Source organism: Lygodium microphyllum, chromosome 19 (genome assembly GCF_053477565.2).
Source record: "Lygodium microphyllum isolate KBCC chromosome 19, Lygodium_microphyllum_v1.1.10, whole genome shotgun sequence".
In the NCBI taxonomy this organism is placed as follows: domain Eukaryota; kingdom Viridiplantae; phylum Streptophyta; class Polypodiopsida; order Schizaeales; family Lygodiaceae; genus Lygodium; species Lygodium microphyllum.
In genome coordinates, this window is record NC_141153.1 from 21,387,471 (window position 1) to 21,531,649 (window position 144,179).

Here is a 144,179-nt window from a genome sequence, read left to right on the forward strand (position 1 = left end):
GTTTGAAAGTAAAAATCTTCATCAATGAAGTGCTCCCATGGGGAACTAGGCATGGCTTTTAGCCATTATAACACATTCCTCCATCATAAACCAAGCCATTGCCCTCTTGAGAGTAAATATGGCCACTCCCATTAAGTGAGTGCAAATGCACCCTCAAGTGGGAGTTTCAAACATGTCATAGCATGAATGCGAATGTCCTGTCCATTTGGCTATTGAAGCACCCAAACTACATGCACCTCCATGAGTGCCTGGATCCATTAACCTCTCTCGATCGCACCCTACACTCCCACCAGAGCTTATAATGTTGGCCCATCACTATCTTTTCATCTTAAACTCTACTTGGTAGTGAGGAATCCAACTGTTGAGTCCCCACTTGTAAGAACCCATAGTTTTGCAAAATCATCAAGATGTTCTTGAGGTGGATACACTAAAACAATGTTTTTACAAGGTGCAAGACTATTCTGGATAGCAATAAAAGAATATTCCTAGAATATTTTGTTTTGATTTTTAATTTAAGTGCTATAGCTCATCTTGAAGAGCAATCTGTGGGCTTCTATTTCTATCAAAAAATTATTGATTCTAATATCAGGGGTTATAGCCATTTTTGTAACTAGAGGTCTATTAGGACTGCACTGTACTAGTGGGCAAAAATGTCTAGAAACAAGGGAAAGAACAAGCCTAATGATGATGTTCATCAAAAAATTAGAGAAGCACATGAGGCAATACTTGAGGTATGTCAAGATGAGGAAGATTCACATGAATATGGTGCTTATAGTACTCTTAATGCCATTCTTTGTAACCATGGGACTAGGCATTCCATCAAACACATGGAATTGGTTTCTAAGTTGGATCAAGTGGTTGAACAATTGGTTCAATCAAACATGCAAACCAAGGAAGTCATGGAGCATATGACTCTATCTACCAAGGATTCTTTGGAGAAGTTTGCCTCTTTTGCTAAAGATCCATTGGACAAATTGCTTAGCTCTTAGATTTCTATGCTTGTGGTAACATAAATGGCAGACAAAGAGAGTAGAGATAAGCAGTCCTTTCAACCATCAAACAATAATCCTCGGTCAAGTATTATTAGAAAGAAAGGGATAACACATAGTACTTATGAGATTGGGGAGACTCCTTTTAGAGCTAATGAGTCTATTTTGAGCATTCATGGGTCAATTCCTCCTCAAGCCATTAGAAACCAACCAACTATTCCTCCAAGTAGCTGGCTTCAAAATAACTATCATAAGAGTGTCTCTAATCTTTCAAACCCCAATGGTAGTTACATGGACATGCAGCCCGAAGTAACTAATGGACAACAAGGCTTTGTTGAGAGGAACTTCATGATAAGTTTGTGTTAACCAAATATAGTGGTCATTCATCATCACCGGCCAATTTGGAGGAGTGGACTTCCAAGTTGGAGTTCTACTTTGATATTTTCCATAGGTCAGATATAAAGAGATAAAACTAGTAAGTTGATAGTTGGGAGGAATTCAAAGTGAAGATGGCTATGGTGTTTGTATCTCCCATTGAGAAAGAGAAGTTGGTAAGAATATGGTATCAAATGGACCAAAGAAGCCTATCAATAAGAGAGTATACAAATCAAATTTTGAATCTTACCATGTATGTAGAGAGTGTGAGTGATGATGCAAAGTTGCCTAAGTACATCTATGGTCTGAAGCCTAATTTGTCAACTAATGTTATGGCCCCAAAAATTCCATGCTATTGAGCTAGTTGAGAGGTATGCTCGTAAGTATAGGAGGGTCATTTCTATGCATGCTTCTTTTGGATAGCAAAGGGCTATCACAGGGGCAACTTTAGTGGCAAGTATGGACATACCAATACTTCATTTAGCAGTCCCAAAGTCCCTACATACCCCACTTTCATAGCCTCAAGATAGCAAATGCTTCAAAGCCAACAATCAGCCATAAAGTGGAGCCAAGGCAAGGTGACATTAGACCTTGAAGTAATTCAGTAAACAATGTTAAGTTTATACCTATGGATCTTTTCAAGGAAAGAAGGGAAAAGGGTCTATACTTCAAATATGGTGAAAAGTATAAGATTGATCATGCATCAAAGTGTACTTTCAAGAATGCCAAGGCCAAGAATTATAGCATGATAGTACTTGAGGATAGGGATGATGAGGTTGTTGATGAATCAACAGACATTGCGGCACAAGTTGAATTTGAAGAGCTAGATGAGGATCCTGATCCCGATTAGTCTTATGAGGTTGTGGGTGGATTTCCATCTAGCCCAGGTAGGCATATTCTTTTTGACCCCGATGGGACAAATTTACCTCTTGCTACCAAAACCCTTTGTTTGATTTCCATGGATGCTTGGACAGGTTCACATTGCCCTAATACACAGTATAAAGGGTACTATTCATGGAAAGGATGTGTTTATCTTGATATACACTGGTAGTACACATAGTTTTGTAAATAAGTCAATTGTGGATAGGTTGCACTGCTTTCCCACTGATTTACAACAACTCATAATAGTTCAAGTAGCTAATGGAGAAGAGGAAATTAGCACTCAAATGTGCCCACAAGTTTCCATATAATTACCTAAAAATTATGAAGTACATGTGAACTTAGCATTCAAATGTGCCCACAAGTTTCCATATAATTACCTAAAAATTGCTTTAGAAATGGGACCCAATGATATTATACTTGGTTGTGATTGACTGATGAATTTAGGGAAGATTACTATGGATTTCTTGTAATTGTACATGGAGTTTACCATTGATGGGCAGCCTATCCATCTATAGGGAATCCCAAATAAATTCGATTTTCAGCTTATCAACATTAAACAACTTGAGAAGGAGTACAAGAAGCGCTCACAAATTTTTGTATTGCACTTGAATAAAGAGGTAGAAGATCAGTCCAAGAATTCAATAGAGCATCGGACTTTGAAAGCTCCACTTGACGAGTATAAGGACTTATTTGAAGTACCTACTTATTTACCTTCTAAGAGAGCAGTGGATTACCCTATTGATTTAGAGCCTCATTCAAAGCTAATCAATAAGCCACCCTACAAGTTGCCAAAATGCGAGTGTGAGAAAGTAGCCAAGCAATCAAAGAGCTTTTACAGATGGGATTTATTGAGTCTAGTTCTTCACCTTGTGTATCACCGGTCTTGTTAGTAAAGAAGAAAGATGGATCTTATAGGATGTATATTGACTACATGGATCTAAACAAGATCACAACGAAGAACAAGTATGCAATACCTAGAGTTGATGATTTGGTTAATGAGCTCAAGGGGACTAGATTCTATACCAAATTTGATTTGAGGTCTGGATATCATCAGATTCGTATGCAAGAGGGTGATGAAATGAAGATTGCCTTTAAGACTCATCATGGGCTATACCATTTCCTAGTGTTACCATTTGGGTTTACTAATGCTCTGGCTACCTTCTAGAGTTTGATAAATAAGATTTTGTAGCCTTTTCTCTTTCGATTTGTCCTAATCTTCTTTGATGACATTTTGACTTTCAGTAAAACTCTACACGACCAAATTTCCCATGTAAGGAAGGTTTTTGATATGTTGAGACATCACTGACTCTTTGCTAAGGATAAAAAATGCTCTTTCATGTAGACTGAAGTGGAGTACTTGGGTCATATTGTTAGTGAACCAAGGATACAAGTTGTTCATAAGAAGGTGTAGTGTGTTAGAGATTGGCTAACACCTACCATTGCTACCTCTCTTCGAGGATTTCTTGGTCTATCATCATTTTACTATAGATTCACTAAGCATTGTGCGGCTGTAGTAGCTCCTTTGACTGACAAGTTAAAGAAGGAAGCTTTCTTTTGGGATGCACTTGCATATAGTAGCTTCAACCAGTTAAAGGAATTACTTACTTCTACTCCTATTCTATTATGCTCAAATTTCTCTAAAGAGTTTACCATACAATGTGATGCCAATAGTGGCCGTGGCATAGGGGTTGTTTTGCTATAGGAGCATGGAGTTACTGCCTTTGAAAGTCGTAAGCTTACAGATAAAGAGATGGCTGTAAATGCCTATGACTAAGAGATGTTGACTATTCTATATGCAATTAAAAAATGACACCATTATTTATACGGCAACTAGTTTAGAGTTCAAAGTGATCACAGGGTCCTAAAGCACTTCTCTACTCAGTCAAAGCTTTTCCCTAAGCAGTGCAGGTGGGTAACTACCTTGCAAATTTATGATTTTGACATCACTTATACAAGGAACAAAGACAATGTGTTGGTTGATTCTCTCTCTAGAATGTGGGCATGTCAAGTTTCAGCTATGATTGAGTTACATGGTGATTGGATTGATGAATTACAAGAAGCCTATCTATGGCTACAAGGTACCCTTACCTAGAGTTTTTTTTAGTGAGAAGATTAACCCTCATGAAAAGGAGGAATTACAAAGAATGCATTCCCTTCTTCAACAATGTAAGATGAATCTTAGAAAAGCTCAATATTAGATAAAGGTTTATTCTAATGAGAAGAGGCAACCTTTGGAGTTCCAAGAGGGAGAGTTAGTTCTCTTGAAAGTACCCAAGTCTCAATATTATAATCTAAGGGATGGCTCTAACAACAAACTTGCTCATAGGTTTTATGGGCACCACAAGATCTTGAAGCATATTGGAGACTTGGCATATTGATTGGAACTTCCCTCTTCCACTAAGATTCATAACATCTTCCATGTTAGTCAACTCAAACCCTTTTATGGTACTCAGGTGGAAATAGTTGATGAGTTGCCTCCTATGGATGAAGAAGGACTTATTTAGTATATTCTTGAGGAGGTTATAGGTCAACATGAAAAGAAGCTTTGTTCTCGCTCTATCATTGAGTATTTGATTAAGTGGAAGGGTTTATCAATTGAGGAAGCTCCTTGGAGGGCAAATTCTATCTTGGACGAGTTTCCCTACCTACATGATACATTAATGGTGGTGGCTAAGAATAGTCATATGGGATCCAGTTGTACTTTAAACAAGGTCTGGACAACAGTCTATTTTAGAATAGCTTTTGTTCTACCTAATTTTCAGAATTCAACCACCTACATAGGGTCAAAATACTCTTTAGTAGCTACATTTTGATATCTGGCATGCTCTATTTGGGTACTTCTATCAAAAGTTATGGTAATTTTCATCAGCATGACTTGTTTTTTACAACAATCTATCTACTCTTTACAGTGGTTATTTTTTGAAGATTTGAAGGCTCCAATTCTTCTTGAAGACATCCAGATTATGTATATGGTAGAGGCTTCCCTTAATGTCTTGCTTTCAGTAAACTAACTCTTTACTATTTGATTCCCATCATATCTTTTGTATAGATGAAATTAGAGTAGTACTCTATTTCATTTGTCTTTGGCCACTCTACCTTTGTTTTTATGGGCAAAAACCTTTGGGCAAGAATGAATTGTAAGAAGCTAGGAATACGTGTGTAAGTGAGAGAGAGTTATTAATAATACCTTGTCACACTGACATAGGTATACAAGGTGTAACATAATTTTAGCCATATTTGATCATAATACAATTACTATCTCTCACCTCACTTCCTTGTTCAGAGCTTTCATGGCTTCTCTCTCTTATTTTCTATCTTTCTAGTATTTCTCTCTTCTCGTCACTCTTCGCTCTCTTCTACTCTTCTTTCTCTCACCTCTCAGCCCTCTCCTTGACAACTATAATTTTGAACTAACTTATTAATTAATTAGTAACTAATAAATGTACATCCAACATCACAATTTACTCTAACATCTAACATCGCAACATCACAATTTAATAGCTTACACTGCATTGATCATCACATTAAGTAACTAAATTTACTAACTTCACTTCAAATTGCAATTTAATAACTTTAATTGGTACTACTAACATTGCATTACTTAATTAATTACTTATACTTTTGCAATCTACTAATATGGCTACTACTAACATCACTAGCTTCACTTCACTTCACTTCACATCACATCACAAACTAACTTTGCCAACTCCACTTTGCATTGTATTGCAATTTAATAGCTTCAATTAGTACTACTAACATTGCACTAATTAATTACCAATACTTTTGCAATATACTAATATTACTACTAACGTTGCAATCGTGATCTACTAACAATATTAACATCACAATCGCAATCTACTAACATTGCAATTAATTAGTACGCACTTGGCATGCTCTTGTGCTATCATGCTTTGTCCGCTTTTATTTAGTGTTTGTATGATCCACTTTTGAAGGTGTTTGCTTTTCATATTTTTTTCTTTTCACAGCATATGAATCTTTTAAGGGAGTAAGGGGAAAAAATATTTAAAAAAATCCCATCACCATGTACTAAAGCGAAGCCATTGGGTGAGGAATTAAGGAGTTATTGAGTAAGCTATGACAATATTATCGATTGGTGTTAATGATAAAACGTTTGTTAAGACCTTAATATTAATGTCCTTTTTTTCTTTTTCTTTCTCAAATCGCAACTCTCGCTCTCTCTCACAGACCAAAATATACCACGTACAAGTCATACTTCTTCTCCTCTCTCTCTCTCTCTCTCTCGTACGGGCGACCCACACACCTGCAAGACGAGACAAGCACCATGTAGAATCTAGTAAGCGTCAAATCTACAGCTTCCGCAAGCTCCTTATCACTCGTGGACAGCGAAGGGTCACGCATTCAGGCCTGAGTCACGACCACCGCTCTTCAAAAGGTTGAGCGAACGCAACTCTCATTGACACGCGTAGCCAGCTTCCCAGAAGGATAAACTGGCAAGCTTCTCACTATCATGTCGAGGTAAGGCGACGACTATTACCGTATCTATTAAAGATGCACATAGAGATGCGCGAGAGAGAGAGAGAGAGAGAGAGAGAGAGAGGGTGTGGGTGTGCGCGCGCGCGCGTGCATGTGTACACCTTCCTGAAACTCTTTTTCTCTATTGAATGGCAGATTGAACACATATTACCGGACATAATATTGATGTTGGGCTAACCAAGTGACCCTCCCGGGAGAAAAGCTAAAACGATCAAGCATACCAGTAACAATGTTCTCCTCCTTGGAGATATTGGATACGCAAACAGAAGAAGAAGCAGTGTCAGGTGAGAAGAAAACAGAGGACATAGTTCTCTCCCCACATTCTCAGTTGTGTTCCTATTGCTCAAAAAAGTGGCTTGCCTCTAGAAATTTGTGAATTTTTTTTTTCTTCTTTTTGTGGCCGGTGGGGGGGGGGGGGACATGGACAGTGGTAAGGCAAGGGGCATTCCAACCCAAGGCAAGGCCTCGAGTTAGAAAAGGAGCAGGGGCACATCCACCTACTCCTGCAAACACTGTGCATTCAGCACCACGAGTGGATGCTGCAGAGCGCATCCAAGGTCAAGTGCCTGATGCAGGGGTAAAGGTAAGGATGCTTATGTTTTATATCCAACAAAGTAAGCTGTGGTCCTTTTGATATTGTTGACAATGTAATTTGATAATAGTTGGATTGTGCCAAGGCTGGATGTGAATCAATAGCTCATGACCAGGTTTTCTCTCTCTTTCTTCTTCAGTAAATCCTAATTCTACGATTAGACCAGCAAGCACTTCAGCCAGTCTATCATGAACTGATAGAAAAACATGTACCCACAATGTGATCTCCGGGTATCCGGTTGCCAGCTCAATTAGAATTGGTGAATCTTGCAATTTTAGTCCCCGACCGAAATGCAATCCAAACTTGTAAGTGCCAAAATGATACTACTCCAATAGATGCTGTAGGTGCATTAAATTATTGTGCAAGAATAGCTGTAGGGTAGGAAAGGTCAGGTCTAAATTGGTGAGTCAAATCAAATTTCCAACCTCTGTGCTTCCCCTTTTGTTGGGAAGGCTATCCTATCAACTCCTCCAACTTGGAAGCGTTCTCTAACTTTTGAGTTGTTCCTCCTAGTCCATGACCATTGGAACCAACTTCTCGCACTTAAGGGTATTTCTCTGCCTTGAAGCAATCAAGGTGAAATAGAAAGCACTAGATTGGGGTGGTAATTGCAAAAGATTATTGCCATGCCCTTCGAGGTAATCACCTTCTTTGTGTTTTCGATCTACATTTGCAATTGCCAAAGCTCATTGACATACATGGAAGCGGATTTGGACAGGTTTAACATCCACAATTTTGCCTTTAGAGACATTTGTTGCGTAATGGTCATTCCATTGTACAACTAGTCTAATTCTAGCCATATCTCTCTAGCAATTGTCAAATGCTCAATGTGAGCTACAACGGCTGGAGTGTAAGAGAGAAAGAGGAAGGAGTGGATGTGGGAATTTAGTCTATCCAAAACATTATCCACACAATCTCCAACAATATTTGAATTATAAAGAAAGAACAACAATCATTAGACAATGTACTAAATTCTACTAGATTTTTTTCATATGCGATACATTCTTGGAGCTTCCAAAAGGTAGGAGTGTGGAATGTTATTCCTAATGCCAGAAGGTATGACTTTTGCTAAATAAACTAATGCTAACTTCTATGCGCTTACTTTAACCATGCTAGTGGACAAAGGTGTAGCAGTCCCGTGCCTAACTATGGATTTGTTAAATATAATCGTCCCGTGTCTAACTATAGATTTGCTAAATATAATCGTCCCATTATCCACAAATCAATGTACTACTTGCCTTTATAGTAGAACACAGTCCTTTGATGCTCTTGGAGTCAAGGAAGAAGATCATGAGCAATGAGGATCAACAGGATGTGTGCTAGACGAGGAAATCCAATCCTTAGTGGTGTAAGAAATGTAAAAATGCAGGTATTTGAGGTAGCAGGTGATTGTTGAAGCCGTCTCTAATGCTAGGGAGGTGTTAGATTGTGAAACACAGCTTAAGAGCTGATGCGAGGTGGAGAGCATTGTCATTAGGTAGAGAGAGGTGATTTGGAAGCAAAAACGTGGGTGCTTGGTGAGGCCAAACGGAGATGATGGTCACCAGGTGGAGAATGAGAATTTGTAGCAAAAAATGCATGTATAATTTGATGCCAGATAGTGGAGATGGTCGCCAGGTGGAGGAAGAGAATCAGTAGCCAAAAACACAGCTTGGAAGGTGTGGAAGATGGGGAGCTTGGTGTAGGGAGAGATGAAGAAAGTGGAAGCTGACCACAAACGGCAATGTCCTCTAGAGGGGTGTGAGTAGTATTGGAGAGAGAATGTCGGAAGGAAAGAGCGTGGGGGGTGAAATTGGTTGAGTCAGTGTCATATATATGGGCATAGACTGTCTAGAGTGTTGCCCATTGAAGTCTCTCATGTGGTACCTTGACTCTGTCAAAAGGCACCTAGAAAGCCTTTTTGGGGTTGTGAATGGAAACAAAACATAGAAATGGAGGGAATTGATACCAAATGATATGGTTTCTCAACACCACCTCTTAGGCCCAAAAAGGAGCACAAAAAAGGGGAGAGAGAGAAGAAGAGCAACTTGGAAATCCTCATATTCCATGGAAACAAAATATAGAAATGGAGGGAAATAGTTCCAAATGATATGGTTTCTCAACACTACCTCTTAGGCCCAAAAATAGAGGGAAATAGTACCAAATGATATGGTTTCTCAACACCACCTCTTAGGCCCAAAAAGGAGCACAAAAAAGGGGAGAGAGAGAAGAAGAGCAACTCGGAAATCCTCGTATTCCATGGAAACAAAACATAGAAATGGAGGGAAATAGTACCAAATGATATGGTTTCTTAACACCACCTCTTAGGCTCCAAAAAGGAGCACAAAAAAGGGGAGAGAGAGAAGAAGAGCAACTCGGAAATCCTCGTATTCCACCTGTTAGGTAACCTTTAGTGAAGAGTAATAGACATGATGAGCTGATAGAACTTGAAACTCAACCTCAAGAGAGAAGCCACAAGCTTTGTTACTCCATGCCGGAAGGTATTTGTAGGCCTTATGAGCATATGCAACGGAAAGAGGAAAGTAAGCATGGAGATGAGACAAAGAGAACGCAAGAAAGAGATGGAACAATGTGACTGCAATGGCTGAAGGTACAAGGTTGCAATAGTCAGCCCCAACACACAGCTCTATGCGTTAGTGTTGTCTCCAGATGGTAGTAGGGGGATGAGAGAACGAGGGTTGATTGATCACAAAGAATCAATGATGGATAATGAACATGGGAGGATAGGTTGCCTATATATAGGCGAAAAAGAGGGAACCCTAAATTTGGTCAAACCACTAAAATAATGGTCAAAAGTGCACAAAAAGAAATTCACTAATGTGCCCTCCGTAAAGCATCTAAAAGCACATAAACCGATAGACAAAGACAATGCCAAAGCTCCTAATATCCTCGTTTGACTCGGACAAAGGCTCATAGGCGGGAGATGACCACACAAGACACACATGATTGCTAATACCTCCTTTCAGATCTTGGATGTGGTGGAAGGCCAAAGGAGATGCGGAGTTGAGGGTCGCAGGAAGAGTGCCAATACTGATGAAGTTTGTCAAGGAAGAAAGCGAGCCAAGGAGCACGGCCCCTCTCCATATAAAAATCCAATCAAACGGAAGGCCACTAAACGGCAACGGAAACGGAGGGGCCTTGAACAGATCTCTTAAAAAACCTTAAGTCGAGAATGGGTGAGCCAAGGCTCCAACCCAACTAGGAGGCGATAGCTAGGAACTATCGAAGGTGATGTAAGCTGCATAGAAACAATAGGGACCAAGGACCAAGTAGCAAGGGATGGGGCTTGATGACGAAGAAAAGGGATGGATACATAAAAGAAAGGCTCAAAGGAGACGGAAAATCGTGAAGAAACTCCTCACAATCTTGGGAAGCCCTCTCTGAAACATGAAGGGCCAAGAAAGCCATAGCCACATCACCAATATCCTCCCCTATTGAAAGGGATGGAAATCACCAGAGGAGATGGTGGGGGATGGGATGAAACTTGTGGAATAGATGATGCATAATTAGGAACAGGTGTAGCTATAGAAAGCTGCCTCGGAGGGCCATGCACAATGGAAGGGGAATGGGGCATAGAGAGCCCATGCTCTGGCGAACCTGTCACAAAGGTGGCTCTTGTAGAAGAATCCCCAACAAAAATGGCGTTGGTGAAGACAATGCAAGTCTCAAGTCTAGGAAGGCTAGAAACTAAGAGGAGAGGAAAGCCCAAGTCAAGAACATGTAGGGCATAAAAAATGGAGCTCGATGGATTGTTGGACAATAGAGGCAAGGTGCCAACACCATCGACAGGCACCAAAGAAATGTCACCAGAAGTGACGAACAGAGAGCCTGTAACAAATCATCGTGAAGAGTGATATGACTCAAGGCACCACCGTCAATGAGCCAAGGCTGCTTAGAATCATCCCAAATCTCCTCCATCTTGTTGATGTGATCCCTCATTGTAGGGGAATTTGCGATAGAGAGCTGTTGTAGCTTCAACTCAAGAGATAACTGATGCCCAAATGTCTAGATTCGGAAGAGGGATGCCAATCTCCTCCAAATCTCTGTAGCAGTGCGGATATGTCTCATATGCACAAGTGCAGAGTTTTTACACCTCAGAAAGAGAAAAGAGCGGGCTTTGGCTTTCAAGAGATCCCATAAAGCTGTTGAATTCTTGGTCACACCGTCATGAGGATCCATGATAGGACGAGGAATAAGGACAGAAACAAAATCCCAAAGGTCATTGTTGTTGAGGAGACACTCCACGTGGCATGACCATAGAGGGTAGTTTGTCCCATCCAACTTGTCGCATGCGGAGAGAGAGGGTAGGGCTGCCATTTGTTCAGGAGATGCTATCAATGCCAAGTGGGGATTAGAAGCCTCGGAAGAATATAATGGGAAAGAGTAATAAGATGGTGGTTGGTTTGAATGATCGTGAACCACACGATCCCCCATAGCATACATGTCAGCCATATCTGTCCTTCAAGAAATACCCACAAGAAAACAAAGAAGGTGCTGCAACTAGAAAGGCCCTCCACCTGTACGGGGTATGTCAACTGATAAATCAGAAAAGATTGATGGAGACGGGGAGTATCTGAGGTAGGAGGGACGACTCAATGCTGAGCTGAAGGGGCAGATCTACAAAATGCAGAGATGGCTGCAGTAAATGCAGTCAAAGCAGGTCAAAAACCTGTCGCCCACACATGAAAGAGGCCACCTAGCAAAGAGAGTGCCCAATAAGAATCACAGTAGAAAAATTGAGCCTGTCTGACTGTCCAGCGTGCGGAGGTGCCGGCAGGTGGGAGAAGACAACCCTATGATGGAAAATGCAGACTATGATTGCCAATAAATAGGTTACGCCCAGCTGAGAAAGGGACTGACTGCCTGGAAAAGCCTGCCTGAGTGTTGCTGATAAGGCCCGCTCAGACCTGTGATACAGCCCTGCCTAGTAAGCCAGAAACGCAAAGCTGAGGCTGGTAACCTGCTACAAATGCAGGTTAGAACCTGCAGACAGAGCCACCCAGCAGTAATAAACTACCTCGAACAGAGTGCTCCTCTTCAAGATCTGCTGCTCCCATGCATAGCTCTGATACTAAGTGAGAGTGTGCAATGGAAAAAGGAAAGTGAATGTGGAGAGGAGACAAAGAGAATGCCAGAGAGAGAAGGAACAATGTGATTGCAATGGTTGAAGGTACAAGGCTGCAACAGTCAGCCCCAACACGCAGCTCTACGTATTAGTGTGGGTGCTAGACTGTAGTAGGGGGATGAGAGAATCAGGAGGGCTACCTAATCACGAAGGATCAATGATGGATAATGAAAGTGGGAGGGCGGGCTGCCTATATATAGGCAAAAAAGAGGGAAAACCCTAAATGTGGTTAAATATCATGAGGACATGTATTTTTGAAACCTCACTTAACATGTGGATTAATTTTTAATCACATGGTTAAGTGAATGTTGCACATGTAAGGTGTAATTGGGGTTAGAGTAAATTTTCGAGCCCGAGACTCGAGGAAATCACGGCATGCCAAAGGCAAAAGTTGCTATAAGTTATGTTGCATAGATACTTGGTGGTATTTGGTGCCAATTGTTGGCCTAGGTCATTTATTTGGCTATAAGTCTTAGTTGGTGACACTAGAGAAGTGGCGTTTAATGGTACCTAATACCAATTTGATGGTCAAAGATGGCGCAGGCACTCGAGAATGGAAGTTGCCTAGCCAATTTAATTATTGGCCAGTTAGATTATTTTTCAGGGCACCGAAATAATATTAGATTAATTTTTAGTATTTAAAGACTGAAAATTAATATTTAATTATGGATAATGTTGGAAAAACCATTTGGTAAGGTTACCACTTGTAAAAAATGCCCAAGCAAGACTGAAAAATGTCTTTAGAGGCTGGAGAGAGGTATTTTTAGTGTATTTCGCCTGCAAGAGAGAGGGAGGAGATGCTACTGGTCTGATTTACAGACATTGGAGGACCTTTTTGGTAGCCAGGGGTAGGAGAATACCAATCAACAGCAGGTGACAGCATCTATAGGCTGTTGAGACAAGAAAACAGTAGTAAATGACCGATTTTCTTCAATTCTTAGCATGTACAAGCTATTGAGACAAGACAATAGTAGTAAATGACAAATTTTCTTCAGTTCTTCGTGAAGAAAGTCTGAATTTCTCTCTCCTTAGCATTCTCTCTCATCTCCCAACCTTTCTACAGCCTTGCTCCAAAGATTACAGTATTGAGATTACTAGAGGTTGAGAAATTTCAGATTTCTCTGCTGTAAACCCTAATTTGTAAAGCAGAAATTAGGGTTTAGCAGCAGCCTTGCGAAGCATGCCAAAAATTGGAAGCTCCAAGACTTGAGTTCAACAGGGTTGAAGTTGTTTTTAGCCTATTCAAGTGGAGGGACCAACAAATAATTGAATTTGGGGCATTTTCCATCTCCATCAAAGCGGGTGAAGACCAATTGATTGCTTGAATCAAGGGGCAAATCAAATTAAAGACTTGCTGGTCGTTTTGAACAGCAAGGGGAGTTGAAATAGCGAAAGGGATTGGGAGAATCCCATTGTACATCAACTTCTTCTTTAATTAAGTTAAATAAATAACGAAAGGGCGTCACTTTCGGGGCCAATAGGGTGTCCAATGTCCAAGATTATATGGTAAAGTGTACTTTTCAGTTTTGTGAATTTGTTAATTACTGTAAATAGTGCTTAATCAGGTTATTTACCACACTATTCGAGGAGGAAGATTGGTTACATCAAACCACTAAAATAATGGCCAAAAGTGCACAAAAAGAAATGCACTAATGTGCGCTTCATCTAAAGTGTCTAAAATACATAAACCGACAAACAAAGACAATGTCAAAGCTCCTAATGTTCTCATCTAACTTAGACTGAGGCTCACAGGTACGAGATGACCACAGAAGACACATGATTGCTAACAGGCCTAGCTATCAATCCATGACTGAAACATCCAAAGCCCTAAACTAGGAAGAACCTGTAGATCCTAGGTATCATTGGGAAGTAAGAGGAAAAGGAATCAATGGGTGAAATGGCATGGAGATGTCAACTGTCCCAAGAAGGTAAAGGGCTTTTGACAATGGGTGTGAAAAACCGCAGGATCAGTAGGGACCCCCTCTAAAGTTGAAGGAATGGGATTCCCTTTGGAAGAAATACAAGCCCCCTCTGAATCCCCCATGGAATCCCCCGTGGAGAGAGAGGGAATAAAAAAACTCATGGATCCAGTCTGTGAAACATCGAAAGACGAAGGAAATGCTGTCGGTGGTGTTGAAGAAGGTATTTGGGGCTCCGTTGGAATAGAAGCTAGGTAGCTCCTAGAGATAGCCTCTTGAATGTGAGTAGAGCAGGGAGTGAAGGGAGGGGTATCATAGAGAATCTTCTCGATGCCCACATTGGAGTTGGTGTTCGTGGAGCAATACATGGGAGGTGAGGAAATAGGAAGCTCTTGAGGAGCTAAGGGTGGACAATAGTCACTATCTCTTAGTGGAGCAGACTGTGGAGCCGAAGGAGAGGAAGAAGTTGAATAGTCTCTGTCTCTCAAAGGAGCGGATTGACGAGAAGATTGTATCCAATGATGATTGTCTCTTGGTGAAGCGAATTGCAAAATCATAGGCTGTGGCTGTGGAAGCCATTGGACTTGAAAGCAGGTGGGGGAAACCTCTATAGCACATTGCAGTGGTCTCTAGGAGGTCGTGGTGCTTGATCATCCTCTATTTGCTCGTAAGGACTTAGTACCCATCGGATGTGTCTTATTGCCTTGAGTATGATAGCCAATACAAAACAATCTCTGTGGCCCAAAAGGGGGATGTGGCACTAGGAGTGCTTGGTGGTAGATACGTGTGCTTCAGTAGTGTGGGGAGCAAAGGTGAAAGTCGACAATCTTTGGTGATATGACCATTTTTGTCTAGAAGCACCCAGTAGACTTTCCATTTGATGGGGGAGAAGCCATGGTACTGGTGTGCCAACTTGGAAATGGGAGGGTGGGACGGAGAAGAAGAGAATGATATATGCTGATGATGTAGTGGAAATAAGTAGGGAATTAGAAGATGATGCTGAACTGCAACTTGTCTTTGCCTTTTGCAACATGCAGAGGATCTTCATGGCTCTCTAAGCGCCTCTGGCTTCCATACCATGCCAAGATTACGTTGCTGAGTTTACACACTTCATTTAGGGTTTTGCATCGACAACTCCAAAAAGGGATGGTGTCCACATTTTGGTCACTTTATCAGGCTACTTTTTTAGTGGGTGCCCACACAATAGTGCGTCACCCTAGATAGCTTATGCCTATAAATAGATAGTCACATCATTCATTCTTCATCACCTCATCACTCGAGTCATTCTTCACGCCTCTTCCTTTGTCATCAGACACCCTTGACTTCTCTCACCAGCCCCTTCCATTGCCCTCATATTCCTTCAACCTTTAGGACAACATTGCGGTTCGTGGCTCATGGCTGCCTTTACCCTTTCTCTTTTGCTTCATGCGGCCTATTTCAGCATCAGGCCTTGCGTTTGGAGCATCTTTCACTTGGCGTCAGCACCCTTTTCCATTAGGCTCCACCTTCACCTGCGCTTCCAATGTGGAGATCTTCTCCTTGCTTGGCGTTGTCATCTCCACCTTAGCGTCAGCATCCTAGCCTTTGGTGACGGTCTCCATTATTGAGCATCAGTGATTTTATCACTTGTCCATCATAGGTGCTGTTGGGACTAACGTTTTTGTAGCCTAGCTTCTTCTCCATCACTTGGCATCACTCGTTTATCACAGGGGCTATTGGGACCTACGTTTTTGCAGCCTGGCTCCTCCTCCATCGCCTGGCTTCACTCGTTTATTATAGGGGCTGTTGGGACGTGTGTTTTTGCAACCTGACTTCTCCTCCATCAGCTAGAATCACTCATCTATTAGAGAGGTCGCTGGGACTTGCGTTTTTGCAGCCCGGTTTATCCTCCATCAGCTGGCGTTATCAATATCCACCTGGCGTCAACATCTGGGCTGCTCTCCTTGTGTTTGACAGCTTTGACACTCTGGGATTTGCATTTTGATGCCTAGGTCACTCCTTGGCATCAAAGGACTGCGGCTTGCTCCCTTGACAGTTGATGATCATCTTCCACATCTTTGATGGCATCGGAGGACTGCAGTTTGCTTCCTCGATAGCTGTCTTTCACCTTATAGTGATTACTTCGATAGCCCACTGTCCGGAGAACTGCATTTTGCTCCCTTCACTTCCTACAAGTGTTGTTACCTAATTCAGATAGGATAGTGCAGTTATCTTTTGAGCTTCCGCTCCGTTGTATCACCTTTTATTCTCATAGCATGATTCAGTGCATCATCACCGTGTTCTTGTGTTTTTGAGTTCCTATTCTCTCTCATTTTTTGCCGTACACACTGTGTTACTCCCGCAAACCCTAGTGTCTCTTTGTACTGTCGCTTATTTTGACATGATATCAGAGCATATCTATTATTTTTGACATGGTATCATAGCGTAGGAGCTCAAAGAGCCAAAGTTTTATTCATCAAAGAAGGCAAAGACAGGTTGTGGGTTTAGCATCATCTATTGATTCCCCCTTCATTTCTGCTACATCCCCAAGAGACAGAGATACCCCCCTCTTCCTCTCCCACCCACCCACACTTTTACAGGTTGACACTCTGATGCTATGACTTCTCCCTAGGCAGATGGATAGACCATTGGGTGCTCCTCTTCCGGTATCACCCGCACCCCCATTGATGCTTGCCGCCATGGACCTTTGCTCCCTACCTTGTTGGAGTATATGTGTCTATCCCCAGGCACTCGTTGTGCCACCTCTCCCTTTTGGGCTACATAGTTTATGATGCACCGACTTTCAAATTTTTATGCTCAAGACAATAAGATATATTTGATGCGTACTATACCCTTTCGAGCCACAGGAGGATTGACTGGTACTACGGCCTCCTTGCGACTGCCAAGATATGCTACGGAGGTTGCTTCTATCTCTTCTAGGGTTTTAGGAATGCCACCTTGACAACCTGCAGTTTTGTAATCCGCTTTCTTAAGAGACAGTGATTGTCGGATATTGTCCCCTCGACAGTCTGCTCCCTCAGGAGACAATGATCCGTTCTATTACTTTGGCTCCACAATACGCTCTATTGAGAGATTGTGACTATTACGCCTCACCTTTTCCCACCCTCAACTACTCAGGTTTGAGAGGCTATCTTTGGGAGTTTGATACCCCAAATACCTTCTTCGGCGCGACTAGTGGCACTTTCTTCATCATCAGATGATTTGGAGTTCATGATCCATGAGTTTTTAGATTCCTTGTCTTTTGCAGAGGGAGATATACTCTTTCTGCCCTCCGAGGAGGCTCCTACTTCTTCTGTGGCTTTAGAGGGGGCCCTTGTACCTCCACCCTCAGGCTTGGCACCTACTCATCATGAAGTTCGTCACCCTCCATTCTCTTTTAGGATGGTTGTATTTAAGTAGTCATTTCTCCTACTGATACCTAGGATCTTTAGAGATTGCCTAGATTGGGGCCTTGGAGGTTCAGTCGTGACTTGGTGACGAGACCTTCGAATTCCTTCTAGCATGGAGTTATAGAGTTAGTGGCTTCTCTCGCGAGGTGGATTCAGGTTCTATAGTTCATCCTATCTACTGTTCCTTACCATAGGTTACCATTCAAGTGGAAACCTTGGATCTTCGGGATCCTCTACCTCTTCATTGTATCTCTCTTTGCTTCCCTTTCTTCATCCCTTCTTGGGCCTAAGAGGAAGTGTTTAGAAACCACTTCTTCAGTTTACACACTTAATTTAGGGTTTCGTATTGACAGCCCCAAAAAGGGTTGGTGTGCACATTTTTGCCACTTTTTCAGTGGGCGACTACACAATGGTGTGCCACCCTAGACAAATTGTGCCTATAAATAGGTAGTCACTTCATTCATTCTTCACCACCTCACCACTCTTGAGTCATTCTTCACCCGTCTTCCTCCGTCATAAGACACCCTTCACTTCTCTCACCATCCCCTTTCACCGCCCTCATACCCCTTCCGGGCAACATTGTAGTTCGTTGCTTGTCGTGATTGCCTTCACCCTTCCTCTTTTGCCTTAAGCGCCCTATTTCAGCATTAAGCCTTGCGTTTGGAGCATCTTCCACTCGGTGTCACCATCATCTGCTTGGTGTCAGCACCCTTTTTCATCAGGCTTCACCTTCACCTGCATTTTTTAGTGTGGAGATCTTCTCCTTTCTTGGCGTCATCATCTTTAGCTTGGAGTTAGCATCCTAGTCTTTGGCGACGATTCCATCATCGAGCGCTAGTGATTTTATCACTCGTCCATCAAAGGGGCTGCTGGGACCTGCGTTTTTGTAGCGTGGCTCCTCTTCCATCACCTGGCGCCACTTGTCTATCACAAGGGTTGCTGGTACTTGCGTTTTTGCACCCTGGATCCTCCTCCATCACTTGGCGTTACTCCTTTATGATAGGGGCATTTGGGACGTGCGTTTTTGTAACCTGGCTTCTCCTCCATCACCTAGTGTTGCTCTTTATCATAGAGGCTACTGAGACTTGCGTTTTTGCAGCCCGGCTCACCTCCATCATCTGGCGTCATCAATATCCACCTGGCATCAACATCCGGGTTGCTCTTCCTACATTTGATAGCTCTGACAATGTGGGATTTGCGTTTTTGTTGCCCAGGTCACTCCTCAATATTAGAGGACCAGGGTTCACTCCCTCGACAATTGGTGATCATCTTCCACATCTTCGACAGCATTAGAGGATTTCGGTCCGCTCCCTTGCGAGGTGATTACTTCGATAGCTCGTTGTTAGGACGATTGCATTTCACTCCCTTCACTGTGCAAATTTCCCATAGGTGTTGTTATGTGATTGAGACAAGACAATGCAGTTATCTTCTGAGCTTTGGCTTTGCTGTATCAACTTTTCTTCTTATAACATGATTCAATGCATCATCAACTTGTTCCTCTTGTGTTTTTGAGTTCCTACTCTCTCTTAGTGTTTGCCATACGCACTTTGTGGGAGACTCCCTGCAAACCCTACCGTCTTTGTACTATCGTTTATTTTGACATGGTATCAGAGCATACATGTTATTTTTGACATAGGTATGCTGTGATACCATGTCAAGAAATGACTATTGTGAAAGCAAACCAGAGAGAGAGTAGGCTTTTGTGGAGAGAAATTGTGTGCACGGCAAACATTGAGAGAGAAGAGAAGCTTAAAAAACATAGAAGATCATGAAGCATTGAATCATGCTAAGTGAATAAGTTGATATATAGAGCTGACAAAGTTGAAGTTTTGAAGATAGCTGCACTATTGTGTCTGATTAGGTAGCAATACTTGGTAGGGAATTTGCAAAGTGAAAGGGGGTGAAACACAGTCCTTTGGCAGTAGGATATTGAAGATGTATGTTGAAGGTGTAGGATAGTTGTGGAGGGAGGGGAACCTTTGGTGCCGTCAGAGTCAAGGAAGATCACCAACTACGAACTCGTACTTTGGAAGATGAAGATCAACAGGAAGGCATGCCAAATAAGAAAGTCCAACCGTTGATGGAAAAGGAACAACAAAATCACATGTATTTGAGGTAGTAGGTGCTTGATGGAGCCATCGCCGATGCCAAGGAGGTGTCAAATTGTGAAACACAGCCTGAGAGGCTGAAACAGAAGAACATTGCAAAAGAAAGAACTCATAGATGTGCTTGGGGAATGGAATCCATAAACCAAACACGAGACAATTGTGTACAATAGTGAGTCACTGGTTGCGTGTGCACTGGCACCGGCTCCTTTGTTCAACAGGAAGTCCACTCGGTGAATGATGACATATATGAGGAGGAGGAGGAGCCCCACTATAAATAGACATAAAATAGGCCATAAGTAAATGCGGGTCTCGGCGGACCAGCATTAATGCTGGCCGAGTGGCACTACCAATCTGGCATAATATACACAAATAAAATCCTTAAAATAGATACAAATGTGCCCAGCCCTAATAGGCGTGCACAAACTCACACATGAGATGACAATCGTGCTGACAGTTGTCTAGGGCACGCTTTGAGGACAAAGATGGGATGATGGATGATGAAGAAGAAGATGAATTTACTGCTGAAAATAAATGTACAATTGTTGGGGCTTAATTGGCAATTGTTGTGAGGTACAACACTCATTAATGCAGGGACAACATTAAATACAGCAAGTATAACAGATGAACTGATAGGGATAGCTGCTGTAACAGTGAATATAGGAGTAAATAAAGTGTGTGTAGTGATGGAGGAAGCTTGGACAGCCAAGAAAAAGAACTTTAGATATGTTTTAACTTTAGAAGTGTTCGTGGAATACTATCCAAGAAAAATGAATGGTCTGAAGAGGAATACAATGTTTTTTTTGAAAGGTTGGAAATCTTTGGAAACATGCAAAGAAAAAGATACGGGCTCCATTGTGAGTCATTAATTTAGTGATAGGGCTATGCAATTACAAGTAATGAGGGAGTTTCATGAGAGTCTGTGGGCTGGCTATAGAGGTGTTTGGGGCACATTTGAGAAGATTAAGGAAAGGTATTGGCGCAAGGAATGTATAAGGATGTCTTACACTTTGTGGAATCATGCAGTACGTGGCAAATGTCTTTAGTAGTCAAACATAGAGACCGGTTGCAGCCAACCTATCCTTTGTCTGTTCATTATAATTGGGTGGTAGATTTGAGCACCATGCCTACAAGACTTTGATAGATAAGATACCTCATGCTTGTGTGTGAGGATTTGACTAATCAAGTGGAAGGGAGAGTTGTATGCATTAAGGCAATGTAGCTTGTATGCAAATTTCTCTTGGAAGAGGTCTTTTGCCGCTATGGTTGTGTAGGCAAGTTTACAAGTGACAGAGGGGAACTAGATGCAGATGAGGCTTGTGGTTGTTTTTCTCTCGGTTGGGAATTAAGCTTGCATACTTTAGCATATAATCTAGAGGGTAATGGGAAGAGTGAGAGGCCATCTACCTATCATCAAGGCTTTGGCAAAGTCATGTAGAGGCAGAGTAAAGGAGTGGCCACGGCTATTACCATATGCATTATGGGCTAATTGGATGACGGCATTGGCAAATTCATATAGATGCAGAGTAAAGGACTGGCCACGGTTATTACCACATGTATTATGGGCTGATTGGATGACACATAATGCAATGACTAGATATATGCCTCCTGAATTGATGTATGGATAAGAGCCTACTATACCTATTGAAGAGGTGGTTGCCATATGGAGTGTGTTACCTCGGGAGGAAGGGTTGAGTAGAGGTCACATTTGCAACAATCTGTGATTTGTTCTCAGATCATCAAATGATCAATTTATAATCAATTTATGCTCAATTTTCAATGGTTTGTATCCCATGGGTGAAGTGTACATGCATATATGCTGGAATCACAATGAATCCCTTTGCTGACACATGAAGAAATGGCATCGATATTATTCTATCTTTATGCTAGGTGGCTTTGGGGGGACTATACTCATTTACATGACTCTTGACAATATCTAACTCGATAACTCTTTTCCACTTTATATGATCTAGGTATGGGCCATGCCATCTTTTTTTATGACCTATATCAATCTTGACAATATTTGACCTGATAACTTAGTTCCACTTTGTATGAGTGAGATATAAGTATGGGAAATCCAAAATTTACTATAGCACTAGAAGTGCGTCCATATGTAATCCATGTGTCCTCATCCATGATTACATCTTTGCATACCAACAACATATCTCTCCATACTTTACTAATTGTCTAGAGGAAGTCAATGCCAATTGTGGATATCTATACCTTCGGAGCTCCCATATCCTCTTTAAGCAAGTCACCAAGTAAAATACGACCTCCATAACACATGTGCTCCTACTATCTCAGCTCTAATAATCTCATGGGGCCTCTCAGTACCCTTCCATGCCTTCTTGGAGAAATTACATAGTGCATTGAACACAATCTAAGCAAGGATTAGAGAATACATAAAAAATATGAGGAGAATAGAAACCTCTTTAATTTCAAATGAATTGATACAAAATGGCTATATCCACTCGTGCTGGAATGTAGCCATCATCACTCATTGGAAGGTAGCAAGCGTGTTACGGAGCGGGTTTGCAAAGAAACTTGAAATTTCTCAGCCTTTGGTGATCTCAATGCTGTAATCTTTGGAGCAAGGCTGGGAGATGAGAGAGAATGCTGAGGAGAGAGAAAGTTCAGACTTTCTTGGCGAATAACTAAAGAAAATCTGTCATTTACTATTGCTGCCCTGTCTCAACAGCTTGTAGATGCAAAGAACTGAATAAAATAAGTTACTTACTGCAATTGCTTTGTCTCAATAGCATGTAGATGCTGTCATCTATCGTTGATTGGTCTTCTTCTGCCCGTGGTTGCCTCAAAAGGTCCTCCAATGGCTGCAAATCAGACCAGCAGCATCTCCTCCCTCTCTCTTGCAAGCTAAATACACTAAAATGCCTCTCTTTAGCCTCTAAATACATTTTTAGTCTTGCATGGGCATTTTTGACAAGTGGCAGCCTTTCCAAATGGTTTTTTCAGCATTATTCATAATTAAATATTAATTTTCAGTCTTTAAATACTGAAAATTAATCTAATAATTATTTGGGTGCCTTGAAAAATAATTTGATTGGCCAATAATTAAATTGGCTAGGAAACTTCCATTCTAGAGTGTCCCTACGTCATCTTTGACCATTAGATTTGTGTTAGGTACCATTAAACGCGACTTCTCTAGTATCACCAATTGACACTTATGGCCAAATGAATGATCTAGGCCAACAATTGGCACCAGATACCACCAAGTATTTATGTGGCATAACTTATATCAACTTTTATCTTTTACATCCCGTGATTTTCTCGGGTCTTGAGCTCGTAAATTTGCTTTAATCCTAGTTGCACCTCACATGTGCAACATTTACTTAACCATGTGATTTAAAATTAATCCACATGTTAAGTGAGGTTTCAAAAATACATGTCCTCATGACATCGAGGGCTATAGAGGAAGGAGATTGGATGTTGGTTTATGACAACAATTTAGATAATTAGTATAGCACTATTCGGAAGGTCACAAAATGGTGGTTTAGCATGTATGTGGTGAGACATGTGCATGATAATGCTACCTATTCTCTCATGAGTTGATGGGACAGCATTCAAGATTCCAATTGTAGGGAAGTAGATCAAAGTCTTCAAAAGACGCGAGTTTGATGCATATGAGGTAGAGGGGCTGGATATAGGTACTTCCCAAGACACAATTGAGGAGGATGACGAGGATAACATTGAGGTGGGTGAAGGAGGCTTGGAACATGCTGAAGAATGATATTTTATGGCACATGTTAGAGGATGTGCGGGTTTGGAGGGGGTGGACGTGATACGATTTGATGTCTATACTATGAAGGCAAATGATAATTTGTAGATCCATGCATTCAGGGGTTTGTAAACATGACATAGCAAGAAAGGTTGTGGGAGATCTTGAGTCACTACAAAGTCTTGATTTAGTGGTTTAGTCACAAGTGTTGAGGTTGGACTCAAGGGGAGAAGGGAAAGTCAAGTAGGTCCATGATTAAGAGTAAGAAGGCATGTGACCCATGTAGGGGGTAAGTGGGAGACTTCAGAGACTATTGTGGAGTAAGGAAAGTAGGGAAATAACGTGAGGAGGAGGGCAGCAATTCAATATGGATTTTTAGGCGCAAACAATCTTGGAGAGGGTAGCATCATTGGTGGTGAGGGAGGAGATAAAAACTCATGCAAAGAGGAAGCTTTGGCAAGAGAGAAGAGGGCTGAAGACTCTTGGATACTTAAGAGTATTGTTTTGGGCAACAAAGAAGTGGTTCTTGTGGCTCACTTGAGTTGTGTGAAGCAGGGTAAAATAGGTACTCAGGCTGAATACTGCTGTCTTAAGTTTTCATCTTGAATCTTTGGTTACAAGGATCAACACTTGAAGCATTTGCTTATCTACAATTGGTAGATGTTTGAAGTATATGAAGAGCACACTCTACGGTGATTTTGGGGCAGCATATAGGTGGTTTTTGTTGCTGTAAATAACGGTAAAATGGGCATTAGGGCCCATACATGGATTTCATTGGTTTTTTTACTTGCTATTACTTGGTTTCATAACTAGTTGATGGTAGCTACTATATGCTACAAATTTTCTTGGATTGGGTACGAGTTTTGAAGCTTTTATGATTGCATAAAGTCTATGTACATCAGAGAGTTGTCCTATAGTAGGCTTATCTTTGAGTTCTTATCTCACAGTTGTTTGTTAAGGCCTTTGACTTAACACCCCCCAACAATGTCCCATCCCAAAGCAACTAGGGCATCGGATAGAGGGTGCATGTTCGCTACCGAGTGTGTCCAACAGCTAGTTGCTCTCATGGGAGTGGGTTGAGGGAGGTATTGGTGTGTATCATCCTAGAGACGCATTGGTAGTGCAACAACCACTAAGGTGCCTTTTTCTTCTTTTTGTCCTGCACCTTTTGTTATTTCCTTTTTTCCATTTCCCGCTCCTCTGTGCCGCGGTAAACACTTACTATTGTAGCATTATCACATAACATCATACTTGCCTCTATTTGGCTGTCTAGTGAATACTCTTGCTTACTATTGCAAGATTATCACACAATATTATCTAAGAGAGAAATGGAGTGTCATGGAAGCTTCTCTTTGTGTGTCTATTGCATGCTTGATTGTTGGAACCATAGAGGCCTTCATGAACATGCATGTGGTGAGGAGAGCTGCTAAAGTTGTATTTATGGTGTGAGAGGTCATCTTCTATAATCTAGTTTTGATCGTCGTCAAAAGCTTATGAAAATTAGTCACATAATAGTCAAAGATTAGAGACTAGCTATGTAGAGGTTGATGAAGAGAAGTGTTGAAAACACAAAACAACCTATTGAAGATGATGACAGTTGATCACTGACAACAGTGAGAGGCTAGCCGACAACAATAGACCACGTAGCAGTAGTAGCATGGGTTTGGATAGCTAGTGGAAGAGGGCCGATGGTTGAAACCTACAAGATGAGGATGGGGCTGAATGATGGGCAGCTTGTCTACTTATGGATGTGGAAGTATCCCCTTGAATTAGGATTTTGCATGTGAGACATATGCTCTTTGGAACCACTCCCCATTTAATTACAATTTTGGTAATTTATTGTTTTGGGGCTGTTTTAAAGAGCTAATTAGTGGGTAATGAATTTTTAGCTCAACATGGCGGATTAGATGTTGCTCTCTCTCTACTACCATCAACATCATCAGCTAGCCTGGTGGACTGCTATTGCCATGTTTTTGGAGTGTCACAACATACTTTGCCATCATTCTCAATGACCTCTACCACTTTGAGCCCCCAAATTATATCATTCATCTTCCCCTTCACTCATTCTCATTTAGTATTCTATAGATTGTATTCTATGTTTTGTTGTGTATTTTGTGTTCTTTGTGTTTCTTTACAAGGTTTCGCCCTAGAAACATGTAAGGGTTGAGGCCTATTATATCATATTGCAGCACTATAATGTGGGTGGAGACCTAGATTTTTTAGCACTCCCTTGGTGGCTCTGCGTTCTCTTATAGTTTAATCCCATTTTCTTCTAATCTAAGTATGGCGATTGTTATTGCTTCTTGTCCTATGGCCAAGTTTTGAGAAATCTATGATGCTACTACTAACTATAGAGGTTGTCCATCTTCACTAGTTTCAAGCAGAGATGCTCCTCCCATCCTTGCAAGTACACTCAGCACCCTTGTTAATAGAGCCAACATAGGGTAATGCGTGAGGAGCTCCATGAGAACATTGCTTTGCTCCTACTTTGGCATAATCTCGATGTTGAATGCTGTTTCTCCTTCGAGATTGATGTGATGGTGAGAGGGGGTTGCTTTATCCTCTTTCTACATATAGGTTTTGGTTTGTTGATGTCTTTGACATCGACACCTTTATGCTTGTACTTAGATTGCTACTCATGCACTTTGTAAAAGGGCACTTGAGTAAATGCAAACCCCTTCAGGGCGCTACTCTTGCAAACACCTGCTGTACAACATGCCTCAACTTGCACTTCCCTTGCATCATTTTGTTTTTTGTGATGTGGGTGCTTGGATAGAGGTGAACATTGTTGTTACTCAAGGTGTCTTAGTTGCTACCTGCCATGGTTGGAGGCTTTGCCACCAAACTGCTGTTATAATGCATAATGCAGCTGTCAGCTCCCCCAAATGAAGTTTTTTTGCTGCTTGGACTGTTGCCTACAGCCAAAATGCAGATTTTTTTATCATCCTTGGCTTCATTTTGTTGGTGTGTATGATTGTTGACATGTTGTACCTAGTTGTTTATGATCTGACTCTGCCTTTGGCACCACAATGCATACAACTTATACACAATGTTACATTCTTGGACATCTAGATGGCTGAAGTGACTCAGTGAGAATGGGCTAGGGGCACTTTAGGGTTAGGGCAGCCAAGTCCTATTTATAGGACTAAAAGCCCTATAGTGCACTTTTATTATGTGATCACCACTCTTGGACTCTTGGCTCGTTGGCTGACGCATCCGTACACTAGGATGGTGTGGGCTGCTAGTTATCAAGAAAAGTGACAGGACGGTATGCACTCATACCACATCAGAGAGATAGTAGGGTTTGCAAGAAAAGCAGAGTGCACAACAAACACTGAGAGACGAAACTTGAGAATAAGAGAGAAGAATTATGAACATTGAATCATGCTGAGAAAATCTTGTTGATTCAACGGAGCAAAGCTCAAAGATGATTGCATTGTCTTGGTTGATCAGGCGGCAGCGCCTGCAGGGAATTTGCAGAGTGAAGGGAGTGAAAACAGTCCTCCATGTAGTGGGGTATTGAAAGTAAAGGCTAAATGGTGAAGGACTGCTGTAGAGGGAGTGGAATGCTGAGAAAATCGTGTTGATACAATGGAGCAAAGCTCAAAGATGACTGCACTGTCTTGGTCGATCAGGCAGTAGCGCCTGCAAGGAATTTGCACAGTGAAGGGAGTGAAAACAGTCCTGTAGGTAGTGGGGTGTTGAAAGTAAAGGCTAAATGGTGAAGGACTGCTGTAGAGGGAGTGGAATGCAATTGTAGGATGCTGTTGGAGAGAACAAGATGATTATCAGTTACCACCGAGCTCTAGATTAGCAAGGCTGTTTGCCTTAGGGTAAAAAAGAGAAGTAGAAGGCCTCCCAACTGCAAAACACAGCATGGAGGGGCAGCATACTGCTTGTTGGAGCCAAGACAGATGTGAGAAAGGGGCTACACTACAAAACACAAATGCTGATGTGGAAAATGGCAGCTCTAGGAGGAGGGTGTCTTTGTCTAGATAGCAAATGCAAAAGTGGGCTGCAGCAGAAGATGAAAATGTAGATGTGGGTAATGTGGACAAAGGTGGGCAGCAGTCCTGGGCAATGTGGCAGGCTCGGCGATAGCCAGCTGATGGTGGTGACAGCTCTAGGTGCAGTGGGTAGCAGCTAGACAGCTCTAGATGGCAGTACTTGAACCACTCCCATGAGTAGCATCCACTAGGCGCAAGACAAAATGGAGAAGGAAGAGTTGATTTGATGGAGAGAAGATGACTGAATGTGTGGGAGAGAACGTAGATAACAAGGGGAGTTAGTGCCCTATTAATAGACATATGCAGTCTCAAGTGGTGCTCTAGAATGTGGGTGCCCAGCCCTTTTTTGTGCTGTAAATGTGGAATTGGAATGAATTAATGAAAGGAAATGCAATTAATGAATGGGTTTCTCAACACCGCCTTGCAGCCCCAAAAAGGAGCCATAAGAGGTGTTAGGGAGAGAGAAGAAGAGCCACCTTGTAATCCCTGTATTCCACTCGTAAAGTGGCTTGCAGTGAAGAACAATAGACATGATGAACTTAGAGAATCCGAAACACATGTGAGAGAAGCTGCAAGCTCCGTGACTCCATGCTGGAAGGAATATAAAGGCCCAACCACTAAGTCATGGCAGAAACATCCAAGGCCTTGATCTAGAAAAACGTGCAGATCTTGGGTATCAATGGGTGACATGGCATGGAGATGTCAACCACCCCAAGAAGGTAAGGGGTGTGTGAAGACCGTAGGACGAGGAGAGACCTCCTTTGAAGTTGAAGGAATGGGATCCCCCTCTAAAGGAGAAGAAAGATGAGCCCCCTTTAAATCCCTCTCGGTGAGAGGGGGAATCAAGAAACTCATGGATCACTGCCTTTGGAGTGTTTGATGGATCACCACCTTTGGAGTGTTTGATGATGAAGGAAATGCTGAAGAAGGTGTTTGTGGCTCCAATGGAACAAAAGCTAGGCAACTCCCGGAGGTGGCCTCTCCAACCTGAGTAGAGGAGGGAGTGAAGGGAGGGGTATCACATAGAAGCTCCTTGATGCTCGCATTAGAGTCGGTGTCCGTGGAGCCATACAAGGACGGTGAGGAAATAGGTAGCTCTTGTGGAGCCACAAGTGGCCAACAACCTCTGTCTCTTAGTGGAGTAGATTGTGGAGCCAAAGGAGTGGAAGGATTCAAATAGCCACCGTCTTTCGATGGAGCGGACTAATGAGGAGACAATACCCAACGGCCATTGTCTCTCGATGGAGCAGAGCGTAGAATTGTAGGCCATGAAAGCCATTGTACTCAAAAATGGGATGGGGAAACCTCTGTAGTGCAAGCTTGCAAGAGCTTAGGGTGCATTAGATGCATCTCATTGCCTTGAGTATAAAAATTTGATAATCAAGGGAGAATGATCTGTGTGGCCCAGAAGGGTGAGGTGTCATAAGGAGTGCCAAGGGAAAGATGCATATACTTTCGGGGGTAGGGACCAAATGTCAAGGTTGATAATCTTTGGTGGTATGATTGTTCTTGTTGCAGGTGGAGCATTTAGTGGTCTGTCCTTCTGTTTGTGGAGAAGCCATAGCACCCGTGTGACAAACCTGTTCAGGGAGGGTGGGAGGGAGAAGAAGATAAGGGTGTCTTTGGATGATGTAGGGGAAATAGGGGAAAAGAAGAGTGATGCTGAACCCACAGCCTTTGTTTGCCTTCTCCTCGATAAAGAGGATCTTTAGCTCTTTGAGCACTTTTGCTTTGAGACCATGTTAAGAAATGTGACGGGGCGTTATGCACTCATACCACATCAGAGAGATAGTAGGGTTTGTGGGGAAAACATAAAAGTGTATGGCAAACAATGAGAGAAGAAAACTCAAAAGAAGAGAGAAGAATAATGAGCATTGAATCGTGCCAAAAAAATCATGCTGATACAATGGGGCAAAAGCTCGAAGATGATTGCAGTGTCTTGGTTGATTAGGCGGTAGTACCTGTAGGGAATTTGCATAGTGAAGAAATGCAGTCCTCTAGGTAGTAGAGTATCGAAGGTAAATGCTCAATGGTGAAGGATAGCTGGAGAGGGAGTGGAACACAGCCCTTGGATGCTGTCGGATGGAGAGAGCATATGCCCTACTGGATTACAAGAACAAAATGAGGCATGGTATAGAATAAATTCGTACATGAGCCATTTTATCCAAGACATCCATGTACAACACACTTGTACGACTGAAAGAATGTTGACAATGGACATTGGAAACAACCAATCAATAAATGCGAATTGAAAAGTTGTTAAAATGTCATTGAACAACCATGTAAATGGTTCACTCATGGATTTGTACACATAGATAGGTTCACACAAATAGTTGATATGTATACATTGGCAATGACCTTCAATTTCCTAGAATCCTGTTGTTGGGAGCTTTGCTGAAATGCAGATATTTCAACTTTACTTTTCTTTTGAAAATGCATGCATCAATCTGCTTCATGCAAATCCTATTGCTCATAAAATGTGTTTACACGAAGCTAGGCTGTATTCCCATACACTGAATTTTGAGTTTCAAACCTGATCTATCACTTCATTTTCTTTTCAAAATGTGTGCATAAATCACTGTCTAGAGAAGTCATGTTTCTGTAATCTAACAAGCTTGCAGTTAATATCTTCAATTGCAGGAAAATGGTCAAGAACTGCCTGGAGATGCTGCAGTACCCTCTGGATCTACAAAAAAGGAAGATGAACATTTGCAGAAAAATGCTGCAAGTATTAAAGTATTCACAGAAAAGTCATCCAAGCACCCTTCTTCTCTTTATGGTGGTAATGGTGAAACTTGTAAAACAAGTAAAAGGGATTGCCAACAATCAGGTGTACAAGAAGAGGATGAGAATGATGATCAGTCATTTTTCCAGGATGCCACTGAAGGTTCCTGTTCAGAAGCCTTAATAAGCCATAACAAAGTATGTACAATCCTTTTGTGTCTATGTGTTTTCAAGTTTTAGTTAAGTAGCAATATTTGGTCTCATTATATTTATGACCGTGTATATAGCTCACAGATGCCTTAGAATCCTCAATATGGGAAAGTGAGAAAACAGATTTCTATTCTGAAACACAGCATGCAAATGATGGTACCCTGAAAACTTCAGCGGAAGGAGGTGTAGGCAGTTCATCCATTATTAAAGAGGTGCAGAATTCAGATGTATTAACAGTGGATGCAAACAATGTGGAAGAGTTACCAACTGAATCGATTCCACCTGATGATGATATGCAAGTCATGCATCAAGGCATGCCAAAAGATTTAGAAGATGTGAGTAACTTGAACTATTCAATTTTTGGATTTCCATGTACCTTCATAGCCTTTCTCCATTGCTTTTAAGGGAATATAAGGTGAGCTTTTTATGATGGTAAAAAACTGCTTCCGGTCGTTAGAGATTGCATATGCTGCCACTATTTGAAATCTGATGATTCAACCTTTTCTTTAAATTGAATCATATCTACACGTTTTTTACAGGCAACCACCTCTATTGAAGAGCCTAGAGATGGCTCAAGAAGAACGGGATATGCGGAAATGAAAAAACTAAGTATTCGAAGGTCAAAATCTCAACAACCTGATGCTAGTAATGTTTTGGTGGGATCAGATAATGGGGAATCAATGAAGCATCAGGGACAGCTGAAGAAGGGGAAAAAAGCAAAGCAGCAAGAAGATTACACCAGTTTGAAGGAAGTGTTGAATGATACATCTCCACTTCATGGCAACACTCAAGAACAGGATCCAGGTATCTCTGAATCTGTTGAACCTAAGAGAAGGACGGGAAGGCATTGTACACCTTCTGTTAGATTGGCAGAAATTACGCAGAACACAATTTCTAATGCTACCAATGAGACCTCTAAGCAAGCAGCAGAGCCTAGAAGAAGGAGGCTTGCCACATTTTCTGCAGCTACTTTGCCTGATTCAGAGCCAGTTATCACGGATGCCACTTTTGTACCAACTACCCAGGTGCAACCTGAAAGTACTGAAGGCCAACCTGCTGCCATCGACGGGGAAAACAAAAAAAAGAGGTTACGGAAAGTTATCACTGGCAAGCGGAAAGGTAACAGTTTTTAATGTTTCTGTACATTGTTGTCTCTGAAATTTGATGTGCAGAAACCAAACAGACGTATTTTCAAACGAAACAGCTAGAACATGGTCTCCTGTTTATCTAGACAATCAAACTCTAAGAGTAAAAGCATCATGAATCAAGAAGGTTGGCTCAGATTTTAACAAGAACTAGACACTGTAACACCACTGAATGCAAAGGCACAGTTGGATTCTATAATCTACTGCTAGATTGGGTTTACACAAGGGAAGTTATTTGCCTACTTAACCCAGCCCACAATCTATTTTACCACAATGTTGGTTCAAAGTCAAGCAGACCACTCATATGTGCATGTTTTTTCTTGACTGCATTTACATGTGTCTGTTGAGATCTTTGATGCAGTTTCTCATTAGTGGCAATCAAGTATTGCTCTGCTTATAGCATTTGGGCCAGGAAACTTACCATAGTTGCACTAGTACCACGCACGAAAGAGTTCATACTATTCTGTACTTTAGGTACCATACATTACATATTAGTACCATAAGGTACCAACTTAATGGATACTTCTTTTCCTGTCCAAGCAGCACTTTGGGATGAGTTAAATGCTCCTTACACTAATATGATTATCACATGGGATTAGGTTATTTGAGATTCAAACAAATTCTCTACCTTATTTTGTCAAAAAGAATTGGAATTTAAGTTGCTTTTGGGATAGAGTAAGGTACTTTTATTGTACCATACCTTAAAAAATCTTAAGGCACCATTTAGTACCATATTTTATCATACCGTATTGTACCATACCTTTCGTACTTGACAATCAGGAAACTTACATTCAAAAGAAAGGCCATTCCATGTGATGAAACATCAACACATTTTTCGAGAAACTCTGAATCTACAATCTTTTCTCATCTTGCTCTCAATTTATATTGCTCTATTCCATACTCTTGTTCTCTTGGTCTGCCATGAATTTCATCAAGATAGTGTAACAGTCCCTACAATAACAAGACATTTGTGGCACATGGTTTAATGCTGTATGATCTTTTGAAGATCGTGTTTGGAGATGGAGATACATGTACAACTTCTTTGTATTTCTTAAATGCAGAAATTTTGTAGGTATTGGGTCTTTCACACTGTGAAACGCTGCATATTACATAGATTAAGTGACCACAATAAGAAACCTCTCTTTGATAGTGTTTATATACATAAGATATGATTTGGTTCCAGGTTGTTGAAGATTCGCTAAGGGGCTTCTTACCTCCAACATATAATAGGCCTTGGAGGCACAAGGACAAGTACTTTTGCTTGTAACAGTAGTAGACTAGAGTAAAACATTGTCCAAGGTTTGAAAGTGGAAATGTGTTTAGCCCAAAACGCAAATGTATCATAATGAAAAGGGTCATATATCTTAATCATATTATATACCTTACTGAAAACAATAACAGCATGTGAAGGGAAGCTTTGGCGAGACCCTTAAATGAATATGAATGTGGCTTGATTAGCTTTACAACAATGTTAGAACGACGAATGAAGTTGAGTGTAAGGCGAGGAATGGAAATTCAACATTTTTATTGATTCCAAGACATAGTTTTTATGGGAGGACATAAGCCCCATAATTAGAGTTAGACAAATCTCCTCTCCTATCCATTTTTTGGGCAGTTGCTAAAGGCTAGTCGAACATTATTAGACACACCTAGAAGTGTGTCTATAGTGCCAGTTCTAGGTGTGTCTATAGTGCTAGTGTGTATTCGCTATAGTGCTCTATTTTATTGTGTTCCTTGTTAGAAGGATAGGAGGATGGATACCACAAGGCATCTATTTTTTCTTTCTTCTTCATTAGAAGGATAGGAGGATGGGCAACGTATGGCTTGTTGAGAATCATCAGTCATGGACTCTTCTTGGGTGCTCATTGTGAATAGAGACATCAAGGCAACTACTACCCCATTTTTAAGTTGGAATGCTTGAATGCCCAATGTGCTTGATAAATGCCTCCAATATTCAGCATCCATGGGATAAAGTGGTTCAGTTATATACTTATCAGACGTTAGATACACATCCACTAGAGCATCGATAGAATAGATTAGGGATGAGAACCTTATGTAGTATGGGATTTGCTTCTAGCAATGGGTCTTCTGGTTGATTGATTAATAATACCTTCACACTTCACTGCATCAATATAATAGCCTAGTTGTTGACCATATTTGCTGGCCTTGTGTAGCATTGTCCAAGGTTGTGTACTAGTATTGGGCTATTGCATTGTAGTGAATTAAGAAGCGAGCACTAGGTGAGGTTTTTCCATTTTTCCCAACATTTCTTGGTAAGAATATGTATTGTTGAGCCTCCATCCAAAATGTAGTTTGGCATAAATTCCCTCGTAATACCCAAGGAGTAAATTATTTTGTGAGAAATGGCACTGGCTATGGAGGAGAGAGAAAGCGAGACATTGACAATGTGTGAGCTGAAGCAAAAGAGCAGTGTACTTGCTTAATTGAAAAAGATGGAGTGAAATTAAGGTCAAGGGTTGACCTAACTAGCCTTTCACCAACTAACTAGAATTAGGTCTATTTACTCTAGAGCCTAGTGTCACTACTTTAATGTCCTAAGACACTAGGTGTACATGCCCTATATTGACACTTTAATAAGTGTTCACACCACACAAATTACATTGGGCATTGCCTCGAATTGGCAAATTCTAACATCCCTTTGTAGTGCCAATGTGATAAAGTACAAGGATGATCAATCACCAAAGGACAATAAGTTTGACTTTCGAAAAGCCTCAAACTTCTCACATGGTAACTCTTTGGTGAAAATGTTTGCAACATTTTTTTGTGTGGGAGCATACATCAAGCTGATCTCTCTTGCATAGCATTTCTCTTTGACATAATGGTAATGCATCTCAATGTGTCTTGTTCGAGCATGAAACACAAGATTTTAGGCCATTGCAATAGCACTTTGACTATCAGTAAGAATGGGTGTAGGACCCACTCCAATGATATATGTAGATCAACCAACAATCTATGCAACCATTCACATTCCATTGTTGCTGTGAAGGTTGCCTTGTACTCAGCCTTGCAAGATGAGATAGCCACTGTAGGGTGTTTCTTACTCATCGATGAAATGTATGAATGGCTGAAACCGGTCTATGACTCATATAAAGCGGTAGTTCCTTCAATTAATACTTGGTCTTTTCTCTCACACACACAAACAGAGACCTCACTCCCTCACTCAACACCAGATTGGCCCCGAAGACCGTTGCCCCTTTCGGTATTTCTTTATCAATTAAAAGATGGAAAGTTACAAAAATGAAATGTTCCAAAATACATAATTTGTGAACAGTTGGTTTTCATCTTTTTTGAGAAATCCCAGCTGCATAAGGACAATACAGCATGACCAGAACAATATCCCTTTTAGAAAAGCATTTTCTGTGACCATAACTCAATAATTCATGTGCAGAATTGCAGTCTGTAGAACTCTCTATTCAATGTTCTTACTGTCCAGCATATCCAGAACAACATCCCTTTTAGGAAAGCATTTTCTATGACCATAACTCAATGATGCATGTGCAGAATCGCAGTCTGCAAAACTCTCTATTTACTGCTCTTACTGTCCAGCATATGCAAAACAACATCCCTTTTACCTTGGCATCATTCTAACAATAAAACAGTCCCACAAACAACACTAAATCAGAGCTGAAAAACCCTGTTCTTGTGTGACATGGTCATCACTTTCATTAGTTCCTGCATTGGAGAAGCCAAAAACTGCTCCTAAACCTGGATAGTGAGGCTCTTGCCTAAGCAGAATGTCAAAGAAAACACAAAACTGTACCTTTGATGGAATCAGCCCATCATACAAAGCATTTCCTCTGAGAATAGAGAGAGAGTTGACCAGAGGGAGCAAGCTCTATCTTCGTAAATGAGTCAGATTCGAAGAAGTACTCTCCATAGCTGATGAACTTGCAGCAATCAGCCCTCAGCTCCTCAAAACTTCATTCTCAGATTCGCCCCTTATGCCTATTACGTTTCTTTTTTAGTGCTCTCTCTCTCTCTTTTCGGAATTTGTGCCACATGGCATACATGTAACAATTTTCTTGTTTAAACCTTCTGGTCTAAAATTCTCCATGTTCGGTTCAAATTTGACCTCGGTACAGACTAGAGAATTAATCCTCGTGCAAAAATAAAGATAATGACGCGAATAGATTCTGGGGTCCAAAAATGGTAACTCTCTAAATTTTAGGGATGGTGACCCCTGCATTCCTCAATGCATTGTCTACTACAGAGGCAGAGTATGTGGTTGCTACTGAGGCATGCAAAGAGGCTTTATGGCTTTCACTTCTGGTGGGAGAGCTTGGCATCACAGAGTTACCCGTTCTCCATTGTGATAGTCAGAGTGTTATCATGCTAGCACGGAATCCTGTCTTTCATGCAAAGACAAGCACATACAGGTGAAGTACCATTTCATTAGAGATGTACTTGACAGCAAGAGCATTGAGCTTGTCAAAGTGCATACAGATGATAATCTTGCAGACCTTCTCACGAAGGGTCTTCCCACAGAGCGGTTTGCTCATTGCTGACAGATGATGGGAGTTGGATAGATATATGTATTTCAGCTTTGTACATACCTAGACTTAGTTGATTCTTTTCTCCTCTTAAGGCACATTGCCTTTAGGTGGGAGGTTGTTGGGAATAAAGGCCCTCGTGCCTTTAAATGTGCTCGGGTGTGAACACACCCTAGCATTTGTACCTACATATATATATCTATCTAAAAAACCTAAAGTGGTACACTCATCATTGTACCCAAAAATCATACACACTCTCTACTTTGCTCTCTCTCACTCTCTCTGTTGTCTTTCCGCGCCTAAGGAACAACGACTATCTCGATCTTCGTGCCTCTCCTGGTCACTACAAAGTGGTATTAAAGCTACAGTTGACGCGTTTTGTACTTTTCGGAGTTCGTGCAGGTCAATAGGTCATGTCTCGGTCAGGGACAGTTCCAGGGCGTAGGCGCATGACAAAACGTCATCTTTAGACAGACAACAGGTCATTTCGTGACCTGGCATGCAGGCGACTGGCGGGAGTTGTAGCCATGGCATCAAGCGGCACTTTTTCTGCAACGGGACTAGAGGCGAGATGACGGACGGTGCTGCAAAGCAACTGATGGGTGACCAGCGGATGGGATAGGGTGCCGGGCTGCACGGGCGACAAGCAAGTTGCACGACGGGACAGGGTGCCCGGCTGCACAGGCGACGGGCAGCAAGTCAACGGCCTATTTTTTGATTTACTTCTTATTTTTTTTTCCTTTGTCAGGTGTTCACACCTACAAGCACATATAAAAATCTCTCTCTTAAAATTTGGGGGTTTTCCCAAATATGTGCCCGACACACATTGCAATGTTCTGTGGACCAGAAATTGCGGACATCGAATACGCAAGCCTCAAATTTTTTTTCAGGATTCTCAAATGCAAGTGAGATTTTTTCTTGGATGAGTCAATCTCATTGAAATTTGTGCAATCTTGGTCCAAAAATTTGGGGCTTTTCCCGGATTTGGGGATTGTGATGCAGGACAAGACAATTCATCTCAAAAATTGCAGGAATTTGTGACATTTTGCCTTCGACATTTGGGGCTTTTCATGTACATGCAAAAATTGGGTTGAAATTTACCCAATTTCTTAACATTGATGCACATTGGACCTCGTGCAATTTGGGGCTTTTGCAGTTTGGGCAAACTTTGTGCACCATTTGGTCATTTTATGTACATGCAGGTTCAATTCCATGTAATTTGGACATCCAACATTTGCAAAATTTGGGGGTTTTGCTGAGATTGCTCTATTTTGGCAAAATTGGCCTGTTCTATGCATGATAGAGAAAAAGCAGATGTGTGGTTGATGCTTTAACCACAAAATTTTTGGGGCTTTTGACCGGGCATGTCAAATTTTATGCTCGTGGGTACATGTACGATGGAAATTGCAGCTAAAATTGGGGATTTCTCATGTAATGCGATGTATATGCCCTTGGAACAGCTGTAACCAGTTGTGGAATGCTGTAGCATATGGTTTGGTGCTTCTGAAAATTTATTTACAGATCTGAAATTTCTGCTTTTACGTGTTCATTTATTGCTGGTTGGTACTTGCTTGTACCTTGGTCACTTGTGTAACAGTTTGGGCCTGCATTTGCTGAATTTTTTGGTCACATTTGGGCTGAAAATCATGGCTGGCAGCAGTGACAGCAGTCATCTCATGCACATTAAGAAGCTTGAAGGAGCACATAACTTTGCAGTCTAGCAAAAACAGTGTTATAATATCCTGTTGCAGAAGAAGTAGGCAAGGCTGATTAAAACCAAAGGAGCAAAGCCCTCAAATATGGAACATGAAGACTGGAATGAGTTAAATGAGCTTGCACGCTCAACCATCGAGCTATCGATTTCTGATGCCTTGCTGTTTAACATTGAAGGTTTGGATTCTGCCTATGCTATTTGGTCTCGATTGGAAGAACTGTATGCCCAGAAGAGTGCCGCAAGCAAAGTTTATTGGCTGAAAAAGCTAATGAATTTACGTATGAAAGAGGGTACAGCATTGTCTACTCACTTGAGTGAGTTTAACTCCATTTTCAGCCAACTGGTTGCCTTGAAGTTCATGATTGATGAAGAATTTAAGGCTACGTTCTTGCTTCGCACTCTTCCACAGAGTTGGGATATATTCAGGACTGCTATGAGCAATTCTAATGCGATCCTTCTGTATGCTGATGTAGAGAGTGCTCTACTCATGGAAGAAATGAGTCGGCAGAACAATGCATCCAGTAAGTCTTCTAGTGCTTTGCATGCTAGGGGCAGATCATAGCAGAAAGGCAAATTTGATAGCAAGAGACGCAATAAATCACGTGGTAAGGATGTTGAATGCCATCATTGTGGCAAGAAGGGTCACTTTAAACATGATTGCTAGAAATGGAAGAAAGAGAAAGGAAAGGGCAAGAAGACAGATGGTAGCAAGGAAGAGAAGAAAGAGCGTCAACCCAAGAAGAGCAGTGTTAAAATTGAAGAGGTGAATGCAGTCACTCATGATAGTGGAAATAACGTACTTTTGGTCTCTTCACACTTTGGTGCACATGCTTTACTTGCAGATATAGATGAGGACATGCATACTTGGATTCTCGATTCAAGTGCTTTCTTTCATGTCGCCCCTCATCATGAGTGGTTCTCTGCCTATACAGGGGGTCGACATGGTGTTGTTCATCTTGGGGACAACTATGCATGTGACATTGCAGGTGTTGGTAGTGTGCAGTTGCAGTTTCAGCAGGGCTCTGTCTTCACACTTTAGTATGTACGGCATGTACCTTAGCTCAAGAAGAGCTTGATTAGCACAGGCCAGCTAGATAATGATGGTCTTCATACCACCTTTGGTGATGAAAAATGGAAGATCTGTAAGGGATCTAGAGTGATTGCCAGAGGTTGTAAAAGTGATACTTTGTATCCTCTCCATGTATCTAGTGTGAGTGATCATGTTGTTGTCGTGACCGAGTAGCCAAGCGTTTCTTTGTGGCATGGCCGGTTGGGACACATGAGTCAAACATGAATGAAAGTGCTTTCTCGTTTGGGTTACTTGCCTTGTCTTCGTTATGCTGATTTTGAGCATTGTGATCATTGTATTTATGGTAAATATGCGCAGACGTCTCACAAAAAGTCTCTTTCACTAAAATCTTCTCCTTTAGAGTTAGTACATTCAGATGTATGTCAGATACAAGGATTATCTTTAGGGAGAGAAATATTTTGTCACCTTTGTCGACGATGCTATACGAAAGGTATGGGTTTATCCTATTCATAGCAAGGATGGAGTGCTTGACAAGTACAAAAAATTCTTGGAATTGGTTGAAAATCAAATTGATAAGACACTCAAGTGTCTTCGCTCTGATAATGGTGGGAAATAAGTGTCCAAGGCCTTTTAGGCATTTTGTGACAATAAAGGGATAAAGAGGGAGCTCAGTGCCCCTCTTAATCCGCCCCAAAATTGTGTTGTAGAGCGTATGAATCGGACCATTCAAGACAAGGTCCGTACGATGCTATCACATGGTGCTTTACCTCATGGTTTTTAGGCAGAGGCTGTTATGACAGCCGTATACTTGATTGATCGGTCACCAAATAGGTGTTTGGGGGGGGGGGGGGGGAAGTTTCCCAGGAAGCGTGGTCGGGCAAGCCACCTTTGTATGCACACTTGGAAGTGTTTGGTTGTGAAGCATTTGTGCACATACGTAAGGAAGAACGTAGCAAACTTGAGCCAAAGTCCTGTAAATGTATTTTCCTAGGATATAGTGATGAAGGTGAAATGGGGTCTAGATTATGGGATCGCGAGAAAAGGAAAATAGTACGCAGCAATGATGTTATCTTCTGGGAAGATCGCATGCGTAAACAGCCAGAAAAGAATGAGGAGATTCGTAGGGCTGTATTCCGGGAAGAAATACATTTTGGACAACAAAATGTGCCCCCTGTATAGCAGCAAATACCTGTTGTAAATGAACCTGCAAATGCAGAAAATAATGCTGGAAATGATCGGCCAGCTATTGCCCATAACGATGAGCCATTGGATGTGCAGGAACAGCTAGGACAGCTTGCTAATTCAGCAAAGAGATTTGTTGCCGTCCTCATCCGATTCTTGAACTGGTCATCAAATTCCTCTCCACTTTGCTGGTCATCAGCCTCCTTATGGCCGGAGGTCCGTGCATCTTGCCCAACAGCAACATTTTTCAGCGTACTGTCCATGGTCTGAGTCTTGTCCAAGGTCAGGCATTGCATTTTCTTCATTCCCATATGCAAACGCTCATATTGAGAGGCATCATCATTGCTTGAGTTCATCTCACTGTATGAAGACATATTGTTGTAATTTCTCAGCTAAGAGTAGAAATCAGCACTAGCACAAAGCTTTGGCTTGCAACCAGTTCCTTGGGCCCACCAAATCAAGGGATTGAGTGGTGTCCCGGCAATGGAACCATGAAACCAGTCTTCCTCCTCGGATAGGGTGGTAAATCCTTGATTACAACTTAATTACAGCAGCAAACAATAAATGCAAAGAACTGAAGAAAATCAGTCATTTACTGCTGCTGCCCTGCCTCAACAGCGTGTAGATGCCGTCTCCTATTGTTGATTGGTATTCTTTTGCCCCTGGTTGCCTCAGAAGGTCCTCCAATGGCTGCAAATCAGACCAACAACCTTCCCTCTCTCTCTCTTGTAGGCTGAATTTATAAAAATGCCTCTCTCCAGCCTCTAAAGACGTTTTTTAGTCTTGCATGGGCATTTTTGACAAGTGGCAGCCTTCCCAAATGGTTTTCCAACATTTTTCGTAATTAAATATTAATTTTCAGCCTTTAAATACTAAAATTTAATCTAATAATTATTTTTGTGCCCTGAAAAATAATCTGACTAGCCAATAATTGAATTGGCTAGGCAACTTCCATTCTCGAGTGTCTCTATGCCATCTTTGAGCATCAGATTGGCGTTAGGTAGCATTAAACGCCACTTCTCTAGTGTCACCAACTGACACTTATGACCAAATGGATGACCTAGGCCAACAACTGGCACCAGATACCACCAAGTACCTGTGCGGCATAACTTATAGCAACTTTTGCCTTTGACATCCCGTGATTTCTTCGAATCCCAGGCTCGTAAATTTACTTTAATCCTAGTTGCAGGTCACATGTGCAACATTTACTTAATCATGTGATTAAGAATTAATCCACATGTTAAGTGAGGTTTCAAAAATACATGTCCTCATGACAATCCACACTATGTGTGCTAAGTTGATAGCTGCCATCTCTAATTTAACACCCATGCAAACTGATAAAATATTTTTGGGGGTTGGGTCTTAGCCATTCAGTTAGTTTACAGCATGGGAGAGAGAGGGGGAGTTGTTGGTCCATTTTGTGATCATAGAACAACAATTTGTTGGAGAAGATAGCCATTAGGGGAGCCTCAACAGGTAGGGGAGTGGAGGGAGACACCTTCGAAGAGCTGACAATAGCATTGCTGATCATGTGACAGCATTTTGGAGGTGCCTGCATTAAATGCAAGCTGGAGTAGGCAATAGGCAGATTTTGGGGTTTTCTCGCAAAGAATATCAAATTTCTCTCTCATCTTGGCTTTCTCTCACCTTCTCCAGTGAATTTCCTTAGCCATTCTCAACAAATCTTTGCTAGATTTGGTGAACAACAAGAGGATTTCTACTGTAAACCCTTTTTTTTTGTTGTAAATTTATGGTTTAGTAGCCAGCTTAGGACTTGTGCCAGTAAGATAAGGCATCGTACATTGAAGTTAACACCTACAATTTGTTGTATTCATAGGTATTTCCAATGCTAGGCCATCCATTGTGGTGAAAATGAAGGGGCAATAGACCAAAATTGCTTACTGATTGTTTGTACAACAATGGGCTTTTGGGTTACCCAAGGAGATTGGAGAATCTTGGCTTGTAATTGATCTGTTGGCAATTGAAGTTAAAGAAATATTGAAAGGGGCGCCAATTTTACGGCCAACAGGGTATCTATTGTCTAAGATTGTTAAGGTAATGTGTGCATTTCAGTTTGTGCACAATTATTGCTTGCTGTAATTAGTGCTTAATTAGGTTATTTACCACCCTATTCAAGGAGGAATTGAAATCCTTGCAATTGTCCTTGATTGCACTGCATTGTGCTAAAGGAAGAGTATAGATTTCAGTGGAATTTCCATAAGGCATTGTAGTCACAATATTGGCCACTATTGTTTAACCATGCCACATGCCCCAAACCTTGCCAAAAATTTCCAGCTAGTATAAACATTAGATAATACTGAGAATTAGCCCAGAATTGTTGATAGAAACCCATTGGATGCATCCATAGCTCGTGTTTCTCAATTGTTCTGACTTCACAACCATAGTAACACATATTCTTAGCATAAACCATGGCTGAAACTATCAGTGGCATTTACTAACATGCTGCTGTCCATGGAACTAGCTGTAAACCGTTGAAAACTTAGCACAATCTAATCATAATTTGATCATTCAGCAATCAATGGAAAAAATCATCCTAAAAGTGACCATAAATGGTTTTTCAAGCTGATAAAAAACTGAGCTGAAACTGATCAGAATTTGATCTCAAAACCGAGCCAAAAGCTCATATCCGATTGATCATGAACTGCTTTCAAACTTATGCAAAAGTATAGTCTTAGAACCACTCATCTACATACATCTCATAGTGACTAGTACACTAAGTAGTGACCCCATAGCAGACATACTCTCAGCACAGTACCTTGGATGCATATTGAATACATCCAAGATCCACTGCATATGAGAGTTGTCCACAACTGGTGGAGTGGAAATGCTACCTCCCTCTTGAGCATCAGGCAATCCTTTGGACCCTTGCTTTGTTGAACTTGACTAAGTTGAAACCAAGGTTGGCTCTAATAGAAAGGCATCTTGGTAAAGTTGCAACAGGTGAGGATAGTCTGCCAACCTCCTCTTGAGCATCAGGCAATCCTTTGGACCCTTGCTTTGTTGAACTTGACTAAGTTGAAACCAAGGTTGGCTCTAATAGAAAGGCATCTTGGTAAAGTTGCAACAGGTGAGGATAGTCTGCCAAGTCATCCTCTTCCATTCATTTTGCATCTCTTGGTGAAGCGATGCTAAATCTTCACCAAGAACAATATGGAAACTTTACAACTTTTCTTGCCTCAAGACCTTCCCTAGATTGTAGGTCTTTCTTCTTCTTAAGCATTGCAATGCTTTATACTTTCACATTGTTGTAATTTCAACTTAACTAATATGCAACATTGCATCCAATTGACTAGTCCCTCATGTGTATCTAACATGCTAGGAGCACCAAATACATTAGGAACATTCTTGTTTGCATACTTTGGACCATTGCAATGTGATTGTGCATGGAAACTCACATACTACTAGCCACACCAATGTACCTTTTTCCATACATTGCATGCATTACTAGTTGCAGTTTTCCCATGACTAACACTATACAGAGCATTTCCATAACTAGCATTAATACTATGAGTCCTAAACATCGTGGGCTTCATATATGCATTGCCAAACTTGCCACTTTGTGGCCCAGCATTATGCCAATATTGTTATACATGGGTTATGCATATTACTAGCTATACCTACATACATTAGGCCTTGGACACCACGCATTGGTTGCTGCATATCATAAGGAGTAGTGCCATACATCCCTGTATGTGGTCCTTGACCCACTATAGCATGGAAATTAGTGCCACCACCAAAGTAACTTGGTTGCCCCATAATTACATGCATGCTCTGCTCTCTAAAAAAACATTGGATTGGCACTTCCAAGTTGGCCTTGCGTATACATCAATTGCTTCACTGGCATCATTTGCTTATGCTCACTACCCACATTTGGAACCTAATGCTATTGTATTGGCTCTTCTTCGGTGCATCTTGCTGCCTCGAAGCTCTCGAAGACAAATCATCTTCTTGCCTTTGCTGCCCTCCTTTAAGGATTGAAAACGCGCATGAACTGAGGATCATTTGCCAATTGCATAAACATTTCAGTTTCTATCCTTAGCTGATCTTTAAATTGGTCATAAAATTCCTCCTTCTCTCGCTGATCATCAACTTCAAGAGATCTAGAAGGACCCACCTCTTGTCCAATTCCCTCATTCTCAGCTTGTTGCCCATGCTTCGTGCCTTGTCCAAGATTAAGCATTGCATTTTTCCCAACAGTTTATATGAATTTTCAGATCGAAAGGCATCATTCCTGCTTGATCCCATCTCACTATTTGAAGACATTCTTGCATTTTTCCTAATACTTCATGAATTTTTAGATTGAGAGACATCATGCTTGCTTGATTCCATCTCACTATTTGAAGACATTCTTGTTGTAATGCTCAAGTGAATACAATTTCAGCACTAGAGCGAAGCTTTTGACCTTCAATTAGGTACCTTGGGCCCTCCAATTCAAGGGAATTGATGGTATCTTGGCGATGGAAACTAAAACTAGCCTTCCTCCTTGGATAGGGTGGTAAATAACTTGATTAAGCACTAATTACAGCAAGCAATAATTGAGCATAAACTGAAATGCATACATTACCTTAATAATCTTGGACAATAGACATCTTGTTGACTCCAAAATTGGCGCCCCTTTCGGTATTTCTTTAACTTCGATTGGCAATGGATCGATTACAAGCTGAGATTCTCCGCTCTTCTTGGCTAATCCAAAAGCCCCTTGTTGTACAAACAATTAGTAAGCAATTTGGGCCAATTGTCCCTTGATTTTACGGCAATGGATAGCGTGGCATCGAAAATCCCTGTCAACACAACAAATTGCAGGTGCTGATTTCAGTGTATGATGCCTTATCCTATTGGCACGGGTCCCAAGGTGGTTGCTAAAAAAATTAGGGTTTACAACCAAAATTCTCCTATTGTCCACCAAATTTGGTCGAGATTTGCAAAGAATGGTTGAGAAAATTCATTGGAGAAGGTGAGAGAAAGCCAAGATGAGAGAAATCTAAATTTTCTTTGTAAGAAAACCCTAAAATCTACCTGCTGCATGTGTCCAACCTACAGTTAATGCAGTCACCTATTGCTAGGCACCTCCAAAATGCTTTCACATGATCAACAATGTTGTTGTCAGCCCCTAGAAGGTGTCTCCTTGCTGTCCCCTGCTTGTGAGGTTTGCAGATGGCTGTCTTTTGCAACAAATTAATGTTCTCTGATTAGAAAATGGACCAGGAGCTTCCTCTCTCTCTCTCTCTCTCTCTCTCCCAGGCTATAAACTAATTGAATGGTTGAGACCTAGTCCCCCAAAAAAGTTTTTTGACTTTACATGGGCATTTTGCCAAGTGGCAGCCTTCTTAATCCATTTTTCAGCATTATCCAACCATTTAATTAAATTTTAGAATTAAGTAATCGTAAAAATTAATTTCAGTTCTTTTGACCCTCCCCAAAATTAAATGTGCCCATCCATAATGAAACTGGCTAGGCCATTTGCAACATGGAGTGGTTTCCAACGTGTGTCGATCCTTAGATTGGCATTAATTAATTAATTAATGCTAGTCCCTAGTATTACCACTAGCATTATTGGCCGAACAACTGTCCTAGGGTCCAAAATGGCACCAAATGACCACCAAAACCTAGGTGGCATAACTTATTACAACTTTTGCCTTTGACACCCACTCCATCCTCGGGATTCTTGGCTCACTACCATGTGCATCACATGTGCTAAATAACTTTGCACATTTGATCAGTAACCAACACTATAGTACCAATCCTAAAAGTTGGAGATCTTATGGTTCCTATGAACTGGCAAACAGTCATGGTTGGCCATGTGCTAGCCAAGCTTTATGGATTTGTACTAGAGAATGAACTGAGAAAATGGGCAGAGAAGCACCAACAATGGGCAGGTGGATAGGTAGGATTATAGAGAGAATACTCCACACTTGATCATATCCTTACACTCCAAGCCATCATCGAGGATAGCAAGGCACAGGAGCAGTGGGTATACTATTGCTTTGTGGATTCCATAAGGCCTTTGATACAATATCCCATGGGAGGCTCATGCAAAGACTACAAGAGCTAGAGGTCCTTGACTGAGATGAGATGGGGGGTACTAGCACTGTACTAGTGTGTCATAGGACGTGTAAGAGGACTAGGAGGGTTGTTGAAGGAGATCACTAGTACCATTGGAGTAAAACAAGGATGCCAACTCTCACCTACTATGTTTGGGCTTTATATTGATGATATATCAGATATATTAGATTACATTGATAGACTTGAAGGGAAGAGATCTAGCCTAGGAGGGACACTGATACCCATATTATTGTATATAGATGATACAATCCTCATCTCTAGCACACTAGAGGGACTACAATGCCACCTAGATGTAGTACATGCCTTTTGTTAGGACATGGATCTTATAGTGAACCTTGGAAAAACCAAGGTTATGCTGTTTAATCCATCCATCCAATGGTCCACTCGGTGATTAGTGTTCCCTTTCACATATGGATAGGAGAGTGGAGGTGGTCCAAAGATATGCTTACTTGGGGATTATATTTTTAGGGTTGAGATTCATTTTGAGGAGGGTAGCAGAAGATAGATTCAGATGAGGCTGTGGCCCTAGGGTCGATGGAGAGCTAGTGCTCACGCATACAGTTTCAAGAGCCTCGAATGAAGCTTTCGCTCTTTGACACTTTGTTCACACAAACACTTCTATATGTGATTCCCATATGGGGATTGAGCTGCTATCATACAAGGAGAGCCACACAGGATCAGCCACTACCCAGGGGAGAGGAGATATATGAGGGATGACAGCAGATGGAGAGACCCCTAATATTGATGATTTCACGGATGATCCAAAGTAAGCCCTTTGTAGCAGAGATGGGAGCACCATCAATAGTGGCAGAGGCCCATTTCTAGGCCGTGACTTTTCTGCATAGGCTTTGGAGCTTGTTGAGATAGAGATATCCCTGGTTTGCACTAGAGTCGTCTAGACTACTAGCATTATAGGGGGACATTGATTGCTGGTATGCTCGGATAGAGGCATGGTTATAGCTACATGGATTACACATGGATCACCTCCCACCCGTACAGTATAGCTTGGATTGCCCGCAGTTGGAGCTTAGTTGAGAGGAGCTCAACCGCATCATTAGGATGGGTATTATTCAGCTACACATAGCTAGGACATGGTTGATACCTACTGAGGATTTGGGGACGAAGATGGCTTTTTATTGGAAACATCTTTTGCACGTATCTCTTGATGGCATTGTTGCCAACATTTAAACTTGGGGCGAATTTCATTTCCCAAGGAGTTGGTGAAGGCCAATTGTTCGAGCGAATCTAGAGGCAAATCAATTTGAAGACTTGCTGGTCATTGTTGATAGCAAGGAGCTTTTGGATTGTGAAGGGGATTGAAGGAATCCCATTGTAATTGAATTCAATTGCAATTAAAGATAAAGAAATACTGAAAGGCGTGCCAATTTTGGGGCTAATAGGGTATCCAATGTCCAAGATTGATCGGTAAATGTTTGTGTTTCAGAATTTCATTAATTATTGCTTGCTGTAATTAACTCATAATCAGGTTATTACCACCCCTCCATGGAAGAAAGGTTGGTTTCATTATTTATCAGCTATATATTGTTTATTCTCCATTTAGTTAGTCACAACATTAGATGTCAACTAAGCTCTTTCGGGACTTGGGGAGAATTTCTTGACTTTCAAATGTAACATTTTGGTCTCATAGGCTGATTTGGCCTTTTGTAGACATTAATAAAACTAACTTTCTTTCTTTCTCTCATCCCCCCTTTGGGCAATATATTCTCTCCCTCGCTTTCTCTCTCTCATTTCAAATTCAAATTTCAAGCTCCTTGTTCTTAAGCTCTCTATTCCCACTCCCTCAAGCTCTCCTTTGCAAACTCTCAAGCTCTCCATCCTCTCTATCCGCAAGCTTTATGGTGGGGGTAGAGAACTTGAGAATAGAGAGCTTGAGGGAGTGGGTATAGAGAGCTTTGTATTCCTTAGGGTTATGCCCAAATGCAGCTATATAGGGAGCAGTGGTGACTCTGAGCTTGGCTTGGTTTCCATGTTATGTGTGATTTCTTGTACTTTGTGGTGAACCCTCACATGTATATAACATGGGTGTAGTCTTGAGATGTGCTTATGTTGTACGTTTTCTTTGATTGAGTAATACAAGAGTATCCCTTGCTCCTCCATTTGCAGCAACACTCCCTCCCCTCCCCCCCCTCCCCCTTCTGGCAGTTTCAACAGTGTGATCGGCACGTTTCTCAGTAGGGACGCGTAATGGAAACCTTTGGTTAGATGCTGGTGCATTCTGTGAGTGTCCCCCAATCAAACACCTTGCGCATCATCCTCTCGGAGGAAGAGCTTTTAGCCATCCGTGCCACAGAGTTGGAGTTGAAAGAAACAACAATCTTTGGTCAGGTCGTTGGACACTCTCCATCGAGGGCCTAGCTGCGGGATTGACTGCACTCCATGGTACGCATTGGCACAATGCAGATCACGGAGGCAGCCCTTGGGTCCAAGGGATCTTCATGGTTCGACTCACCTCTGTGGATGCAGCTTGTGAGTTAGTGGAGAGCTCACCCTATGCCTCCACGAAGGGGGTCATTTACATGGTTCCCTGGTATAGCGGCTTCATAGTGGAGACATTTGCGCTCCATAACAGATTTCTTAGACATCTAGTTACTTTACTTTTCTGTGGATTGCTGGTAGAGTACTGCCAGTCAGTGGAGGACTTTGGACGGCTCTTCGGTACAGTTCTTTCTGCATCATTCGCGGATGCAATGACAGCCGCAGGAGTCCCAAAGGTACGAGTGGCTGTGAAAGACACAAAGAGTATACCAAAGTTCCCAGAGATTGAGGGAGGAGGTTACTCCTTTAGGTAGCAGGTCATCCTGACTGGGAAACCAGGGCAGTGCCTGCGCTGACTTTGGGCATGGGGTAGGAGATTGCACGCGTTTCGGAGCCAAGGCGGCTCCATCGACAGGTCCGCAGATGGACGCTGACGGGCTTTACATGGGCTAGAGACGACAGAGAGGGAGACGGTAGGGGGGGCTGCAACGAGCTCCCCAGACATAGCCTCGGCAGCAGGGAGCAGGAGGGCAGGCTGGTGCCGAGGTCCCACACTTGAGCATTATCTTTCGAGCCCCTCCATAGTGGAGAGCTCCGGTGGATGTGATTGAGTGGCCCTTGGCATAGGCGGCCCGTTTCTACCAGTGTATAGAGTCACGACTCTTAGCATGGCTGATAGATGCATTGGTAGTACCACTTGGAGCATCTATCACCCCTATAGTCCGCTCGAGGGCCACCATGGGGGATTGGTGCTCACCGTCTAGGCGTACGGCAAAGCGTACTTGCATGTCCCATAGTTTTTTCTCCTCATCAGCAGTTTCCACACCAAACAGATGCCTGTTCGGGCAGTCATAGGTTTTCCCATGAGCTTACACCTTGCATCTTGGAATGTGAATAGTCTCCACTACAATGGGGTATGTGGTTCTAGGAAGTTGATTGTTCGGCAGGAGTTGTAGCTGGCCCTTGCAGGAGGGATAGACATCCTACTTCTGCAGGAGCATATGCTCATCCTCGCCCAGGCTCATCGGGTAGGGAAGGTTCTCCTAGGCAGCTCACACACCTACTGGGAGTACGCCATCGGGCCCACGGCAGGAGAGGAGGCGTATGCACCTCTATTGGCTCGAGCCTTACCGCCTGTGTCTGAGATCATGGGGAGATTGTGGCAGGGAGGGTTCTATGGGTCAGGTTGGATATTGGGGACTTGTGCCTTGGAGTCCTCAATGTCTACACCCCCACTGAGGTTAGGGCATGCAGCAGGTTCTGGGTGGAGATTGTAGCAAGACTCCCAGAGGTGGACTCTTGGATTGTTGGAGTAGACTTCAACAACCTAGAGGCCTTAGAGGACCAGCAAGGTAGAGGCAGAAACTAGTAGGGCATGGCTGGGGAGGAGAGGAGGCACGGGAGGTCTTCCTACTAGCAGTAGAAGCTCGCGATGCTTGGAGAGACCCAGTTTTCCACAGGAGGGAAAGGTCGTTGGACTTCTCGTGGGGATACAGGCAACTAGGAGGAGTCTTGCTGGAGCGGTTGGACAAGTTTTACGCGGGAGAGTCGGGATGCTCTTGCGGAGGCCAGATAGGGCAATTGGCTAGCACCATTGTCCCGATCACTGCCCAGTCCTCATGACACTTGATCCCCCAGCATCTTCCCTAGGTATACAATCCTGTCGGATCCCTGACTCGATCTACAGGAGAGAAGAGGTGAAGAGACAGATTGAGAAAATTTGGACTAGGGAGTGGAGTAGGAGGGACCGGATCGCAGAGGAGATTGCAGAGGTCCTAGCTGAGTCGAGCAGTATCTACCAGGAGGTAGCCCTACAGGCTAGGCAGGAGTGCTGGGAGAAGAGAGCACTCCAACGGGACCTAGCAGCTAAGTAGAGATTATTATAGGAGACACTAGGGGATCCCATCCTCCACGCATAGAAGGTGCGCTCACGAATATCCATTGCCGGCCTAGAGGACATGCGTTCGGAGTTCTCATTCCGCACCTCATCAGCCCTCCGGGTTATAACGTGTCCACCTGTTCGCTCGTAGGACACGTCTTAGCAGTCCATCGGGAAGAGAGTCTAGAAAGCTCTGCGCGGCACTCCCATGGAATGTTACGGGGTTTGCGATCTAGGTCTTTCCGAGTTTGCCACGTAGCGGAAGTATTCCAGCCGTTCCCACTTAGGACCGATCTGAATTAGGGTTTTCCTAGTGGTCTAAACCCTAGAACGACAGCTAGCATTTAACCCCATGCGAAACTACTTTATGTAGAAACGCCAGGGTCGAAGCGGATTCATGCTGTACTTGGTTTAAGGAGAATGGGAAACGAGAGGGATGTAAAGCTCAACCTCTCTGCCCATAAGGCATAGTCCCATTCCATTTCCCTAAAACAGCATAAATTGGGATTCTAGTAACCTAGACTCTAGGTCAACGCCCTTGCTGTTCATTTCCTTCGAGAAAAGTTCCCTGCTGTCGATTTCATTTGAGAAAAGCTCCCGGCCAACCGGGACCACCCATCCGTAGGACGGACCCATGGCCACATCCACTGCACTTTCCTCAGGGTTTCTTTAGTTGTCTAATTACCTACCACATTTACTTGGATATGCATGAAACAACTTCCTTAATTAGCCAATTAGACACCGGTTCCTTCACGTAATCTTAGCACTTGACATAGAAAAACAGTTCAAACAAGTTCCTTTACATCAATTGATCTTATTTATCTTTGGAAAACATCCATATAATCCATAATCCGCCCGAAGGCAATCCAGCAATCCACAGGGATTACTAATCCAAGATTCCGCCCGTAGACTAGTATGCAGGCCTCGAGATCCAATCCCGAGTCATATTGGCCTCTTGTGCAGGGCCCGGAAGGCAAGGAATATACGGCCAGAGCTTCCCCTGGCACGCAAGCATCCTCCTGCTCCAAGTAGCGCCCAACGGAGAGACCTCTTGCGGTGGGTTCGGTCCACGTTTCCGGCGTGGCTAACAACCCCCTTGGTTAGGGTCAGGCAGACAGTCGGGGGTAACTGATGCTGCCTTTCCCTTCAGGCCTTCAACCTAAAGCATTAATTATCTTTCCATCTTTAGTTCCTTGAGCAAACAATGCAAACAGTGCTCCTAAACTGTTACAAACACAATCAATCCAGTGGTCGTTTATTTGGCCAACTGCTAAGGAGTGAATCCTTCTCTCCGAATGCATCCAGCATTCGATCCGGGATCAATTGCGACTTGGCAAGTTCCCCAAGGATTTGTTGTTTGTGTACCCTTGTATCCTTGGGTTAGGGTTATACCCTGTTAACCCAAATTAACCAACACCTTAGTGTTTCTTAAATTAAGATAGTAAATCCTGGTGACCATGTCGCTCTAACTTGATTGATCCATTGCTTGTCAGGCAAAACATAACTTCCCTTAACTTGGCAAATCAGCCCAAGAAAGGTGATGTAACAGGATGTCAACTCATCCTCTTGCAAGTTAGACTTGCGCTAGAACCTGCCAACCTCATTCCAAGGAATGGCAAATCTATCTTGTGATTTAACCACAAAGCCGTGCGACGTTGCAACTTGTTGCACAAGTGTCGCACCTAACTCATGGGATCATTTCACCCATTGAACGGTGTTTCCTGGTCAAGGAGTTTTGTTTAGATAAGATGCAGGGTTTAGGGTGTCTTCTTACCCAAACCAACCCTAATTGTACTAGGCCGGTCCTAGGGTTTCCAAACTCAATCCGAGTTTTAGCATTAGGTCGATCGATCCTTAGGGTAGAAACCCTAGATTGTTAGTGTATGGGCATTCCCTTAACCCAACCATTCCGTGAATGTGGATAGGATTCTTTAGGTTTGAGGGTCTCGACTTGGCGTCCAAGTACGATACTAGGCTGCATTTCCAAGGTGCCAAGCCCTAGCTAGTACTTGAGGTGTTTATCGTATTGACTAGTTATGCCTCTACAAATCCTTAACGGTTATAATATTACAAGTGATTTAGCTAAATTGATCTACTTATCTTGCGACAAGGACGATCCTTTCCTAGAGATGCTAAACTTGTTCTAAAGATGTAAATAGTTGCAGGACATCACAATACATGTAAACATGCGATTCATTGCAACTATAAGGATTGCAATAATCCTTCTCTTTCTTTGCTAAAGTCGTGACGAATGACAATTTGGAGAATAACTTACATAGGACCTACTAGGATTTACATCAAGGAATTATGCCTACAACCTTTTGTCTAAGCTTTTGAATTTCATGCTTTGATAAGCCATGTAACCTTTCCTAAATGCAACTCTTGATGAAATGAATTTTTCGCATGATGAATATGTAACACGCAATCCTTTTCTAGATATAACATTGTTAATGAAGTTCATGTGACATGCAACCTTTAATCCGTTCGACAAACATCTTCGCATGCAACGTGCAAGTCTATGGTCCCATTTCCATGCTATGCAACGTACGTTAACAATTCTTTCCATGCGAGTCATAACAAGGAAGTTATTGACTAAAAGTAAGATACGCTTGTTCTTTCACAGCCAAACAAGGATGCACTTAACAACTTCATCTTTTAACCCTAGGCAGTATGCGTTTAGGCTTGTCACTTTGAAATGCACGAAAAGGCAACATGCTACTAAGCTCGTAAGATGGATAGGTAATTTACATTCATAACATTGGAAATGCAAATAACCCCAATTGCATGTCATGCATCAATTCTAGTAAATCGTTCGGGTAGGCAATTTTCCCCAAATGCATTTTAACTAGGCTAGGTGAAAAACATGCATAAGTGCTTCCTTTCCATGAAAGTTATCATGCTTAACGCATTTCTTTTACGTGGAATTAAAACTCGTGGAACCTAGGCTTGAGGGCTCGTGGGAATGTCCACGTGTATGTTCCGGGAATAATCTCCTGCGGTTGCGCCTTGCATCTTCTTGGGAGCCATCATAGACGTAGTGTGTTTATGGACTCCAGGTTTGCCTTCGCCCTTACGCGGTCTGCGAATTCCCTCCAAGATTGGTAAACAGCCTCGAAAACTGTCCGCTTCTCCCTTACGCAAGAGTACCCTTTACAAGGTGTGGGTTTTTAAGACCCGGGTAAGGACCGCGTGCACAAGGCTTAAGGCCCGTGTCTTTAGAAGCTTCTAAAGAGCTTCTGTCTCCCAGAACCACGTGGGAGAAAGGAGGGGTGATGATTGGGAGAGTTATGACGACGAAAGAAGGGGGGAATTATGATGTTGATGGCGAGGATGGTCGTGGCGGCGGCTGCAACGGCAGCCTGGCGGCGGATTCGGCGGCGCTCTCACGGCAGGCAGCGTCCTTTAGCACGGCAGCATTCGATCTCCCTCTCTGATCGTGTCTCCCCGCAATGCCCAAGGGGGAGGTTATATAGTGCAAGGGGGGGGGGAGAGACTCCACACACGTGGAGCCCTCGTGCTTCTCTCTTCTCTCCATGCACTCCACCTCTACAAGCTCCCGACACACCTTGCTTACCTCTTCTCACACTCCCTCTCCTCCAGCCATGCATCGGCTGGGGGAAGGGATAATTAGTAAAAAAATTTGCCTAAATTTTCATCATTATCCCTTTCCCCTTCTTCCAATAAGGGTGTTCTCACGCGGCTTTGCGGTTTTGAACCCTGGCCTCCATTGCACAATGTGGATGGGAATTTTTATCGCGCGTGCGGGGTAACCACTTAGCCACCGTCATTAGTCGACGCGGGAGATGATTTTGCACAGTTTTTACGCGGCGTGCGGTGATCAAGTCCTATAATATTTTTGGGCGGAAATATTACACGGGCGCGGAAGGGGGACATGATGTGCAGGGAGTTCTTTCAGGCACACACCAGCCCCGCACCTCAGGAGAGCAGATACGCAGCATTTGGGATCAGCATGGGAGGATTCGCTCTAGCCAAGACGAGGTGATGGAGATTGCCACCGATTACTACAAACGCCTATTCCAGCAGGAGATAGCCTCAGCCAGAGGACAGCGTTACAGACAACAGATTTGGGATCTCATCCCATCCCTCGTCAGAGAGGAGATGGAACGCTCCCTCCTAGCCCCTGTCACAGAGAAGGAATTAGAGGAGGCTTTCCACACACAGGATGGGCAGAAATGCCCAGGAGAGGATGGCCTCTCTAAGGCCTTCTTTACCACCTTCTGGGAGGTAGTGAAGGACCCCTTATTGCTGGCTTTCCAGGAGATTTTCAGCTCAGGTTGGATGCCAAAGAGTTTATTGGCAAGTCTTATCAGTCTCCTCTCCAAAGGGGGAGACCGGTTGGAGCTATTCCAATGGAGACCAATGACCCTGTTGCCAGTTGCCTATAAGACATTGGCAAAGATGATTGGTAGGCGACTCCGCCCCGTGCTTCCAGACATCATCCATGACACACAGACAGGCTTTGTCCAGGATAGGAGCATCCTAGACAATGTCTTTACCTTCTTTAAGGAGACAGAGTGGGCCCAACACAGTGGTCAAGGATTGGTTGTACTACTCCTGGATTTTGAGAAAGCGTATGACAAAGTGGACTATGACTTCTTGGAGGGCACCATGGAGAGGTTGGGCTTCCCCTAGGCATGGAACCATGGGGTCTCTGCAATCTACAGATCGGCTACCAACAGGGTTCTCATTGGAGGTGGGAAAGGGGAGGAGTTTTGGTTGGAGAGATCGGTACGGCAAGGCTGTCCATGGCTCAATACTTATTTCTACACTTTGTAGAGGCGATGTCTTTCTTTCTTAGATCACATGTGAGTGGGTTACGTGGCCTCTGACTTCTAGTGAGAGAGGAGACGGAGCTGCTAGACTGAGAGTATGCAGATGATATAGCACTTAACATAGAGGACGATGAGTTGATGCTGGAGAGAGTGAGACTAGCTCTCGAGGTATTCTGTACTGCAGCAGGAGTGAAAATCAATTGGTGGAAGTCAGTTGGTTTCCTTATAGACCCGGACTCTAGTACGAAGTGGGGCGTCCACTTGGGATTTAGATGGGTGTGCAGAGGGCAGACCGTCCGCTACCTAGGGTTCCAGGTGGGACTCGACATCACCCCTGCCCAGCAGTTTCTCCCAGTCCTTGACTCTATTTGGAGGAAGCTGACCTATTAGAGTTCTACTCGTCTCTCCCTAGTGGGACGAGCCCTGGTGGTCAACCAAGTCCTTCTAGCAATGGCTTGGTACATCGCCTCATGTTGGTGCCTCTCCTTGTCCTATGTTGCTTAGCTTTGCTGTCTAGTGTGGAATTTCCTATGGGCTGGTTCGGACGGTTCTAGGGACTCTCAGGCCAAGGTGGTGTGGGCGACCATCATCCGGCATCGGTCAGAGGGAGGGCTTGGGATCATTGACCTAGAGTATCAGAGTATGGCTCTTTTGGGCAAGCTTGTAGTCCGCAGTCTCACTCCAGGAGGGCAGATCTGGAAGGTCCTACTGCAGGAGGGTCTCCAGGAGTGCAGACTGAGGCTTGGCGGGGATTGGAGACTGTCCTTGAGGTGGATCTTCACGACAGCCCAGATCAGGCCCCCCAAATCCCCCTTCCTACGTAACTTACTTCATGTGTGGCAGGGCCTCCGTAGGGCCCTAATTCAGAGCCCCCTAGGTTGCCAGGAGGAGATAGACTGTTAGCTGGTGATTTGGAACCCCCAGGTCAGAGATCAGGAGGGGATACAGATCGGCGAGCGCCCCCACATCCAGTGGGCTGGTTGGGAGGCCGGCCCGCCAGCCTGCACCATCAGGACCTGGCGGGAGGTGTATAGGCTGGCGGATGAGGAGGTGTTGCAGCGAGCATCAGGTTGCTAGAGAGGAGTTGAGTTGAGGAGAAGGGAGATTGACGCAGCAATTCCTCAAGAGTGGCTTGGCCTCCCGGCATGAGAACCGGTAGAGCTCAAGGAGTGGCGCCTTTGGATTTGGGCGGGCAGACCACTTGATGAGCTAGAGTGGGCTCTAGGAGAGTGGCTATGGCTGGCCACTGCGGTCTCCAAGAAGCCACCGAGGTTCGTGGAGTACATAGCCAGGATTGACAGACACGTGCTGATGTAGGAGGACATGGACTAGGCGCTGTTGCATAGCAGGTACTGGGCGGAGCAGAGTATCACAGATGCTTTCCGATGGACTTTTTGGCGCCGCCTATGGGATAGCTAGATGCCGAGGAGGGTATCGTATTTCGTATGGCTGGTGGCACATGGAGGCCTGGCGGTAGGGAGTTGGTTAGCCTAGATGTAGAAGGATGGAGGATGTAACGCTGCACACAACAGCTTTTGGAAACTCCAAAGCACTTCCTCTGGTCGTGTGAGGCGGCGTAGCTAGTGTGGAGAGGAGCATGCCGCATTCTCCGTCGCATAGCACCTAGCCTTGGATGTATCTCATGGGGAGCATTTTGCTTGCAGGTAGTCAGCCAGGGTCATCACCTTCTGTATGAGGCCGGGATGCAGGACACGATCTTCCTTATTGAGGCTGGGTCATGCGCAATAGCCGGTTTGGAGGCTTTGCCCATCCGCCAGGTACTGGAGCCCAGAGCACACCCCTCTGAGGTATGGGAGATCGTAGGGAGTCTCATTGGATGGCACATCTGGAAGGCGCGTTGTCAGGAGGTTTTTGGAGGAGAGAGACTTTCTGTACAGGCGACTTTGGCAAAGCTCTGGACCTCCATCATCCACTCCCTTCGTAGCCGATGGGACTAGGTGCAGGGCGAGTCTCGAGCTTGTCAAGAGCTGTGTCTTCACTTCGTGCGCACTTGGGGCTATTTGGACTTATTTTTCGTGACGCAGGCAGGCAGCCCCAAATGGCGATACACCCCCCGTCCATGGCTTCTTGCCCCCATTCCCCCTAGACCTCTGTGAGAGGCCTGTATATTTGATATTTGTGTGACTTTATATCAGATCTAGCTAGTCTGTTGAGCAGGAGCACTTCTTTGTATTCAAGGTTTTTTTGAAGTAATATAATTAGCTACACTTTATTTGCAAAAAAAAGAGAGCATCCCTTGCTCTCACATATCGTGTTACCTTTCTGTGCCATGTTGAGTGTAGCACACACACCCCCACCACCACCACCACCAAAAAAAACAAACAAACAAAAGGGTCGTGCCATGGAACGGCATGGATTGCATTTTTTTCTTATTATGAAAACAACTTTTAAACTAAAATAATAGGAGAGCCTTTGTAAGGTTGTCTCAGTAATAGACGAAGTCCCTTCTCTATGCACCCAAAGGGGAAGACCTCGTACTCGATGAAAAAAGAGGAGATTTTTGCCTTGGGAAAAGGAGTGTAGGCCTAAATTAAAGAAGAGAGAGAAGCTTGAACCCACAAACTAGTGGACAAGGGAATTGTCCAATAGATAGAAGGGTTAATCCTCGATGATGATGAGGGATTTCCCTATGCACATAGAGAAGCCATGATTGATAGTGACTGCTCCTCCAATCACAACCTCTACTTTGATGCCAACATTGAGAAAATTGAACCACAAATTGATAGACTAAACACAAAGTGAAATTGAGCATAAAATATAGAGTGACAAATGTAAGTAGAGAAGCACGACACCAATTGGGTGCAATCTCCCCCCATGCATTGAGTCTACTCTTCTCAATGCATGTACTTGTTAATTTCATTGATCTTGTGCCCAAGAATAGGATATTACATTCCCACTTTTAGCTCCTTTTCATGAACAACTCATCTTTTTCTAATATGTAAATAGAATCTAAAATCTAAACAATATCCTCAAGCTTAAATAAATATGCCCAACCTTAGGACTACAAAATATAAAATGTCTTACATACACAAATAATACATCTCAAAAATTAAAATGTCAAAAATATTATTTGTGCTCCATGTAGTGCTCCCTAGGCGAAATACACAAATCATAATTTCCTCCAATTCTCCAATTTAATAATCTGCCCACGAAAAACACAAAACATGTTCAATTTCCTAATAGCCACATAGCACGATATGACCAATGCTACATTTTTGCATGTGCCAAAAGTCAGGACTGTGTGGTGAATAGTCAGAAGTAAAAACCCACATAAAATATAGTAACTGATCACTTATTTAAGTCAAACTAAATCAATAATAACAGAAACCAGCACTATAGTGGCCATGATAAATTGGTATTGATGTATAGCTAGAGCTGGCTAGTAGTTTGCGCATGTCTTGATGTTTGCTATATGTTTGCCCACTTGCTAAAGTTCATATTCCTTTTCTTTTTGTATAGTCATCATAACATTTGTTAACACCTTGCCCCTCTTCCCTTTTTGCAAAACCAAAAACAGTGCAGAGGTGTGCTGCAAATATTGCTGAACCTGATTTAGATCCCAAAAAGTGATATTGGATGTACTGCTAGAACTGGCTAGTGGTTTGTGCATGTGTTGATGTTTGTTTACTTGTTAAAGTTCATATTCCTTTTCTTTTTTATAGTCATCATAATCTTTGTTAACACCTAGCCCCTCTTCTCTTCTTGCAAAACTAAAAACAGTACAGAGGCGTGCTGTAAATATTGCTGATCCTGATTTAGATCCCAAAAAGATGACAATGAAGGACATCATCAGACTTGCAGAAGCAAAAGACAGAATGGTAAACTACTTAGTTTTTGTCTAAAGTGTGTGTTGAGCCTCCCATTACAGTCCTAATATTGAGTCTGACTATCTAAGTGATGCTTTTATCTCTTGCATGCTTTCCTTAGCAAAGATGGAATGTTGAAACAAGTGGCTACTTTTGATAAAATAGGTTTTTGAACATGGAGGATTACATTCTAAATTTATGGCTTCATAAGCTTTTGAGGCAAGGTAACTCTATGGAAAATTTTGTGAGTCAATTTATGAGTAGGTGCAATTGATTGTAAGTGGTCAAAATAAGGTTGTTCTCGAAGAATATGATGTTTGAGGAGGATGGAGTCTAAATGTTGCTGTTTGGATCTGTAAACAAGTGTAAAAGGTATATTTATGGGTTATATAGGTTGCAAAAGCTAGAGCATAGAAGAAGATTGACAACATACAAAAACAATAGATTTGTTGATAGCTTGTAGATTAGGCAAAAGCAAGAGCATAGGAGAACATTGATAGCATATAATGTATTCTTAGTACATGTCGCACCATGCTGTGGAAACTTATTTTGAGTATATGCTGATTACACGATGAAATCCAAGTGTTTTCACAGAAGTTTTTACCAAACTTAGGTTGCATGTTATTATTTTGGCAAATAGCATGTGGCTGTTATTTTTGGACACTGACTGTATCATTATGCAAGTTCTTTATCCAACCAATTGATGAGAACTGCATGTACAATATTGTAGAGAGCATATTAAATGCAAGATGATTGCAGTGAAGGGATCTTGTTGCTGGTAAAGATAGTAGCAATATGTGCTTGTTGCAGTTTCTTGACATTCTTTTGAGCGATTACTTACTTTCCTTGCGCATATTTAATGCTAAGACGAATTACTCTAGGGTTCTATCCTGATTTTCTTGTGTAATAGTTGCCTTTCTTCTGCACTCCTTACATTGGAGCTTTAAGCTATATTGATTGTAATTTTGTGATAAAACTAGGATAAATTGAGAAATGTTGCTAACAATTTCTGCAGCTGGTGACGTTTACTCGATCTGGTTGTGACATCAAGTTATCAACTGTCTGTTATTAATAGATGAAGAAAGACAGTGCAAGGTCAGCATCAACCCAAAAAGCTTCTGTTAATGCAACTGAACCAGAACATGAAGAGAATGGAGGGTAAGTCCTTTTAATGCAATGCTTTTTTGGGGGACTTGAAGTTGTTTTCAAGAACCAACATATTTTGCAATCATGATCAATGAAAAAAACTTGAACATGATACAGTAGAATGTTACATGTCAAAACTCCTTTGGGTGTGCAAGCTGTTAATAGATGAAAGAAAATTAGTTGAAGAGTTTATCTCCCCACAAACTTAAAAAAAAAGAGCGGGGGAGGTTTGGGTGGGTATATGGGGAGCTTTCTAGAATCTGTGTGATCATTCTGTTTGAATTGGTTTGTTTATGCTTTGTATATGTTTTCATTAAAAGTTTCCCTCTTCAGTGCTCTTATCTCCTTTGTGTTCTGTTCTGATGCTGCAGGGCATCCTTTGCCCCACAAGTTCAAGTTATTGATGGACGCATTGTCATAAATCAAGAGAGTCTGACTGTTGCAGCTCGCCCAAGAGATAACTTACAGAATTATAAGAGAGTAGAGGAAACACATTCTAAACTGAATTATCACAGCTATATGAAGAGAACACCGAGAACAGTATGGAATAAGGATGAAACTGAGTTATTTTACAAGGTCAATTCCTGTGGAATTTTCATTGGATATCTTATCCAAATCATGATGTAGATCCAACTCAATTGTCTTATGTTCTGATTGTGTGCTTTTTCTTTCTGTTGACAATCCAGGCATTGCAGGAATTTGGTACAAATTTTGCGATTATTCAAAACCTTTTTCCAGGAAAGTCACGAAAACAGGTTCTTCTGAAATTCAAGAAAGAAGAAAAGTGCAGACCCTTGAGGGTGGCTGAAGCCATGACATTGAAAACGAATGGTTTGTTTCTTTCATTACCATGAATATTATTTTGATTGCTTTGCTATGTAATCCTAAGGTTGATGTGTAGCAAATGTGGCTAGGAATTTATGACTAGTTAGATGGTAGGATTTAGACCATGTGGCTTTTTGGCGATCCTTAGCTAAAAGTGAGCCAACTCTTAGGAGATTCCCTTCAATCTGAGTGCTTCCTACATTGAGACATGATTCATATTTGGGGACCTCAAAGAAGTTGGCAAAATAAGAACCCCATCATTTTCTTAAGAGAATTAGGTATAGATTTGGGAAGGATTCACACTCTGAAAGATGGTCTTATAAAAAAAAACCAACTACCTACCTTACAAAGGACTGACTGAGGGTGTACCCAACACCTCTTTTCAATGCCTAATCAACTGAGGGCTTTCATATGGAGTAATAAAAGATGGCTATTGTACATGTGATGTCTTGGCAATGCTTCAAAGCCAAGGACAATTGCCAATCTTGTTATATTGATGGGTTTTCCAGAGAGCCATTGGAAATCTGGATGCAAGCTCTGACATAATCCACTAGCTCATTGATGCTTAGATCTAGTAACAATGGGCTTCTTGAGGTCATAGTAAGGTCTTTGTTGCCACGGAAAGACTGCAATATATACGAGTGCTCCTGAAACCCTCTAGTGGGGAGTTCAAAGTAAGCAAAATGTCATATGCATAACCTGTGTTGAAGATGCACCAACATTGGCACATGATCAAAGGCGTGGTCTTGATCTGGAAATGGTGAGGATAGAGTACACAAATGCTGCATAGCTGCCCTCCTCTCACTCATCTCAGAGAATGTTTCTGCTTCTGCATGTAAATGCAGAAGTGCTCAATCTCTTTGGACTTATTTGAATGTTAGACATGTTGGGACAGACAATCTCTGTCGTTACCAGTTGAAGAAACATCTTATTCATTTTAAGCTTTATTGACCTAACCTTTCAGTTTGAGAATGTTGGTAAGACCTTCAAAGATGATCATTGCATCATGTACATTATGCAAGAGTTTCTAAATTCTTTCCATGCTTTCAAGACCACCATAAATATTCAAGAGTTGCCAGACCTCCCAATTCTACATTCTGCTACAAAAAGATAGCTTCTTCCATCCCTTCAGAAAATGGAGGGCAGGAGTTGCACTTAGGGACTCATCTAGAAGCATCAGTGAGATGGTCTAGGGAATAACAATAATCAGTGGAGAGGGGAACCCTGAAATTAACGCAAAAACAAAAAGGAATTTCATGATTTGTGATATATGGATTTGATAGCATATAGTGGAAAAATGGGTTAAGGATAAAGAGCTAATAACAAGAGGGATCAAGGCTAAGGTATACTTAGAATAATGTGTCAAGGGGTCTTGTTTCATTAATTAATTGATCAATTGGTGACAAAAAAGAAAAGAGGGATTAGCGTATCACTATTCATAAAAGCAAAGTGACATAGTAAAGTCATACTTTAGGAGCCCAAGTACACACTAGTGTCATGATCATTGGATGCTTATGTTGATGTAATTGATACACATTAGCTCAAGAGCATGTGTTGAGAGTCTCCCTTGACTCTTGAGGTGTTAGAAGTGGTTGCATTGGGGGCTATGAATGGAAATTTTGAACTATCTGGGAAGTGCATCCTTTGTAGATGACTTAAAAGGGGATTTCCTTTGATCTGTCATGAATAGAAAGTTTCTTTCCTTGCGAAAAATACTCAACACAAAACAGTACCAAAGACTCAAATCTGAGATTTCTAGGCAAAGATATGTGCATTCTAAACTTTCAGCCTACATATGTATATTGCATTTTTAGCCTACATGTTGTACATTGCATGACCTTTTCATGATCATGTTGTCTTGCTGATTTGTGACTGTTTGCTTTGGTGGATCTAGCCCAACCTCCCAAATTCTTTTTGTATGCAAGTTTGATTATGATATGTCTGATTTTTGATCACAAACACCCATTGAGCCATATAGGTGAAAATGTGCACTATCTTTATTCTAACCCATTGGATGGCTCCACCATAACGTGTGACCACTCAGTTCGTTGACCAAACCAAATGTACTATTTTAGATATCTTTCAATTAAAAGAAAATAAATACAAATTCTTTTTCTATTGAGTTGTGTTAGTCGAAAGGGACAAATCTATGAAGATTGTTTTGGGTGTATGTATGATGAGGATGGTGGGCCTTAAAGGGGGCCCTAATGTGCATGGGGACCTTGTGGACTATACTATTCTTGGTCTTTCTAGTGTTAGCTTGATCTTGATCTGCTTGAGTTTTCGTCATAGGCACTCAATTGAGACAATAAGTGAAAGTATAGTTGTGTTTCATGTGCTTGATTGGAATACTAGATATCTGTTTGGAATACCAGATGATAAAATCATTGGAATAGGGACAATCAACCATAACTTTTTTTGTGGGAAGGACACATTTTACCCTTTTTTGTTCCTAGACTGGCTGTTTTGGTCAAAACATCATGTAAATGCTCCAACTGTCCCGTATTTTGAAAAATGATGTGCCATCCATGATGCCTCCCTCTTTTCCTTTTTATATGTGGATAGGACGGGTGGGGCCGGAGCCAGCCTTGCTGGAGTGTTGATACCATTACTGCTTTATGCCGATGATATTGTACTTATATCTGACTCACCTGAGGGACTAAATAGACACTTGGATGCATTATCAGCTTTTTGCAGAGATAGAGATCTTAAGGTGAACCTTGGGAAAACTAAAGTTATGGTATTTAACACTTCAACTGCTTGGGTGACAAGAGCTGAGCACCAGTTTACTTTTGATGGAGAGCCAGTGGAGATGGTTAGGCAATATGTTTATTTGGGGGTCACATTGAAGGGACCACAGTTCTCTTGGAGAGAGACATCAGAAGCTCGTTTGGCAAAAGCATATGCAGCCTTAGGTGCATTGGAGAGGCAATGTGCTCACATACAATTTCATGAGCCGCGCACCAAACTGTGGCTTTTTGACACCCTGGTTACACGCACACTCCTATATGGGGCAGCTATTTGGGGTCTGAGTCTCTTTCACACGAGGAGACAGCCTTTGGGAGACCAGGATGGACGAGAGAAGGAATACTATGATGGATGGGAGCATATGGAAAGACCACTGGTCATGATGATCTCACGCATGATACGAGCAAAGAGCTCGACCCCACATGAGATTATCAGAGCTGAGTTGGAAGCATCACCCATGGTGGCTGAGGCCTTGGTTCAGGCAGTGACTTTCATACATAGACTATGGGAGCTCCCCCAAGATAGATATCCACGGCTAGCCCTGGCCTCTTCTAGACAATTAGTAGCAGACGGTGACAGACACTGTTGGTATGCTCAGATGAGTACATGGATGAGTCTACATGGGCTGCAGATTGACAGACTCTCCCCCTTTGATTATAGCTTGGATTGCCCTACACTTGACCTAAGCCGATCAGAGCTAAACCATGTGATCAGAGCAGACATACTGAAGTTAGATACGGAGAAGACCTGGATCCGACCCCCCTCCTCCCATGGCACGAGGATGGCACACTACCAGACCCACTTCCTTCAGGTATCTAAGGATGGTTTCATCACCCGACCCAATTACATGGACACACAGCTGCCTCATGGACTACGCACAGTTATTGGTCAGATCCGCACCTCATCCCACCACCTGAGGATTGAGACAGGCAGATGGGAAGGTATACAGATAGAAGAACGCATATGCCCACTATGCGACAGAGAGCCAGAGATAGAGGAACACTACGTCTGCCGATGCACTGTATATTATGACATACGAGGTAGATACCACTGTCTGTTTCGAGAGGGTTTTGGACCCCTGAGACGGATCATGTAGTTTGAGGATCAGAGATGCTTGGGATTTTTCCTCTTGGAGCTCCAGAGGCGCAGAGCAACAATTCTACAGAGTAGGAGGCCCCCACAGCTTGGCTCACATAGACAAAGAGCAGTTACTGACTCTTTCACTGATACACGACAGAGTATGGCAGATACCACTACTACTGCCACAGAGCCTACAGGAGTACATCATCATTGGACCTCATCTTCTGTAGGTGTCCCTTTGGATAGAGTAGTGGCACTTAGCCAGTCTAGGCGCCCACGTCCACCCGACGAAGGCCTAGACATCCACACCACAGACAAATTAAAGCCATCATTGAGCGCCACAGGAGACAGATGCCAAGACGCCTCAGCCATGCAGAGATACGCCTCCCTAGAGAACAGACATATCATTGATGGAGAGTTTTCCTTTCTCTACTCTCACTTCCAGATCACTGACATGTTTCCCTTCATTTCCTTTTCAGTCTTATAGGCATGTTTTTCATCTTTTTTCTCGTTCAAGATGAGAAACACACCATCATTGTATGTACTGCTTTGGTCTCATAGGTCACATTGGCCTTTTAGAGACGTTAATATACTCTCTCTCTCTCTCTCTCTCTCTCTCCAATCTTTCAATCTTTAAACTTTACTGTTCTAGCCTTGAAACTATAGTCCCTCTCTCCCTCTCTTTTTCTTTTTTGTAATGGGTAACGATATTAATTACGAAAAAAAGTAAAGGATAGCAAGATAAAAAGTGTAGGGTGGCTCTAGATCATCATGCATGAACCAGATACAACAGATTCAGTGAGTACAAAAGGACGCGAGTATAGGAGGCACCCTAGGACCAGACAGACACAAGGAATCAATGGTTTTGACAAGATTTGGCAGTGTGGGCTTGTGCCTTGGCTGCCACTGTTTCCAATATACCATTTTCAAAGAAGTTCCCCAGCACCGCAGGGGGATTTGGCTTCTCGCAATCAGCTTGTGAAGATGAAGGTGCATTTGCAGTCTGAGGGGTGGAACCTGTATACTTGTGATCCCGTGGAGTGATGGCTCTACTGGTAGCATCAAAGACTAGCTAGGCTGGAGGGTCACGGGCATGCTGTGGTTGTTGTTGCTCTTTGGGGGGCTGCTGTGGCGGGTGTTGTGTGGAGGTGGCTGTAGTAGGAACTCGAGCCATAGATGCATCAAAGTGATTGTCTCTACAACTTGAGTAAGTGTGGAAGGGGGTCTTGCAAAGAAGGGTCAATACATGCTGTGGGCATGGCAGTCTTTTTGGCTTTTCTCTTATTGTGTCTATCCTTGTGTTTTTGGATCTGAAGGAGCTGGTTGCTTGGTTTTGGACTAAGTGGGCTTAACAATTTTCTACTTAGTAGAAGGTAGGGATGCAGTGTGATCCTTGTATATGGGCTGGTCCACCAATGTACTCCTTTTCTCTGCACGTTCGGCCACGAAGTGACCCAGTTGACCACCACAAGCAAAACAGTGGTCAGCAAAAGTACCCCACTTAAGCCGAAACCAAACAAGCTGCATACCGCTGCAATGGAAGTGCAACTAGTTGGGTCTCCTTCTAGGCGTTTTTTGTCCTTAGGCTTGGGGGCACCAACACATGACCCATTGCAGCCATTGCATCCTTGAGAAGGGCCCAGTAGATCGAGGTAACTCTTCACTTCCACCCTACTGGACATGCCCGCTTAAGCAAACATTGGAAATCTGCCATTGGACTGTATGGGACAATATGCGCCAACCCTTTATCAAAGAAAAGGGGTTGCTGATTGAGATCATTTTGTAAGGTCATAGGTCTGATGTTGTCTTTTGTAAGGTCATAGGTCTGATGTAATACGAACTATCATTTTGTGTGTGAAAAACAGCCAAGAAGGCTTCACATATTTTCATATAAAGGCGCAGTAGGCCCAAACTTGTGTTGAAGTAGAAAGGAGTACAACCTCATAGAAACCACGCGGATAGCAAATATCTCCTCGACACAATCAATTTGAAGAAGAGATGTCAGCCCCTGACAGATCTAGGTTAGCAAGAGAATCCAATCAATGAAAACTAGGTTGACATGTGCAGCTCAGTAAAGGAGTATGAAGTTCTATATGCAGTTCTTGCCACCTATTTGCACAAAATTCCGACTACATGTTACTTGGCATTCTTTCTTTGGTTAGTTTGGTATTAGCCTCGGGCTCTTTTCATGAAGAAGCCACACGGCCCTATGTTTGGAGAAGTGTCCCTTCAAAATCTATCATTTCTAGGCTTTGATTGAAGTTGTTAACCTCAGTACAAGAAAAAGCGGAAAAAGTGGAAAGGCGCAAGCTGGGAGTGAAAAGAGGTGACACAGAAGGAAATCGGACACAACAGAAGAAGCAAGAAGGGAAATAGCAAAAAGCGCAAGGGCAGCCTCAAAAGCTAAGGCAAAGGCAAAAGCGCATCTTTAAATGTGAGGTGCCCCCAAAACTTTTTGTAAAAGAGTGTCAGGCTCCCTTTTGTGCAAACTATAAAGATAGATGGGCGGTAAGAAGGAAGCTAGGAAGGCGATGGGAAAAGGGGCCTAGGCCACGGCCGGCCATGTAAAAAATGGGATAAGGGGATGACCACCCAAAAGGGATTTAGGGTTTTGTATATAAAGTTGAAAAGTGAATGAGGAGCTCATTCTTTGGTGTGTGGCAAAGTGGACTCATCTTCTCTTCTTCTCTCATTCTTGCTTGCTTGTGTGTGTTTGAGAGAGGGAGTGTGAGAGTGTGAGGGTGAGGGATCAAGGAGAAGAAGCTCTCAATTATCTCCTCTCTTCTTCTTTTCTCTTCTCTACTCTTCTCCTCTTCTCTTCTTTTCTCTTGTTTCGCATGCGGCTATGGAGGATGGAGCTCGAAGGTAAAGACTTGAGGTTACTTGAGCTCGCATGATGAATCGTGGAGCTACCGGTGTGCTTGAGGAAGGAGGCAACTTGTTTAGGCATCAAGGTAAGCTTACTACACCCCGGTAGGATCGAAGGTGCGTCGGCTAGGTGAGAGATAGCCATAGGTGTTCGCTTGAAACGCTTGGAATAATAAGCGGTCCATGGGTCTTGGCGGTTGAGCGTGAGCTTCCCTCTGCAAAAGCTCTTGAATAAATGGCCTTGCTTGAGTGCAAGGATGATGATTTTTTTTCATCTTTATAGTAATTCTAATAAAATAAATAAATGAAACCAATAAACAAAAACAATACTTCAAAAATTAAAGGAAAAAACTAAATGAAATGAGAAAACATGCTATATAGCATGCCGAAAAGTTGGTACAAATCTCTTTGTAATTAAATAATTATGGGAGAAGGTGCAATTTCCCCATCCATTCAAAATATTCGGTTTGTTGTGTGAAATTATTTTGGTTGTACTCTTCTCCGGTAGTCCAATTCATAGCTACTACCCACCTTGAACTTCCTCGACACAGAATTACTGTTGAATGAAGGGACACTAGGGATTTGCGAAAAAAGCAAAAAAGTGCTCTCATCATTATTACCTAACCAATTGCTTACAAGATCATATTCACCAGCATATATTAGGCTTTAGCATAGATACATTGAAGGTATCCAGTATAGCAGGGATGCTTTTCTCAGCATTACGCATCCAATCCAACATTATAGCTTCGTACACGTACAAGCTACAAGCTACCCATTGCACATCCACATCGACTCCCAATGCCTCTTGCACGTCTTCATCATTCAAGAAGGTCGCCACATCTGAGAAATCATAACACATGGTATCCTTTCATTCCTTTTGGATATCATAATATTGCAAAGAAAGGACACATTGATTGTCATTTTATGGCACAGATTAGGAGTTGAATTGAGCATATATTAGGCACACATCAATAGTGCGGTATGCAATTGATTTTAAAAACTAGAAAATGTATAAAGACTTTACATTTGTATTGTCCAACAATGACACTACTGTGTTGAATATCCTATCGCAAGCCATATAGGTAGCTGCACAAGCTACTCCTCCCCCTTCTGACTCTGCATCACACAAGCCCAAAAGACAATAAGACCATTGCATTGAGCTTGTGGCTAATCTTTTTAGAACGAGGTACTGGTTGTAATTATTTGTAACTATTACCACATAGGCTTAAGCTGGCTGTGCACATGGTATGACGCTTCTTGATTCTTGCATAAGCATTAGTGCCAATAAGCCCCATACTGAGTGCATAATCCGCATAAGCCTTGTATTGAATATTGGGTTGTGTGAGCCCGTTCCGAATAGCAAAGCCCTACAACACACCACCACTACATGAGATTGCAATTATGGAAAGTACTGTCATGATTTGATTTGCAATTGATTCAGTGAGGTGTAGTGGACAAACTTTCAAGTTGAGATAGGAAGCATCCCCTTGCTTGTTGGCCTCATAGATGCGGGACATTAAGGCTGGGGAATGGTGTCCAGCATAGGATTTACCGGTCACGAACAAGCTGTTCATCCTATAATTGGAGGGAGCATTTGAAAGAGCCTGGTAAAAAAGGGCAAAGGATTACCGAGTTAGCTTACCATAAAGAAAGAAATCACTTTGGGTTTAAACATGGATGTAGCATAACATAAAAGACAAGGTTGAAATGATTCATATTTGAATTTATACTTCAAAATCCAAAAGCCAAATCAATTAACTATAGCAATGAAGATGGTTGGCATTCACTTGTAGGAAATCGTACAGATCTTCACTAACTGCCAGTTGATCATGGCAAATATCACGATAATCAATAGTATAGCTAAAGGCTGTATCAATAGACTGGTCAACAAAGATGATGTTGGAAACCTGAAATCAAGAAAATAAAGATGCAAACATCATAAAGATCCAACCCCACTTGCACATCACATAAATTTCAATTGGATGGACTAGTGCAATTGCGGAGTAAGGGGTAATTAAGAAGAGGGCGAAGAGGGTCTGTCGTCTTACTTGATCCCATCTGTAATCATTCCATACAAGTGTCAAGTTGGTGGAGTTGATGATATGGAAAGGCCATTCTCGCAGAAAAGGGCGAGCTCACTCCCACACCCAAGACCCCCCATTGTCCACAGCAAAAGAGGGTTCTCCGTTTTATTGCCATGAGATTCGAAGAAGAAATAGAACATTCTGCAGCATGTACATATATCCTAGATCATCAGAGAATCAAACAATTAGATTAGGAAACAATTACTACACCTACATAGTGACATCAATCAGTAGTAGCAAGACGATATGCATCTTCCTAGTAGCAGCAGCAAGATGACATGCATCTTTCCAGCACGCACTACTTTTCGACTTCTGTCACACGTTGAGAAACCCTTCATCCGTAGTTTTGCATTCTGCGTTTTGCATTTAGGGTTTCACAATGGATAGCCCCAAAAAGGGGTTGGGCGCCCATAGTGGGGTGCCACCCTAGACAGTCTCTTGCCTATTTATAGGCTGCCTGTGTCACTCATTCTTTACGGCTGATTCATTCAGTTCATCATCTCTTCTCTCCAACCTCTTCACTACCCTTACACCCCTTTAGGAGGACATTTCCGTTTGTGGTTCGTGGTTGTCTTCATCATCTTCCTTGTGCTATGACACCCTTGTTCCCTTGTATCACATTCACTCCATAATTCAAATCTTCATCATTCCATTCATCAGAGTTTCTTCGCTCTTCTCTTCTCTTCTCAGTGTTTACTGACTTCACTTCGTGTTCCTTCCTGCAAACCCTACTGTTTCGCTAGTACGTCATCTTTTGATATGGTATCAGACCTGGATTTGCTCAAACAATGGCAAAGATCCTCCACTCTAGTGAAGGCAAAGACTGGTGGCGGGTTTGGTATCCACTTCTCTTTTTTTTCCGCTGCATTAACACCCTAATTGGTGGCTGCTCCCTCTTGCATTTGCTGTTTTCTAGCCTGCGTTTAGGGCTGCTGCTGCCGTCTCCCCAAGCATATAGAGTTGCAATCACTCTCATGTTGACCAACATGATATTGAGAATGCATCCATGTTCTCTCATTGCTACTACATTTTGATCAATGAGGAATTGGATGAATCTCGACAATCCCAAATTCGCTTTGTTGAATGAGGCTTGAACCCTAATTGTCCAACAATCTTAGAACTTTGTCCTAACCAATGCACCTTCGTTTGACCATCAAATTGAAGTAATTCAGACATGCAAACTTGCTGTCCATAAGCCCTAATCTTTAGCATCAATTTGCCTTGGGATTGGATATTGAACTTGATGTTTTAAGTGGCTGGAAAATTAGATCTGCATGTATAAATAGATTCACCCTAATGTCTGACCCGAATCTTCAATGATTTGGCGACCCAAAATAAAGGGCAAGTTGGGCGTTTTGGTTTGATGTCTTTAGTAAGCAATTCCACACCCAAAATGATTGATTTCTACAAACCCTAGACATTGATTTGCTGTAAACAAGAAGTCCTAATTCTAATTTGCTGAAGAAAACAAAGGTTACACAGGTGGTAGACCAAGAGCGAGAAAGGAGAAGAAAAGATTGATTCCTTGCTGTTCTACACATCAATATGGCTGCGAAACACTCTCCTGTCTTGTTCATTGTGAAAAATCAGCAAACATATATCTTTTTTTGTTACTATGGCTCTCCAAACTTGGGCTACTCCAAAAATGAGAGAGGAAGAGAGCGCCAAATAGCTAAGGTCAAGTTTTGAAATGAGTAACAAATTGCTTCTTGATCAGATCACATTTCTAATTAAGAGCTAATTAATGACTTAATCATTAATCACACATCAACTGCTCATTGGATCAAACTTAAGCTCATGGCATACTTAATACTTAAGTGCTCTAAGTGAGCTACATAGTGGGCGAGACTTTCAATGTAACTTAATTCTTAGGTGCAAACTTTCAATGTAATGAAATTTTCATATTGCACCTTGTTTCTTTTGCATTGTCGTCATACCACATAGCCTGCACACTTGTTCATTTCATGCCTTGGTATCAAATCTTTTACTACTAGAGCAATGGTCATTGTGCCAAGAGCTAGGGGTACTAGAAGTAGAGTTCATTTTGATTATATCTTCAAGCGCATTTGTTATTCTATGATAGAAACTTGAATACAAGATATTTCATATTGAGATGCTTGACATATCGTTCTGAAGTGAAAAATAAACCCGAGTGATGAAAAGGCCCTTTTTACTCCGGTTCCCGTGTATAAATTTACTTGTACATGTGACTACACCCTTGTGAGTGTAAGTGTACCATACCCCAAGTATAAGTACATTATTTTATTCTTTGTGTGTACTACACTGGTACACACCCATCTCAAGTCTCCACTCTCTCTGCACTCTCTATTGCTGAAATTTGTGTGCATACTTGGGCACTTCCACTCGCTCTTCAAACTAGTATCAGAGCTGCAGGAAGAGTGCTCGTGCGAAGGAGTTAGCTCGTCATCATTCTGCCTATTCGGGGGCAGCAGGTGTTCGTTTTGACCAAGCTGCAGTTAGTCGATTTTGGCCGGCAGTCGGCTTGAGGTGCAGGCTAGTTGCGACAGGTCAGGTCACAACCAGGCACGCCATAGTGTTTTAGGTAGTCGACAGGTCAGTTTTGACTAGGTGGCTTGAGCATTTTACCTGTCCGATTGCAAGCGGCGACCATTGGCAGGTAGGTGCAGGTCACGGGAGGCTGTCGGCAGGAGAGCAGCAGCATTGCAACAGATTTCAGGCATTTTTTGTCAGTTTTTTAATTATTTTCTGCAGCAGACCCCTTGCTCACTGACAGGGTTCTCATGTGCAAGCAGAGTTTGCAGAATTGTGCCGACATGTACCCGAAAATTTGGGACCTTTCTGAGATTTGATACTGTTTATTCAAAACAGAGACATTTGACTCATAAATTGCAGACATTGTGCGCATTTGTCCCGAAAATTTCAGGGCTTTTCATGTACAAGTGAAATTTTGCTCAGATGAGCTAATTTCACTGAAATTTGTGCACATCGGATCCCGAAATTTGGGGGTTCTGCAGAATTTGTGAAATTTCTGCAACATTTGCCCGTATTTGACACTCGGGGTGATGTATTAGTGCAGTTGGAGCAGATTTATTGCAAATTTTTGGGGCTTTTTGCATTGGTGATGCATCTTGAGCTGATTTATGCTTTGACAATGAAATTACAATAGATTCATTGCTGAGTGAGAGAAATTTTGGACTTGGGATGTATTAAATGTTGTTAAAGGGCAGCTTCTCTTGATACATGTATTGCTAAATGCTCATTGTGCAGTGAAACAGTGGTATATACAACACTTGGGTTATTGCATTTGGGCATTATGGTGATGTGTTATTGAAGTGGGAGCTGTCTTTTATGCATATGTATCAGATTGGATTCATGTATAATGTTGTAATCAGCCCTAGGGACTGAAATTGCAGTATAATATTTGCTTCTTGGGCACTTTTGGAAGTGCAAGTTTGAATACTTGCTGTTATGTTCAGCAACCGTGCTATTGGCTGAAAGTATTAAACACTTTTTTGCAGTTTTTATTGCTGTAAATGGCTGGTAGTGCATCAACATTTGACACAAATAATCTTTTTGAGATTCTCAAATTTGACGGCAATGGCTTTGATATTTGGAAATATTGTATGCAAGATATACTTTTTTTAAAGGATTGTGATGATGCTTTGGCCGAACATAAACCTGTTGCTTTGTTAGATGAGGATTAGGCTAAAATGAATAAGAAAGCCATTACTTATGTCAAAATGGCAGTCACAAACTATATCTTGGTTGATATCAAGGTACTCACTACTGCATATGCAGTTTGGGAGAAACTCAAGGCTATGTATGAGAATATGACTTCTATCAATCAAGTCCATCTTATGCGAAAGTTGGTCAACTTGAAGCTTGATGAGTCTAAATCCATCTCAGAGCATTTAAATGCTTTCATTGGTGTTTTGAGTCAGTTATAGAATGCAAGTTTGCCGGCTTTTGATCTTAAGCTGAGGGCTATCTTCTTGTTCATGACTTTGCTAGATTTATGGGAAGCATTGGTTGTGTCATTGAGCAACAACCCCAACTTGACATTTGATGGTGTGCATGGTTCTATTCTGATTAGACGCAAGGCAAGTGGAGAAAACAGTGGATCAGCCTACAATGTAAAAGGACAAACTGAAAAGAGGTCAAACGCTGCAAAATTCAAATAAGTATAAAAATTGCAGCAAAAGCAAGGAAAAACAACAAGATGTCACTTGCTATCAGTGTGGACGCAAAGGGTATAAAAATTCCGATTGTAGGTACTATAAAAGAGTGCAAGAACGCAAGAAGCAGGCTAATGTAAGAGGCAAAAAAAACGAGAAGGATAGTAGCTCTACCCCTAAAGAAACAGAGAAAACAAATGTGGTATCTTATGTTGTTATTGAGTAGATAGAAGAAGATAAAGATGTTGATTTGTTGGTTGCATCTTCAGACCCACATACTATGACAGTGGAAGAGATGTATATCACTAAAAGGGATGTGATAGATGCCTTGTTGTCTGCTCATGATGGTCTATCACAATCATGGTGTCATGAGGATATGTATTTTTGAAACCTCTCCTAACATGTGGATTAATTTTTAATCACATGATTAAGTAAATGCTACACATCTGAGGTGCAATTAGGATTAGCGTAAATTTATGAGCCTAGGGCTCGAGAAAATCATGGGATATCAAAGGCAAAAGTTGCCATAAGTTATGTTGTACAGGTACTTGGTGTTATTTGGTGTCAATTGTTGGCCTAGGTCATTCATTTGGCGAGAAGTGTCGGTTGGTGACACTAGAGAAGCGACGCTTAATGGTACCTAACGCCAATCTGAGATCAAAGATGGCGCAGAGACACTCGGGAATGGAAGTTGCATAGCCAATTTAATTATTGGCCAGTCAGATCAATTTTTAGGGCATTGAAATATTTATTAGATTAATTTTTAGTATTTAAAGACTGAAAATTAATATTTAATTATGGCTAATGCTGGAAAAACCATTTGGGAAGGTTGCCACTTATAAAAAATGCTCATGCAAGATTAGAAAACGTCTTTAGAGGCTGGAGAGAGGCATTTTTAGTGTATTTAGCCTGCACGAGAGAGGAAGGAGATACTGCTAGTCTGATTTGCAGCCATTGGAGGACCTTCTGAGGCAGCCAAGGGCAGGAGAAGACCAATCAACAGCAGGTGACAGCATCTACAAGCTGTTGAGACAAGAAAATAGTAGTAAATGATTGATTTTCTTCAGTTCTTTGCATCTATAAGTTGTTGAGACAGGGTAATAGTAGTAAATGATAGATTTTCTTCAGTTCTTCGCGAAGAAAGTCTGAATTTTCTCTCTCGTTAGCGTTCTCTCTCATCTTCTAGCCTTTCTACAACCTTGCACCAAAGATTGCAGCATTGAGATTACTGGAGGCTGAGAAATTTTAGATTTCTCTGTTGTAAATCTTGATTTATAGCAGAAATTAGGGTTAAGCAACAGCCTCGGGAAGCGTGTCAAAAATTTGAAGCTCCAAAACTCGGACTTTTCAAGGTTGAAGGTGAATTTCAGCTAAATTTAGGTGGAGGACTAGCCAACCATTGAATTTGGGGCATTTCCATCATCTATGAAGTGGGTGAAGGCCAATTAAGTGCCTGAATCAAGGGGCAAATCAGATTGAAGGCTTATTGGTCACTTTAGATAGCAAGGGGAGTATGGATTGCGAAGGGGATTGGGAGAATCCCATTGTAAATTAACTTTTTCTTTAATAAAGCTAAAGAAATACCGAAAGGGGCGCCAATTTTGGGGCCGATCGGGTATGCATTGTTCAAGATCAATAGGTAAATTGTATTTTCAGATTTGCGTTTATTGTTTGCTGCTGTAATTAAGTTGTAATCAAGGATTTACCACCCATCTACGGAAGGAAGGTTGGTTTCGTGGTTCCGTTGCCAGGATACCATCAAATCCTTTGAATTGGTGGGCCCGTGGTACTTGATTGCAACTCGGGAGTATTGCATTATTGCTGAAATTGTTCTCAGCAGTGAATTACAGCAAGCATGTCTTCACATGGTGATATGGGATCAAGTGGAGAGGATGCATCACTCCTTGGTGAATCATGTGGTGAAGGGGGAAATGCAACGATGATGTTCGGCATGGTTCTAAACATGGGCAGCATGCCGAAAATGTGGAAAATGACTCAAATGTTGGCACTTCAATGCATAAAGAGGCTGATGAATTTGATGATAGCTTTGAGGATTGAAAGCCGATATGCCACATCATTGATCTTCTCCAATACCAAGAAGGGCCCATAGTATCTCATACTCAACTTGGGATAGAATCTTTCTTTTCCTTTCATCTTTTCAGCCTTGCCTTTTTAAAACGTAGCAATATATAATCACCCTCTGCAAACTGCAAAGCACATCTGTGGCGATCAGCTGTCCTCTTTTGCTTTTCTTGCGTCTCTGAAGTGCATATTTTATCTTTGTATAGGCTACATCCAAGTTTTCCACACATTGATCAACCTCAAAGATCTTATCCTTAGTTTACAAAATAGGTAGTACCTTCTTACTACCCTCAACCACCAGCTTTGCCTGTAGAACTATGCACTGTGTTGTTGTAAGGAAACTCAACCAACGGCAAATACTGCTCCCACTGTGTCTGTGGTCTTAAACATAGCACCTCAAAAGATCTAACATTGTGGAATTTGCTTCCTCAGACCGACAATCTATTTGCAGATGGAAGGATGATGAGAATTTCAACGTGGTACCCATATTCTCAAACAAGCCCTTCCAAAATAAATTGGTCATCCGGGGGTCTCGATCACCAATGATCGACTCTGGCATACCATGATACTTAAAGATGTGCTGCAAAAACAATCGTGCCATATGATTAGCCTTTATTTTCTTCCTCATCGGAATGAAATGGGCTTATTTTCTAAACCTGCAAATGATAGTCCATATCCCATTATCCCTTGTAGGTGTCTTAAGAAGCTCATAAATAAAGTTCATTGCAATGCTCTGCCAAGGCCTATCTGGAATAGACAAGGGTTGCAATAAACCTGGCATCTTTTGCCTATTGTGCTTTACCTTTTGGCATACGATGCATGTGTTAACAAATTGTTCTGCGTCATGCTTCAAAGTTGGCTAATAAAAGAAATGCTCCATTGCCTTGACTTTGTCGTGCATACGGAGGAACATGACTTTCAGTGATAACTCTAGGCTTTAACTGCTTTGTGACACATAGTCGTCTATGCATCATTAGAAATCCATCTCTTAGCACAAAGTGTTCATGCCTTTGGCCATTGCAAAGCTGATCTTAAACATTAGCAAAGTTCGAATCAACAATATATTGCTCTCTCATGGCATCCAACTCAGTGTGATAAACCATGCTGACGGCTGAAATTTGTGGCTTACGTGACAGTGCATCAGCCACAATATTCTTTTTATCATCAATATGTACAATCTGAAAATGAAACATAGAGAGAAAATTTGCCCATCTCATTCGCATCTTTGATAAATTTTTTTGCCTCAGAAAGTACCTCAAAGTTTGATGGTCTGTTTGCACTGTAAAATCAGCCCCCAACAAATAATGTTTCCACGTAGACAGTACATGAATTACAGCCAAGAGCTCTTTCTCATAGACTTGCAAATTCTTTTTTGCATTGTGGTGAATTCGGCTCTAATAAGCCATAAGTCGGCCGTCCTGCACAAGAACAACCCCAGTGCTGTTACCTCATGTATCACATTGAACTATGAATGACTTCCTTAAATCGAGCAACACAAGCACAGGATCTAAAGTCATCTTTTCCTTCAACTTTTCACATGCTGAAATTTCCACTGCTGTCCATCTAAATGGCACATCCTTCTTCTTCAAGGCATGCAATGGAGATGCAATTTTAGCAAACCCGTGCACATACTTTCTGTAGGAAGAACATAAATCCAAGAAGCTGTGGATCTCATGCACATTCCTCAAAGGTGGTCATGATTTTATTGCCTCAACCTTTGCAAGGTCCATGTGAATACCATCAGCCGATACAATATGCCCCAAAAAGTGAATTTCATACAAGAAGAATTCACTTTTCTTTTGCTGCCCCTTTGGGTGTCAAGTTGTCATACATTGACTGTTGTAGAAAGGGTGCATTTGCTGAATTTACATCAAAACCAATGCCAAACAGAGCATTTACATGACCGTCGTTCATTTCTTGAGCCCCATTAGCATTCGAGGGTGCCGATGCAATATCAAACATGCTACTTTGTACCCCAGGCATCAAGCCAATGCTGCCATACATAGGGTTTTGCATATTTCCAACCATACCCGAATATGTTAGGCCTTGTACACCATACATCGGTTGCTGCATACCATAGGGATTTGTGTTATATATTCCGGTATGCGGTCCTTGTCCAACCATAACATGAAAAATCATGCTTCTACCAAAATCTCCTGGCTGCCCCATCATAGCATTCATGCCCAGCTGTCCAAAATCTATTGGATTGGCACTTCTATGATAGCCTTGCATTTGCATTCCTTGCCCTATAGATACTAGCTGTTTTATTTCATTAGTATCTTTCAGAGCTTTAAATGAAGTGTTTGGCATTATCTTGGTTGCATCTTGCTATTCAGAAGGTGTAGAAGATGTATTCTTCTTCTTGTCTTTGCTGTCCTTCTTTGGAGCATTAAAAAATCGGGTAAATTGAGGATCCTTTGCCAATTTAGCAAAGAGATATATTGCTGTCCTCATTCGATTCTTGAACTGGTCATCAAATGCCTCTTCACTTTGCTGGTCATTAGTCTTCTTATGCCTTGAAGGCCGTGCATCATCCCAATAGCAACATTTTTCAGCTTGCTGTCCATGGTTTGAGCCTTGTCTAAGGTCAGACATTGCATTTCCACCATTCCGAGGTGAATGTTCATATTGAGAGGCATCATCAATGCTTGAGTCCGTCTCACTGTATGAATAAATATTGTTGTAATTTCTCAGCTAAGAGTAAAAATTAGCACTAGCACTAAGTTTTGACTTGCAATCAGGTGTCTCGGGTCCACCAAATCGTGGTATCCCGAAAATGGAACCATACTTTTCTGTCATGAGGACATATATTTTTGAAACGTTACTTAACATGTGGATTAATTTTTAATCACATGATTAAGTAAATGTTACACATGTGAGCTGCAATTGGAATTAGAGTAAATTTACGAGCCCGAGACTTGAGATAATCACGGGATGTCAAAGGCGAAAGTTACTATAAGTTATGTTGCACAGGTACTTGGTGGTATTTGGTGTCAATTATTGGTCTAGGTCATTCATTTGGCCATCAATGTTGGTTGATGATACTAGAGAAGTGGCGTTTAATGATACCTAACGCCAATCTGATAGTCAAAGATGGCGCAGAAACACTCGGGAATGGAAGTTACCCAGCCAATTTAATTATTGGCGAGTCAGATTATTTTTCAAGGCATCGAAATAATTATTAGATTAATTTTCAGTATTTAAAGAATAAACATTAGTATTTAATTATGGATAATGTTGGAAAAATCATTTGGAAAGGTTGTCACTTGTAAAAAATGCCCATGCAAGACTAGAAAACGTCTTTAGAGGTTGGAGAGAGGCATTTTTAGTGTATTTAGCCTGCGAGAGAGAGGGAGGAGATGCTACTAGTCTGATTTGCAGCCATTGGAGAACCTTTTGAGGCAACCAAGGTTAGGAGAAGACCAATCAATAGCAGGTGATAGCATCTACAGGCTGTTGAGATAGGGCAGTAGCAGTAAATTACTGATTTTCTTCAGTTTCTTTGCATCTACAAGCTGTTGAGACAGGGCAGTAGCAGTAAATGACCGATTTTCTTTAGTTCTTCACAAAGAAAGTCTGAATTTTTTTCTCTCGTCAACATTCTCTCTCATCTCCCAGTTTTTCTACAGCCTTGCTCCAAAGATTGCAGCATTGAGATCACTAGAGGTTGAGAAATTTTAGATTTTTTTTTGTAAACCCTAATTTGCAACAAAAATTGGGGCTAAGTAGCAGCCTTGGGAAGCGTGTCAGAAATTGGAAGCTCCAAGACTTGGATTTTCATGGCTGAAGGTGAATTTCAGGTAAATTTAGGTGGAGGACTATCCAGTCATTGAATTTGGGGCATTTCCATCGTCTTTGAAGTGGGTGAAGGCCAATTATGTGCTTGAATCAAGGGGAAATCAGATTGAAGACTTGCTGGTCACTTTGGATAGCAAGGGGGGTTTGGATTGCAAAGGGGATCGGGAGAATCCCATTGTAAATTAACTTTTTCTTCAATAAAGCTAAAGAAAGACCGAAAGGGGCGCCAATTTTGGGGCCAATCGGGTGTGTGCTTCATTTCATATAACTCTATCTTTGAAGTGTTTTTCTTCTTATCTAGAAGGTAACCTTAGGAAAGTTTACCTAGGAAATAACCATGCATGTGATATTGAAGGGGTGGGCATCATATACTTGGCTCTTGAAAATGGCAAGGAATTGATTCTTCATGATGATAGGTATGTGCCTGGCATTAAGAAGAGCTTGCTTTTAGTTGGGTAGTTAGACAACAAGGGTTACTTCACTACCTTTGGTGGTGAAACGTGGAAGATAGAGAAAAGATCCATGCTAGTCACTAGAGGCGTCAAAAAGGAAACTCCATACTATGTTCATTGCAAGGCTTTTTTTGGAAAGTTTATTGCAGTTGCAAAAGTGTAGTCATGCATGGAGTTATGGCACAAGCATCTTGGACACATGAGCCAAAAGGGTTTATAGGCACTTTCTTCACTTGGAAGAGTTGATGTGAAAAACTCAAAGCTTGACTTTTGTAATGACTGTGTTTTGGAAAAATATGTAAAGAGTCTATACTCTCATGTAGCCTCTAGGATGGCATGTATTTTGTATTTAGTCCATATTGATCTATGTACCATGCCAATAAAAACTCAATGATTTCCATTATTTTGTGTCTTTTATTGATGACCATTCTAGAAAGCTATCGATTTACTTGCTTGAGCAAAAAAGTGAGGGATTGAATGCCTTTAAAAGGCTTTATACATTTGTTAGTACTCAAAAGGGTTTAAAATTAAAATGCATAAGTACAGACAATGGGGAGAGTATGTATCTAAAGTATTCAATAAGTTTTGTGATGTCAAACAATGGGATTAAACAGGAGCTTATAGCTCCTTATAATTTGTCATCTAATGGTGTGGTTGAGCGAACGAATCGCACTTTATGTGAGAAGATTCGGGGCATGCTGTCCATAGCTAATCTCCCGCAGTCGTTTTAGGAAGAGACACTTAAAACCACGGTATATATTTGCAAATGATCTCCACATTGTGCACTTGAATGTGGCATTCTTGAAGAGGTTTGGTTTGGCAAACGTCCTTCATATGAGCACTTAAGGTAAGGGTCTTTGGTTGCGAATGCTATGTTCATGTACATGGTGATAGCAGAACCAAACTTGACATGAAATGAAAGATGACTTAGGCAAAGACAGAAAACGATGAAGCCAGAAGAGAAAAATTAACAGTCCTAATCGGTGAGCACGAGTGATCATTCTCCTCCCAACCACGCCTAGATAAGTGCTGGCACCTCTCTCCCCGTTTCCTCTGCTAGCCGTCCACTTTTGGTGAGTCCTACTATTCTTGGACTCTCTTACTCTCTAGGCTCCCCTTAACCCCGTTCGGGCGCCCAAGAGCCCGGACGGTCATTCTCGTGCATGTTCCCCTAGATTTACCTTAATGTCACATTAAATGTCACTTTAATGTCACATTCAATATTTGTGACCTTAACGTTACATTAAATGTCACTTTTAATGTCACATTAATGTCACATTTCCTTCCCCTTAAGAATCGGTTTCGTCCTCGAAAACGATACTTGGAAGGTCTAACTGTAAATTGGGAAACCTTTTTTTTAAAGTACTTACTCGCTCCCATGTTGAGCTTTCTTTTGAACAATCTTTCCACTTAACCAAACATTCTTGATAAATAGTATTCCTTGTTCGTCTATTACGAACGTTTAATATTATTTCTGGTTCATGTGGATTAGATTAGTCATTGAATAGCTCCTCAATATCATCATTTAAGATTAGATTATCCAAATCACCCAGCTTCTTCCTTAACTTACTTACATGAAAAACTGGATGTATTTTACTACCAGCAGGTAGTTGGAGCTTGTAAGCCAATTCTCCCACCTTTTTAAGTATTATAAGCACGCCAAAAATGGCTATCAAATTTTCTATCCCGATCAGAAACTATATTTGCCGGAAGGCCATACAATCGGTATATGTTCTCTACGAACAATCTAGCCAATTCTGGTGTTTTAACATCAGTTGAAGTTGGAATGAACCTAGCCATTTTGGTTAACCTATCCACAATCACCCACACAGAGTCGTGCCCCCTCTGTGTTCTAGGTAAAGCAACAATAAAGTCCATGGAGATACTCTCCCATTTTCTCGAAGGAATTTCTAGTGGATGGAGAAGTCCTCCCATTTTTAATCTTTCAGCTTTATTAACCTGGCATTTATTACATTTGATCACATAGTCAAGGACGTCCTTATTCATTCCAGGCCAATAGAACTGCCTTTTAATAAGACTATAAGTCTTATTAACTCTTGGATGTCCCGTACTAGGGGTATCATGACACTCAAAGAGTATCTGGCACCTTATTTTTGTATCTTTCGGGACACATACCCTACCCTTGTAGAGTAAATAACCATTATCAATGGTAAAATTCTTCCACTTGAATCCAGTTTGAGCAACCCCTGATGCTCCATTTCCTTGTTGAACATCCTCAGATATTCCTTCCTCAGTAGAAGCACTTTCATTTGGATCCCCATTTTTTATTGCTTCCCATATATTGGAATATGCCGGATCAACCTGGCATTTCCCTTTTAAAGATTCAAGCAAATTGGAAGTGAACTGAGTAAAACTCAATTCATTAATGATGGGCATTCTGCTGAGTGCATCAGCTACTATATTATACTTTCCTTTTCTATATCTTATCTCATAGTCGAACTCTTGGAGAAGTTCGGCCCATCTGGCTTTACGCCCGTGTAAATCCGGTTGATCATTAAGCCACTTAATGCTTTCATGATCGGATAAAATCAAAAGTTTGGCACCATATAAATAGTGCCTCCATTTCTTCATTGCATGTACTATTGCATACAGCTCCCTCTCGTAAACAGAATAATTCTGTTTTGCACGGTCTAATTTCTTGCTTTCAAAAGCAACTGGTCGACCTTCTTGTAATAAGACCGCGCCTAATGCCTTATCACTGGCATCAGCTTCAACCACAAATGGTTTATTGGGATCCACTATTAATAATACTGGAGCTGTAGCAATAGCTACCTTAAGTTTTTGAAAACTTTCATTTTGGTCTGTTCCCCAATTAAAACTTTTTCCTTTGCCTTTAAGTTGGTCTGTCATTGGAACAGCTATTTTGACATAATCTCGAATGAATCTACGATAAAATCCAGATAAACCTAGGAAGATCTGCAGCTCTTCCAGGTTCCTTGGAGGTGGCCATTCAATAATTGCCCTTACTTTTTCTGGATTCATGTTGATTCCCTCTTTCAAGATAATATGCCCCAAATATTTCACCTCTTGTGCAAAGAATTCACATTTAGTTTTCTTTGCATAAAGAGAATGCGTTCTTAACAGTTGGAATACTAATTGTAAGTGTTCCAAATGTTCTTCTCTTGATTTACTAAAGATCAAGATATCATCCAAGAAGACTACTACAAAATGTCCTAGATAGGGCCGTAAAACACTATTCATTAGTTTCATAAAAGTAGCTGGTGCATTAGTGAGGCCAAAAGGCATCACCAAAAAATCATAATGCCCGTATCTAGTACGAAATGCTGTCTTGGAAACATCTTGTGCCTTAATTCTTACTTGGTGATAACCTGATCTTAAATCTATCTTTGTGAAAAATTTTGCCCCTTGTAATTGATCAAAAAGATCTTCCATTCTGGGCATAGGAAATTTATTCTTCACCGTTATTTTATTAAGTGCTCTATAATCAACACAAAGTCGTATAGAACCGTCTTTTTTCTTTACCAATAAAATTGGTGAAGCCCAAGGTGAATTACTGGGTTGAATAAACCCTTTATTCAGGTAATCCTTAATTTGTCTTTCAACTTCTTGATGCTGTGTTTCGCTTAACCTATACGGTGGTTTAGAAATAGGATGTATATCCTTATTTATATCAATTGGGTGATTTATATCACCCCTATCTGGTGGAAGGCCACTTGGTAAATCAGAAGGAAACACATCTTTAAAATCATCTAACAAACTACTTAATTTATTATTAACATTCAACTCACAAACATAAGAAAATTGTTGCTTCATATTACAGAAAGTAAAAGTGTTCTGTACAGGAAGAGACCATAACATATATACCTCACAAACTTCCTTCTTTATCAGCTTCTGAACTTCAGTAGAACACAGCAAAGGATTATCAGATACTTCATGTTCACCTTGAATGACAAAAGTCTTACCATCCCTTTCAAATTCCAGTGTATTATGGTGATAACTACGTTTTAAGGATGGTTCCAATCCCCATAGCCACTCCCTCCCTAGAGCAATATCAGCTCTTTCCATGTTCATTATTTGGAAATCGAGTTTGTCTTTATATTCTTGAATCTCAATTTTCAAATTGGATACCATTGTATCCCATATTTTATTGTCTTCGCCTTGCATCATACGAACAACATATTGATGCCCACTCTTTTGTTGGGGAAGTTTCAATTTTTTGACAAGTGCATAATTTATAAAATTATGTGTGGCAGAGTCATCAATCATGACTCTAACCCTTTTTCCAGCTATCAATCCATGTACTCTAAGTAAATCATGTGGCCCAAAAGTAGGCTGCCACATAGAAGTTGACATACAACACTTATATTGTACATCCATGTGCAAGACCTCTAAAGATTTGTACTTTTCATGGCCCTTTAATTCTAAGGTCTGCACTACATGGATTTGTTTTTCTTTTCCCTTGCCCTTGTCGTTATCCTTTCCTTTGTCTTCCCCCTTTTTCTTTTGAGGGTAATTCCAAGCAGCATGGTTAGGGGATAGGCAATTGAAACACAACTTTTCTTTTTTGGCCTTATCAAAGTCATCAGGACTTAACTTTGGCCTCATATATGGTTTCTTTTCAAAAGGTTGTTTTTTACCCTTAAAGAATGGCATTTTCCTTTTAAATTTGCCGACAAATTTTGAGGTTTCCAATTCCTTAGACTTGGGCTCCATATCAGTGACACTAGTGAGTGTACCTGGACGCATACTATCTTCATGAATTAATGCAAATTTAATTGCCTCTTCCAGCGTCTTAGGTAAACTCCGTTTTACTTCTTTTTTACATGCTTTATCTAGTCCCCTAATGAATCCTCTTGTTTTTTGGAATTCATCTATTCCTTCCAATTTGAGGATTATCTCACGATATTCCTCCAGATATGTCAGCAGGGGTCGTCCCTTTTGTCTGACATAATCCCAATCTTCCCAATTTCTTTCCATTTCATTTTCAGGAAGGAATTCTTTCAAAAAGACGGATTCAAATTGAGCCCAAGTTTCAGGTATTTTATTCGCCTCCTTTAAAGTACTTATATGCTTTGGGTCCCAAAGTTAAACTAGCCTCCAGTGCTTGGAGATGTTGTGGGGTATTTTTTAGTTTATGTAAATCTTCCCATTTTTGGAGGAAATTAAAGATTGTGTCTTTATTCCTATCTTTTTCCTCCCCGTAAAATTGAGGTGGTTTCATATCCTTTAGAACTGGATTATCCCTCAATTTATGGTAAGGTTGGGGTTTCTTAGGATCTCGCATAGTCACATCTAAATCTTTCTATGAAGATGGGACATCCGAGGTTTCTATCTTATTTTTATCTCTTTCCAACAATAAAGTTAATTGAGATTTTATTTCAGTGAGTGTTTGAGTTAAAAATTCCATTTGAACCCCCTGAGCTTGCACACGAGCAATAAGATCATCGAATTGCTCTCGTGTAGCAAAAAATTCTTCCCATTGTTCTTCTTGTATTTCTGGTTCATGGGGATCTACCATAGGTTGCGCCCCAGAACTAGAGCTTTCCATTACCCTTTCTTTCCCTTTTTTTGCCATTAATACACTGGAATTGGAAATCAAAGATAAGAAATTTGCATACAAAGTAAAGTACTTCCCTGATTTTAATGGCAGGCGGTGGTTGCTGGTTTGGAAAGAAACCCGAAGAGTAAGGAACAAATTTTATCTTCCCAAACTAGAGCAGTGAAGCAGTCATGCTGGAAATTCAATTTCCTGACTTCAGTCGTGTATGACATTTTTCTGTCCGTTCCATGTCATTTTTCTATCCCTCTCACAGCAGTCGTGACAACAGTCGTGTCATGTCCGTCTCACAGCAGTCGTGACAACAGTCGTGTCACGTTTCACGTTTTGCCTCCGTCTCACAGCAGTCGTGACAACAATCGTGTCATGTTTCCTCACGACCACACGCCTGGTCGTTTCGCCTGAACCTTTCTTCTGCCCGTAACGTGTCACATTTACGTGACGTGGCATGTCTCACTTTTTTTTTTCTTCACGGCCCGTCACGCTTTCACGGCGTCTCTTTTCGGCCAGTACTCATCTGTGATGGGTGACACGCGACCTTGCGAAGGACTGACGACTTGGAAGATGACTGACGACTTGGCGGATGACGGATCTGGCCGTTGAACCATAGGCTCTGATACCAATGAAAGATGACTCAGGCAAAGACAGAAAACGATGAAGCCAGAAGAGAAAAATTAACAGTCCTAATCGGTGAGCACGACATCTCCTCCCAATCACGCCTAGATAAGTGCTGGCACCTCTCTTCCTGTTTCCTCTGCCAGCCGTCCACTTTTGGTGAGTCCTACTATTCTTGGACTCTCTTACTCTCTAGGCTCCCCTTAACCCCGTTCGGGCGCCCAAGAGCCCGGACGGTCATTCTCGTGCATGTTCCCCTAGATTTACCTTAATGTCACATTAAATGTCACTTTAATGTCACATTCAATATTTGTGACCTTAACGTTACATTAAATGTCACTTTTAATGCCACATTAATGTCACATGAAATCTCATAGAGGCATCTTCATGGGTTATGGAGATGAAGGTGAAATGGATTATAGAGTTTGGGTTCCAAGTATGCAAAAGGTACTAAACAACCGAGATGTGGTATTTAACGAGTCAAAGTTGCTGAAAAATGCCACATCTAGTGATTTAGACGAAAAGAAAGTAAAATTTTAGCATGATCAGCCACTGAAAATTCAGCTCCATTTGATGCTGGTTTTGATAATTGGCACATCATTATTGAGCCAGATGACAATGGCAGCAAAGGGATGTTGAAAATCAGCTTGGATAGTAAAATTAGCATGTTGAAAATGCATTATAGCAGCCTGAAAATGTATTACAGAAACCTAAAAATGCAGTTCAGCAACTAGATAATGAGGTCATTGATATTCCTTTGGATGTGGATTCATTACGTGATAACACAGATCATTGGGTGAGAAGGTCTACATGTGTTAGGAGACCTATATAAAGGTTCGATCCCTCTTTGGACCGCAATTTACTCACAGATGAGAACGAGCCTCTCACATATAAAGAATGTATTATCATGTGAGTTAAAGAAAAAGTGGGAGCTAGCTATGCAGGAAGAAATGAAATCTTTGCATAAGAATACTTGGGATTTGGTCCCATTACCCAAAGATAGGAAAGTTATTCCTAACAAATGGGTGTATAAAATCAAGTGTGTGGATGGCAAACCCAAATATAAAACTAGGCTTGTGGCTAAGGGTTATACATAGAAAGAGGGGATTGACTTTCGGAAAGTTTTTTCACTTGTTGTCCAAATGACCACTCTTCGGGTATTATTTGCTGTCATAGATCTATGGCTCTTGCACTTGATCAGATGGATACTAGAACTGCATTCTTGCATGGTGATTTAGAAGTAGAACTATATATGAAACATTTAGAGGGCTTTGTTATGCCAGGGAAGGAGCATTTGGTGTGTAGGCTTAAGAGAAGCTTGCATGGTTTAAAATAGTCTCCTAGACAGTGGTATAAAAATTTTGATGCCTTCATGTTTTCATATGGTTTAAAAGAAGCAGTGTAGATCACTGCTTATATATAAAGAAGGATGATGATAGAAGCCTTATAATCCTTGTGCTTTATGTGGATGATATGCTTATTACTGGTAAGCATAAAGGCCTAGTTAATGTACTAAAAAGACAGCTGAATTCATTCTTTTCCATGAAGGACTTGGGTGCAAATGAACACATTTTGGGCATGCATGTGACGAGAGATAGAGAGCAGTAGCACTTATTCCTCTCACAAGAAAAGTACATCAACAAAGTACTTGATTGGTTTTCTATGGCAGATGCTAAGTCACTTGGTGTTCCCTTACTACCATACCTTAAGCTTAGCAAAGCAGATCGTCCAAAAGATGATAAGGCAACTCTATGAAGGGTGTTCCTTATGCTTCAACTTGTGGGTCACTCATGTATGATATGGTTGCTACTAGACCTGACATTGCTTATGTAGTGGGAGTTGTGAGCAGGTTTTTGTCAAATCTTGGCAAAGTACAGGAGGCAGTGAATAATATCTTGCGGTACCTTAAAGGCACACAAAGAAAATGTATTTGCTATGGCAAGAGTACGTTAGATCTGCAAGGATATTATGATGCAGACATGGCAGGTGACTTAGATACTCGCAAGTCTACGAGTGGGTACATATTTACCTTGATTGGTGGGGCCATTTCTTGGTGCTCTAGATTTCAAAAGATAGTAGCACTTTCTACCACTGAGGCAAAGTTTTCAGCCACTACTAAAGCTTCGAAAGAAGGTGTTTGGCTTGGTTGTTTGCCCTGCAAAATACCTGTACTTGGATGTGATAGCAAGAGTGTTGTATGCCTGGCTGAGAATGCCATGTTTCATGCACGTACCAAACATATTGATGTGTAGTATCACTTTATCGGACAGGTTTTGGATGATGGTATAGTCACACCGACTAAGATCAGAACACAAGATAACCCTGCAAATGTTCTCACTAAAAGTCTTGTAAAGGCTCAACATGAGCATTGCATTCGGCTAGTGGGGATTGGTTAAAGGTTTGCTAAGGACCTTTAAGTGGGAGGTTGTTGGGTGTAAAGGTCCTTTTTACTCCCTCTCGCGTGTATAAATTTACTTGTACATGTGACCGCACCCTTGTGGGTTTAAGTGTAATGTACCTTAAGTATAAATACATTCTTTTATTCTTTGTGTGTACCACATTGGTACACACCCATCTCGAGTCTCCACTCTTTCTGCACTTTGTACTGCTACCTCCTTGGATTGGCACTACCATTTTTGAAACTTGGAAGGGATTGAGATTGGTTTAGGAATTGGGTTTGGGTTCAGCTTTGGTGTGGAGTGAATATCCTTGGCTGTGGATGGTGTGATTTTGGGTACGGGTCTAATACTCTTGGTCTTTGAGCGAGAATGGTCATCTACTTGGCTAAGTTTTTGCAAAATCTATAAACCTATTCTTTTGAGGCAAATAATGCCAAAAGAGACTTTGTGAGGTTTGGACTGTTCCACTCCCTTTTTCCTACGATGAAGGAGATAGACCATCGGCATCCATACATCATCCATGTTTAGGATCAATCAGGGAGGATGGTACTAGGTTTAAATATGTGTGGGTGGTATTGCCAGCAACAAATCACTAGGGTGCAAAGTGGTACATCCTCGAGTGCCTACTGATGGGCTAAGGCCTAAATATGCATCAAAGTTAATGCATGCTAAGATTGGATAATGATAGGTCGAAAGTAGAGTTCTAGATATTACATAGATGAATCTAAATGTAAAGTGATAGTGGGAGGGAACAATGGAAAATGCGAGGGTAAAATGTGAAGCATCAAACTAATACTCAAATGAAACAAAAGATAAAGTATCACCTTGTGGAACATCTCTGATCATAGTGTCCCTCAACTCCTTACTAGCACCAGTGTGGGTCATTATATTCCGAGTGTATAGTCTTTTCTCAAATGAGAGATGATTAGTATTGTAAGTGGAGTGTCTTGACTATGATGTACCTTGTGAAGAAATATGAGACAAAGAAGAATTAGGCTTCTTTGAGTGATTTCTAAAAGAAGAAGTCGTAGATGAAGATGAGGGAGCGTTGTCCTCCAAATCAAGAGAGTTCAAGACCATAATGCCTCACGAGAGCCTCCATTGAAGGAGTGACTTGAGAGAATATTGGAGGATCCCAAGATGGAGTGGTTTGAGCCATCATGCGTTAACACGTGACATATAATGTAATCAAGAACAAACCAAGTAGTTTATGATAGCTTTAGGTAACTCTTTAGAAGAGTACTAGCTTTGATACCATGTGGAGATATGCTAGGGGTTGTAAAAGAAAACACAGATTGTATGCCATGATTGAAACACAATGAACTCAAACACTAATGCAAAAACACGAAAATGCAAAATGAAGATAGTTGAACTGAATAATGAATGAATGAATGAATAAATAAATAAATAAATAAAAGTATGCAGAATTCTCAAGAGAAGTATTATCCAATAGCTAGTGGCTTTTGCGGGAACAAATTGTGTTGTGAGAACTTTGTTTTTAATGCTTAGCTTTGGTGTTATTAAGTTGTGCACATGTGAAGTGCAAAGCTATTTGAGCGATTGTGAATACCCTAGTGACCCAATTGATTAGTGGGTGACAGCGGCAAAAGTTGAACCAAGTTATGATGAATAGGTACTTGTGGGTATTTAGTATTAGTTTGGGTTGAGGCTATTAATTGGGTTGTTAAATGTCCAATGGTGACATTGGGACTAGGTATTAATCATTTAATTAATGCTACTCCTAGGCCAATTAATGTGGGACAAATTGAATGTCGAGTGTATGAAGAAATACTTGTTTATAGATAATAGATACAATCCTATAACAAAGCATGGACAGATAAAGAACACATTTAGGGTTAGGGTAACTCAAAGAGAATGAACACTGAAGAAGATAATGAATGAATGAATGTGAATGCTGAATATATATGATGTTCAATGCAACAAACACACTATGCAAAGTTGAAATACCGACCCCCAAACTCTTTGTGTCTACGATCAGGGCAAAGAGTATGACTAGAGAGAGTGTTATACTTTGATGGGTCTCGGAACACAACAGACAGCCTCTGTGAATGTCTAACAGCAGCCATCGTAACTCAGGTGTGGCTGGATAAGTGATGGATGGGTATTCTGAGGCAGGGACATCAAAATACAGCCTGATTTGATGATGTGGCAGCCTCCTAGTGGCCACAAATTGCAAAATGCAGTGTGATGTGACACATGGCAGCACATGTGGTAGCTAGAAGAGCAAGATGTAGATCAGCTGTCCATGTGGCAGGCAGGTGATAACATACTTTTCCACCCTCAGTTTCAGCTTGGTTGCTTGCTACATTCCTCATATTGCTTGCCATCCGTTCTCCTCAACAACGCTGGCTTAGGCTTGCACTAACAGTTGTTCAACTCTTGCCCGTCTCTCAACACGTTGCGCTGACTAGACACCTTCATGTTAGACTAGGTGTTGACCAATCCCCGCTAGGTACAACCACATCCGCTTCTACCTAACAACTTAGTCAATAGACAACTGTTTCTATCTGCATTGTTTGCACCCTGATTCAGACAATTGGCTTGATAGTTGATTCACTGCATACGGCGCCTTTGCTCGAAAGTTCACCACCTCACACTTGCAATTGTGAATCTATCCATGCTCAACAGCCCATTCACTTTTAAAGCGCCGATAGTTGTGCCTCATCATTGTCACCCGAGAGCTTGCACAGAATTGACTTATGACACCCCCAAGGGTCACCTATTTAATCATTATTGTTCCCTAAGCTTTAAACAACATTAAACCACTTCAAAATTGCTCTTGTTTGTGCCCATTGTCCTTGACAAGTCCAAAACTTGGGGATTTTGTAGCAAATCCCAAATTTCCCCAAAAATTCTTCTAGAATTTTGGGTTTTTTCTTGAAAACCCCAAATCTTGCAAACAAATTGGGGATTTTGCAATCAGTGCTCAGAAATTGCTGTCTTGCGCTGAAATTTGGGGGTTTTTACATTTGGGCTTCAATTTCACCAAATTTCACTGATTAAATTTGGGGCTTTTGCAGAAGTTTCCAAATGCATCGACATTGAGGCCAATTACACTTTCTCTACATTGACATTTGCGCACATTGGAGCTCTTTCAGCTGCAATTTCTTCATCGACACCATAAATTTTTCAAAAAATTATGAGTTTTTGGCCTTTTCTTTACTTTTTTTTTTTTGTTTTGCAACCGCATTTATACTTGGACAGTAGCTAGTTACACAAAAAAATCAAAAATTTCAGCAAGCAAAGGCTGGGCAAAACGATTTGCTCAACATGTTTGGGGACTAAGAAAAATTAGATGGCTCTAATTATTGCATGTGGACATACATGATGAAGCATGTGCTTGTTGCCAAGCAGCTTCCAAGGTTATGGATGTGGTTTAGAAGTCAGGCGTGCAGGTCCTTCTACACAGAATGCCATAGGTTCTTTGAGCTCATCCACAATGATTGTGGATCTTCAGCTCCAACTTCTCCTCCAGCTCCTAGAGTAGATGAGTTAAGATGGGATAGGCGTGATGCCTAAGCTCATGCTTTGATTGTGGTATTTTGATAGTGGTGCTTCTTACTACATAACGTCCTTTAGTGACTTGTTTATGTTATATGCAAATGTACAAAAGGGGGGATCAATTATATGTGCAAACAATGCTTCGTATGCCATTCAAGGCATCGGTCAAATTTCCATTATTGTAGTGATGGGAAAACTATTATGCTTGAGAAGGTCTTGTATGTGCTAGGCATAAAGAAAAACTTGCTTTAAGTTTCAGCCATTGCATGTTTTGGTTTTTTTGGTCAAATTCCACATGGATCGATGTAGTATTTATGACCATGGTGGTAAGGATGCCCTCAATGTCATTGGTACTTTACGCAATAGACTTTATCAGCTTGATTTATATGAGAGAAGAGCATCGGAGGATGCATTACATGTTGATGCTGCCATTGTGGATGACATTGAGTTATTGCATGCTCGGTTTGGTCATTTTAATTATGGGAGTTTGCTACATCTAAGAAGGAAAAATATGGTGCTCGCTCTCCCTTCATTGAAAGCACCTATTCACAATGTATGTGAAAGTTGTGTACTTGGCAAAATGCATTGTGCTTGGTTCCCAAAGAGTGGTACTACACATGCTGATCAGAAATTGCAGCTTGTGCATAGTGATTTTGTGGGCCCATGTGTGTCAAATCCATTGAAGGGTACTTGTACTTTGTTCCTTTCATTGATGACATGACTTGTCATTGTTGGGCCTATGCTTTGAAACACAAATCCGAAGTGTTAACATGCTTTAAAACATTATTGGCCTTGCCTGAAAATGACAGTAGAATCTACTTCGCTGATACTTTAAATGATACTTTACAAAACGAGTATTGGATGGCAACTGTGCAATCAAAGTTAAAACTCTATTGATAAAAATGGCACATGGGAGTTATGTGACTTGCCAATTGGCAAGTGTGCTATAGGCCCTAAGTGGGTTTACAAATTAAAACATAGATTTAATGGTAGGGTTGATTGCTACAAGGCACGTCTTGTTGCCAAAGGATATGCCCAATAACATGAGATTGACTACGATGAGAGGTTTGCACCCACTTCACATATGACCGCCATTAGTAGTGTCATTGCTTTGGCTGCTCATTATGATTGGCATGTGCATTAGTTGGATGTGAAGACAACTTTTTTGAATGGTGATCTTCATGAGTAGGTTTATATCTCTTAACCTCCTGGCTTTGTATAGAAAGGATCATGCTGTTTCCATAAGGCCCTCTGTGGTTTAAAGCATCTAGGGCAGAAGATACATGCATAGTTGATTGCTCTTGGCTTTAGTAATTCACACACTAAGAGCATCCTTTATGTTCACAAGGATGGGGATAGCCTCTTGATTCTCATTCTTTATATGCACAACATGTTGAATGGACCTCATGAGACACATATTTCAGCTTTGAAAGCTGAATTGCAGCACGCTTTTGATGTGACTAATCTTGGTTACTTGCACTACTATCTTGGCATATAGTTTAGTGCAGTTGAGGGGGGTATTATTTTGTAGTAGTCTAAGTACATTAGGCAGCTTGTTGAGTGTTTTCAGATGCTAGATTGCAAGGCTATCTTTACTCTTGTTGAGACAGGCTACAGGTTTATACTTGAGGATGCAGGATAACCTTTTGATGCTTCTCTTTGTTAGTAAGGTTGTTGGCCGTTATTGTATTTGTGTAATACAGGGCTAGATGTTTAGTAGTTTGGGGTCTCTCAGTTGGCATGCTTTATGCACAACCTTGGTACTACACATTGGCAAATAGTTAAACGTGTCTTTCATTATCTCAAAGGCACTCAAACATTGGGCCTTTTCTATCCTAAAGGCACCACTCTTTACTTGTATGCATTTATAGACAGTGATTAAACTAGTTGTTTTGACACGAGGATATCTACTAGTGGCAATTGTTTCATGCTTGGTGATTCATGCGTTTCTTGGCTAAACAAGAAGCAACCTACACCGGCCTCATCTAGCTATGAAGCTGAATATAGGGCAACATTTACAACTATATTGGAATGTGAATATCTTAGACGCCTTTTTGGTCGATCTAGTGCGGGACAATGGTGAGCCGCTCCTATCTACATTGATAGTCAAAGTGCTACGGTAGTTGCGAGGAATCTAGTTTTTCATGCTTGCACTAAGCACATTGAGATGCATTACCATTATGTTAGAGAAAAGCTCCATGCAAGGGAGATTGACTTAATTTATGTCCATATATAGGACAACTTGACAGATATTTTTACAAAAGCTCTCTCTAGAGAAGTTTGAAGCCTTTTGCAAGGCTCTTTGCTTGGTACGGTTTGGGGATTGATCTGCCTATTCCTTATATACGTTCACATCATTTACTTGAGGGGGGACTTCTTACACTTATTGTCTTTCTCCTGTGTTCTTGTGTGAATGCTCCCTTATCTCAGAGGCACTTTTTACCTTCTCGTTGGAGAAGGGCTTTTCTGCATGCAAACATCTGTTAGTGGGTGTGGTACTTAGTACCTTAGGGATGGTACTTTCATTCATTCTCACATAGTGGATGTGACCTTCTAGCACTCTGGTCTTGCCATTCACTTGTTCACTGTGAGTGTGTATGAGTGTGCATGTGTTGCCGAACTGACCTAACACCCTTATGTTATGGTTACTTTTTACCTTCCAATTGAAGAAGGGTTTTTTTCTTGTGTAAACACCGGTTAGTGGATGTGGTACTTAGTACCTTAGGGATTGTACTTTCATTCATTCTCACGTAGTGGATGTGACCTTCTAGTACTCTCTTCTGTCTTGTTGTTCACTTGCTCACTCTGTGTGTGTGTGTGTGTGTGTGTGTGTGTGTGTGTGTGTGTGTGCGTGTGCGTGTGCGTGTGCGTGTGCGTGTGCGTGTGCGTGTGCGTGTTGTTAAACCCTAACCTAACAGACAAGTGGCAAAATAGGCTATCACCTATTGTCAAAACATCCCATGCAAATTGGAGGAGGGATGTTTGGCGGTTGGTTGAGGATCATTCGGGCATTCAAAGAGTGAGGGAGGTAGGAGCCATTGGATGAGCTCTAATAGACGTGACGATTGATCATGTAGTGTGATAGGACATGGGCAGTAGGTTTCCTTCTCTGCCTTAGTGAGAGGCAGCAATACAAGAGGAGGACTTGCTAGTTGCACTGGGATTTTGTGCCTCTTTTGAAGTTGTTGGCACCATCAAAATCGCTATCAAAGCTATTGATTAAAAGATACTTCTTTCAGTTGATTTTCTCTCTTGTCTACAAATCAACCCTCAGTAGTTCTTAGCCATTTCTAGATTGGGTTGAAGAGCAATTGTAGAAATTGTTGTTGAAACCCTAATTTACAGTAGAAATCAGGGTTTCCACGGACACCTTGGGATCTGTGCCCAATTACTTGAGGTGAACTTGGAATAGTAGCTCAAGGCAAGCTATTTATAGTTGATGAACCAAAGTGTAGCCCATTCTCAAATCATCGTGGCCCACACATGAGAGATTTTGACCCAATCTGTACCTGATTGCTGTATTATCAAGGGGCAAATTATGCCTAAATAGTGCTAGTCGTTTGACGATCCATTGTACTGAATTTGAAGAGGGATAAGCCTACATCTCTTTATACTTGAAATTAGAGCAAGATAGTTAAAGAAATACGGCAAGGGGTGCTAGTTGTTGGGGCCAATTAGGTGTACTCTTTGCAACTCGACCTTTTCTTCCTTGGTCATTCTCTCCCTGGTCTCTTGTCGCTGCTTTTGAGGAGTCGTCTTCTTTGGCCTCCTAGGCGACTATCCAAGATCAAGTGGTAAAGTGTATGTTTTCAGATTTGTGTATTTAATGCTTACTGTAATTTAAGTTAAATTAGGTTATGGCACCCTTGCTAGGAAGGAAGGATGGTTTCATGATTCCATCACCAGGATACATCAACTTCCTTGAGTAGATGGGCTCGAGGCACTTGTGTACAAGTCACTGAAGTTGCATTTTGCTGAAATTGTGATCAGCTGAGTGCATTCACAACAAGCATGTCATCATATAGTGACTTGGGTTCAAGTCATGATGATGCTTTGCCATTAGAAGGTATACAAAGTAATAGAGGAAATGCAATGGCTAATCTTGGCACGTTCATGGAACATGGATAGCAAGCTGAAAATATTGGTGCAGACCAAAATGCAAAGCCTTCCATTCCAAATGATGTTGATGATCAGCAAGATGGTGGACTTAAATGACCAGTTCAAAGATCGATTGAGGACAATAACTATTATATTTGCACTATAAGCAAAAGATCCTCAATTTACTTGGTTTTTGAAATCTTCCAAGAAGGGTAGTAAGGGCAAAAAGAGGAAGTCATCCTCTAGAGCTTCAGGATAGCAAGATGTATCGAAGGAAATGCTAAAGCTGTCTCATGATGCTCCCAATTTTATTGATAAGCACAAGCAGCTAGTGCTAGTGGGGTAATATATGCAAATGCAACACCATCTTGATAGTACAAGTCCAATGGATATTGAAGAACAAGGCATGCATACACACATGGGGTACCTAAGGTACTTTGGTGGTGGTATGATATTCGAAGCTGTGGTTGGTTAAGAGCCGTATATGGGGTTATATGGTACAAATCCTTATGATATGCATCAACCAATGCATGAAATGTAAGGCCCAATGTATTTGAATATGGCAAGTGGAATGTTAAACCCCATGTATGGTAGCATTGACATGATGCTTGGGGCAGAAAGTTGCATGTGGTAATGCATTTGCATTCCGTGGTATGTATGGGGCTTGAGGAATGAATACTGGTCATGAAAGTGTTGATATGGGTTACAATGCAAATATAAACAATGCACCGTTTTTGCAGTTGCCAATTTATGATAACTTAACCCCAAAAGGCCAAGCCAAGGACGATGATGAGGGTGGCAAAGGGGTAAAGTTTGAGGCCTGTAGTAGTACGTAAGATAGATTGAAGGCCTTGACTTTCATTCAATAGTTTCATGTGGCCTATATGGGAGGCAAGTTTACTGAATCTTCTAAAGATTCCAAAGGCAATCATCTTTTTGAGGTGAAATGCATTGTTGTGGTGGTCCACACTTACAATACAAGCTAGAGCACCGCCAACATGGGTACAATTTAAGCAAATGTTTTCTTCTAATTGATTAATGAGCACCTTTGAAGTGGATATTACGACTGCGTGGAATAAGTTGGATGCATTGCAATACAAAAATTTGGAGCAATATAATAAGAAGATTTGGGAGGCATTGCTGCCTGTTACTTCTTATCATGTTGTTCTCCTTCATGACCAAATCGAGAAATATTGTTCTAGGCTGCCTAAAGGAATCATGAATTTTTGCATAGAGACCACCATGACTAGTATGTCACAACTCATAGAGATGGCAAGTACAACTGATATTTTGCTGCATAGAAAGGATTTGGGCTTCCAAGATGATGATGAGGAGCCACCTGAGAATTTTTCAAGGGCTGAAAATTGGGACAGCTCTGAAATTTGGGTTGATAAGAGGCAAAAACAGCAATAAAACACTTGGAAATCATTTCCACAACACAAGGAGTTAATGGCTGCATATAAATGCTATGTATGTGAACAGGAGGGGCACATGGAAAGGGACTATCCCAATAGATTACAAATTGAAGATGAGGAAGATTAGAGGTAAAGTTTCTAGGAGGTACTTGGTGAAATTTCAGAATTATTCACCAATGGATGGCAAATGGATGGAAGAGGGTGACTTGATAGACCATTCGCAGTCGTTGCAGCTTTACCTTGAAGCCTTTTTATTGGAGCGGACTTTAGATTGGGCTTAGTCAAACTCAACAAAACTTAGAAGTCTAGAGCATTGCCTAATGCTCAAGGGGGGAGGCAGCATTTCCACTCCTCTAGTGATGGACAACTCTAGTATATAGTGGATTGCTGGTGTATTCAACATGCATCTAGGGTATAGTTTGCTGACAAAATGTTTGCTAGTGGGTTAGTATTCAGTGTACTAATTATTGTTGTTGGTATGTAGATAGGTATGGTTTTCATTGCAGCTCTGAAAGTGTATATTTGCATTAGATTATGATCATCAGAGGTTGATTATCAGTCGATGGTTTTCAATGTATGATCATCAATTTTCAGTGGTATTCAGCTGGTTTTTTTTATGGATAGCCATGTGTTTCATGGATGCCATTGATAGTCTAGCCATGGTTTATGCTCCATTTATGATTTCCTATGGTTCTTTGGTTAGAATACTTTTGGTTAGAGTTTATGGATGCATTCCAAGAGTTTCTGGTAATAGTTAAGAGTTCCTTTTTGATGTGTTATGACTTAGTTGTGTGAGCTGGAAATTTCAGCATGAGTTGGGAAGTAGCACAGTAGAACAACAACAGTGATGTCCTTTAACTATGGAGCCTGTGCTTTTGCGAGTTCAGTACCTATTTGCTTTTGTCACAATGTAGTGCGATTGCGAAAAATTGGAAGGATTTCAAGGGGGGAACGTGCCACAAGGACATGTATTTTTAATGCGTAGCTTTGGCATTATTAAGTTGTGCACATGTGAAGTGCAAAGTTATTTGAGTGATTGGGAATACATTAGTGTCCCAAGTGATCAGTAGGTGACATTGGCAGAAGTTATACAAAGCTATGTTGGAAAAGTGCTTGTGGGTGCTTGGTGTTAGTTTGGGTCTAGGCCATTCATTGGGTCATTAAATGTCGAGTGTTGACATTGGGAGTAGGCATTGATTATTTAATTAATGCTACTACTTGGAGCAGAGGTCGATGAAGAAAAGGGCTGAAAATGCAAAAATGACCTATGCACAGATGATGATCTCAGCAAGCTGGGGCAAAACACAGCCGGTAGGAGTCATGAGGCTGAAAGGTGACAGCTGGAGATGATGATGATAGCATGCTGAATGAAGATAACAATTGTTGCAAAACAATGTGAAGAAGTCACTAGGATGAAGGCGACAACTATGAATGGCCACCGTAGGAGTTGGAAGTGATTGCGGCAGCAAATAGAGTGAAATGCAGGCTGGTGGAGTTGCCAAACAGATGGGCACAAACTAAGGATCACCATGGGAGCAGCTGGATGAGGCGTTGATGGATGGAGGTTGGGAAGAACTGGGGTAACCTGCAAATGTGTATTGTACCTTTATTGGCTTAACACACTTTACACACACCAATTTTGCATGGCAATAAAGTTGGCTCTTTTGGCTTGTTTTTCCATCAACTTGGTTAAAGGTTTGACAAATTAATGGTGATGCTATGTCGTTAACGGACATGGTTTGTTCTATTAATCAAACAAACAAAGAATAAACAAAACCCTAGTATTGACTACTTTAGGGTTATACAGCAAAACTGGAAGGCTATAGTATAGAGGAAGGAAGAGATAGAAATCATGGAGATGGTCAAGAAATACCGTAATTATGCTCAACCAGGCGTGATATCAGGCAGCAAGGAAGACCCTTTGGCACTCCATGGCATGATGTGACCTACCCTGGAACCCATTGAAGCCCATGCTCTCAAGAGGATATCATCTTCCTTGGAGCGGCATTGTCGAATGCATGTTAAACTTGGTCAACTTTCTAGTTTTTCTACATGCCATTCCATGTGACAAGTTTCTTTTCCTATCTTCTTCAACATGAAGGCTATGCACAAGTTTTTCTCTAGCCTCTAGGCAATATCATGGTGTTGGGCAGCTCCCTAGAGCTTGTAGTTTTTAACTACATGTCTATTTTGGAGTCCACTTCTCAGCCGAATTTTACAGCAAAACTGGTTCATCTGTTGGTGTGTTTGATAGTTCTCTTTGGGGCTGCTTGAATGTTGCATCATTTTTTATCTCTCAATTTTCATGTGGCTTTGAACTTAGCCTTAACAGATTACTAGGGCATTTGAACTTACCTCTCTGACTTGATACGTGGGTACTTTGGTTTGTTGCATCTATCTCAGTGCTGACACTTGCTTAATTCTGTACTTTTCTCACACTGGCAAAGGTTCTGAATGTTACTTGTCTTTTCCCAGATTACTCAAACTACATGGAGATTATCAACCGGATGAATCTTCTTCCAGAAAAAGAACCTGATGCAATGACACCAGATCACCAGGGTTCACCCGTGACGCTTGAAACATCAAATGTGAGCATGCAAGCTTGATGTAGTTATCAGAATTAACCAGGCGTTGGGTGTGTTTGTATTTAATTTCCTTTGTTTAAGCTAGCTAAATTAATGAACAGGTTTGTGTGTCTCAATATTAAGGTGTAATGTAGATCCACTGAGTGAAATTCATTTCCTAATTGTCACTAACCCTATAGGGAGTTGAGCGGTCAGTTTAGGTCTATCTGAGAATCTTGGATAACTAGTTGTAGCCAAAATGTTCATGTGTCAAGGAAAGTAATACTGATGCACTGGTCTCCTCTTCCTTTTGATCAGCGATTTATGGAGAGTGCGTGTCTATCGACACAGGACAAAGAGAAGTCCAGAAGTGATGAACCTCAGTCGAAAACTGAAAACAAAGAAGAAAGTGCAGATCATGGTGAACCTGCAAAGGTCTCAATTGATGACCATTCGATGGCTCAAGCTGATGTTCTCAAAGAGAGTCCAAAGACAGAACCATTGCCCCCAGCTCCACCTCATTCATTATTTTCCTATCAAAATTTTGGATCAAAGTCCTCCAAATCTTTGTTTAGTTACCAGCTTGTATAATGGAAGCATTGATATATCTTCCCTACCTACGTTTGATGTCTTTGGCATGTTGGCAACTCAAAAACCTGCTTGATCTTGTAAGAAACCAAAGCTTGTAGAATCTGCTGGGATGTAGTGGCACCGGCTTGTGGAAGGTTTCAGCTTGCTGGGACGTGCACTGAACAGTGCAGGCTATCTCCTCCCATTCAAATAGGGAACAGATGCATCTAGCAGGCTCTAGTAATCAGGAGATTGAGAATGTATGAAATCGACTTAGAGAGGGCTTCAAAGTACAAAGAAACCTTGGTTTCTAACACTTTCTTGAAAGATGAAGACCTTCGTCTGGAGAGTAACTATTGGAGCAGTTATGAAAGCTGAGAAGCTCAAAGGAAGGAGCAATTGTGGAGGAAGGTGCTCATGCAGGGAGCAAGAAGCTATCAAACACCTGTTCTGGAAAGGGGGCAAAGCTGGTACAGTTTAAAGAGTGGCTTTCTCTCGCCATAGGCTTCTGAATATGCTCAGAATGTGCTAGATGAGGAGCATGGAAGATCAAGATGGATTGTTTCAAAGATGAGAAATTCATTCCTAGTTTGTGTGTCTTTTGTTGGACTAGATCTATTTTATTGTTGTAAGCTATACGTTGCATGGTGATCCCGATTGGCGACTATGCCACACAGTGGATTGTGGTTCAACAAGGCAAGAAGAAATATGTGCCGGCGACTACACCTGTCTATAGACAGGAAGACAGATGCCACACTGATTGTGATCATCTTCCAACACAAACTCCTGCACTTGTTAGCCGCATTGGCTTATCCTTGTAGACGGGTGCCCGAATCAAAAAGCATGTTGCCATAGCTTCATCCACACGAGCTTTTTTAGCACGGGCGACCAAGGGACATGGAAAGCGTAGGGTGCCTAAAAGCCCATAGTATGCTGTCACTACACAGCATAGTATGCTGTCACTACCCATATAATTATATAGCAAACATTTTGATGTGATGCCTTCGTATAAATGACATCCATTGCACTTTGTGATATATACTTAAATTGGAAAAGGAGGAGGCATGATATTGCAAGTAGGTTTCTCAAAGTTGTGGCTAAGGTGCAAAACCGCGGCTATTCCTTCGGGGGTTGGATTGCATGTGCTTATCGTGCCCGTTGCTCTTGATTGCCGAATGGTTTTCAATTTAACGAGTTGGATTAATTAGTGATGTGCTTAACCTACATTGTGTTTGAACTCTTGTCTTAGAAAATTGCTTTTGGAGAGGGGGAGATAGCTACCCTTTAGTAGGATCTTTTGCTAGAGGTCACAATGTACTTTGGATCTTGAACCATGTTATTCATATCGTGTATTGCTTTTTGAAATGTTGCTTGAACCATTTGATTCTTATAAGTTGTTTCTTTGTTAGCATGGTCGATTAGGGCAATGCTCAAGTGTGTGAGAAGCAAGAGATTGATAATCTTGAAATGATCACATTTAGTTCACTTGTGGAACTTGAAGATGGAGGCAATTCATCCGGGCTAGCAGTAGTGATAGACATTCTAATGTGTCATTCATGTGCTTCTTGCCCGTGTGGTGCTAATACAAGGCGAAGTTAATGTCCTAATGGCAATGTAAGCACACGTTTAAGCCGGGCTAACTTGGGGAACTGAGGAAGTGAACATGAAGGGTGGTGTGCAATAATACCATACCCATAGTGTAAGGCAACCTAGTGTTAGAAGGATTGAATATGAGTAACACTTGTTTGTAAATTTTCAATTCTTGCTTCTAGTAGCAAGCAATCGAGCTAAAACATCTATGATACAAGAGGAATTGCCAAGCATATTAGAGTGTTCACGACATGTGGCTTTGATACACATTGAAGAAAGGAGAAGAGTAGGGTGGTGGTTGTACCAATGTTTTCACCTTAGAATGCAATGTGGCATATTAGTTGGTACCAAAATCATACTTTTTAGTATTTGGGTACCTTCTGTCATGTGAGTTCACAAGCATATTCTAGCTACTTAATTAGAATCCATATTTGCTAATACAAGAAGGGAAAGACATCAAAGTAGGTTTAGGTGGTTGCATCTCACCCAATAGAAGAATAACTATTTGCGGTACAATGACAAACAAACTATCAAGAGGTAAGCTAGAGATAATCAATCACTAGGAATGAAATTGATCATAGTTTGTAGTAGTTTCTAATTTATGGCTTTTTTGCTGTGCATTGTACTCTCATTTCAATAGGAGGAAAGGTTGATACAACTAGTTGAGATTGAGAAAATAACAATTGAGTCCTTACATCAATGGTTCAAATGTTACTAGGTAAGGACAATTAATGCTTATTGTCAATAATTGCTAATGGTTTCTAATTGAGTTGATCTTGTTGTACACATGCTATTATTTACATGTGAGCATTGAGGAGCCATTGTTTGGTGAGGAAGTGATGATTGCAATAGTTGGCTAAAATCATTGATGTTTACTAATATCAACACACTTTAAAGTGGTACTTCTTTTGTGAAGATTAAAAGTGGTAAGACTTAATGGAGCAAAGGGCATGATGAAGATGTGAAGCAACAAGGTGAAACTATTGCATGAGAAGGGAAAACAATATGGAAGTAGTAGTCATAGTGATTATTAGTGTAATTATTGGGTATGGCATATTCAAAGCAAGGAAGGGACACATGAGAAGCAAGGAAGGAGAGATGCAAAGAGCAAGGAAAAAGAAGGAAAACATTGACAAAGATAGTGGAAGAACTAATGCCAAGAGAAGACATAAAGGTATTAGTCTAGCATGAGTTGGAAAACACAATGTACAACTAAAGAGTGAGAGCTTGAGAGAGTGAGTTGGTATCAATCCTGTCCTCTTGGGGTTCCCATTCCCTCTTGTGGGTGGAGAAGTGACAAATCAAAGGTGGTGGATGATGGGAGCTTGTAGTGCTTGTGAGGATCAAAGATTATCAAGAGCTTCTTCCTAACCAACTAGAGAGCAATGTTGGGCAAGGGAGTAATGGCGAGTTTTCTTTTTATCTCGTGGTAATCTTTGACTTTCCTCCTGCATGATTAGATTAAACAAAGTAAGATGGTAGGATAATATATAGTGGGAGTAGTGCATCTTAGGGGAGAAGTAAGAGAATTGAGAGTAGAGGAATAGCTCCTAAAACAAGAGAAGATTTGCATAGTCTTCATTGTTGAGCCTTCATTAGAAAGGCATGATATTTTGGTTTTGTTGAGCATCCGTTGGAAATGCATGATATATTGGCTTTGTTGATGGGACAAGGTGGAAGATATTACTCATTCTTGGATGCATAGGTCTCATCCAATTTGGAGGATAAAGGTATTTGGTAAACCCTAGCAATGAACGAGTCTCCCTCTGTTTCTCTTGTAGTGAGCATAGTATGTATGAAATCCATTAAATTGGAGGTAGACTAGTCAAAATAGCAACTCATCATCAAATTTCATGCCATTTTGGAGGTATTTGAGTAAAAGAAAGGGCTACAAGAGTAAGTAGAAGTCTAAGTCAAGTTCTTCTTTCAAGCTTTCATTGATTCTTGAAGCTTCAATCTCTCAAACATCTCTCTATCATCCTTCAAGCCTTAACTAGAAGCACTTTGCTAATCATTCCTAACAGGTTCATAACCATCAAGCACATTAGCTAATCATTGGAGCACCAAGAGATCCCCCGAAATTCACAGTAGTGCAAATCATGTTGAATTCCCTACAAGCTCTTGAATCCCTCCTCTACAATCTCTAATCTCTCTAATGTACTTAAATCATTTCATAACCATCGAGCCTCAGTGATTCTCAACAAAAACGACTCTCAATTGACCTATCTTTCTTCATCTTCTATCCTAGAAATCCTAAAAGCAAGATTGCAAGTATTGGAGCTCAATGGTCATCAAGAGGTTATTATGGATCAAATTTTGGAGATTTTTGGTATCAAACCTTCATTCTTCATCAATAAGCAATCCATAATGCTAAATACTCTTCAACATTGAAACTTTATTGATCTTCAAGAAATAGGAGTTGATTATTGCATGACATTGGAGCTCGTTGAGCATTCAAGAGCTATTTTGGGATCTACATCATTGAAGATTGATTCCACTTGATTATTCAAGGTTCAAGCTTGTATTTTGGGATCTACATAATTGAAGATTGATTCCACTTTATTATTCAAGGTTCAAGCTTCTATTGAGAGGAGGTAATCTACTGCATCTTTCTTTGAAAATCTTTGTAATTCCGTCTGTTACAACCAATATCCACTTGTTGATGAGAGATTATTCCTTCCACAAGTTTGATTTTAATGCTCCATAAAAGAAATGCCTCTTCATTAAAGTCTAGAGTTCGATAGAGCAATTGTTAGCATCAATTTCTTAAAATCAAGATTCCATTTAAAAATGTTGCTTATGGATTGCATAACCCTTGATTTTATTCTTGGATCATTTATTATTTCCAAAAGAAATTATAAGGGTAAGCTAGCAACCAATGAGCAACTAAATTGCTATCGTAAGTCCTCATCTCCATTCATTGTTTCAATTCAGTCCTTGTGCATCATTAAGGCTGAAAGATTTTATTTAGGAAATATATTCCTTCCTTGATTTCTTAGTCTAATATGCTCCTACCATGTTCAAATACCCCAAGGGAAAAGTGGATGTTGAGTGAAAATGAGACAAAAGAGAGGTGACCCTCATTGTATCTAGGACCTTGAAAATGTGCATAATATAGCTTGAGGAGAAAAGTTGGACGCCTCTCAAGTCTCAAAGCACATGTACGGAGCCATAAATACCACTTGATCCCTCACACCCGTTTAATGAGTGGAGCATTGAAGACACAAGCTTGGACAAAGAATCATGGTACTTGCTGATTAATACATGGATTGTGTAGGTTACCATAAGCTTGGGATACTAGGTTATAGGTGGTTACAAGAGAAACATGAAATTTCAAACAGTTTCTAGGTGTTTCCCACGCATTGCATGGTGCTGTTGGGTAATTCCGAGTTTATAGAGGTTGATTGCAGATCCTACAAGGTAGCATTTAGTATATATAGGTCTTATAATGATTAATACAGGGTTTGGAGACCTTACATATGGCCTATAGGTGGTTTTACCTTTGAAACATGGCTTTTACGATTTACTAGATTATTTTGTATAGCCATATGAAAATAGTTCCAAAATATTTTGGACCTATTCTAATGATACATTTTATTACTCGTCTCAAACAACACATCCTTGAATTTTATTTGAATAAAAAAATACATGATTTACATATCAGGATCAAAAGATATAACAATTTTTGTGACAATAAGTCTATTTGATTAGCACTCAAAACTAGAAAGGAACAGAGGCAAGGACAAGGCTAATGATGATGTATAGCAAAAAATAAAAGATTCTATGGATGAGAAACCACAAGTGGAACATCATGAGGATTCACAAGAGGGAAGGGCCTATCCTACTCTTTATGCCACTTTGTGGAATCATGAGACTAGACATACGATTAGGCATCTTGAAGTAGTGTCCAAGATTGACCAAGTGGTTGAATATATGGCTCAATTGAGTCCACAAACCAAGCAAGTAATCAATCACGCGGCTCGATCCAATAAAGACTCTTTGGATAAGCTAACGTCTCAAATCTCATAGCTTGTGGCCATGCAATTTGTTGATAAGGAGAGTAAGGATGAAACTCAAAGCAAGATAATCATTTTAGCCTCTACATTTGAATTCTTTCCCATGAATAATTCGAAACAAAGGGATTTCTAACAGTAGCTATGAAGTTGATGAACCATGCCATAGAAGTGATGGACCCATTGTGAGTATCCATGCAACAAATCCTCACGGAGTAAGAGTATAACTAGCTACAATAAAAATTTAACCTACATATTAGAGGACTTTCTTAAATGACTTAGGTCGTGATGGAAGTTACTTGGACCAATATCCACAAACTTCTAATTGACAGCAAGTATTCAAAAGAGAGCTCTATGATAAGATTGTCATGACCAAATATAGTGGGCATTCATCATCCCCATCTGATTTAGAGGAACAAATCTCAAAGCTTGAGTTTTATTTTTAAATTTATTTGAGGTCACATGAATAGAAAACTAATTTTGCTAATCTTCACTTATAAGATTTTGCACATACATGGTGGAGATATATGAAAAGAGAAAATCAACAAATTCATGGTTGGGCAGACATTAAGACTCACATGGCATAGCTGTTTGTGTCTCCTATTGAAAATGAAAATATGACTAGAAGATGGTACCAATTGGATCAAAGAAGCATGACAATAAGAGAGTATACAAATCACGATTTGAATCTAACAATGTATGTGGAGAGCGTTAGTGACCATGCCAAGTTCCATAAATATATTTATGCTATGGAGCCTAGTTTTTTAGTAGATGTTATGGCCGAGAAATCATCCATTCTCTTCTAGGAAATAGAACTTATAAAGACATATGCTCGAAAAAATTGAAGGGATATTAATATTTGGCCATCATTTGGATAGCCTAAAACTGCCAATAAACATGGTCACTTTGGGGGAAACTTTGGAGGCACTAACATGTCATATGATAGCAATAAAATCTCTACATATCTACCTTTCAATGTAACAAGGTAGCAAGGGAACTTTAAAGTTGTAGTTATCCCCAAAATTGAGAGAAAGTAAGGTGATAATAGGCCACAAGATACTTTAGCTAGTGGTGGACAAAGGTTCATTCCCATGGATCTCTTCAAATAGAGGGAAAAAAAGGCCTATGCTTTAAATGCATCAATAAATATATTGTTGACCATGCCAAAAAATGTGTTTACAAAAAAGGGAAAGTTAATAGCATGCTTGGTATAGAGGAGTGAGGTGATGGACAAGTACTACTCATGAATCAAAATGGTGAAAATCAAGACTTTGATGATGTCGATGGGAAACATTAGTTTTATGATGCTTGGGAGGGAGTTTTCTTCGATCTGTGTGGCCCCATTCCTTTTGATCCCAATGCCTCCATTCCTTTTGATTAGGGTGGAAAAAGGAGTTGTGAGTTGTTGCCCACTACTAGGACCAGCCTATTCAATCTTCATGGATGCGTGGACATGTACGTACAACAAGGATACACGGAGATATCCTTGGAGAAAATATGTACATTTTGTTGGACAATAGTAGTATACACAGTTTTGTAAATACTAGGTAAGTAATGGATCATTTGCAACATCTTTCCATTGATTTATAATAGTTCATTAAGGTTCAAGTAGCTAATGGAGATAAAGAAAAGCACCCAAATGTGCTCAAGAGTCCCCTTGTAGTTGGCTCAAAATTATGATACATAGGTTGAATTAATTGCTTTAGAGATGGGCCCTATAGATGTGGTACTAGGTTGTGATTTGCTAATGTGATTGTGCAAGATTACTATAGATTTCTCATCACTTTATATATGGAGTTTGTCAGTGAGGCATAACTCATCCATTTGTATGAGTTCCACAATAAATCAGATTTTCAGCTTATCACTACTAAGTAGCTCAAGGAGTTTAAAAAGCACTCCGAGATATTTTATCTTGCAAGTAATTAAAGAGGCATCAAATGAGTCCAAAGAATTAGCAAATAATTCAACATTGAAGGGCTTTCTTGAGGAGTACAAAGACTTATTTCAAGTGCCTATCTCTTCACCTCCTATGAGGGCTATTGGATCACTTTATAAACTTGGAGCCTCACTCAAAATCAATGAATAAGCCACCATACACATGATCAAAATGTGAATGAGAGGAAGCTGCCAAGCATATTAGAGAATTGCTAAAGATGGGACTTGTTGAGTCTTGTTCTTCATCCTATGCACCACTCTTCATGTTGGTCAACAAGAAGGATGATTCCTTCACAATATGTATCGATTATAGGGACCTCAACAAGATCACAGTAGTAAAGAACACGCATCCTTTTAGTCGATGATTTACTGGATGAGCTTAAGGGAGCAAAGTACTTAACAGAGATAGACTTGAGATTAGGCTAACACCAAATTCAAACGAGAGAGGACCATGAAGTAAAAACAACTCTTAGTATTGATTGAGGGCTCTACCATTTTTTGGTTAAACCATTTTGGGTTGACTAGCAATAGCCAATTTTTAGGGTCTTATGAACAAGATATTTTAACATTTTCTCTTCAAGTTTATTTTGGTATTCATTGGTGTTATCCTTATTTACAGCTACTCATTGCAGAATTATCTATTACATATGAGGAAGGTATTTGATGTATTAAGGTATCATAGGTCATTTGCTAAGGAGAGTAAATGTTGTCTCATGTAAATGAAGGTAGAATACTTAGGATATATTATTAGTGAGGAGGGAATTAAGCTAATTCTAAGAAGGTGCAATGTGTCAAAGATTGGCTAACCTTATAAACACTACTTCCCTTCCTGGATTTTTTTGGTTTATTAACATTCTATCATAGATCTATTAAGCATTATGTGACTATTGGAGTTCCTTTGATTGACAGACTCAAGAAGGAGGCTTTCTTTAGGGATGCCATTTGTGGTTATTGGAGCTTCAACTAGTTGAAAGACTTGCTTACTTCTGCTCCTATTTTGGTTTTCCTAGACTTCTCTAAGGACCACAATTCACTGTGGTGTGAGTGGAAGAGGCATAGGAATAGTCTTATTACAGAAGCATCAAGTTATTGCATTCAAACGTTGCAAGATTACAGAAAAAGAGATAGAAATGAATGTTTATGACCAAGAAATGTTAGCTATTCTCCATTCAATAATGAAATGGTAGTATTATATATATAGCAGGCGATTTAGGGTTAAATGTTATCGTTGGTCCTCAAGTTCTTCTCCTAGTCAAATCTTACTCCTAAGCAATATAGGTGGATGACTATGCTACAAAACTATGATTTTGACATTATTCATACATGGAGCAAAGATAATATAGTGGCCTATTCTCTCTCTAGAATATAGGCATATAAAGTTTCAACAATTATTGAGCTTCATAATGATTGGATTGAAAAGTCATAAGAAGGCTATCTATTGGTTGTATTTCAGAAATTGTAGCAAGAAATTATGGAAAAAAACTCACATTTTTAGTTTAGAAACGATCTCATGTGGTTCAATTGCAAGATTGTCATCCCTTATATTTCTTATTGCAAGTAGAAGATCATAGAGGAGATGTATTCTTCACCCACAATCGGACACTTAGGTGTTTTTAAGACCTTTGATAAGATTTCTAAGAGCTTTCATTGGAAGGGCCTAGGGAAGAATATGAAAGATTATATTTCTAGATGTGTGCCATGTTAGAAGAATATGGATAACACTCAAAAGCCAGGTGGTTTGTTACAACTCTTACTTATTCTTGAAGACAAGTGGATGCACATAACTATGGATTTCATCGGTAGCTTACCTAGAACCAAGAAGGGATGGAATAATATTTATGTGATGTGGAGAAACTCAACAAGGCAGCCCATTTTATTCTCATCAAGTCTCAATTTATTGCATCACAAGTTGCCAATCAGTTCATGGATCACCATAGGTCATTGCTCATGATAGGGATACCAAATTTATGAGAAATGTCAGAAAAATGATTTTCAAATCAATGAGCACTAAGTTGAATCCATCTATAGCACATCATTCTTAGACTAATGGCTAGATAGAAAGAGTTAATTAGTTGAAAACTTATCCTAGATGTTTTTATCATGATATGTAGCAGGTGTGGAAAAGTGAAAATTAATCCTCAAGGGAAAGAAGAGTTGGATTGCATGCAATCCATTCTTCAACAATGCAAGTTCAATCTTAAGAAAGCCCAAGAATAGATGAATTTGTATGCTAATGGGAAAAGGTGTCTCATGGAGTTTCAAAAAGGAGAGTTAGTATGCTGAAAGTGCCTAAGTCTTGGTACTCTACTTTGAAGGATGGCTCAAGCAATAAGCTTGTATATAGGTTTTATGGGCCATACATGATTCTCAAGTGCATAAGAGACTTAACTTACCATTTGGAACCTCCTTCCTTGATGAAGATTCATAATACCTTTCGTGTAAGCTAGCTTAAGCCTTTTGTTGGCACCTAGATTGATAATGTGGAAGTGTTTCCACCTATAGATGAAGAGGGAATTACACAATACATTACTGAGGAAGTCATAAGGTAGCAAGAAAAGAGGCTTTCGATCATTGGGTACTTAATCAAACACAAAGGTTTACCACTTGAGGAAGCTTCTTGGAGATCAAAACCCATATTAGAGTTGTTTTCCTTATCTTTAGGAAGGTCTTTTGGTTGAGAGCTAGATACAATTGGCCCTCTTTTGTTGTGGATAGCCATTTGTTTTTGAACAAATTTTATTTTGTCATAATTACAACAAAGTCAACCTACATACTTGAAAGTATTTCAAAAGAGATTTAGTTTGATGTGCAACACATCCCATTTGGATCAACCTATGAAAAGTTATTTCAGATTTGTTTAGTTGGGTCTATACTAGACAACAAGCTATCTATTGGTTGTAGGCATATTTTCAAGAAGACTTTATGGCCAAGAATTGATTTTAAAGACATTGAGATATTGTACATTAAAGAAGCTCATTCTTTAGTCTTCTTTTTAGCCAAAATTCTTGAGATTCCCCAAAATTTTTGTATTTTGTAGTCCTAGAAATATAGTACTCTGTTTTGCAAGTCGTTTCAACCATTTTGATGAGTCCTTATTATGTTTTTGAGGGCAAAAACATTTGGGTCGGGATGGAATGTAAAAGATTGGGAATATTTAGTAATTTGGGGAAAATAAAATAAGAACCACACTGGCTAGGTATTAGATATAAGATAATTTCAATTTTTTCATAATTGAATAATAATCAAGATAGTCTCTTTCATCTCATGTTCTCTTGTAGCTTCCATGGCTTCTCTCTCTTTCTCTCTCCATTTCTAGTATTCCTCTCTCCTCATTAAAATTTCTCTCTTTTCTACCTCACACATAGGATTGGCATGGGATTAATGCGAATGTGATTAGAGCTATTGTTTGGCCCGATGCCACCATAGGAGGGAATATTCAAAAGGAGTGAATATTCCTATAAAGGATAATGTCATCATCCTAGTTGTAGGTGTGTACACTATATCGGTAATAATTCTAAGTTGTCTAATTACTAGACTTGAAAAGACTTTGGGGTTAGTAAGCCAAACTTAGGGGAGGGGTGGTCTTTGCACTCGGTGGTAATAATTTTGATAGGGTAATAAGCCAAACTTGGGAGACAAATTGATGCCAAAAATAATCTCATTGATTTACATATTCATAATCCATGGTAGTTTTCATAACCTACCAATCATAGTTAAGACTAGTCATAACAAGGTGCAAATATTTCTTTTAATATTGAAGCCAAGTAATTCACTTACTACAAATTTTTTAGCATAAAATCTAATTTTCTTATGTTGATCCCATTGTATGATTCCTATCTTTGTATAAAATTCCATCAAATTGGCATTAGGTGCTAATCAAGAGAACCATATATAGTTCATTGTACAATTACACACAATCCTCTATTCTGACAAGTAATAGTCCATCAATATGAATAAGTTAGATTTCCTAGGCTACTAGGCTTAGGTCTCTTCTCCTTGTATTAATTCTACTATTTACAATTCCAAGACTTCTTCCTAAGACGATTTAAAGGATGGTCATTACCTCTTAATGTCTTCATAGATGCAATCGGGTATAACTTCTCATGGAAACCTTTGACCCCTACCTAAGTCTTAGCATTACTCCATAGGGAGTAGTTATATCTATTGAAAGAAATCCATGTATCCGGTGTATGCATGTGTATATGAACACACTCAATAAGGTGGAGCTATGGTTAGGTCTATCTAAAATTGAGTGTGAGAGTGATGTACTATAGAGTGAGTGTGTGTTGTACTTGCAACCTTGGATAATGTGAGCTATCGAGAGTCTCTCTCTCTCTCCTCAATTAGTTTACATGGTATCAAAACCTCATCCTTCGGGCTTTGAGGTTATGGTTGCATCAATCTTTTTTACATATGCAATTTGAATGAGAAGAAGCAAAACCATGGAGTTTCCAACATTCAATACTATTGTTGGTTTGTGAAAATAAGTGCTTAACAAGAAGGTTGCTACACTAAAGTTCATGAACTCAACTTAGTGGGGGGAGTATTAAGATATATTATTATTTATATACGCAAATGATTAATTCTTAAAGGTGTTTGAAATCTTTCTAAAGATTGTGGTATGGACGTGCATAAAAGTTATGATATTGTTGGTTTTTGGATGCTCACATTGGTTAAGAAATGGTTGTCATTAAAAGAGATGGACATATGTCTGATTGGACAATGATTTTCTATTGGAAATTAGCATGTATGGATCTTTGAATAGATAGCTTGCTTTGAAAAGAATAGGAAGATGGTTTGTGGTGAGGACCATGAGTTAGTCAAGAAGTGTGGGGTCTTCTATGAGGCATTTATAGAGCTACAATTGAAGAATGACTAATGTTATAAACTTTCATTAGAGGTTTGTGAAAATTATAAATTGATAAGGCTTAAAATTCGATAGAAGGGATTGTGTTTGTTGCAATTGATAGGAAGAGAAATACATCTCAAAAGAATATAGAAGTGTAAGTTGATGTCTTGATGTTTGCAAAGCAAACATACATGAGATGAAGGTGTTAGCAAGATTGTGACTATGGCACAACACTCTAGGAGTGGCACATCAAGATGGCGTGATTTTAATGAAAATAGATAAAAGATTGTCATGGGAAAGATACTGACATGTGTGTGTAGAGAACTCAACCATTAGCAGGGTAGGCAGGCTCCATTGATACCACAAGACTATGATAGAAGCAAGGGCTTGAGCATCAAGAGGTCACAATCCATTTTGGAGGAGGATGACATTGAATAAGAAAGGAGATGAAACAATAGGTAAGAGAGAGTTTGATAAGCCAGTAGTATTGTGCTAAAGACCTGAATTAGGACAACAACAATATTCATTGGTAGCATTGATGGATAGAAGATGGACTACATACTACAAGCTACAAAACTAGTAAGATATCGAGACGTGAAAAGTGGCACTATTCTAGCTATAGAAAGGATTTGGTTTCTATTTGTGGTAGATCAACAAAGAAACATTGCTCATGAAGAAGGAGCAAGTGGGTTAGTGCAAACTTTGAAGTGCCATCAGGCAACCCAAGGGGAGAAGCAAGCCCTTCTTCTTAGTATCCCTTCATGGACCTTCAAAACATCAGAAGAACACAATGTAGCATCTAATAAAAAACGACACTAACAATAACAAGAGTTTTGGTGGTTTTAGACCACAAATGGTATAGTTGATGTAGCATAGGTGGAAGTGAAGGTTTGAAACAAGCGCACAAGTAAGTAGACACATCAAATGTAAGGACCTACAACCAACTCTCCAACAAGTGGGAAGAGAAGGAGAGGGTTTGTGGGTTGTAGTCCTTTGGTTGAGTTGATTGGCTTCAAATTTTCCTTGAAGATTGAAGGATTTGAGAAAGAATATAAATGATAGAGAGAATAGAAAGCAAAAAGAAGAAACGAGATATCTTATAACAAGAATGCAAAGAACAAAATTAGAAACATGGAGTCTTTTTTTATAGATGAGATGAAACCCTATCTTAAAAGTGTTAAGGTATTCACATAAGCAAATCTTTACTATGAATTATAGTCAAAATCATGGATATATTTGATTTTGATGTATTGGATGATGATATGGATGTGTTTGATTTGCTACAATATGTCTTTGTTGATGATGACAAGTGTTATGATGACCCATATTGGCTTGATAGTGATCATGAGCCTATGATAGGTGCATGGGATAATGCACTTCTATTGATGAAGGAATAAATTTTGGAAGTGCGACTTCAACCTCTCTAAGCATTAAAGGCAAGTGGCTTAGAGATCAATTGGGAGATCACTACAAATTTTAAATTCAAAATCACAAAAGGTTTTGATATTTTGTTTGATTGAGATGCATATGATAGTGAAAGTGTTTGCAATCTAGATGATGGTCATGATTTGAACAATATGGATGTACATGGAAACATAGATGTGTTTTTTGAATGTGACAAAGAAGATGTGTTGCGTAATGATATTCCTCAAAATGCATCAAGAAATGTTAAAACACAAGGCACTGATAATGTACCTCGTGATGAAAAGACAAAGAGAAAAATGGAGATTCATAGGGTGGAGGAAGAGCTAGTAATGCTCTTAATTTATTGGCTTGAGAGCAAGCCCAAAACTTTATTTGGTGAGAATCAAACTAACTGTATTATACTTGAGAAAAGACTCTTGATAGGGGGAATACCCTCGACCTTTGGTGGTGGAATCACATCTACATTGAAACCCCCTAGTTTACCATTTATTTGATGTATCACTTGTATACAATCTCTTGCTATCAAGAAGATCTATGTATCTCTTATACCACATTGTATCACTTTGCCTTGTACATGAGGTTGAGTGTAAAGGTATAGGGTATGGGAGGACAAAAACATTTATCAATAAGGATACATGTATTTTGGAGGGATGTTAAAACTATAGAAATTCATGTAATTCATGGGTGTGTGTGTATATGAATACACTCAATAAAGTAGAGCTAGGGTTAGGTCTATTTAAAAGTAAGCGTGAGAGTGATATACGGTAGAGAGAGTGTGTGTTGTACTTGCAACCTTGGATAATGTGAGCTATGGAGTTTGTATGTGTGTGTGTGTGTGTCCCCCATTCCTTGATTTGTTTACAATATCTATGTAAGAATTTAAGTGTAAGAGTTGAGATCACATATCTACAATCAATACTATAAAAATTAAGAAATATATTTTTAATGAGATTACTCTGGTAATGCATTTGGATGCACATCTCCACTAGCTAACACATATGTTTTGCTTCAATAAATATGCAACCAAAATCAAGACAAATGAGGTCAATATTAAGAAGACATCAAGGGGTCTTAATGATAGTGGGCCTTTTATTTCACGTATGGGTGGCACTCAGCAGGAGGTAAACTTCATTCATATAAAAAGAGAGATGAGCATATGGGTTACATGCATGCGCTATCAAAGAGGACACACGTTTTTATACCTCTATAGAGACAAGAATGTAGAATTTAGGAGAGGCATTTGATAGATCTACAATCCTTGTACATTACTTGAAGTGGATATAAGATTTTGTGGTATGTAAGATAATATTCAATGTGATTTGTAATCACATATTTTAAGATGCTTTGCTTACTATGACAAAAGAGGACTTTGTTTTTCTTGACTATAATAAAATCTACACAAAGTGTATAGATAAAGTTAATAGTAGTATTGAAGCTATGATTAAAAGAAATGTACTAGAATTTTTGCTAATGGATGGGTGCAAAACAACATTAGATAGATGGATTAGTTGTTTAAAAAGAAAACCTTTAATCAATATCATGTGCACTTTTTCTCAAGTTACATTTCTTAAGGTAATTGATACATCCCTCAAGGAGAAAACATCTAGATAGTTGATTAAACTATATCAAAGAGCCATTATTCATATGGGATGGCCTAAAAATATCACTACTATTGTCATTGGTAATGCTTTGAACTTTAAAGGAGCTAATGATTTGATAATGGAGAAATATCCTAAAGTCACATAGATACGTTGCACTACTCACACTTTAAATTTATTGCCAAGGACATTGGTAAACTTCAATTTATCAAAGAAACCCTCGTGAATTCAAATCATATTGTTAAGTTCATAAAGGAGCACCAATTTGCATTTGCTCTCTTTAAAGCTTACTTTTCTTTGAAGATGTTGTAAATCTTTTGTGTTATGTGATTTGCCATGGTACACTATGTGCTAAGTATATTGATTTTTGTGTGACCGATGCTTCAAGAGATAGTGGCTAATAAGTGATGAGAGCTATGGTTGGAGAAATACCCTTGTTATTGAGTAGACTTTGATAAGCATGTTTATATTGTGCAACTAGTCACCTTTTGGTGCAATGTAGAAAAAGTGGTTGGCATTTTGAAGCCCATTGTAGATTTACTTTACTTTGTATACATTGATAAAATTGTTATTGGCATGGTGTATTAGCACATGTCTAAAGCTATTAAAATAGTGAGATAATATAATGGAATTATAGTAATAAAGAAAAGCTAAATAGTATTGCTTGCAAATCAGTAATGGCAACAACTTCATACACAGCTACACAAAGTTGCTTTTATTTTGAATTCTAAGTATCAATTATATAATCAAGTGCTAAACAATCAAGTGATGAGTATTTTTAAGAAAACATGCTCACAATTGTTACCATTGGATCCAAAAAGGATCCATTTACCAATGTGTGGCATGTGTAAAAAAAAGTGAAATGTGGACCATTTGGTGGAAGGAGTATGATAGAAAGATTGTTGTGTTAGAACACATTGATACTAGAGTGCTATCAATTGTATCTTTTAATGGTAGTTGCAAGCATAACTAGTTTACTTTTGACTTTATTGATATCAAGAAACATAATCACTTGAATCCAATCCATGCAGCTAATTTGATGTATGTGTTTTGTAGCATGCAATGAATGCATATGCTCTCAAATTTTCCCCTTAACTATACGTGTTTTGATTCTTGTGCTCTTTATGGTAGGCAGATTTGTAGATTGCATAAGAAATTTGGCATTACGCGCATGGGTGAGCATCTAGCTCTTGTTCATTCTGATGTTTGTGGATCTATGCCCTATAAGTCTTTAGGTGGTGCGAAGTGCTATGTTATTTTCATTGATGTTACTCGCATAAGATTTGGGCATACCCCATAAAGCAAAAATCAGAAGTCTTGGCTACATTTTAGTGTTGGCTTGTTCTTGTTGAGAATGGTCTAGGTATAGACTGAAATGCCTATGATGTGACAATGGGGGAGAGTATGCATCTAAAGCCTTTAATCAGTTTTATGATGAGAGGGGTATTAAGCATTAGTTGACCACCCCATACACCCTATCCAAGAATGGTATGATTGAGCACATTAATAGGGTAATTCAGGAGTGAGTCCGTAGCTAGGTAAACTTACCGCAATACTTTTGGGCTGAGGTAGCTACTACTATTATACATTTGGTTAATCAATCTCCATGTACTACTCTTGACTATTAGGTTGTAGAGGAGGTATAGCATGGAAAACCTTCATCATATCCTCCTTTGCCTATCTTTGGTTGTGAAGCTTTTTGCCATGTGCCTAAGGACATGCACAAAAAGTTGGATTCTAAGTTTGTGAAACACATCTTTTTTGGTTATGGGGATATAGGTGAGATGGGCTATCACCTACAGGATCCATAGGCTTAGAAGGTCATTCATAGCCATAATGTTGTTTTTCATGAGGAGAAAATGTATAAGTAGCTTGATTAGGTCATTGAGGTATGCAAGGTGATATTTTAGGTGGAGCCTCCTAAAAGGTGAGAAGGATTGAAGCTTGCATGGGAGAGCTATGGTGCGAGAGCAAGAGCAAGAGAGAGAGAGAGAGAGAGTCACAATGTGGGAACTCCAACAGTCACAATGTGTGACCAGCCTTCCATTTATTCATATGTCACTAAAAGAATAAAGAATAAAGTGTTGGTGACGGGCACTCGCCACCTATAGTGTGTAGGTGCGGGTATTGTCAATGTAGTAATACATGGGCGACTAGACGGAGGTGCCTTTACCCCCAACAACCTCCCACTTAAAGGTAAATCTACCCCAATGAGGAGTGAAAAAGAAAAAGAAAAGATAGTACAACATCTACACATGTACAATAGGATGAGGAAAGACGTCATCTCATCCCATTCCCATCAATCTCTTGAGGAAGGCAAAGCACTCCGTAGAGAGGCTTTTGGTTTGCAAATCTGTAGGATTTTGGCCAGTCAAGATCTTGACAAGGTCAATAGACTTATCCTCAACGACCCCACGTATGAAGTGATACCTCACCTCAATGTGTTTCTTCTTCGCATGGAAGACCGAATTCTTGGCTAACTGAATAGCACTCATAGAATCTGAATGCAGTGTAGCGATAACATCAATACCAAGGTCATGAACCAAACGGCTTAACCATATGGTCTCCTTGCAAGCCTTAGTGGTTGCTGCAACATACTCGAACTCAATGGAGGAAAATCCGTACACTTCTGCACCTTGGACATCCAAGAGAGAGCACCTCTAGCATAAGCGAACACATAGCTAGAAGTGGACTTTCTACTATCTACATGTCCTACATAATTAGAGTCACTATACCTCATGACTCCTGTATCTTGGCTGCCATAGCATATGCACATATCTGCAATGCCCTTCTGGTACCTCATGATATCCTTCATGGCATCCCAATGCTTCTTGCTAGGTGTAGCCATATAGTGTGCCACAACACCAACTACAAAGACAATATCTGGATGAGTGGCTATCATGGCATACATAAGACTGCCCACTACGGATGCATAGGGAATCTTGGCCATCTCGACCCTCTGCTCATTTTTCTATGGACAATTGACCTATGATACCTTCACATAAGAAGGAAATGGATAGCCAATAGGCTTCACGTCTTGCCATGTGGAAGCGCTCAAGGACTTTATGAATGTACTCCCTTTGTGACAACAAGTAGAGGAGTCCTTGATGTTTGTCATGTCTAATGCGTATACGAAGTATGTGAGAGGCTTGTCCTAGATCCTTCATCTCAAAGCTCTTCTTGAGCTAAGCCTTAAGAGCATTTAGCTCATCATGAGCTTTTCTTGCTAATAGCATATCGTCCACATAGAGTACCAAAATAAGCAAAGATCCATCACGGGCTTTCTTCGTGTATAAGCACTGATCCATATCACTGTGGCTATCGTCTTGTGACAGCATAAAAGCATCGAACTTATGGTACCATTCCCTAGGTGTTTGCTTTAATCCATAAAGACTTTTCTTCAACTTGCATAGTAGGTGCTCCCTGCTAGGCTTTGCAAAGCCCTTAGGCTGCTCCATGTAAATCTCATCATGAAAATTCCCATGTAAAAATGTTGTCTTAACATCCATTTGATACAAGTCCAAGTCAAGTTGTGCGACTAAGGGCAAAACCAAGTAGAGGGTGTTCGTCTTAACCATATGAGAAAAAACTTCATCAAATTCAACTCCGTGCTTCTGTTTAAAACCCTTAGCAACAAGTCTTGCCTTATAAGTCACCTTAGGGTGTCTAGGGATACTCTTTAATTTGTACACCCATTTGCATGGCAAAGCCTTCTTGACACTAGGCAAGGAAACTATAGGCCCAAGTCTCATTTTTATACAAGGAGTCTATCTCAGACTACATAGCCCTCTCCTAGGAGTGACTGTCACCCTTGCGTATAGCCTCATCATAAGTGAAAGACTCTCCCGCATCTGTAACCTAGACATTATGCATTGAGGGTTGAAACTTGTCAGGGGGGCATCTATCTCTAGTAGAATGCCACAGTGTAGGCTCTATTGTTAGCCCAAAATTTTATCCAATATCTTGCTCATGAGTACCTACTGCTACTGCAAGCTGTCTAGTTGACTGTACAGGAGTTTGTGGCTCCTCTTGAAATATAACCCTGCGTATCTCCACTATCTTCTCAGGTTGCCTATGCATCTTGTCTTCATGGAAGACTATATCATGGATGTAGATGACTTTCTGCTCCTACGGATCCCATAAATAGTAATCCATCTCTCCTGCATCTCCATAGCCAAGGAATATGCATTTAACACTCTAAGGATCCAGCTTGTTACGTTTGTCCTTGGAATATGTATTAATAGATACCTCACATCCAAAGACATGTAAATGCGCACAAGAGGGAGGCTTTCCTGTCCATACCTCCTTTGCAACCTTGAAATCAATGTCACTACAGGGTGATCTATTAATGATATGCATGGCAGTCGTAACTACCTCAGCCCAAAAGTACTGGGGCAGGCCTGGATGGCTAAGGATATTGCAAACCCTCTCCTGGATGGTCCTATTCATCCACTCAACCCTACCATTTTGGGGAGGGTTTTAGGGGGTGGTCAACTGATGCTTAATACCCCTCTCATCACATAAGTGCTCAAAATCACGTGAGACATGCTCACCCCCATTATGTGTCCTTAGGCATTTCAGCCTATGCCTAGATTGGTTTTCTGCCAAAGCAAGCCATCTTTGGAAAACTGCCAATACATTTCTTCTTTATGGGATAAGCCCATAGTTTACGTGAAAAATCATCTATGAAAGTAACAAAATACTTCACACCACCCATAGATTGGCAAGGCATGGGCCCGCAGACATCAAAATGAACCAAAGCCAAGGGCTCACTCATGCATGACACACCAGAATTCTTATGCATATACCTAGTTTGCCTGCCATAAAGACAATGATCACAAGAATCCAAATGAGAATAGTCAAGGGGTAGTAAGTACTGCAAACCAGAAAGAAATTTCATTCCCTTAATGGACATGTGCCCCAAATGGGCATGCTAAAGAGATTTATGAGGTAAAGACCCCATAGACAAAGCATGATCAACTGTAGATCTAGAAACAACTAAGGGGTAGAGGCTGCCAACCTTGGCACCTCTCGCAAGAAAAATCCTGCCACGAGTAATCTTCCATGCAAAGTCTCCAAAAGATACATGATATCCTGCATCATCAAGCTATCCAATGGACATGAGATTGTGTGTCAATGCATGTACATGACATACATTGTGCATAAAAAAATTGCTGCTAGAAGGAAACTATAGCCTAACATCACCAATGCGAATAATCTCAAGAGACCTGTCATCACCCAAGCGCATAGAACCCAAAATAGAATGGTATGAATGGAACCACTCTCGGCAAGGTGTCACATGAAAGGATGCACATGAGTCCAAGAGCCAACACTGTGCATACATAGAGTATATCTTTGTCATCTGTGAAGCACTAGATGAAGCTGCTGCAAGGATATAATCCCCATCACTATCCTCGGGCTGCATAACATTTATCTCTTCAATTTTAACACTTGACTTAGTAGATACTATGCTGCGATCAGAAGACTTTTCCTGCACTTTCTCTTTCCGGGGTCTTTGCACCTTTCATGATGATGTGGCCTTTTTTTCCACAATGATGACAAGTCAGATTTGCATTTCTCCCACGAGACTTATTGCGTGACTTGCCACACAACTTGGACCAAGATTTCTACAAATCTCATCCACAGCCATTACCATGGTCATTCTTTGCATTTCCATCATGTTGGCCTCTAACTGTCAAAGCATGAGACACATGAGAGGCATCTAAATTCTTACAGTGGATCTCTTCCTATAGAAAAGAGCTCTCAACATCAGATAGCTTCAGAGTAGTGTGGTAGAAGCACATAAGGCAATGGGAAATACATCCCAAGACTCATTAAGAGTTCCAAGCAAGAGAAACAGAGTGACATCCTCTTTGAAATCAATGCCCTACAAAATCAAGTTCTTAAGAATAGCATGAAACTGGCTCAGATGAGTTGACATGGTCACATTCTCTTTCATGCAGAGATCCATAAGTTGTTTAACCCAATACATTTGACTTGTAGGACTTTACTTATCATAGAGATTCTTGATCTTATCCCAAAGTTGCCAAGCACTCTATGCTTCCTCAACCACATTGTAATGCACATGCATAGTGAGAGACAAGATGAAGGTGGACTTGCATAACTTATCAAGCTCCATCCATTCATCATTAGTCATAGTTCCAGGCTGCTCTCCACTCAACCTTAGTGGATTTATTTGCAATTTTTGCACGAATACCTGCCAGAATTGACTCCTCTAATAGAATTCATACCATCAAGCTTAGTGATGTTGAAGATAGCACTGCTAATGGAAGAAGATGCCATACTGCAAGCTGAAGTAGTGCAGATAGTTCAAAATTGCTTGTTGTAAACTATAGAAAATGACAAAAAAACCACGAAAACTAAGGCAAAATGGCTAGAAACGAGTATTTAATGATGTTACCAAGTACCATCAAAATTACATCAAACCAAGATGATTGAGCATAAACAATACATGACAGTCCGGAGATATATGCTTGTTGTAATTTATGACAACAATGTATAGTGAGAGCTAACAGTAGGCAAAACCTAATATTCAAAGTCAAATCACTGATTGTCAATGCAAAGTTACCATCAAGTGGGCATAAACATGCATGTAACAGTCAAACTGACATGAGCCAACACCCAAGCATGTCAGACAAAGTTCGTAAGTAAGTCGGTACACCCCGCAATCAACATGGCAAAATGTACATACCACTGCCAAGACCTAACACAAGTCGATGTTTGCTAAGAGAATACAAAACTAAATCAACCCAAGTACATCTACACGGACCAAGGTATATCAACCATACATCATCCACGAGGAGATCTCAGTGTCAAAGATCCAAAAGCTCAATATGCATAACCCATGCTCAATGTCTAATAAGCATACAAAGACGCTCCCACTAGCACAAAAGCCATAAGTGTCAAGCAAATAAGCTCAATTAAAGCATGTGAGAGCACAATGATGGAGTACCCAAGATCATACATCAGTAAGAGATCTAGAGCATATGAGCGGTCAAGTATCCAACGATAGCACCCAATGTCATGAAGACAATCCCAATCAATCTTTGATGAGCCAAAGCAAGACCAAAATAAGCTCTAGAATATCCAAAGTCAAGCCCAAACAAAGCTCCAATAGCATTCAAGTCCAAACAATGTAACTAGCATGCGTAGGTAACATAAGCATCAAGCATGTACCAATGGGTCATACATAGACCATAGGTATAACCTTTGTCACAAAGCATGCCAATGTAGACCAATGTCAAGTAAATAAAAACCAATACAGAACTCAAACAAGGCTCAAAATACGTTCTGGAACCATCCAAAGCATTTTCCAACCTTCATTTGCATCCCAATAGTCATATGAAACACCCAGAAAGCACCCGCGACCAATAGGCAAAGCATAAAGTGACTAAATAAGCTTCAGCCCTAGAGTGTACATCAGTGATTTTTTGTGTAAAACTGAGTATTTCAAGCCATAAATCAGCTCCAAATGATGGCCAATAAATAGGCATACATTCCCCTAACATTCGGGGAGCATTCTGGACCAACTGGGCATCAAATGTCAATGCCAACCAAGCATAAACATAAAGTGCTGATGTAACACTATTTATGGCTACCTATGAATTGTGGAAAGCAGTCATGGATTGAGGTCAATTAGTCCACAAATCAATGCCAATGATAAACCACCAATTCCCAGCATCAAGGGGGTGTTCCCAAGTGCCAAATGAAGTGTTTTTAAGCTGCCAACAAGGGAGGACTGAAGTAAAAAATGAATTTTTGTAGCTATTCAAGCTGGAACAAACATGGCTGATGTTGTTGGGTATGTTGTTGGTCCATGTGGCATTAATGGGGTGGAAGGGGGGACTCAAGTAGGCCTAAAGAAGGCCTACACAAAGCCTTGTCAAGCCTAATTAGGCAAGAGCCAAGATATGAAATGGGGCAGCTCCAATGGTTGGAGCTATGGCTGCCCCTTCCTATTGTACCTTGAAAAATGAAATAAACACTCAAAATAATGCTTCGATACCTCTAAAGGAATGCCTTGAGGGTGCCCAAATGGGCCAGGTAGGTGCTTGGGAAGTCAAGGAGTGATCGGAGCTCGAAGGAGTCATATATGGCTACCGGGAGAATGCACCAATGGTGTGGGGATTCAATGGGATGCTGATGGAGTCACAAACCAAGCTCAAATGCTCAAGCAACCATGCTCTAATACCAGTTGAAAGGTGAGAAGGATCGAAGCTTTTATAGGAGATCTATGGTAGGAGAGTAAGAGTAAGAGAGAGAGAGACTCACAATGTGAAAACTCCAATAGTCACAATGTGTGACCGGCCTTCCCTTTATTCATCTGTCACTAAAAGAATAAAGAATAAAGTGACAATTATAGGCGTCTGCCACCTGTAGTGTGTAGGTGCTAGTAGTGTCAGTGTAGTAATACATGGGTGGCTAGGCAGAGGTGCCTTTACCCCTAACACCTCCTATTGTGGTACAACCCACTAGATAGCTTGTAGTAATTGATGCTCCAGCAGTAGTGGCCTAGGACCAAGATGTTAGATAAGAGGTATAGGTCCCATAGTATATTTTGTGATGGTCTAGTAGAGATAGACGTTAGCATGATCAATTTGCATCCTCTATGGATTATCTTATGATGACAGATGCTAGTGAGTCTCTTACTTATTATGGGACTATGTACCCAGGTAATAGTCACTCTTGGGAGAGGGCTATGTAATCAAAGTAAGACTCACTATAGAAAAATCATATATGGGATTCAATTCCTTTGCTTAGTGAAAAACATGCTTTGCCATGCAAGTGAGTGTGTTGAAAGGGTTGAATTGACTTGTTTTTTTGGTGGTTTTTTATTGATTTGTGAATTGAATGGTTGATTTTGAGAGTTGAATGATTGATTTTGGATGCGTTGAAAGTGTTTTAGAGTGTGTTGGGATGAGTTAAGTAGGTTTAAGAAGGTCATGACGGTTTTTGGTTGAGATATGGTTCTAATAGGTTTTGCGATGCGTTTGTTTGGTTCTGTAGGGTTTGTTTTGCATATGTTTTGGTCTATTTTCTTTCTGTTTGAGAGGTTGAGATTGTGAATGAGTATTTTGATGAATAATTGAGAGTGCATTAGAAGGTTTTTGATGGTTTGAAGTGGTTTTGGTTTGAACTATATGAAAGAATGTTGGATCTAGAGCATGGCAGGAGCTATGGAGGTTGGAAGGTTATGGACAATGAGTAGACAACTATTATACAAGTGAATTATGGTCCAAGTTGGAAGCTTGGACTCATAAAGATAATCTTGTGTATTGGGCTGAAATGACAATGACAATGACACTAACTGAAAGAGGAAAGCATCATGATATTGTATTCATCATCATGAAAGTGATAGTCAAGTATAATGCTTTATAGAAGTTGGGTTGTTCCACTCTCCTCATTGTGCATATGGGATTCAAGATATCTCTTCCTGGAGCATACATCATTTGTTTATTTCTCAACAACTTCCCTCAAATGATAAGTCTCTACACTTGTCGGCTTCCCCCTCCCCCCCCTTACATGGTGACATGGCCCGGGAGACTAGCTCATAGGCAGTCAAATTAAAGCTTGAAACTTTACATCTTTGGCAAGGCTTTTTACAAAGAAAATCCACTAAGGAAAAAATAGAGATCCACTATGGGAAAAACATATGAAAGATACAATGAAAATTCTTTAGAACAATCTGTTAGAGTTGTTGATGGTAGCGGAAGCATCTTCTTCTTCTTCATTCATGAATTGGTTCTTCCTGGTGGTGATCATTCTGCATCTATTGTGCTCTTTTCTTGTGGAAACATTCACTGGTTTTATGGCCAATCTTGCCCTAGTAATGAAATATAATCTGATCCTTGTTGTTGTTGATGTTGAGTTTTCGACCATGGCCTTTTTCTCTATAAGTGCCCTTGGTGTACAAGAGACTATTGTTGGTGGTGTGTTCCTTTGTATCCTTACTTTTAACTTTGCTTTCTCCATCAAGTAGTGACTTCTCAATATCTTTAAGTGAGAGACTTGCAACATTACTTAGGGTGGACACAAGATTCTCATATGGATCCTTATTTACTCTTGCAAAAGCAATGCAACTATTACTTCATCTTCATCAATATTCTTCTTAAGAGTTGCAAGCTGGATTTTTAGGCTCTTGCACTTGTTAATGTGTATGTTCATGGAAGCACTATCTTTTATATCCATTTTATAAAACTACATGAGTAATTCTACTTTTGAATTCTTTTCTTGGGTACCAAGGATCCTGTCAAGTTCCTCCCAAGCATTTCTAGCATCTCTAATGCCAGAGATATGATGTAGCACATCATCACTTAGTCCCCAAGCAATGATGCCTAGTGCCTTGTTATTCATCTTCTTACATTCTTCGGTTTTTTTTGGAGCTACTGCAAGGATCCCACTTTTTGAATCTTCTTTCTTTCCATCTTTATCACCTTCATCATCTTTAAAGAGATTCTAGAGGTCTTTCCTCATGAGGTGGTACATGGTCTTTTTCTTCTTGGCATGGAAAGCTTCTCATTGAACTTTGCTATTTATTCGAGCTCTGCCATTTTTAATCAATAGTAAATTAGCCAGCAAAGGAGTTGTACTTCAATGTGTCAGGAGACACAAGATGATTAGTGTTTAACAACACTGCATGAGTATTAAAAAGATACTATCTTGGAGCTCAGTGTCAAATGTTGATACTTGATCTTCTTCTTACTTGCTGATTGTGTGACGCTATGCTGGAAATTAAGTGCTCAGTAAGACCAAAGTGGATTGAGACGAGTAAGAAAATGAAAGATTTTATGACTTTGAGGAAACTTGGCTATGGAGTCACTAGTTAGGGTTCTTATACTCGACCGATTTTTCTCAGATTTTAGCTCATACAGGAGATCATTTAGAGAATCCCCTGATTTGGAGAAATTTTAGAGATAGAGCTTTAGTTGCCCTATGGTAACGGTGGGTATCATGCTAGTGTAGGGAGGGCAGGCCATATGAATGTCAGTAGGCACAATTTCAGTAGCAAGCTCAAATTTCATCAATGTTGAGCTATAGCCAATGTAATGTCAGTATTTGAAGTGATAAAGAGTTACCCCAGGGAGTTAAGGGAGAGATCTCCAGAAGAGATCTTGAAGAGATATGCTATGATTTGAGAGATCTAGAAGCTCAAAGTCAGGTAGGTGCTATTTTGGCTATGGCTGCCCACAAGGTCAAGTGGAGATGGAAGTGAGAAATGGAATCATGAGCTGGATTTAAGCTGACCTGAGGTTAAGAGGGACTGAGTTATGCAATGCTCAGCTGAGCTCTGATACCATGAAAGAATATTGGATCTAGAGCATGGCAGGAACTATGGAGGTTAGAAGGTGAAGACTAAATTCATGTTGACATGGATAATGAGCAGACACCTATTACATAAGTGAATTAGGTTCCAAGATGGAAGCTTGGACTCATAAAAATTGGATCTAGAGCATGGCAGGAACTATGGAGGCTAGAAGGTGAAGACTAAATTCATGTTGACATGGATAATGAGCAGACAACTATTACATAAGTGAATTAGGTTCCAAGATGGAATCTTGGACTCATAAAGACAATCTGGTGTATTGGACTGACAATGACAATGACAGTAGCTGAAAGAGGAAAGTATCATGATATTGTATGCATCATCATGAAAGTGATATAGAAGGTTGTTCCAATCTCCTCATTGTGCATATGGGATTCAAGACATCTCTTCCTCGAGCATATATCATTTGTCTATTTCTCAACACTATATGGTTTTTATGCCTCTTGTAGACCTTCTGTAGTATTCTATATAGAGCTTTTGTATATGGTTTGTAAGCCTTTGTTTGCTTCTGTATGTGTTTTGTTGGATGGATGTTTAGCTCATGGAATGTTTTACAATCTAGAGGAATATAAGCTCGAAATAGCTTAAAGAAAAGTAGAAGAAGGAAGCCACTTTCCATAGGAAGTTTATCCCTCAATGGTAGAAACATATCACCATCTTGATGTGGGTTCTATGTGACAGACTAATCTCATTATCTTTTGAAGCTATAGAAAGTTATATTAATATAGCCAATTAATTGAAGAGCAAAGCAAAAATAGAGATGATTACCCATGGAGATTTGGCCTTTATTGAAGAATTTTTAGACATCATCAAGTGGAAGATTTTGAAGAAGCTTCAGGAGTTGTGGTCTATTGAGGTTCACAAGAATAAGAAGGAAAAGAGTTGGGACTTGTTCATGGATGCCCAATAGCAAGATATGTGGGATGCTTGGTGTATTGAGAACCTTTTATTTGTCCAATTGATAACCCACCAGAAGCTAGTAGATAGAGTGTTCTTCACAACCTATGCTATTGAAACCCTCGAAAGTTGGTATTATAAGGACAATGGCACTATGAGGATCCTCATAAGAATGAATTTTGATACCTTCAGAACTGAATATCTTCCCTTCTACCATGGAATGAAAGCCAAATTCAGAGACATTGAAAAGAAGGAAGTAGGAAAAATGTTGGCAAGAGAGTCCTTCAAAGATTGAAACCCTTATGATTCCCTTTTGTTTGAGTACAGATAAACTAGATGGAGCCAACTCCCTGATGAATGACACAATCAAGAGTCAAGCACTAGAAAAAATCCAAAGGTACATGAGAAGAGAGAAGGCAAAAATCAAAGTTGAAAACAAGCTAGTAGTAGCATAATTTTCCTTTGACACCCTTATTATGGCACTCTTCACAAAAGGCCCAATGGTAAATTAAGGTTCCCTTTCTAACCAATTTTATCCTGGAAATGTTGATGACATGCCAGCAAATGTAGTACCATTACACATCTTTAAAGGTGAAGATAATGAAGACCCTAATATTCATGTAGCAAAGTTTATGGTACCATGTGTGGTTAATAATGCCAAAACCCACAAGCATTGGTTGGAAATATTCCCTGCCACTTTTAAAGATGCAACATTTCAGTGGTATGAAAGATGGCAAGCCAAAACTTTTGGCACATGGGATGAGCCTTTCTCATCAAATTGAGGTGTGAAGGTTTTGAAGAGCAAATGCGAGAGAAGTTCATGAACTTAAGTTAGTCCTCTAGTAAATGGGTGGAAGCATCTGTCTCTAGAATGGAATCCATACTGAAGAGATAGACCAACCATAACTTGGATGAAGGCAACTAGAAGGGAGTTTTTCTTAGAGGCTTATAACCAAAAGTTCGTAAGTTTGTGTAGCTGAAAAGACTAGTCAACCTGCAAATTGTACTGAAAGGTGCAAGATTGTATGATTAAGTGGAATCAAGGTTGTCAATGGCCTCATGAAGAGGTCTTACCTCCTCCCATGCTAGGAATGGTATACCCACCAAATGCAGTCCCAAGGACCATTCCTTATCCCTACCCTTAGATGCAAACAATGCTGTAGTACAATGCATTGAATCCACAATGGCTTTGCAGATAGCAATGACTCAAACAATGGTCCAATCACAACAATAGTGGTCTCAGACTATTCCCCCAATGGAAATTCAACAACAATAGTTAGTCCCTACCAATTGGAACTAGCAAAACCAATAGACTCAATAGGAGCTTTAAATCAAAATTAGAATAGAGGATCCTCTGGACCAACCCAAAAAGTGTATCAGTGATTACAAAGACTTCTCAAAAACCTATAAGAAAATACTCTAGGAGGGAAAAAATTGAAGGACTATTTGTCTAATCTAGTTGCAAGCATCAATAAAGAGTTAATAGATGTGATTATAGAATAATTGCAGACACTAAAGGTGAATACCACTAGCATATCCAATACTGTAGGAGGTGAAAGAGATATGATGCAATCTAATATATAGAACAGAAAGTGCCATTAGATGGGATATTTAGCCACTGAATGTATGTGAAAACCAACTATTCTTTGAGCCTTATATTCATATTATCTACGAAAGAATCATATAGAACACATTTGCTCTCTAAAGGAGATCCATGAAACAAGGAAGAAAGATGAGAACACAAGGTTCAAATTACTGGAATCCAAGATGACAACCCAAGATATTGGCCCAAATTCTAGAGATTTTAATTCTAATTTTGGCCCAATAAGGTTTCTTGCTAAATTTATAGAGGAAGATAGTCTGGTGGTGGCTAGAGATAAGAAGTGGAGTGTTATAGATATACAAAGAAAAGGGACACATCTCACCAAATTGTCCAAACACTAGAAGGTCCATGGACTACAAGCCCTTATGCAGCCAATGCAAAGGAGAAGGCCACACTACAAAAGATTGTCCTAGTCCATCCTTTGTGAAGGAGAGTGCTATGGGACCAAATTCCTATGGGACTTCATATCCTCTACTGCTGGGAAGACCATGGCTTTTTGAAGTAAGAGCATAGAGAGATTAGTTCAAGGGAACCTTGATCTTGGTTAGAGGACCCAAAAAGGTGGTACTAAAGATGTATGGATTGCAAAAAGGTAATGGATCCACCTTTATCAAAGTCTTAATACACTTCTCCAATGAAGTTATAGATGGTACATCAATAGATGAAGAAGTTGTCAAACTAACCTTTCCCAAGAAAACAGAGACACAATCCCTAATAATGGGTACTTTGGCAAACTCCCAAAATAAGCAAAGTCCTTGTCAATGGATAAATATCTTCTATCTCAATCATAAATAAATTTTGAAATTACCTTTGATAGTGAGATAGAAGCATGGATGTATTACTCTCCCTATTACATGGCCATAGTAGGGCCAGAGAAAGAGGCAAAAGACAAAGTAGAGAACTTGTTCTTCTCTTATACAGAGCCCCTATAGAGGTAGAGACAGAGTCTGAAGAGGATGATGATGGAAGTCATGATGAAAATTATGGAAGTGGCATGGAAGAATCTATCCAATTGGAAGAGGATACAAATGAGAATGAAGTCCCAAAGGCCATAGAAGCTAAAGATCTTATGCTATGGAAAATAATGACTATGGTACCTTCAGAATCGTAAATGAATCTCATCATATGAAAATGATTTATAAGAAAATGACTAAGAAAAATAAGAATTTATTTAGTAATAGCTATTATCTCCCTATTTACCCTTCTCAAGAAAGGACGATGATGATGCACCTTGCTAACAAGCACTAGTCTTGTAGCCCAAATAGAACACAAATGGTCCCTGTTATGTGGTATTCCTAGATGCATTCTTAGAGGATGAGTCCTCTAGTCAAGAGATAACTAACTCTCAAACAAATTAAAATATAGCCATGATACCAATTTAGCATTCAAAAGAGCCAACTGAGTCTCCATGGAAGGAAGAAGTCCAGGAAAACATTAGATGAGAACACCACTCCCTTGAGAGAGTCAGATCTGTATCTAAAAGCATTCAGTGGGACTTTCATCCACGAAGTGAAAGATGAAAGGAAATTAACTTTTTTGTTCACACTGAGTCCGCATAGCGGCATGAAATCCACCTCCTCTGAACACACATCCTCTGATATGTGCCAACTATGCATCCACCTAGGTCAAATATCCATATTGTCAACTTTTCACTCATCATGCACATAAGTAGGCATCCCCCTGGATCATAGATCAAAATGACTAGCATTTAAACAACTCTCACTTTATACCAAGCACCTGCTCCAGGGTCATAAGGCCTTGGGTATGCATCATATACTAGGGTCTTTCGGGTAGTCCGTGCTCAAGCACCTGGACTATGTCATTTGCCCAGTATGGCGTCAAGTTAGCTCTAAACAAATCCCTTTCACTAGAAAGATTAAATAGGTGCATGTCCGGCAAGTCGTCTTCTCTGATGCCTTGTCCAACAGCTTCTCTTGTGGGTATGCAAGATATATGGTCAGCCATGTAGTGCTGCTTCCCTTTGTATACAATCACAGAGAAGTCAAAATCTAGAAGCAAAAGTAGCCATTGTGTGATGTGTCCCGTAGCACAGGGTTTGTTAACAAGATAAAGCAAGGCTTGATGGTCAACAAAGAAGACAAAAGGTGTGGCGAAAAGGTAATGCCAAAATTTATTTACAACAAACACCATGGAAAACCCCTTCCTCTCCATGGTGGAGTAGTTAATCTCAGTATTCATGAGTTATCTACTAGCAAAGCTCACTCGATAGTCTAAATTGTGTTCACCCGGTTGGTGTGACATAGCTCCCACGGTAGACTTTGAGGTGTCAATGTGAACGTGGAAGGTTATGGTCCAGTCTGGGACTCGTAGGATTGGTGCTATGGTTAGAGCCTTTTTCAACTCTTCGTATCCACATTGGCATTCCTCGGTCCATTCAAATACCACTAGGAATTTGTATAGAGGCCTAGAGATTAATGCATAGTTTAACACAAATTGTCGATAGTACCATGTATGGCTGAGGAAGCATTGAAATCCCTTATAGTCGGTTGGTGATGGAAGATTGACGATAGCCCTAACATTCAAGAAGTCCGTGGCAATGCCATTCATTGACACCACGTGCCCTAGGATGCATCCATGCTTCACCTAGAACTAGCATTTCAAGGTGTTCAACAAGAGACAATATAGCCTACATCTTTCAAAGACTGCTCCGATCTTGCCTAGGTGAGCCTTTCAATTGGAATGGATACATAGATTGCCAAAAAATATCTCTAACTCTTGCCTATGCATGTCTTTTAAAATGGCACACATGAGCCTTTGAAATGTTGCTGGTGCATTCATCAACCCAAAGGCCATGACTACGTAGGCAAAGATGCCCCACTCGGTAGCGAAAGCAGTCTTGTGCCTATCGTCTGTATGTACTTGCATTTGATTGTATCCTGAGAAGCCATTGAGGAAATTGTAGGCCTCTTTACTAGACACCCTCTCAAGCATATGCTCAGTGTATGGTAGTGGATAATTGTCTCTCTTTGTGGCAATGTTGACTTTCTTGTAATTGACTCACACTCTAATTCTTCCATTCTTCTTCATCACCATCACTATGGTTGACACCTAGTATGTGAGCTCAATTTCATAAATGAATCCTGCTCTTAGTAGCTTATCAATTTCCTCCCTAAAAACGTGAGCATGTTTAGGATTCATTGGATACAATCACTGCTTGACCAGCATTGTATCATCGGGTGTCATCAAGATGTTATGAGTCACTACACTTGGATGTACCCCCTTTAGCTCATCAAGGGAACAAGTAAATACATCTATGTATTCTTGTAAGAGAGCAACAAGAATTTCCTCCTCTTCCTTGGTTAAGTCGTCAGCCATAAAAACATGTCATGGCATCTCCCCTTGCTCAACTAGATTGATCTCCTTGACTTTGGTGGGTCCTTGTATAGGCTCGCTCGCTTGCCCTTATATTTTGGCTCCTAGAAAGACCATACCCTCTCACCTTTCTTAAATCTCATGAATCATTTTGGCAGGTCTTGTGGATTCCTCTGGTCCTTAGCTTGCGGATCCCTAGGCCGTTTCTTCTTTTCCTCCTTCAACCTTCGGCACCTTAGGTGGACTGGTAGGTCTCCTCTGGTGTGTTTGGTCTTAGGTGGCTAGGGTATCTTAGGATCACTGTGTGAGCTTACTTCCAACTTGGAATCGAACTCTCTGTCTTCACTAGAAGAAGGAATCTCTCTTGGAGGTCATGGCTTTGATGGTGATTTCGTTCTAAGTAATAGTGCGATACTTGGTGGCAAGACTTGCTTTGTTATAATCAATTGCTCCTATGTGCTCCAACCAAGTGTGATTGTAGCTCATTTTCATGACTCCTTTCTTGATTCTAAAGATACTTTTTAATGTGGTTTGGAGTTTGCCCTTATTTGTTCAATCTTGTGCCCCTCTGTGTTGTACTCTATGGTGTCGATCTCTTCTTCGCTCTCATCATTAGAGGAACAACAGTCTTTGTACTCATCATTGTAATCGTCCTCATCAGTGGCTAAGGCCTAATTGTACATCAATTTTAGGTCATGCACCTTGATCCATTGGCACTTGGGTTCATCCAAGAGATCCTTGAGCGGTTTAAGACTTGCAGCTGGGTCACCAACTAATTTGTCCATCAGGTGCTCTAAGATGTCGTGGAGGTCTCATTTGTTGTTCGAGACGTGAAATGTGATAGAGGTGGATCACCCATGCAAATTCCTAGACATCATGAAGATTGGTATTGGGGGCATGTCTCTGGGCTTACTGAATACCTCAGCGGCTTGCTCGTATTCCTCGTTATCCAAGAATGGAAAATCGATCGTGGCTAGCACATACTTAGTGGCCCGTAAGATTTCTTGATTTGAGCGTCACCCTTGAGCATAGCTGAGATGGTGTCTAGGTTGATTGGTGTAGTCTTCCAAGTATCCATCTCCACTCTTACCACTTCCATTTGATTACCTAGGAAGATCAGACTATTACCCCAGTCTTCAATGACTCATGCATAGTCCACTCCTTTCATGACTATAAAGTCCACAGAGAACTAAACTCATGTGATCTTCAATGGCCAATTCCTCAGCACTTTGGATGGCTTCACTTTCATTCCATTAGTTGGCGTGACATTGAACCAATCATCCTCGATGGGTAGGTTACCCCAAGCTTGGAGCACTGTGTGGCCAAGTACATTGACTCCTCCTGTGTCTACAATCCCTTTTCTCTTGGTATCAGCTAGAGCTAGGACTGGCAAGATTGCGTGCATTTTGGTGCCTTCCCAGAAGGCATTAACATGCAAAGACCTGGGTACTGAGTGTAGTGTCATGCTTAGTATTTGCATTACTGCATCGTGATCTTATAAGTCAATGGCAGCTTGCTCCATTGATCCTTCCACCCATTACTTTAGCTCCTACCATAGTGTTAGATGCTGCCTAAGCAGATCTCCTAGGCTCAAAGTTACAAAGGTGGTCACTAGTGTTGTGAGAAGATTGCTACCTGCTTGCTTGTCTCCTAATTTGGCACTTCTTGGCCAATGGCATGGATTGGTTTGCTGGCCCGTGGCATTCAAGTTCTATCTAGGTGGCATGATTTGAGGTGCAGACATGTCTCTCGATCGTGTGGGAGAGACTAGTATCATCATGCTAGAGAGATCATTGATCTCATCCTCCAAAATGGGCTCAACATCATTTAAGTGTTTCTTGGCTTCTCTCTTGACCTTTTCTATGGCTTCGAGTTTTAGGTTGGGGTACTTCCCTACCTTGGCACTTCCTTTTTTAGCCATCTTTGGAGTAGATGTTTTTGTCTCAGTGTTTGTGACTTTCTTTTTGGCATGTAGTGTAGTTGCACTTTCGGTTTTCAATGTGACCTTTGTTTCACTTTTCTTCTTTCTTCGCCTATGACTTTTCTTTTTGATTGAGGCTACATCCGGGTTGCTAAGCCCTAGCAATGATATGCTAGCATGCTTCCTCTGCATGTGGGTCATAACATGTAGTGGGATGGGCATGGCCTCCCCATCGAGTGTCTTGACGTCGAATAGCCCAAATGGAACTGATGGTACCATTACCAAACTAGCGGATGGTGTTGGCCTAGGGCAATCTGCAAAAAGGTGGGTGATTCCACACTCAATGCATATGAGATTATCCTTATCTTGAGTGACTTGCTCCCTCTCGTGGTAGCGTGAAGAGACGTATTCCATTGATGAACACTGCGGACATTGCTCTTTCGGTGGGCCGTTCATTAGTGGGGACTCTCTTAAAGAGACTTCACACATGAGTAACATAATCCCTGATGTCCTCTTTGTCCCCCTACTTGACATTCATCAGCCGTACGATAAGATTATCCGAGTACGTGGCCTTTGAAAATCCCTTAATGAAGAGACTCTTAAAGTCATTGAAATTGTTGCATTCCGCAACGTTTAGGCTTGTTTACCACATCCTACCCTTATCGCCTATGCATAGGCCAAAAGTTTGTAAGCAACGTGCAAGATCTGTGAGGTTATTAGCCTCACATTGTGAGGCCATTAGCCTCACAGGCCTACTCGAACTGCTCTACAAAATTATATGGGTCATTGCTCAACTAGTACTTGTCTAGTTGTTTCGTGTGACTGCAGGGATCCTTGATTGGCTCTTGGAGCCCTGGGTAACTCCTAATCCTACAAGCAATGATGTTGCTAGTGCTATCACACTTTATTTTGCTAATGTGTTGTTTATTAGTTGCTTCGTGAGAAGCTCACTCAACGTTAAGTCCATGCCTTTAGCACTCTTCCCTCTCTGTGTTCAGTCCTATTTGGTTTCTATTTGCTAGGGCTAGCACGCGCTGGAATTCTCACATTTCAATGTCCTGCTACAATCTCCTAGTTTGCTGCTACTGGTTGTATGCCAGTATGCTTTGCAAGGCTTTCTGCGCCATCTTTCTTTCCTCCTAGAGGTCCACTATGATATCTTTTGATGGTTTGCCATGGTGATTTAGCCTAGTTTGTGTGTCATATTTTTTCACCATTTTCTGGATTTCAATTGAGAAATGTCCCAGGTCAAGCTCTTTGTCTCCGTGGTCTACACTGGGTTTTTCCATATCTATGGTCTCTTGCTCCACTAAATTGTCGATGAGGTTGATCAAGTTGGGTAGTGTTGATGAGGTCAATCAAGTTCGGTAGCGTCGCGCTCCCAATGGTGTTGCTCCTTCGATGCCTTTGGCCTTCCGTGTTGTATCTATCATTTGGTGCTACTAATTGGGTTTGCTTGATCACCCATCTAGGTTTGAGGGTCATCTCCTATTGGTGGGTTTATTCTGCTCATTAAGTCTAGGTGTGCTCCTTTTTATTTATAGACAATCCTCAATTTACATTCACTCAATGTGTGTGGGATGCTCTTTTTTGTGCACTCTGCGAAATTAGGATTTCGTCTTTTCTAAGTGTACCTCAAGTGTTGAAAACAATGTGGGTGCAAGCATGAGATAATGAATGTAGTTTTCTCACTCCGATCTAAGTTCTTAGCTGATTAGGGCTTTATACTCACTAGCCGGTCTCTCTAGACTCTAGGGTCTGCACTATGCTATGAAGCTCAGTCAAGATCAAATGGGGGTCTAGGGGTTAGTTTATGGTTCTAAAAGAAAGTAAAAGCTAACACGACTGTCAGTGGTTGTGTCTAGCCATCCAATTGGGATTTGTAAGGTCAATTGCGTGTGCAAGGCTTTCAGAGCCTTCCTCGATTGCGGGAGGTGTTCTAGCTTGCCTGGGATGTGCTATATTTTGTCAATTTCTTATGTCAAAAGTTTGGTCTGATTTGACAGTGTTCGATTCTGTAGTGTCCCATCCTCAGAATTGAACATCTGATGTTTGAGTTTCAATTTCCATGCGTCCGATTCAAACTAGTTCAATTATGGCATCCAATTGTTATGCATCCAATTTAGACTAGTCCGAGTAGTCGATGGTTCAGGTATGTTCAATTTTGGGGCATTTGATTTGCATGAGTCCAATTGTTCAAAAATCAGATTTGCTTGTCTATAGGGAAAACCCTAAAATGATTCGCTTTGATTTCTTGATCCTATCCTACTCTAAATGCAACAAAAATCAAAACCCAAGTACTAAAATGATTTGTCCTACTCGTCTACTCATCTAAAACCCGAAATACTTGTTTTGAAGATTAAAAATCCCAAATCTCTTACCTATATGAAGCGTCGGTTTGAGGATGCAACCCTACTTCGATGCTTGATTTGAGGCGTGCAAGTGCTCAAGCTTGAATCCATTTATCCCACCAATAGAATTGTAGAGGCGAGCACAAGCTCTATCGGCAAGATCCATGGACTGCTTTTTATTCAAGCATTTTAAGGGAGCACTAATGGCTACCTCTCACATAGCCGACGTGCCATCCCTCTCTACGGGTGTAGTGAGCTTACCTTGATGTCCGATCAAGTTGCTTCCTCTCTCAAGCACTTCGATAGCTCCACGATCCTTGATGCAAGCTCAAGCATCCTCAAACCTCCATCTCCAAGCTCAATCCTCCATAGCCATGTGCAAGATGAGAGAAGAGAAGAGAAGAAGAAGAGAGGAGATGGAGGAGGGCTTCACCTCCAAGATCCCTCACCCTCACACACTCCCTCTCTCCCTCACTTACTCACAAGTAAGCAAGAAAAGAGAAGAAGAAGAGAGAGAGTCCAGTTTGCCACAGACCAAAGAATGAGCTCTCATTCATGTTTTGAACTTTATATACAAAGCCCTAAATCCCCTTTGGGCGGTCATCCCCTTTTTACATGGCCAGCCATAGCCTAGGCCCTTTTTTCCATTGTCTTCCTATCTTCCTAGCTTCCTTCCTACCGCCCATCTACCTTTACAATTTGCACGGGTGAGAGCCCGACACTCTTAAAATAAATCATGGTGTGCCTTGCGCTCTTTTACAAAAGTATCGACTTACGATTTTTCTTGAGCACCTTTCTCCTTGATTCAGGACTTTTGTGCACTTCTTGTGTTTCCATATTTTTCTTGTCACACTTTCGTCTTCTATTTCACTTTTTCCTTGGCCTTATCTTCTGCTTTAGATTTTTTCGATTTTCCACCTTGTTCATCTGAGGTTTAACAAGAACCAAAATATAGTGGGAGCTCATGCTCGACCGCCAAGACCCACGGACCGCTTATTATTTCAAGCATTTCAAGTGAGCACAAATGACTATCTCTAACCTTTCCTACACACCTTTGATCGTACAAGGGTGTAGTGAGCTTACCTTGATGCCCAAATAAGTAGCCTCCTCCCTCAAGCAAGTTGCTATCCCCACGATTTGAGATATTAGCTCAAGAAACCTCAAGCCTCCTCCTTCGAGCTCCATCCTCCAAAGCCGTATATGAGATTGTAATATTCCCAAGCAATAAAAGCTAGTTGGTTAGTTTAAAAGTTAGTTAGTCAATTAATAAGTTAGTAAGGTTACTAACTAAAGCGAAAAAAATTAACTAACATTAATAACTAACTAATATTAAAAATAAATAAATAAATAAATAAAATTGAGAGTCGTAACTCGATATTTCTTATGAATTAACAAGGACTGTAGCCACTCTTCATGGAAGTTATAACGTGAACAAGAGAGATGAGCTATACTAATCACTAATGTTAATGTGCGTAGTAAGGATGGTCTAAGAATATTAGACTTTTGGACAAGTGAGATATGGAGATTTCTAGAACTGGATGTCATTTAAAAGAAAAGACAAGTGATGTGTTAGTTAGTTTGAAGATTTTATAAAAAGAAAAATAAAGAAAAGGGACTAGCAAAATCGCGGGCGCCATGATCGCAGTCTACAGGCACAATAGACAGCACTTCGAACAAAGAAAATAAGGAGTGAATTGAGAGCTTTCTAATCAAGTGTCTTGGGGTTTTACCCCCCTTTCAGAGCCAATGGAACCATTAGATTTATGATTTGAGCATTAGATCACTGATCTTTCCAAGATCCCCCTTCATAAAGAGCTCCTCTTCTCAGCCACAACCCTTCTTCTCCAATTCACTATAAATAAGAGGCATGGTGGGCACTTAGGGAGACATAAGGAGACCCCGAGAGGTTGCGAGAGAGAGGTAGAGAAAGAGAGAAAGAAGGATACTCCTTCAAGAGGTTGCAAGAAGAAGCTAGAGAGAGAGAGAGAGAGAGAGAGAGAGAGAGAGAGAGAGAGAGAGAGAGAGAGAGAGAGAGAGAGAGAGAGAGAGAGAGAGAGAATTAGCTCAAATCCCTTGTCTCCATCTTTAACTAAGCCATATTCTCTTATGCTCTCTCATCTCAAATCTATTCAACCTTCCCTATCTTTCGAACCACTCGTGGATGATGGCTCTAAAGCGACGAAGTGGAAAAACCATGGGGACCAATGCAACCGGTCAAGCAACGCGTATTGCCAATGATATGAGAGTGCCCGAGGTTGCGGGAGTTTCCACTATCAACGGAACATCAGGTGTGGTTAATGCAAACACGAGTAAAGACAAAGTTCCTAATGTCATCATGTTGCCAAACTAGGTTATTCATTACTAGATTATTATTTTTCTATATAAGATAATTACATAAGATATTAGCTTCCATATTCTTCACTTACACAAATTGATAACTCATCTAGAAAACATATTAGTACAAGCATAAACAATTAATCACTATGATCTGCAGCTAGATTAATTGAGATTCTAAGTCATAGAATCAGGTTAGAATTAATTGCCAAAGGTTATTATACATATGTCTTTATGCGCATTCGATATAGTTATGGTCAAATGCGACAAGGTTAAGAGTTGACTAGAGACGATTATAGGAATTGATTGTCTATATAAGAGTCCTACAGGTCATCTCATTGAGTTATTGACACAATATATTTCTTTAAGGAATTTTGCTTATGTTGGATAAGCAAACCCAAATGGGAAATTCATGCCTTGCTTAACATGTTATAAGAGATGTACTCAACACTTCTTTATGGGGAGGAGAATCCTCATTAGAATGTAAGGTTACCTTAGGATAAGGTCTACCTTGGCTATGTGAAGCTGTTAATTACATGTTGGGGCGATTGTCATTGCATCATTTGATATACATTTGAAAGGACTGTTTGTGTTTGCTAGAGTCTAGATCTCTGATTGAAGTTATTGTCAAACAGAATAAAAGAAAGGATCACGCTAGGCTACCCCCAAGCTAGCGGCAAGACCCTACTCCAAGGGGGTCATGATTATCACTACAAGAGGCTTGGATCGGCTCCGTAGGCGAAAGGTCTGTCTCAATAGGGATAGTCTCAGACAATAGGATTTGTAGGTGCCAGAGGGGGCTCTAGCTGTAAATCTTGCATTGTTCCAAGAATCTAACGAGCCCCTTCGTGACCTAGGATGGGATCCTGGAACCCTAAATACTAGTTATGAGGGTGTAATCTTGGTGGATAAAATATCCTTATGGAATTCTGTGTATCTTTCATTGGGATAGAAAGATGGAAATTGTAATAAGCTTCCAATATAATAAAGAAGTTTGCTTTACTATTCGAATTGTATGCGTGTTGGTGAGATAAATTATGTGAAGGAAACAATGACTTAATGGACTAATTAAGAAAACTGGTTGTATATGTTTCAATAACTGTGTTGTAGGTAATTAAAAAACTAAAGATGACCCATCATCAAAGGAAAGTGAGTGGGCGTAACCCCCGACAGGTCCATCCAATGGTAGGGTGGTCCCGGTTAGCTGGGAGATTTTCTAAATCGGCAATAGAAATAGGAAGATAGTAAATTGACCAACTAGTCATTAGGTAGAACCAACTTGCATTGTTTTAGGGGGCCAGAATGGGATTTTACCTTATGGGCAGGAGGATTGACGTACCGCACTCCCCTCCGTCTCCCATTCTCTTTGAACCAAGTGCAATGGCAAGTCTGCTTCAGATCGAGTAATCCTCTAAAAGTGGGACTCGAAATTACTGATGCTAGTTGGCTGTTAGGAGACCCAACTGATTTTAGGAACCCAAATCTTCAGGTTGATCCTAGTGGGTTCTAGCCGAAACTCTCCCGTTGCGAAGTAGACTCGGTAGTAGGGCCTAAGTGACAAACCCCGTGATGTTCCAAGGGAGCACCGGGCGGCATCATTTTTGAAAAACCTACTGATGGACTACTAAAATGTGTGACGTGGATTGAGACTAGCAGACACCTCACAGTTGGTATCAGAGCGCATGTTAGTATAGATTACGATGTAAGCTTAAGAAAAATATTTTTTTAAAGCATAGCCTAGGAAATGTTTTCTTATCTTTATTAATGTATGTTTTGAATTATGACAGAATAACGAATCTTGGAAGCGATTTTTGATCTTTCGAGTAATATTTATGTCAGGTGTGCATTCATCCAGTTTTGCCTGGAGAATTTAGATAATGCGGGTACTAGATCAGTTGTACAACCCCTCGCCTCTATATCGTGAAAGACGATGGATGATTAGCAAAGGATATTGCTATATCGATGTAAGCTTTCTAGCTTATCTTCAAAATAATCTGAAAAGGGTAAAATGGATGGAAGATCTTAAAGTTGTCAAGATCTATCTATTTCATGAGGCCAGTGTAAACTCAACCCTATATACTAGAGGCAAGAAGATTAAACTAAAACAATATATCTATGGGGAAGTTACAAAGATCCTTCCAGCTGACAAAATAAAAGTCATAGGTTGCTCTAGCTGCTGCAACTACAAAAAAGACGGATTTCTTGAACTCCCTAAAAAATATAGATTCCTAGATATTTACTCTCCGAATCCAAGTTACTTTATAAAGGATATATCAGAGTGTCAAACTTAGATTGTAGTAGGAAATCATTTCTTGAAAGAAAATAAGATGAGCCTGCGAGCCATTTGAATAATGTATTTCCTTCCATCTGTTTACCTTGTACATCTGTTGTAATAAAAGATTGATTGATACTTTATCAATCAGAGAAATGATGCAACCTTATTTTTTTCTTGAAACCTCGAAATTTCAATTTAACTTTAGCATGGAAAGAGAGTTTTATTCGAGAGTTATTTCAATAAACTAATCGAGAAATAATTTGAGTATTGAACTCTATTATTAATGCTATATAGACTTGTAAAATTTAACTTGCGAATTACTGAAAATTTCCCAAAATCTCGCAACCACAATAATTCCCAATGAAGCTCAAGAGAAAATGAATATTTTGAAGCAGGTCAAACATCCAGAGTTTGACGGGAAAGGTGAAAATGTGGAAGCCGATGCAGAGATTTGGATTGAATCTATGGAGGATTATTTTACTGCTATTGGAACTATCCCAGCCAACCAAGCCATGATAGCTAAGCTAAAATTAATTGGCGAAGGTTGAATTTGGTGGAAGCAGTGGTGCCGAGATCAAGGTGTCCCTAAAAATACCATTACTTGGGATTTGCTGAAAGAAGCTGTAAGAGGAAGGTATTTACCTCCAGCTTATCGCACCCAAAAGATGAACGAGTTCTTCAATTTGAAGCAAATGGGACTGACCTTGGAAGCATACTACTCCAAGTTTGTTTCTCTTCTTAAATATGCACCCCCCATGGATACTGTTCAACAAGTGTTCAAGTTTTGAAATGGGCTAAATTATCCTCTGAATACTCGTTTGGAATCAATGCGCCCCATAGACCTCCAGGATGCTTTGATTCGAGCTGCTCCTATTGTGCGGGAAGTACAATCAAAGCCTAACAACAATAAGTTCTAGAGCTACAATAACCAGAACAAAGGAGGATTATAAGGTCAAGCAAAAAGAACCCAAGGACAATTTTACCAAAGACAGAAGAAGAAGGAAAAATCCACGCAGTTGGAAATTTTGTTCCTACACGGGGAAACAGGGATGGTCTTAGGTGTTTCCACTGTAATGAGACATGACATTTTAGGAGGGATTGTCCAAAGCTTGGTAGGAGCCATCACCAAGGCCAATTTCAAGGTCAAGGCAGAGCTGCCCAAGGCTATGGTCAAGTAGCTATGGCAAGAGGAAGAATGTCAAATATTACCCTAAAAGAGACTAATAAGGAGGAAGACCCTACTATGGAAGAAGATATTGAAAGAGCAACTGTTCATGCTGCATTCCATAGAAAAGGACCAAATCGTCAATATTCGGTAATACAGACAACGACTAGTCACCAAGGTAAATCATTTAAAGTCTTGATTGACTGTGGAAGTACACACTCATTTATTTCACCCAAGTGTGCTAAGAAGATAGGAATAGATACAGTAAATGCATCAAAGCTACTTGTGGAATTAGAAAATAGAAAGGAAGTACTTTCTACATAGCAAACTGCCAAGGTAGAGTTTAACATAGGAG

The 144,179-nt window shown here is 40.7% G+C and overlaps 1 protein-coding gene and 1 pseudogene across 1 annotated transcript; one reads left to right on the forward strand and one right to left on the reverse strand.

Annotated features, from left to right (window-relative positions):
* The first annotated feature begins 6,464 nt into the window (after positions 1–6,464).
* On the forward strand, positions 6,465–102,307 carry LOC148019642 (Homeodomain-like superfamily protein). Its single transcript, XM_087699747.1, has 12 exons — positions 6,465–6,743; positions 6,897–7,045; positions 7,190–7,344; positions 30,275–30,556; positions 30,646–30,903; positions 31,108–31,687; positions 59,144–59,241; positions 60,305–60,387; positions 60,747–60,951; positions 61,062–61,206; positions 100,533–100,645; positions 100,940–102,307. Exons 2-12 carry the CDS (start codon positions 6,991–6,993, stop codon positions 101,210–101,212), a joined length of 2,247 nt encoding a protein of 748 aa, XP_087555873.1. The 5' UTR covers positions 6,465–6,743; positions 6,897–6,990; the 3' UTR covers positions 101,213–102,307.
* Positions 68,319–72,682, reverse strand: LOC148019643 (serine carboxypeptidase 3-like; annotated as a pseudogene).
* Positions 102,308–144,179: the final 41,872 nt, after the last annotated feature.

Bases quoted from the DNA above. Each gene is read 5' to 3' on its own strand.
- LOC148019642 (XM_087699747.1), top strand. From the start codon at position 6,991: ATGTTCTCCTCCTTGGAGATATTGGATACGCAAACAGAAGAAGAAGCA. The intron at 60,388-60,746 runs GTAAGTCCTTTT...CTGATGCTGCAG, and splicing joins GAACATGAAGAGAATGGAGG to GGCATCCTTTGCCCCACAAG. The intron at 60,952-61,061 runs GTCAATTCCTGT...TTGACAATCCAG, and splicing joins AAACTGAGTTATTTTACAAG to GCATTGCAGGAATTTGGTAC.